This window comes from Amia ocellicauda, chromosome 21 (assembly GCF_036373705.1).
Source record: "Amia ocellicauda isolate fAmiCal2 chromosome 21, fAmiCal2.hap1, whole genome shotgun sequence".
Lineage (NCBI taxonomy): Eukaryota > Metazoa > Chordata > Actinopteri > Amiiformes > Amiidae > Amia > Amia ocellicauda.
Genome location: NC_089870.1, coordinates 22,697,066 through 22,818,961, shown reverse-complemented (window position 1 = coordinate 22,818,961; position 121,896 = coordinate 22,697,066). Strand labels below are relative to the sequence as shown.

Sequence of the window (121,896 nt, the reverse complement as noted above, 5' to 3'; positions counted from 1 at the left end):
TACGCAGAAATACAGAAATACACACACATACAAACACATACATTAATAAACAAACATGCCATTGAATAAATATGCGCACAAACCACACCTAACACTAACACACCTGTTCTGCATGTATAGCGGAGATGCTTGTAAGAGCTAAACGGTTTAACAAATATGATGTCCTTTTCTTCACTCAGGGAAATGTGACTGCTTTGATTATACAGCCACCACCCACCCTTTAGGTTTGAACAGTTCAGCAATGTATTTACTCACTTCTTACTATTACCCTAGGTTTACTGCAGTTGTGATGTAATATAACTCTAGATCTGATTATCCAGTTCCTGTATAAAATATGAGATATAATTCCCAGTGAAATGTAGATGAAACAATGCTGCTCTCTTGCACACTGGGTGCCGGGGATTTAATGGAGAAATCCCTCCTAATTGAGACATGAATGGAGCTCAATGATGGCAGCTGTGAAGGGAATGATCCACTGTATCAAAGATAATAACACATCTTTAATCACTTCTGTTCCGCTAATTCCTCGGATGCAAATCTGTATTGTGCGCTAATTGTTTCCTGTTTGGATATTCTGACTGTATCCGCTCATCCACTTTCTTTCACCCTCCCGAACTGTAACTATATATATATATATATATATATATATATATATATATATATATATATATATATATATATATATATAACACACTTCTATAAAGCGATGCTCTTCATTATTATGCAATAATGCCCAAAATGAAATCCCCAGATTCTGCTCTGTATGTGAGCAGGGGCTGATCCGGCTCCCTGCGATGCTGTGGGAAAAGTTAGTGTGCAATCGTCCCGCCTGCTCTGTGCCGTAGCAGCCCCCACACACCCTGCCGAGACGAGACACACGTCGTGACTGACTGGACACGCTGACCCCCCGAGTGACCCCGAGTGACCACCGCCTGGCACTGACCCCGGGCTACAGCGGCCACCGCGCAGCGCCGCCACACGGGCTCACATCCCCCTCGGCTCATTAGCAGGGGCAACAGGGAGGAGGCGGATCACATCTGAACATTTCACCAGATCTGCCGTCTAGTGGCTCCATCCTCGCCTCTCACTCTTCAAACCGCTGACCGCCTCTCAGCACCTCTCGCTCCGCCGCTCTCCTCGCCGTGTCGCTCCCAGGACGGGGAGGGGATTTAAAGTTCGCTCCGCGGCGCTGCTGGAGTTGGCAGCCGCGGCGCAGCAGGACCGCTCGCCCGGTGTGTGACCGCCGCCGGCAGCGCCGTGCCCCGGCAGTGCCATGAGCGCCCCCCCGCTGCTCCGCGCCCCCAGCCCGGGCCCCGGCGCCAGGCCCGTGTCGCTGCACATCCAGGTGGGTCTGAGCCGGGAGCCGGTGCAGCTGGACCCCGGGGAGCCCACCCTGGCGCAGCTGCGGGAGCGGGCGTGCAGCATCGTGGAGCACAAGGTAACTGTCCCCGCCTCGCCGTGTTGTGTGTGATGTGCTTAGCGGGGGAAAGGCTTCGCACGCCGGGCAGGAAAGTTGTGCGTAAACTTTTTTTCCGTCCGCGCTGAAGGGAAGATGTGCGGATCAGTGTCCAGACAGAGTGAGACAGCAGCAGCTCTTGGGTTGTGGTCGGCTTGTGTCTGAACTGGGCAGTAAGGGACAGCACAGCGCTGTGCATTATTAGGCCAGATGTTTAAAGCACAGCTGCTCATTTCAGAGGAGGAAAGATGTATCCGCTGCATCTTTACATGCATGTTGAGCACGAATGAGCCGATCATGGGTGACATTTCTATGTACAGAACTCGGGGGTTGTACAAAATGACACCATGCCAGAGCAGGTGTCAAAACATCATAAATACTTATTAGACAATGTGCTGTGAGTGACAGTAACAGTGGACCAGATCAAAGGGTCGTTAGAGCGATTAAAGACTTCACTTTGACACGATACCAAGTCATACCGGCCCGTCCGGAGCACAACTATACAGAAGACGCGATGAAGTTTTGACTATATATGGACAGTATGCGTTTGCATCTCTCTCCTCTATTTTATTACATTTCACAATCATTCTTTCCCTGATAGAGACGATAATAACAAGGACAAAGTGTTTCTACACTATTATTGTTTTAATATTTCTGTCTGTCTGTATATCTGTATATACAGTGCCTATAGGAAATCTACACCCCCTTGAACTTTAATTTTTTCATTTTTACATTTTGTCGTGTCAGTTTCATGTATTTAAAATCTTATCTGCACACCATACTCCACACTGTTAAGAGAGAAAAGTTTATATATATATATTTAAAACATTCTAAACTGAAATATCATAAGTCTGCACCCCCCCTCCCCGAGCTCATATTTGGTGAACGCATTTGGCAGCAGTTACAGCTGTGAGTCTGTTGGGATCGGACAACTCTGCACACCTAGATTTGGCCATATTTGACCAATCTGTTCAAGCTCTGTCAAGCTTCCTTGTGGAGCGATGATGGACAGCAATCTTCAAGTCACGCCACAAAGTTTTGATTGGAATTAGGTCAGGGCTGACTCGGCCACTCAAGGACATTTTTTGTTTCTTAGCCACTCCAGTGTATTTTTGGCCAAGTGCTTTGGGTTATTGTCCTGCTGAAAGGTGAATTTCCATCCCAGTTTTAGCTTTCTTGCGGAGGGCAGCAGGTTTTCCTCAAGGGACAGAGGGTTGGCCTGATCTTGGCATGGTCTTGGTGGTGCCACACACCTTCCACTTCTTAATAATAGTCTTGACCAGCTCCAAGGGATATTCAAGGCCTTTGATATTTTTATACCCATCCCCTGATCTGTGCCTTTCAACAGCTTTGTGCCGGTTTCTTTTGGAAGCCCCTTGGTGCTCATGGACAAGTCTTTGCTTTGAAATACAATACACAGTAGAGGGAAAACTATTTAAATGCATGAATGCATTTTAATTCCAGGCTGTAAGTCAACAAAAGGTGTGTGTGCAGATAGGTATAAAAAGGATACATAAATTGAGCTAAGAATATGAGGTAAGAATCCAAGCTAATATTTCTGTCATACGGTTTATGTTGGGAGGCTTCAGGTGTCTGTCTTTCCTTCGCCACGCCATAATCATTTCAGTTCAGAATGGGAAGTGACACACATTGAACTCTGACAGCACAGGGTTAATTACACTACCCCTGGCAACAACAGCATGACAGACTGATCCCTAAACGCACAAAGAATCTGTAATTGCTCTCGTGAACTTTGAATACATAGTTGTCTTATTGTTTGTGGAACAGATTTCTCAAAGGTTATGAAGATAGTTGTTAGAATTAAAGGCCCTGATGTGTCTGGAGGTTTTCTGTCAGGAAAAACAAACTTAGATAAATATATCCTTTTAAGAGAGAGAGAATGCGTTCCTGGCTTCTTGGACTCATGAAATGCTGTCCCTGTATTTCGCACAAATGCTTTCCATTGTGTCACAGCATCCCAGTAATGAAGATAAAAGTTTTAAGAGTCAGTGGAAAACGTGGGCCCTTAATCCACTTCCATCTTTAAGTATCACAAATCACCACGAGCTGACTCTCCATGAGAGCTGATTGTTGATCCTATGTGATGCATAATTAGGTATACTGTAAAATCTATAATTCATCAGCCAAAGAATCACACTTTGCCTTATAAATAAACATGATGCTGCAGCTCTGCATTCAAACTTTCCGGGACACACAAAATGCACCCAGGGGACGGACCACACTTCTCCATTAAACACACTGATCAGTGTCGCGCATTAGAACTTCCTCAGGTGATTGTGTGCGTGTTTCTCAACTAAACTATCATTATATGTATCTATCTATATCATCACCATCAGCCCATATCTATCTACGGCTGGATGAAATATGTTTCCACTGGCTTTGATCTACACAGCTTCTCTTTTCCTCGTCACGCCTGCAGAGTGTGATTTCATCTTCCCATCTTTTATGTAGTCTTCTAGGTCTTTTATCATCTCCATAACTTCCTTGGTCCATCTCTGATCTGTTCTTCTCACAGTGTGTCCGACCCATCGCCATTTGAACATTTTCACTCCTTCAATGATGTCATATATCCTGGTTCGTTCTCAGATTCATTCATTTTTCTCCCTGTTCTTGTTATTCCAAGCAGACATCTTCCCATGCTCCTTCGTGTTGCCCGCAGTTTCTGTGTAATTTTTTGCGTTTGGTGACCAGGTTTCAGAGCCATAAGTGAGCTCTGGTCGTACGCATCGATCAAATACTTGTGGGTAGGTTTCCTTTCAGCAACTGCTTCTTCCACATGCCCTCCATCCCATTTTCACTCTTTTTTTGATTTCTTCCATAATATCTCCGTCTGCGCTGATTAGAGTGCAAGGTCGACACAACCTTAACTTCTTTGAGAATCCGTCGATCTACTTCAATTTTCTGAGACTGAACAAAGCTGTTCAATATGACTTTTGTTTTTCTCAGGTTCATTTTAAATCCAGATTATATAATAAAAGAAAATGTATTACTTTCTGCCTTCATTTTAGGATAGAAGACATCTCCCACTGGATATCTGAGCTTTTGACGAATAACCCTGACCACACTTAAATCCATCCAGACTGTAACTGCGTGTCTTTCGTTTACGTGGCAGTTAGTAAATCAGACCCATCGACAGACGACAATGGGGACAGAGCAGAAAACACACAATCTCGGCATGTCTGAAAGGATGCATTAATATCAATTATTGATAAGAAAGGCAACCTGTCATTATATTTAATGGAATATATCTTTCAGTGCAGGTTTTGTGTGTCTTTTAAACAGACCGCAGTATCGAATGTAACCCAGATCTCATGACATAAGATCGATGACTGATTTTGTTTCGGAGTGGGGCGGGGGGGCGCAGCAGGCAGGGGGAACGATGCGATGTTTTAATCGAGCTGAGCACAGAGCAGGGGGCGTGGTTGGCTCGTCTCTACCTTTTATACTCGGTGCACAGTGACACTTGACTGACACACAAGAGATCCCAGCGCTGAGCTTGCAGATCTATAGGGAGAAGAGCATCATTGGTGCTGAGCTTGCACATCTGTTTGGAGAAGTGCATCATGGGTCCTATTCTGATGTCACTCTCTTCCTGAGGTTCCTGATTATTATTATTATTATTATTATTATTATTATTATTATTATTATTATTATTATTATTATCTTTATTTCTTGGCAGACGCCCTTATCCAGGGCGACTTACAACATAAGTGCAAATTAACCCTAGAACCCAGTGTGACGTAGATAACCTTTAAACCTTTTATAGTCACCCAATTCACCAGGTGTTTGCACATGACAATTGCGCATTAACACTGAATACACACACTTTTTCATTTTTAAAGCAATGTTTAATCCTAGCTAATGCTTCGGAGACTTCTCGTTAAGCCCAACTTTAAAGATACTGTTGATGAAGACACAATACATCTCTACGGCACGGGGAACACTGGGATAGAATACAAAACACGGCAAACAAACACACGGGCGAGACATAGTCTATACTGTGTGGACAAGCCGGATTCACGAGAGGCAGATACCCTCTGATGCCAGGTGTTCAGTTGTATTAAAAGGATATCTGTCACCCGAATTACAGACAAGAAGGTACAGCAATGGAGGGGTAGGGAAAGGGAGCTCCTCGATTTGGGAAAAGCCGTTCCAGGTCACAGTAGGATCCTGCTCGGCCTGCGATCACCAGGGCAGCCGTGCAAACTGCAGCCCCCAACGGGTGCGACACACTGCAGCATTAATTAAACATCAGGGTGTGAATCTATATCAACACGTCATCGTGGCATTATGACTTTTTATTGACTCGGTAAGAGAGTTCACTGGGGTCAAGAAGAGCTGAAGGGATTTAGATAATTAAAACACAAGCTTAGAGACGACACTCGATCTGCACGAACCGGGTTAATGAACCTCATGTCTTTATCCTTTGCTGATATTAACGGGCAATTCAAGAAAATAAATGAACATCAAAATTTTCTGTCCCTCAAAAATATTCCCCGCCTGACATCTGATTTTGAGGACGTGCTTTTCAGGAAACGCTTGCTGTTACTTGACAGGTATTCACAGTGAAACGACAAGGCTGAGTAATTAAAACCTAAGATAATGTGTCAACTGCAGTAACTGGGGTGAGTCTCTGAGACACGGCCGGTGATCTGGCCTCTCGCCGATAGACTGGACCCTGCCAGGCCGGTTGTGAATGAGTTGTGTTGTAATTGTGATCAGTTGCCGAACACGCGCCACTGAAAACTACATCTCTCCTCTTTGTGTTTTGCTCTGAATAAAAAAAACCAGAAACAACTCCCCTGAAAGTAAAGCAGCAACACTTGGAGATCTTCTGGATGTCAGTTGTATGTTTATGCAACTTGTAAGGTGAGAAGATGCACTTAATTAAAAAAAACAAAGGAATGAAAACGCAGCCATTTTGGCACCTTGTAGACAGTTTTCATAAAAAAGCTCCCTGATGTGTATCCTTACCAAGCAGTAAACACTTTAAATAGGAAAACGTGTGAACGCCTGTCTGAGCGATGTGCCACACTAGGCAAACAGGACTCTCGGCGGCAGGCTGCTCGGAGACTGGAGCTCTTTTCTCCTCTCTTCTTTCTGTGTGCCATCGGCTATAGTGGTTAATGTATGAATGCCGATTGCTATTGACAGACGAGGACTTAAATACCGTTTTTTGCCAGAGAAACATCAGACGAATCGCAGTTGTGTGCCATTCATCCAGAGTGATTTCAGAAACATAGCACAATGCACAGCAACCAGCTGTCAAAACGAGGAAATGTTCAGCCTCCCTCCGAGAGCTGCTGTGGGCCGGAGCAGCAGATAAACGGGATATAATCCACTTACGTGACAGTTTGCCTGGTTTATGCACTGAAAACAAGTGGGTTATAAGAGTCTGATGATGTAGCTTCCCCGTATGCTCCGTGTATTGTGTGTACAGTGTGATGAGGTCCAACAGGGACAGTCTTGGTATATCACAGGGCTCTTGAATGCATGTTTTTAATGTAACGGTACTGGTTGTAACAATGATGGCTTGGAATATCTGTTTCAACGTGTTGGGAAACTGGGACAAGCCACCGAATCCATTGAACCTATTAATCTGTTGTCTACATTATCGACCGGTCCTACAGTCACAAAGCAGGCAGCAACTCATAACAATGGCTTCTGACAGTCTTCGCATCAGCCTTCAATTATGAGTCCAGTGTGGACGGCCAGTGGCTCGAGTCATTGTTCATTGTGTCATCTGAGCTGAAGTCATGGTTCGTTGTGACAGTGGCACCAGCCCAGATGTTTGAGGTTGCAGATAATTACCTCTGCATGGCTTGTTTTGGCTGCAGGTGCCATAAAATAGGTGCCACGTTCAGTCGGTGGCCAACACACAAAGCACAACCATAAGCCTGACCTCATTTTTAATTTGTATTAATGGTATAATGTTTTGCTTGGGTTGGCGACTAGAAGAGGTTTGATTGATGATACAGGATACAGTTTGTTCATCGTTAAGTTCTGAACATAGATCAATGTGGAGGAGGAAGAAAACTGGCAAATATAATTTAAAAAATGAAATGAATGCCAAGTGCTTTAGGGATCCATGTGTGGAAACATTTTGCTCTCTGGACCTCATTACTGAGTGGATTTTTCTCAGCTTCTTTGCTCATTGGGTGTCCTGAGTGAAGTGTCTCGACAAGCAACAACCAGTTGTGCGTCTCTTTTGCAGATGTGCACTGGGTTGTTTTACCTCCGTGATCGCTGTTTAATCAGGTCTTCTGAACAGCGTTAACGATTTATCTCCAGTGCTGGAGATCTAGGGATATTGCCCAAGTTTACTAAACTGCTGGATTACTTCAGCTAATTATGTGGGCTAAGTCACGTGCTGTGAAGAGAAAGCGAGGGATGGACGGTCCTGGAACAGGGCAGTATAGCGTGTTTGGAAAGGGTTCTGCTTTAACGACGACAGGGCAGGCATGAACGCGCATAAATATCTGCAAATCCCAACATGAGAGACTCGCCATGAATGTCCTTTTTGTTTTGACGGCTCGCAGAGCATTGAATGGCTCCATAGCAACCGGCACATCGAGATGCACTTGAAGGGGAAAAGAGTGCTGTGGGGGGGTCTGGAAAATGCTTTCATCACGTGGAAAAAATGTACAATTGCCTTTCAATTACTGAAGAAAGAGGCTTTTGAAAAATAAGTCACCCACTCTGGCCTGGCTGCAGTCTTTCCCAGGAAAGAAAGACAAAGAAAAAAGGATGATGTTATAATATTTCAACAGACGTTCATGGGGAACAAAAGTGAAGTTGTCTTTCCCGTGTGCTGACTGTCCCCATGTGGATGTCCAGATCTGTGACGCTCGGGGGATGAGCACAGTGTTGGTAGGAGGACGGTGGGCTCATGGCTCCGGCAGAGATCTCCCCATTAACAGCTGATGTTCAGAGGCCTCTGTGAAGCATCTCTCTGCGGAGACCCGGGGCAAGCTGAGGCGCCGGGTCAGTAAACGCACGGCGCTGTCTACATCTGTGCTGAACACGTAACCGCACCAATCAGTGTGCTGAACATCGGTCAGGCCTTGGGACCAAAGTACCAATCAGTGTCATTTTTAGATCTATACGTTATCTGCACCAAGTACATTTGAGACCAAGATAACAGTTGCTAGGGAAAATTAAGGACTAGGCTAAGGGAAGAACAAACAAGTGGTAAACCAACGAGACTACAGAGAAAAGAGGACGTGCAATTCCTGTTAGATTTGTATAATTCATCCAATAAGAAACTCTCTGTTCAGCTGAGAAGCTTTCTGTCTATCCCTCACTATTTCCGTGATTGCCAATCTCATTGAATGGAAAAATGACAATTCAAACATTTCAAATCGCTTACTCAGCGGTATTAAAACTTACAACAACAACACAAACAACCCTCAGCTGTGGTTTAGTGTTTCTGCACCACACATGCCGATGTGCTTGATTGCGACACGTCCTTATAAGGGAATGTATGAGGAGAGCAAGTGTTAGAGTGAGACTCATAAAATAGTGGAGATTATGTTTGCTAATTTATATCAAAAGCTAAGCCTTTAATTAACTTGTTCAGTGAATGATCTACATTTGATTTTAGCCTCTACTCCATCACAGAGTCCGCTCTTTGACCAGTCCTATGGTGGTGGGTGAGATTTATTCATCAGGAGGTTAATGTAGTGGTTCAGAAACTAGTCCAGAGGTGAGGAGGTCTTTCTTACAGACATGTAGGGGAACAAAAACAAAGATAGCCATGCTACACTGAAATATATAACACTGGCATAAACACAGATATGTGTAGATTGATATTTATATCTCAATGTTTTCCCTGTATTATCATTAAAATGATTATTTGTTTCAGACAATTGTCAGCATGGCTTTGAACTGTAGCTGCAACTCAGCCAATGAGATACAGCAGCCCGTGTCACAGAGCTATTGTATGGCAGAGCTATTCACACCAGACACCGAGGCGGTTTAGCAGAGTGCAAACAGCCGTTACATCACAGCGCTCCTTGCCATTGTCAGAAGTCATCGGTGCGGTGTTTTATCGGGTTTAATTGGAAGTCAAGTTCTCACCTTTTCCATTACCACGGTTGCACGTGTCCTTGTTAATCAATCCGCTGCTCAGTCCCCAAGGCAGGTGCCAACTTCCTCACTCAGTCCGGCCCGCGCCTCGCCACCGCCTGGCTGCACCAGGATCATCTGCACAGTCCACAGCGGGTGAGACGTCACCTGGCCGGGCTTGTGCCATGGAAACGCATCGCAGGGGAACTCGCCAACCCCCTCGAATACAGAGCAGAAGGCAGGTGGCACTGTTGGCACGTCCCACGCAAAAGGCCTTGCTCATAACACCCACACATGTAGTTGCCCCTTCAAAAATGGGGTTTGCTGGTGCAGATTGACCTCCCACTGGCCAGCATTGTTTGCCATCTTTTGAAGGGTTCTGGTGACTCGGCCTAAATCTAAACTGGTGCCATCCAGCCCTTGTACTTTTGCTGTATCAGCCACTGGCTCGTTCATTTCTAAAGAATAAGTGGAATCAATAAGTACTCAATGCATTATTACAGAAATGAATAGCTTTTAACCCCGGAGAGATTCAACCGATTCTCCAAAACGGAAGATAATCTTTAGATGCAATTAAAAGCTAATCTTCCCTTAAACTTCGAGCTCAGTTTCGCTGCACCAGTTATTCTCCTGCTCAGTTCTGAAGTGCAGTAAAGTGCAGTAGAAATATGAACGTGTTGCAGCCGAACGCTGCTCTTCAGTGTAGAGGGTGAATGGTTCCTCTAGTTGCCTGGCAACAGATCATGATTGCCTCTGAAGAAGTTGTTTCGCAGCGTGTGCGTTGTGCCGAAGAGCGCGGCGTGTGCGTTGTGCCAAAGAGCGCGGCGTGTGCGTTGTGCCGAAGAGCGCGGCGATCGCGTTGTGCCGAAGAGCGCGGTGTTTATGTTGTGCTAAATACAATGTTAGACAGTTATTCCTCAGATGTTTGAAACACAGGCGTTGGGAAGACGTTGGGAAAACCAGCGAGAAGATGGCAAAGTACAGGAAACTCTGTCCCTTCAATGCCCTGCGCTCTGTGCTGCTGCGGTTAGTTCTGCTTTTGACAGAGGCCTGCGAAGCCAGGAGGCACGCCTGACTCCAGCAACATGGTTAGACAGTGGTGATGCAGCGCCAGTCTGCTCGGTGAATAACCACCATTAACTCCATTATGCTAAGCAGGCCCTTTTGTTTTCCCACAAAGGGAGACGATCTGAGCGGGATGAGTCACCGCCACGTCCTTCGCTGTTTAGCAAGTCAATAGAGGTTCATATTAATCTTGAGGGCCTCTCCGAGTGCCACCTTCAGCATAATAAAGCATCTAAACATGGCTCTCTGGTCCGCAACGTGAGGAGAATCGGACTGTCAGAGCAGCACCAGGCCGGCTGTAGAGCAAACGGCTCATTGGCGTGGATTTCATTACTTTTCCGACGTTCCGATGATTCCAGTACTCCATTTATTAGGGGATTCTGCAAAACTGTGGAGCAGAAACTGAAATGATTTTCAGAGGAACCAGTGCGCTACCATGATGCACAAAGCCAACATGCTCTAGTTTCAGACCAGTGAGCTGAAACCCAACTGCACAATTAGCTTGATCTTCGCTAAGCAACAACGAGGGCCCTTCACTGTGCATGCCACTGGGAGGGACAGGCGCCGTGTCTGAGGCGGACGGAGGCCACTGACATAGCAGAGAGAGGGTACAGCCAGGGTCAATGTCATGTGACCAAAAACTGTGTGGGTCACGAGGCCAAAAGATGGGATGAAAAGTGCCCAGGCGATGAACACGCGGATATCGGGTGAATTTCTCTCACAGTGTTGTGTGTGTTTGTTGACCCTGGACTTTTCTATCCATTCATGATGTTAGAAACTCAATTCACAGTGTTTTTATGTATAAAGTCAGTCCTTCAAGAATAGTTCATCTCACATCCCCAATGGCCCGGCCTCTTCCTGATAAAGACCACTGTACTCCGTGTTCTGGAAATAAACAGCCGGCTGTGTCTGGCCTCAGGGCTGCTAATTATAAGCGGGGGATGATCATGGGGTTTGGGGACATCTCGATAAATGGAACATGTTACATAGATGTGACATTCGCTAATAAGAACAAGAACAGTGTCATGTCACACCTGCAGAGGACTCTCAAACTGCATGTTGCCAAGCCTTTATATTGCACGTCTTCTCTTTATTAGTTTGCGTTAGTGAAGTTATTGTAAAATGCACATGCATCCGCTGTGGCAGAATCGGGGACGTCACATCATAATCACAGGTCTATCTGATCGCCCACCGTCAGTGCGGTGGCATGTGTCGTTTAATTGGCAATCATGGAGCTCAGAGCGTCTGGAGGGAGCTCTGCAATCAGACGTATAACAGCCATTTCAAAAAGTGCGTTACCAATGAAAACATTTAAGTCATTAGAAAACAAATTGAGGAATTCATCAGTTATGTTGCTGGTTTGTTGCCTGCCATGTGCACACATGTGACACAGAGCTGTCAAAACATCATTTTCTCAGCATTACGTTTGACTCTGTAAAGATTTGTGTCTCAGTAACAACATTTTTGAAGTAAACATGTTTATTCATAGGGAAAAAAGCCGCGCCGTCCCTATTTACATAAACAGGCTAAAAATACTTACAACTAAACAGCACTTATTAGTGTTCGCCATGTGCTCTGCCAAACCGAGCTGCTCTATGCCTCGGTACGTTGCTCATCAAATTAGCAAGATGAAGGCATCACAACATGATTTTATTAAAGGTTAAGATTTAAAATTGGAGGGAGATTAGAACAACAACAACTACTTGTGGTTTAGAGAGGAAACAACAGATGGGTTCATTGACATCCTCTCAGAAACACCGACGCGGGGCAGGGGGGTAATTACCAGAGTTCTCTCATTTGGGAACCGCAGGACAGGGTAGTTAGTGGCAGTGCGTTCCCCCCCCCCTTCCCTTGTTAACTATGTCACTCGCACACTGTCCTCGTTACAGATGACCGTGCCGTACTGCTGCTGACAGCACAGTGCGCATCGACTTGCTGTTACATCATCGATTAAAAAGACAAACAAAAAAGAGCCCCTTTTTGCAATCAATAATCGTGCCTGGAGGGAAAACTCTTAACATAAAAAACTGCAAAACACTCAGATTGTGAACACGGATTCACATGTAACACAAACGCAGTGGCCTCTTTCTAACGCACAGAAACAGCAGCTCTATCGGGTCATAGAGTATAACCCGCCTTCACCGCAACAGGCTCCTCCCTATTTTGGTTACATCAGTTTCCTTTCGGCGACACCGGGTCACTTCCCATCTCCAACAACGGCCAGGACGCGAACAACAGGCACGTTCAACGAGAACAATTTCCCTGAAACTTGTTCTTTAAAAGCGTCTCTTTTAAATCACTCTTAGAAACAGGAGGCCTTTATCCCAGTCTATTATATCCCACAATCAACAAAGAAAAAGAAAAAAGAAAAGCTCGTTCAATCTCTTAATTACTCAGAGCGATTCCATAAGTAAACATTGAATGTTACGGTAATTGATTTCTATAAATAACCCCCTGTTTGTTTCAGTGTTAATGCAGTTTGCTTAAAGGTTATCTAGTTTGATTTACATGAGGGAAGAGCTGCTTGAAAATGCAATTATCTCCACTTTGGGAATGTGCTGATGCCGCGAAGGAAAAAGTAAAATGTTTTCCAATTAACGTCTCTGTAAATTGTGTTTACTGGCAGCGTCTCTCTTCTCGGAAGTCCACGGGCTCCGCGAGGGAAGATCACACGAGCTTGACCAAGAAACGGTTACTGCCGCAAAGTGCAAAACACGCAGGATAAATACATTCAGAGCAAATGATCCGCTAGGCCTGTTAAAAAGCACAGATGACAAAGTGCCGTGATCCCATAACTTGTTAGCACCTAAAAAACATGCGACTGTGACAAACCCGGTTGCTGGAGCTCAGTTGCCCCCAAGGAAAGAGAAATGTCTGCTCCTTGCTTCCCTGATTCAGACATCAGTGAGGCACTGCGCTACAGCTACGGGTAGAGAGAGGACCAGTTCGAGGGAATCTGTGGTGTGAGGGTCTGTAAAAGTCTGCCAATTCACATGCATGAAAGCAAAAAGAGGTTGCCTGTAAAAGCAATCTCTCCTATAATGTGTTTTTATTATTTCCGTGGTGCCGATGAAGATGCATGAACAGGAAGAGAAAGAAACAAACAAATCAATCAACGAACAAAACACCTAGGCTGTCAGTGTTTACCCTCCATTTTTTAAGACCCCATTTGTTGAACAAGCATGAGTAAACTAACATTTATAATGGGTTGGACATGTAACAGTGTGACCTCCCGCTCTCGTGCATTAGTTAAAAGGCTTGATTGGGCAGCATGAATGATTGAGGTTCACGGGTCAGATTAAATTACAGGGCCATTGTACCCATTATACTGCGCATTTCGTTTTTATTATATAAGTGCCAGCCTGTGTGGTTCTGTAATACAGATCATGAGAAAAGCATTTTTTCACAATCAGCCATTTAATTTGCCCTCTTCTGAGTTGGGTGTGTGATTCTAATGAACGCTGCTCGTTGCAGAAAGCCCACGAAGACCAAGGTGATTCTGTCGGCGCAGATCACTAGGAAAGTGACTCGTGAACGCAAGACGTGTGTGCAAATGGCATGGCAGGCATTGTAAAATACTCACTAATAATGTGTGAACGGATGCAATTACTCTGATTGTGGTGAGAATGAGGAGACCTAATGGTCACTGTCTCTTTAGCTTAGCAGTCTAATTCTACGGGTGAGAATTTGCCGTGGAGTCTGAAACTTGGGAAAGAGGAGCACCCGGGGACACACATGGAAATTGGGCTTCAAGGCATTCAAGACAGAAAACAGGAGACACTTCTTCACACAGAGAGGCGTCACAATCTGAACAAACTCCCCAGCGATGTGGCTGAAGAGACAATTTGGGAACATTCAAAAACAGACTGGATAGGATCCTTGATCACTTAGTTATTAATGGACACCAAACGAGCACGATGCGGCGAATGGGCTCCTCTCGACTGGACACGGTCTTAAGTTCTTATGTTCTTATGACTCATCCAAGTCGAGTCAACAGGCTAGACTTTAAGAATTTACTTAACGTACAAAAATATAATGATACATAATCTTTATGTATTCTCCATAATCGGAGTTGATGCTAAAATATATTCCACACAATTTTATATACACATAAAATATTAAATTTAGTTTTTATTTATGTGGTATACCAAAACAAAAAGAGCAGTGTCCACAAGTTACATACAAATATACACCGATTCTTCACCCTTCTCCGCTGAAAGTCCTGTGTATTTATGCTTGTGTTTTAAGAGGATGGGCAACTGTGGAGCCCCATATTTAGTTTATTTATTTATTTTAATTGCATAAGTGGAACTTAAGTGGCTACAGTAGTTCTTACAACCTGGGAACTAATTTTAAGCGCTAACAACTAAAAACACAATCATAAGCGGTGTCTGGCGGTCACTGTTTTCGGCCGCGCTCTGACCACACTCCGATTCTCTGTGCATTGGCTCCGCTTTTCTTTCTTTATTTATTTATTTTCTTGGAATTCAATGCATCGAATCCCCAAGGCAAAAATATTTAGAGAGCCTGGTAAAAATACACATCACTGAAGTCAACACAGCATCTTGACGGCTCCCACTCTTTTGCCATTTCCTCGTTTGCGACGCGCTCTCACCACACACTCCTGCCCAGCCGGTGCGGAGCCGAGCACCAGATACCCAAGCCGCATGAGCGCCTGTTCCCCGTGGAGCAGACTGCCTTGCTAATGCTAAATCTGCGTCACAAATATTGTGCCGTGTGTGTGCGCCGTGCTAGCGTGTCATCATAAAAAAAGTTTGAGATATTCTTCTCCTTCTTCTCTTCCTCTCAGTAATCAAATGTTCTACTCTCTCAGATTCCCACCGGAAGGTTTTTCTGCAACCTTAGATATTCTAGATATAAATCTAATTCAACTGTTGTGCCAAAGAACTGGTTTTGTTATGTTTTGAAACCTGGTTTGCAAGGGTACACAACATTTTAACGACAACCACAACATTTCAGGAGACGTGCTTCTCATCTGATGACACACGTTGGACAGAGGTGAAGGACAGCCATGACTGCATCACACAAACGCTCACATGTGATGGGGTGGGAATACAAACTCAATCTTCCGAGGATAACCGGGGTGAAGCTTATTACACGAAACTGACATTAATTACTCGTGCGCTTTGTGTTTTTAAATAGCATCCTGACAATTACCAGCTAATAAAATAAAACTTAAAAACTCCCCAGTAAAGTCAAATTAGGTAGGTGGAAATTAGAGAAATGGGTCTCTGTACGAGCGATCATTACCCTAATGGCTTGCATTAACTGAATCCATTATGCAGACTTTTTATTAGCAGGATGATGGGAGGTAATGGCCTCGCTGCGGAGAGTGTGACAGGGCAACCGGAGACGTGCGGCTGAACGCGGTGTTGATGAGGAGAGAATCACTGCGCAGGGCGTGGACTGCAGGGGACTGAACTGCGCTCTCGTCGGGAGCAGGACCTCAGTTTTAGTCATCCTTTGTTCTTGCTGTAATCTGGGTGAAACATGATCACTGGGGTCATTTCATGCGACTGCAGTAGAGTCATGTAAACTAAAAGGCATAAGGAAGGGGCATCATGGGTAAACTCAATGGAGAAGGATTTTCTTTTCAATTTAAGGTGCTTTTCCCAAGATCTGTCTGTTTTAAATGATGATATTGGGGCTTTAACTTGCAACTCGTTGCCTCTCTTGCAAAGTGACCGAGACCGCAGTGGCTGCAGGGTGGCATTCAATTTTTAAAATGGCGTGTTGATTGAGCTACAACTGTTTAGCTTCCATGTTCCACAATCAAGATCGATCCGTGTCACAATCTGAGGTCACGTGACCTGTAGCTTCCCATTCAGACAGCTGCTGTCAGTTTCCATCAGGGCAGGTTGTCTTCCAGAGCCTTCACAGCGGTCATTTGAACGTGCATATCTGTGCCTCAGCTCGCACACAGTAATTGGAAGCAAGTCATGATCTTTTTCCTGCACAGTAAAGCCACGAGGTCATGAAGGTGGAGGGCACTGCCGCGGAGCGCTTTCCCTCTGGGGGGGAGAAAGCACAGCCTCCGCCGACGCGGTATTGAACAGACGTTATCTCTGCAATCGCCCGAACGCGCTGCCATACAGCATGTGGTTCATGTCAACACAGTGTGTGAAGTGATTACAGGAGATATCGATTGTGTCTGCGAGAGCCGCCGCTTAAGCCACAAGGTCTGCCGTGAGAGTGCTCGACGGCCGTCCTTTTGGGACCGATTATTATTGTCTAATCTCTTAAACGCAAGTGTGCAGCGGCTCGCGCGGGGTTTAGCCCTTTCGTAATTGCCGGCTGCAAATGAAAGGTTCAGGTCGGAGGCTCCCGTGAAGCCCTGAAGCCCTGTGCTCTCGCTGCTGTTTGCACATGACAGCAAAGATGGCTCCTGTGTTCATTCTCACGTTGTCATAGAAACAGCCTAATTGGGCGGTAGGAGACGGGCAAGGGGTGCTGAAAATCCAGAGATTAATGCAGCCTTTTTGTCATTTCAATGCCCCATCGGAGGGAGTGCTGAGTGAATAATGAAGGCAGAGAATCTCTCTCTCGCTTTCTGTGCTGAACGGAGCGATCTGTCCCTGTACACGATGTTTAGGAAGAGGAAGGTTCACGTTCTCATATTCCAGCAATTTCAGGGACACGAAGATGAAAACCCGTTTTGGTGACGGTTCAGTGTGCGGCTCAGTCCAAACGACACTTGATGCCGAGAGAAGTGGCGTAAAAGCCAGCAGACACTTCTCCAGCACATACGTCAGCACTCTGGGCACCCGAGAGGACTTCCACATGGTTCGGAGGAACATGGTGACCGCGTGGCTCTGCCGTCCCTGCTGCTCCGACAGCTGTGCCACGCGGCTGCTCCAACACGTGTTGAGAAGTCCAGTTGGATTCACTGCCTGATACTGAGTCCCAGCCTGCAAAACTCATTGATACCAAGTGGAAGCAGACGGCGATGGAGGGGAGCAGTCCGATTGGCCATTAGGGTGATATTATTTCACCTCCGCCTCTTAGTTCTGAGAGAAAGGGCTTTGTACAAGATCTGTCCTGAACTGACACTCTTTACTGAACATCGGACAGGATTTGAGATCCGTAAGCTTTGGTGAACGTACTGAACACTTTTCTTACACAAACCAACCCCTGCTGTTCTCAGTGGATCTAACACAAAGACAGCGTTGATTGATCCTCCTGCCCCTCACTGCCATTGCTCCACACCTCCACTCATGCTCTTGCTGTGTGTCTGACATGTTTCTATCTAATGATACACAACAAAACACATTTGCTCTTATTGTTGTTGTTGTTTTCTGCATGAGGGCTTCAACACTGGATTCAAAATGCCTCATTGTTAGCGATGGGGACGGCTTTCCCCTCTGAGGCCGTGGAAAAAACATGACTTTATCAGGGAATGCTTTCTAGTCTGCGCTTGATAAGAGACTCCAAAGTAGGAAATTGTTCAATGGCAGCTTTCCAGGAAGACAAGAGCAAGGCTGTCAAGAGGGTCTTGACAACACCCCGCCATTACACATCTGGAAGGAGGACTGGGTTGGGTTGTCTGCCAAGGAACACGTTAAACGATTATTTTGTTTAGACCACAACAGGGTGTAAGTCTATGATGAGCTGGAAACAGCCTCCTCGCTGAAGTCATAATGATTTAACTCGTTCCAGGGAATGTGTGACGGGGTTCTTAATGTTGTATGTTTCTGTACTTGTCTTGATGAGCAAAACCCTGAAATCCCGAAGCGCAATGAAGTGCCGGCAAACGGCTCGTCACAATACAGCCATAATATAAAAGTTAACCTGTCAAACACTGAACTCCATTTCCTACTGTATTTACTCTGAAGGAGAAAATAAACAGAGCATGTATCTGACTTCAGCCAGCTCTTTTAGTAAAAGAGCGTTTATAGCTTTCATTTTACATTGGGGGGTTTTGTTGAATTAAAAATAACTGGGGATATCTTTCTTTACTTCCTCGGTTCTTAAATATGTACAGAAAGCCTTGAATGCTCCTCTAGCTCTGGTGTGGGGAGAAGGCAGTTTTGAAGTGTTTGCATAGGCAGGTTACATTGCGATCTGGAAACCTCATCTCCTCTGAGCTTGAGTGACAGGAGATTGACTACGCGTTTAATCCAGGCGTCCACTTCCCGTTATCTGTCACAATAACATCATCCGAGAAGCATAATTACAGGACCTTTTAAAACATCTGCATCAGCTCTTGCTCATCTTGCCGCCTCAGGCCTGCAGACTCTGATTTATGTGTGCGTTTGCTTGTTTGTTGTCTCAGCTGTTGTCCATTTAGCTACTGAAACCGAAAGAAACTCTACTTTTCAGGAAGCCTGTGGCACATTTTTACAAACGCAAACGTCGCACTAATTGTATAAAGCGGCTGACGCAGCCGCCGGGCACGGCCCCGTGTTTGTTGTCGTCGGAGGCAGTGCGGTGGGAGTCCGGTGTCACGCTCCGCGGTAACTCCAGGCTCTGTGAGGGAAGTTCTCCGCACCGGAGTCGTGATGGACGGCCTGCCCACCGGAGCAGCTCACATTGTATAATCAGGCGCTAATGAAGACATGCAATTTGGAGGCGCTCTGATAGACAAACTAAGTGGCGTGCAGCGAGCAGAAGCAGATATGAGTAATGGAAAAGTCATCGCTGCTCCGAGAACGGGCACAGTGTGTGGGAGTGAGGTGGTCCGTCTCCGCGAGCGCTCGCAGCTTTAATTCACCGGTTATATCCTGTTTCTCTCCTGCTTTGGACGACAGTGTTGTCAGTCCCCCCCCCCCCCCCCCCACACACACACACACACTCTGTGTCTCTTCCTGCTCAATAAACACAGCGCCACTGAAAAGGTCAGGCATATAAAGGCGGCCTGTTTGTTTTTCCACGCCGGCTCCCTCTGGCCAGGTCCGCCCGGCGTGTCGTGTCCCCGGAGGCTGTGGAGGGATCCCTGGGTTAGTCACCGGCTCGCTTCCCCGGCTCTCCACACACACGACCACATCGGGGTCTCATTCTTTCAATCACTCACTCGTTGTGTGTGATATGTGCACGGGGAAGGACACAGCACTGGATATGGGCTGGAGAAAACTACAACATTTCCAGTTGTACCAAGAAACCCTGAAATGTGGATAAATAAATGTGTGTTTTTAAACCTGTGGCTCAATACTCTTTAATTGTTTTTATTAATGAATGCCGACCGGCAGGCGTGGTCTGCAGGGTTAAGGGGGCATTATCAACTGAGGTCCTTAATGATCCGAAGTGGCCAGGGCTCGTGCTGACAGGAAGGTGGAAAACAATTAATTAAAGCAGCAATTAGGCAGAGCGTTGTAGGTAATGGATGATTGGATCACAGTTATTCGATGTTGTGCAGATTGTTCAGATAATGGACACGCTCTTCACACAGTGTTTACATTAACTGACAAGAGTTTAAATAAACTTGCAAAGCAGATCAAGCAGACTGAGAAAAGGCAGGACCGGCAGCCTCGGCCTCACAGCTTTGGCCTCGGCTGTTTCCGTGACGCTATTCTGTGTGTGACGAGGGCTCGGGTCCCCCGGGATCAGGGGCGCACAGGCCTATGTCAGCAGTGAAGCCACACTACAGCTTCCTGTGTGGGAACGCGTGGGCTGAAGAGGAGGATAAAAACGAGCAAACAGCCTGGTCAGAGATGGAACAGTGCACACACACACAACACAAACCGTGTGGGAACAACACACCAACTAAAAGGGGTTGTAAACCTCCTGCCCACGAGATTGCACTTTGTTTATAATTGATCGGAATCAAAACACTTTCACATTTGCGTGGTGTTTCTAATGGAGCTCGGGGGCCGAACACGAGGGCCGCACCCTCAGAATCGTGGAAGCAGAGCACCCACACGTTCGTGAAACGCGGCTCCTGTGTCATCCACACCCTGCCGGGCCACCCTGGTGAGCGCTGGGCCCGGCCTGGTTTAGACAGTTCAGAGGAGAGCAACCAGACTTATTCCAGGTCTGAAGGGAATGTCCTACTGAGAGACTGAGGACCTGAACCTTTTCACCCTGGAACAGAGGAGACTACGTGGGGACTTGATCCAAGTCTTCAAAATCATGAAGGGCATCGACCACATCAAACCAGAGGAGCTTTTCCAGATCAGCAGGGACACTCGCACCCGGGGACACAAATGGAAATTGGGCTTCAAGGCATTCAAGACAGAAAACAGGAGACACTTCTTCACACAGAGAGGCGTCACAATCTGAACAAACTCCCCAGCGATGTGGCTGAAGAGACAATTTGGGAACATTCAAAAACAGACTGGATAGGATCCTTGATCACTTAGTTATTAATGGACACCAAACGAGCACGATGGGGCGAATGGGCTCCTCTCGACTGGACACTTTCTTATGTTCTTATGACTGATCGTGGAGAAGGTGACAGTCCTGGGGTGCATAGATCCTGGAAGGAGACTGGAGACAGGCCTGATCCTCCAGGGAAAGCTGGCCTGGTCGTGTCAGGCATCTGCTGTCCCTCCGAGCGGATCCGGGGGCTTCCCTTTTCATCTGGGCCAGTGGGCGAGCCGGAGTAGCCCGGGACTACAAAGGGAAGGCTAACGAAGCGCGTGACTCACTGTGTCCTGATCGGGGGAGGCGGGTCATGTTACCGGAATGCAGATCCTTTATTTAGGGGCCGGCGCTGGACACAGAGGAAGTGTACATGATGCATGAATCACTCAGACCATTGTTCTCGTCCTGGACCGACACAATCGAGCCCATTGAGGCCAGACCCACTCTGCGGAGTCTCTCGTGCTCTCGGCCCGTGTGGGGATTCATTCAGCGCATGCCATCCACACCCCCAGCAACACAGGCGGAGGACACAGAAGAGTAGATGTCCCAGGTCCAACACAGACGCTAATAAACCAATACACCAATAATACACAGCCAGAACTGTATTGCAAGGAAGGTTTTCGTGTGAGGTCTGTTAAACCAACAAAGCCGGCTTATTCTGCAGCTCAGTTTAGGAAATTAAAGTCACAGCCCCTCCGAATCCAGCCGGCATCGGCGTCTCTTTCCAAAGGGCTTCACTGTGCTGTCTGCCGGTGGCAGCGGCTCCGGGAGAGCGAAGCCCATCGAGGCGCTGGTTGCCAGTAGTTACCTTCAAGTGGCCATCAGGCACCACTTTGTGTCAGAGTCTCCCCACTTATTCAGCTCGTGCTTTCAGGGTCGGTGTGATTTGTATTCTGGAGGAGATGTGTGCGTTCCCTCCTAAACCCAGAGTGGCTCCGCTCGGCACACGGGCCCGGCACCATGGCCTGATGACTATTCATCATGCATAACTTACAGAGTGGCCTGACCACTCTTCACCATTAGTGATCTGCTCGCTTGAACAACACAAGAGACTAACAGGGGAAGCCAGCATGTGTTGTTGCCATTCAGCACATTTATTTCATTTGAATTCATTCATAATTCATTCGCAAAACAACGTAACAAGCTTACCTTCAAAAAAATAACATATATTTATCAGACTCGTTTATCCAAGGCAACTTAAAAAAGCAGACAGTAAGAAAATGCGACAGATCTTAAGGGACAGGTGACATGTCTCTCGCCCTGTGAGACCAGCGTCTGTGTCTCTGTCTGTCTGTCCAGAGGGGACGGTGGAGAGGGAGGCAGCTGACTGTCCCACTTCGGGCCGGTTTGGTGGCCACTAATTAACCTCGTTCCAAGTGTCCAGCAAGTCCAGTCGTCCAATTGGAAAGTTGCAGGGCCCACCCTACCCTCAAGCTGTGGGGGGCTCTCCTCAGAGGAGACCCTAAGTCTTGTTTCTGTGCCGTTCCTTTCCTCCACTGGAAGAAGAAGAGCGAAGGGCCCTCTTTCCCTCTTGGGTTTCCTCCCTGTCTGTGATTAATTCGGCAGCAGAGGTTATGGCTCTCAGCCCTGGTCAATCCCAGCACATCACTTACCAAAGTATTAATAAACAGTGTTTGTGTGCTCTGGGGCTGAAGATTGTCTTTTGGATGAGACTGAGCCAGGCAGCTGTGAGAGAGACGTACTGCTCATTCATAGGTCAGTGTCACGAAACCTGGCTGGTGGGAAAATTATGTTTAACCTCCAGCCGTGTTTGGAGACTTGGGAGCCGATTATTGTACGTTCATGTGGGCGTCTTAATGCAGACCCACCAGAGCGATCCTTTCTTGCACATTCCTATTTAACATGTATTTGTCTCGGGCACAGCGATCTGAGTGACAGGCCAACAAGACCTTCATCGGCTTGTGAGGGCATTCTCCTTTCTCCTGCGTTGAAACCTAACGGACCCACAAAGTACCCACGGCAGTGCTTTGCGACTCGACCCGATACACAGTGTGTTTTGAGTGATACTCGGCCACGAGGGGACGGGAGTTCTCTCGCTCTTCTGACACGTCTTCATCGTTCTCTAACCCCCAGACCCTTCTGTAATCCCAGTTCACTCCAACTCTTAAGAGCATAACCAGGATTATACAGATCTGCCAAAAATAATCAGTGCGCTTATAAATATTCGAGGCACGGAGAATCACACAACCTACATCCCTCCCCGGCGCTCGGACACTTTCACCGCTGCATTGTTGTTTTGTTGTGTGTGAGTTGTTGTACGCTGTGCTCTACAGATGAGAGGGCAGTGTATGCATCCACACATCTTCCATGGCAACACGACATCGGCAAAGGGAAAGAAATATCCAACTTCCTTATTTGTAGTGTGTTAAATTGATCCTCTCTCTCACTTTGCCAGCGGTCGGCAGGGAAATGAGAGAACGGATGAGCTGAGATGGCAGGCAGGTTATAGCAAGAAGCAACACTCCTTTCTAGCATCTCTCGGAGTGTGTGTGTGTGTGTGTGTGTGTGTGTGTGTGCAACAGGTGTATGAAAAATGAATCAAAGTGCGATCTTGTCTCTGTGATAAAAAATTAAAAAAACAACTTTGTGCGTATAAATAACCCGTGTGCTTCTGTGAACGCTTTGACATTCAGACCTGTCGGTTATGCTGTGTTTATACGCTGATCTGTTTGCCTGCCTTGTGTGTGATAAACATAGACCCTGGCTGTTAATTAAGTTCCAAACAAGATATAATTAATACGTGCTTGACAGTTTACAATCTACTTAGCAATATTTTCTTCGTATAGTTGCAGAATCATAGTTGGGAATTGAACTCTGGGATGCACTCAAATGCCTTATATTAAAAATACATATTTACCATGCGAATATTTTCTTGCCATTAAATAAAACTTAAAGCGGCAGCAACTCGAATTAGGTTTGAAGAGAAGGGAAGATATTTCGACTGTCCAAAAGTCCCAAGTCAGGTCTTTGTGAGAGAGAGATCCATTAGTAACTATCCTTGTTACCTCGTTAACACAACTCAGAGACATTTTGTTTTCTAGTGACAATTCTATTTCCACTTCAATCCGGCAGTGTATATAAATGTTTTTAATTTGGCTGTTAAATACAGCTGTGAAATTGTGTACATTTTAGGAGCATGCAGTGGCTCATTAAAGACTTCCATTTTCAATATTGTATCAGGTAGTGCTCTGTGATTCTCCCGCAGTGAAGAGACCATTAACTATATCTAGCTGGGTTGAATGTGGCTGCTTGTTTTGTGGAGAGTTTCTTTTTTAAAGGAGAGAAAATGCACCTGCGCTTTTGAACCTCATAACCTTCCTTTTATCTTTCCCTTCTTTTTGCTTGTGGGTGTCCAGATCTAGGATGCTGCAGTCTGGGTCTGTCTTCTTTTTCTTGAACTGGCTACCTGAGAATAAGGCAGCTCGGCTCCTGTCTGGGTCTGGTAGAAAAGTTCTTTGCGCTTCATATCGTCTGTCCTGCCCAACCGGAGTCGTCGTATGTTTTTTGTGACACCTGCACGACTGCAGAGCGATGTTTCTGTGGCTCAGTGAGGGCATGCTGGTCATCACAGTTTCTTGCTATCTCTCATGCCACTCCGCTGTCCTTTAAAGAACCCTCAACGAGGGCTGGTGTATCCGTTACCAATTGTAACGATCTGAGAAATCTGTCACCTCCACAGGTGAGAGCCGGGGGAGGGTCGTGGCAATTACGAGGGGTCGCAAGTCACTCTCGACACCTTCAGCCCGGCGCCGGCTTGTGCCTCGTCAACAGGGGATCGCTGATCACGCTCTCGAAGTCATTCAGTATCGACCCTGACCTCCGTAGCGTGTGCGTCTTTCTCCACCTTTCATTTTCACCAGTGGGTGTTGATTTTTAAATCAGAAAAGACCTCTGGCCAAATGCAGACGGGTCTTTGGCACCAAGCGTCTACTTCTCTGACCCTTTTGGGTTTTGTCTTGGGGAAATCACAATAAAAGAGCCATCAAACCCAATGCTAGGACAGACTAACAGTTTGTGAGAAACACGCGTCAATCTGCTGACACACAATGCCGTCTATAACTGCCACGAATCTGGTGGGTAACATCCGAGCCCCAGCGCTTAAAGCACCCCATCGCACAGGGTTATCGACATCGCGCCGTGCTGCTTGGCTTTGCGGGCGGAGACGCGGAGACGGGCGCCTGGCTGGCTCAGATGGATGGTTTTCAACCAGGAGCAGCCTTGGGTTCTGCTGCCATGACAACTGCGCTGTGCGGTGGATCCGCTGTCATGGTGACCTCGTACCACGGCGCATCTCTCGGCCGTCTTTGTGAAGAGCTCGTTAAGAGCAGAGAGAGAGCCGAGACCAGGCGGAAAATTAAATGGTTTTCCCTTTCTTCCCCAGAACCAAATGAATGACATTTTAAAAGCAACATATACAGCTTTCAAATGTACCTTTATAAAATAAACATTCTAAAATAACATTTATTTTATATCAATAAGTTAATTGTATGAACATCTTCGAGTTTTTACGCTGCACACATTCCAGTACAGAAGGTCTTTGAAAACCCTCCAAACGCTTCACATGAGCTGCAAAACGTAAAACCTTTAAGTGTGTGAACGGACTCAATCACCAAAAAATGAGAGAAATCCTGTTTGGGGACAGAAAGCGATTTGGAAAAGGAAAATGAGGAACAGGTGTCGGGTGATTGAGAAGAAGAATAAAAGTGCAGAGAAATTAGCTGCCCCTCAGGGACGCGGTCTGTCGTGGGGCGAAACCCTCTGTACCTGTCCCTCCTCCATCTCCCTCTCTCTCTCTCTCCCTGTGTTTTTCTTTCCATCATTCTCTGTACCCGTCTCCCCCTTCCTATCTCCTTCCCTCCATCATTTGCTCTCTCTCTCCCTGCATTTTGCTCTGCATCACCCTCTGTACCTGTCTCTCTCTCTCCCCCCTAATCTCTCTCTCTCTTTTTTGCCTGCTCTCTCTTTCTCCCTGCGATAAACTGCCGGTTTCGTTTTGAAGGTCCTTGCAGAGCCCGTGTTATTGTAATTATGTAAATGTGCCAGGGCCCACCCACTCAGTTGTTACTGCTGCATGATTGCAAAGGGACAGCAACATAATTAGAAAGTGTACAAGCAGGAGTTCTGTCACCGCTGACTGGCAAGCCACTCGGGATGAGCCGACAGTGCAGATTGCGAGTCGTGGATACAAATGAGATCTGAGTGATGTGAGTTACAATGGCTCGAGTAAAACATCTTCCATGTCGATTGTTACACGGAATAATATATTCCCACGGCAGGCTGTAGAAAGTGGGTTAATTGCAGCATAAAACAATTTATTTTGACACGTTTACCACATAATGACCATCTTGTGATTGAGTATGTTGTTTTAACAGCACTGCTCTGTGTACCTTCTTTAATTGTACACTCACACTCGCTCATTACGTAAATAAATATTTGGTTTTCTTAGACAACTTCACACAAAAGCATTAACTTAGAAACAATATAGAACCCTGACAAAAAAAAACAAGTTTGCACCGCTGATTAAGAACACTTTTACAGTTTACACTTCTATTTACTTCTTAACGTGCTGAAGGAAATGTATACAAAAGTATTTAAACAGTATAAATTCTCAGTGGCCTTGCATGAATGCCAAACTGTAGGGAAAACCACTGGCTGGACACACACTTTCATAGTGTTGTGTGGCGTATACTCTTGCACACTTGAAGAGGTGTCCGTGTTGCCATGCAGATTATTTTGGTGTGCCATGCACGGCGCCGGTGATCCGATCTCGCGGGGCAGCCGGGGTAAAGCTGCCCTCTGCTAATGCACCATAATGATGGGTCTGTGGCCAGCTGCTGGTGACCGATCGATACGCTGTAGTGCGAACAAGCCTTCCGCGGAAAAGGACAGCACTCAATCAATATGTTTCTCTCCTGGTTCTCAAATACAACCATTTAGGAGCAGAGAACAAACCCTGCTTTACAACATCCTGTGACTAGAATGAGAGTCTGATACCTCAGCGTTTAATACACTATATAATACAAATATGGGAAAACTATATTCTTATATACCAGTGGTTTTCAAACCGGTCCTGGAGTACCCCCTGCCCTGCTGGTTTTTGTTCCAACTGAGGTGTTAATTGCTTAATTGACCTAACAAAGCAATATACCATTCAATTAAGTAATTAAGACCTAGGTTGGAACAAAAACCAGGAGGGCAGGGGGTACTCCAGGACTCCAGTGTCAAAATGATTGGCACCCCTAAAGATTCTTATAACTAAAACCAAACACAATTAAATCTGCATGAACTTTCTACTCTTTTAAGTACATCTCAGTCTTAAGGAACTGTACTGTGGCCTCCCATGACTTCCTGTTTCACTGGGGTATAAAAAATAGGTAAATGTGTAATTTTGGTTGATTCCCTGGAATCATTATTAAAGAACAATATATTCCATGTGTTGGGAAATTACAATATAGCTCATTCCCTGTGTTGTTTATTTTATACAGCCTTTTTTCTCATCTTTATAAAGGGTGTCAATAATTTTGGATGTGACTGTGTGTTTGTGTAGGTGTGTGTGTGTGTGTGTGTGTGTGTGATCAGCTATATACTCAACTGGCCCTCTCCTGTTCAATTACGTTATATTTGCACAACTCTGTACAAAGTGTGGAGATGATCTAACTCAGGTTGTGTTGCCTCACGAGACACGTTAGAAAACTGAACCTGGTCCGATTCACTGCAGTCAAGGTCATATAAAGAAGACGTGCTCCTTCAGTGTTTATACGTGATCGTGCTTTAATCCAGCCGTCTGCGCTGGTTGTGCCGGAAAACACCGGCAAGGTGATAATCAGAAAAGATCCGAGGAGATCATCGATGCTCAGAGAGGATTAAAACTGCTTTAACCCCCACGTTGGCAGCAGTCTTACAGCAACGTCTTATCTTCGGCAAAAAGAGAAATGGGTGAGAAAATAACATTCTCGCAAAGTAAAAAAACAAAACAAAAGCAAATTGAATTTCTATTGTCTGTATTTCCTGTGAAAATTTGAAAACACTACCCTGTAATAATAGTATCTTCTTCACACTGCTGTCAAATGCTTTTCACATATTATCTACATGCAATATAACACCAACTTTCAAATCCCATTATTCAGACTCATCCTGGGTTCACCTCCAAGCAGTTCCTCCAAACACGGCTGCCGCCTTTCTCATGACATCCAGATGACAAAATAATGTGACTTTCAAACAATTACTGGTCTTTGTGTTCGAGGATGTAACGGTACAGCGGGAACTGTATTCCCGATAAACAAAAATACATGTAGTCTGATACACTTGGAGATTAAATCGACACGGCTGTCATCAGAAAGCACTGACACAGACAACAAAAAGACACAACATTGTTCCTCTGTACTGAATACATGTACAACTTGCCATGTTTTTTCACTTTCCCGAAAATCAGTCACGGTTATTATAGTTCTATATCTTTTGTCTTATTTTGCAGTTCCCAGAGTGTGGCTTTTATGGGATGTATGACAAAATTCTCTTGTTTCGCCACGATCCCAACTCTGATAACATCCTGCAGCTGCTGAAATGTGCCACAGACATTCAGGAGGGGGACCTGGTGGAAGTTGTACTGTCAGGTATGGCCTGATTTTATACATCTATATTAATTAAACTTCATGTTTCATTCCTCTTCAAGACAGCCATGACGGGAAACGTTCTCTGTGCTGAGCTCTCAGTGGCCTTTGGCACCACATCTGTGATCTACATACGTTTGAGTGATTGACAGACTAAATTGATAAATCTGGACTTGCACCACAAAAAGAAAATTGATATTCTATATGTATGTATATCGATCAGGCCCTAGTTCTTGATCTGTGTTACTGGTATTAACAGGCCTTGTGTTACACAATAGCTACACATTGAAGCCGGTGGAATCTTTTGTTCCGGTGTTTTTATTTGAGTGTTTCACATCATTTTAATCCCACGGTGTGTGAAGTGTTGCACTAAAACGCGGTATCAGGGGGGCAGGATTCGCAGGCTTTTATGCAAGCAGGAATCTAAATAACTTCCCCTGCATGCGTCTAAAATAACATCCAGAAGCACTGGCTCAAACACCAAGGTACAGCTGGACTATTTCCAACGCCCACCGTGTGGTGGTTTGGGGCGAGATGTAAAAATCAAACCTTTCACGCAGGGAAGTGTATTATCCCACTGCGCGGAAACCTACACTTATCCCGCGGCTCACAAGGGCACTGGCCCTCAGCGCGCTGTTTAAAGCCCATATTACAGCGTGGCCGTCCTGCAGCAACGACACACGCTCGTCGAGAGCTCTGTGACCATCACCCCGAGGAGAAGGGTTCATTAATAGACAACGGGATGAAGCTGCTGAAAACCACTTCCACACGTAATTTTCAGAAGAGTGGAGCTGCAGTATTCGGAAAGGGAAACAATTACAATCATCATATCGAACAGTTATTCCCAGTGTTAAAAAAATAACTGAAACTAGTCGAATTAATCACAGCTTTTAAATGCCATCCAAACCTAAACACTCTGCACCGAAACATATCAGTCGAATCATTGCATTGCAGTCTGAGCTACAGGACACGGTCAGCTCGATCTAGATCAGTCTTTTATTTCATTTGATTAATCCCAGGAGAAGCCCTCGTCTTCCCCTTGGTAAGAGAGAAAAACTCAAACTGCTTGCCATCTTCCTGCTGAACACACGCTGCAAAATATTTTATCATCAGTGGAAGCTGCAGGATGGTTCTTGCTTTAAACATGCATATTGCTCCTGTCCAGTTTTTATTAACACTTTATAAAACACCCAAACAACATAAAGACACAGTCTTGCCTTTCCTGGCAGTGAACCTGCAGCAGACCGAGCCTCGTGGTGATTACTGCCGAGCCGTGAAAGGATGCTGTGTGCTATTGTCGTCGATCTGTAAAGAAAATGTATCGCACTCCGCTGTGTTGAGTCCACCTTTTAAACAAAGACTTTTTTTTTTCCAAAGTTTGTTTTTCAAAACGTTTTGGAAGCTTTTTGTGTCGGCAGTTTGGCTGTTACACCTCCTGTAAATCTTGGATTGAGAATGGAAGCATTCAGAGTATCGCATTTGACGCCTTTAATGTGTTTTAACAAACACTCTGTGGGTTTGCTCTGGTGTTTTCTGTCATGTAATTGATTAAAACCTGCTATGGAGAAATGGAGGAGAATTACAGAGTCTCCTGCAGTGCCGTACAGTGTTCCAGGGCTCAGGTGAGGAAGGTAATGAGGAGAGGAGCCGAGACACATATATTTTTTATGACATTTGTCTGGGAACCTGTCTTGACACTTTTTTAATGACATTTTTGTGAGCTAAATGTATGGCAGAATAAAACAGTCCTCAATAAAGAAAGGGAACCTAAAAGGAGAGCTATAAGGCTACAAAAGCTACCCCGTGATCTCAAGCAGATGAGTAACACACCTCAATCCAGTGTGATGGGAATGGATGTCAATTTCATGATTGCCTTTCATTTTTGTGCACGATATTCTCACGGCACCGCACCCGAGCAGAGATCACAGGCCTGCCTCTCCGCGTGCCTTGGCCGAGAGTTACGCAGTGGAGAAACATCACCTCCAGATCTCCTCAACAGCTTAGTGTATGTACAGGAAAGACTGGGCATGCTCAGGTGTCCTTGGAAATAGATCAAAACAGCACATTAACTGGAATGTTGGTGAGACCATAAATAGCATAAACTGTGCTCCACAAACGTCAGGGACATTTCCTGTTCAGAAAGTGTTGCCGTGGTATAGATTTTTTCTTAAAAATAGCAGGCTCATGCTATACTGGTGTTGAGCTACATCATTAACATCATCGCTCTCCACAATATAGACGATGTCTGACTTAAACAAACAACTGAAAACCCACATGTTCTTACGCAGCGACTCCACAGCCACTCACTGATCTTTTGTTTGTGTGACGAAGGAAAAGGAGTCATTTTCTCAAAGCCGGCATTGTCTTCCTCTGGCCACAGTGTTGAGTGTGTGTAAGGCGGGGGGGCGGCCGTCTCGTGTTGTGCTTTGTATCGTTGTAATCATCGATCACGAGGTAGATCGGGTACTTTAGTGACCTTTTCTTCGGTATGATGAAGATATGAGTCCTGTAAGTTTGTTATGCAACAGGTTTCCTAGCTCTCAAACATTTCCTTAAAGTTGCACTTCATGTCTTTCTGTCTGTGAAATGAAAGATACGCTTGTTCTATAAACTGTGATTCTGTTTGTGTGTGGAATGTTATTGCGGAGATCTTCAGCCTTCCCGTTACATCAGTGCTGTGGTGAAAATGCCAACATCATTTCCCTGGCCTGCCGGTTGATTATTCGACGGGCTCCACGTATGCAGTTGGCCCCAGCGCGGATTTGCACTTTACTACAGACACAGACACAGCAGCCTGGATAAAAGTAAACCATGCAGATTATGAATCTCAGTTTAGGCTTTTAGTGACCTCAGGGATATCATGTTAATGCATCCATATCTGCTGTAAATCTAAACACAATGTAGTTGGCCTCCGCTACAAAACAAGGCCACATTAAAACGATCTCGACGGGGCATCGTGAATCCGGCAGCTGCCCGGCCTCAAGTCCACCCGGTCGGCACAGAGACACACATGGACGACACGCGACGCCCTGCGGTGCGTTTAAGAATATACGGTAAAATAACGGTTTTACCTCTGCGTTCAGATAATGAGAGTGAGCTTAATCTCTGCTCTATTTCCCAAGCAGCGAGGCGCACAGATACAAATCACTCATCCCTTTGGTAGAGAGACAAATTAAACACCAAACCCTACCGCCTCTCTGTGGGCTGACATCTGCTCAACACTTTTAAAATCAGACCCTAAATGTTACAGGTCACACTACACACTACACACAGGCCACCCTACACACTGCAGATGGGTCACACTATACACTAGAGACAGGTCACCCTACACACTAGAGACGGGTCACCCTACACACTAGAGACGGGTCACCCTACACACAGGTCACACTACTTTTTCTTCATGAAACTGCACAGACACACACAAAAAACTAACATAAATGACAATAAAAACTGAAATGACGAAGTGCACAGACAAATATAATGTTGATTATTTACTGATGTTCAAATTGGACTGAGTGGAGTTTGAATCTCCCTCTCTTGGACATGCGTCGTGTTTGTGGAAAAATATTTTAATTATAAATATAAAAATATATTTAAAAAATAAATTGCTTAGGAGTCCTGGTTGCTATCTGTTGTGCTGGCTTTGTGCTACAGAGCAAATAAAGAAATAAAAGCCCTTCCCACATGTTTCTCACTAACCCATGAGCACGCTGTCACCGTTCTGCCTTTTCTTTCGCAGAAAGAGTGAAAATTACACCTTGGATTACAAAGATTTCATAAACAGGAGCCGAAGTGTGATCTATGAACATTTATTTTTAACACAATGCAAATTTAAAGTCAGAGATGATTCGGGAGCCTCAGGCTGGATGATCATGTAACCCAGGAGAGCCGACGAAATTGTCTTTGTGGAGCGTTGCGCGATCTGAAACACAAATTAGATTTCTTCTGGAAGGCGTTATTACAGCAGGCCGGCTCCCGCTCATCAGTGCTTTATTGGATCATTTCTCCCTTCCCCCATCATCTCCTGAAGTAAAATCTCGGCGTGGGGCTGCTTCCTGAAGGCTAAATCACATTATTGTGTAACGATACAAGATCTTCCCAACTTAACGGCGATGCTGTCGCCAGGGAAAACCTGCTGTACGAGCCCAACTGTCCAAGAGAAACATGTGTAGGACTGAGAGGAGGCTCAGTGTGGACTCCTGCCCCACAGTCAGTGTCCGGCCTGCACAGGAGGCCCCGCCGCGGCACGACAGGCCTGCACTCCCACTCTGTGTGTTTCTAAGGCCTCAAGGCTACACTACTGTTTTGGATTAAATATATAAATACTGGAAAAAATTTAGCTCCAAATTAATCGTAAAGTTTTCACTAAACTAGTATTTTGTTATAAAAATAAGGGGCTTACTGGATATGCATGTATTTGTTTATTTATTACTTCGTGTCTTTTACGTGAATCCGGATCAGGCACTGTAGACACACCAGCCCCCCACCCTTCCCGGTTGCAGCCGCTGTTCGGCGGTGAAACAGCAGAGCGGCAGGTTGGGAATAAAACGGGTAAATACAAGGTGCTGACAGCTGCGCCGGGGCGAGGTGGCGGCTCGTTAAGGAGCTGAGGAGTGAATTATCGACAGTGAAGGACCGGGCGGCACCGCCATTGATTTGCAATCAGACACACGGAAGGTGAAATATTCCAGGGGAAATAATCTACACTTGGGCTCTCGGGGGTTGGGAGTGTGATTGCTTGTGTCACAATTGTGTCGATTTACATTTGCCTTCGGAGCACCGCGTTTAATTTTGTGTTTTATTTTCAGCTGAGACTGAAATGCTTTGCTGCTGCTTTGGTTTCATTTCTTACTGCTATTTTCTAATGCAAATAAATCCCTTATTTAGATTCTGTTCTACTTAGTCATTTTAAATTATATTAATAATTTGAATGAAAGACATTTTTGATCAATCTGACGCCTTATTGAAGCCTTTGCGTTCCTCCAAGTTAAACCAAAAAATGAAATAAATAAATCAAATATTCAGAAGGTTATGAAATAGTATAGGCAAGTCAAAACAAGAATTGCCTGTTTTCTCACTTACAGTGAGTAACGGATCTCACAGGCGAATTCGGCGCCGACAGCCGAATAGCGGCCCAAAAGCTGCCATTGACACGTAACCTCGGCCGACACCCCAACCAGCTCAGTCAGATCTGCAGAAGGGCGATGATGCAGAACAACGAAAAAAACAAAGGGAAGATCTGGGGACTGGTTCCATACGGCCCTGGCATGTTTAGCGGGGGGACACTCAACGTGGTCTGTGTTTACAGAAATCAAAATCATCCGACCCATTCATTCGCTTTAAGGGATTTAGAGAAATAAACACAATTAGCATGTTTGCTTTCCTAAAACACAACTTTGATCGCCGCCTTTGATTCACTGAGCAGGAGTGAATCACTGACTGGGCAAGAGGAGCTTTTAGATATTGTGCCAATTATTCGGTACTGAGCAAATAGCGTGGCAAGAGGCCGCAGGATCCCCCCCGCGGCGTCTGTCTGGTACGGGAACAGAGCGGAACTGCCTCGATGCACCTCTTAAATGTGTGTCCTTTTGAAATTACATGTAAATGACACCATTCGACCGGCAGGAAAACTAAGTGTACAGAAAATGTTCCATAGAAAAAAACTATAAAAAAACAACAAAATAACAAACCAACCCTCACCATGAAAGGGAGCCACTTGGCTGCTTGTCTTGTGCCGACAGGAGGGGCCTCTCATGAGGAGTGGGGTTTTAAACCCGCTGTCTCCTTATCTATGGCATTGTTGAATAAGAATGAAGGCTTTGATGTCGCCAGCTGTAATTATAGTGAAGAGCACAAAGGTTTGGTCGCAGCGGCGCTTCATTTATCTTCAAGCAAAAACACCGAACTCACATTAGCATCGGCGATGGTTAACGAGGGCTTTGCATGCCGTTCGAGAGGGGCAATGTAAGCGCTGCCTGGGGGACGAGGTGCTTGTGGCCCTATAGAGCGCGCTGTGTCTCATGGGCACAGCCGTCCAGGTCATGTGATCAGCGGCCACACGCAGGCAGCAAAACCGGACAGAACCTACCAGCGACAGGGCGGCAAAATCAGCAACTTTAAGCCGAAGCCCAGAAGAAAGAGTAACAATTACAACAACCAATAGGCACTAAATGAACTCCATTTAAAGAAAGCACTATATGTTAAAGTCACGATAGGATATTTAAAATAGTAACAACAACAATGAGCATTGTTTGTGTTCACCGACTCCGAACTCTGCGGTATCTTATTTCACAGTGTCGTCGTGCAGCAATGCGCTGTGCACCCAAAACACGGGGCCCCTGTTAGCACAGCACCCTGCAGGGCCCAGTGAACGCCGCCTGGAGCTCTGGTGGGCACCGCTATCACCACGGCGGCGTGTTTACGCTTGCAGAGGGCTGGCAGGCCGAGTCTGTGCCCATCCAGCGCTCGACAGTGCGAAGCAGGCCTTATAAGAGCACAATCCGCAGCGGAGATCAGAGCGGCAGCAGCGCGTCGTTGTGACAACTCGACACACAAAAGGAGGTCAGATGTCAAGGCCTGGCAAAGCTGCTGCTACACTGCCAGACGGCTCAGCGATGATTAATAAGTGCTGTTCTTCAGCTTGAGCACCATGGCAGCGCTTCAGTCTCAATGTTTTCCACCCGGTACAGTCAGCGCTTCATCTTGTCGGGAACCGCACAGCATGGTCTCTGACTGGATGGACGTGTCTGTGTGTGTGTTTTTATACTGAAGCATAACACCATAAAGCCCAGGCATGGGAGAGCGCTGTAAAAGCAGAAGTAAAGCATTTCAGACTCCCATGAGACGGTGTATTTTGCACACGCAGTCACATGACCCGGTGTACCCTGAAGACAGTCATTAATGGGGTGCACCATCTTGGCACAAAGTACCCCGGCGGTGGCAGCTTCAGATTCCAGCAGCATCACATGTCAAGCGGCCACACAGTCTGGCTTCCTCTTCCCCGGGCCCAGAAGGGCTTCACTGTTCGGTCCCTGAGCCGAGCTCTCGCCTGCCGTCAGCTGTTCCCCCACATCCCCAAACAGCCTTTGTTTTCTCGGCGTAACTTCTGTTTCGTTGACACGTCGCTACAGAGGATCCACACTGCAAACTTATGATGCACACACATCCTTTTGTTTATCTCAACTCCATCGCCACTTCACAGCCAGCCTGGTGGGAACCCACCCCGGGCCCGTTTCCATTGGCTAAACTCTCACGGCGTCTCGGAGTTTACTTTTCAGGAGTGCTTGTGTTGTCATGGGGACCACCGGCCCAAACAGAGCGAGAACGAGGGAGGCGCGGTAAAAACACAGCTAGATCCTAATTTTTTGAAAATCAAATATGCAAAGAAAATCACTAAAGGTCTATGATGACATAAATCATCTTGTCTTTTTGTGCGTTAAAGGTTAAAGCACTCGAATCAGCTGATGCAGATGCTTGGAAGAAGCACCGCAGTAGCTTTTCTGCTGCCTAAGCTTGTAAAGACAGGGATGAATACTGTGGCAGCGGCACATCGGAGTTTAAAAGCCATTACATAACTGTAAATTGCATTAGATAACTGTATTGAGCCCATCAAAATATAATTCCTGCATTGCATAATCATTTCAATATGCTGCATTTGTCATTGACATTCCTGTGTAACACATCTCCATAATCACAATAAACACAACACACACTGTGAGAGAGGCATTTAAAGATCTCTTTTAAATGTTGCTTATGTTTCTGGGAAGATTGATAATAGAAATGGTAAAAAAATAATCCCTGAAGGCATGTGTAAGAGCTTTAAGAGGCAGGCAGGTAGAAAACAGAGAGAGATCTGCGTCATTGTTCTCCGTGCTCCTGGGCAGTGCGTCGTACTGCAGGGCTCGGGTTGCCAAGCCGTTAATGACAGCTTATTTTAATTTGCAAGCAGAACTAAGAACTAAGCAATGAAGCAAAAATAATAATTTAAAAAAATTGAGATGATTTGATGCTAAAAAGCTTAATCAAACCCTGGAAACGCTACTTGACCGTTTAAAACTAAAACAACTCCGACATGTGATTTGTTAAGCACCGGCTCTCCGCAGTCAACGGGCTGCACCTTCGTTACAACGTGCCAATTTAGAGGCACGAACAGGCATCTGTGATGGCGGGTTTGCGCTCACGCTGCGCGGAGAGCAGAGTCCCATCAGCCATCGCTTTATCCAAACCAGCAGGTGAAGCGAAATCATGCCAGTGCCGTTAAGTAACCTACTTGCTAATCATGTGTTTAAAGTGGTCACGGACACGGAAAAAAAAGCCAATAGTTTATGGCATTTCAGTAATGTTTATTTATTTATTTAGTTGGGGTTTTATTTCGCAGTGCAGCTCTGAATTCTTAGACAGTTGTTTTTATTACAGTTCGTATTTAAATATCTGCTGCTTCATCACACACAGGTACACAATGTCTATTGTAGCTCTCCAGCAGAACCATGCAGATTTTATTCTGTCATCCCAAATGCCTGCTGTGTTCCGTCCATGTATTATTATTGACCAGACTAGTGCAGGACCTAGTTATGGCAGTATAGCAAGATGACAACCAGGACATATAGGCTGTAATGCTTGAAATGTCGATTTGATACATTGTTACACACATTCCGCAGCCTCACACTGATCATGTCTGTTCTGCACGTGTGTCTCTTACCATCCCCTGTTGTGCGACTCTTTGTCTTTTGAGCCCCAGGTGGAGCGTGATTGTAATTATCGTTGTAATTCCAATTATTACAATCCAGTAGACTGTGGGCAGGTTTCCACTGCGCTGCTCTGACACACGCTAGTCCACATCCACACGACACTTTTAAAAGCTGTTTCAGAGGAAGTGGTATTAACGGTGGACAGGGACAATGTGTTTTCGGCTCTAAGGAGACCGTGCAATCAGATACTGCGTGTTCAGTGTCTCGATGCAAACACACCCAGTTCTCTCGGTTCATCTTTCGAAGTAATGTAATACAGAGTGTCTATACATTGTGTTAGATCTTCCCTCTCTGTGACCATGCAAAGGCTGGCAAACACACTGTCCACAGTTCCTGCTTGGCCAGGAACCAGGGACACTTTCCAAGACACCAGTGAAAGGATGCCCGTTTCCTAGGGTCCCATCTGTGTCCAGGCTTCTTCCTGTTCACACTTGAGCCTCGGAATTCCCATCCAAGAGCCGTTTGTCATCAACATCCCATTGGGAATCGAAGTCCAGATTAATTTACTCAATCTGGCTCCTTCTTGGAGCCGATGGGGCATCCTGGTTTGGGATTTTAGCCATGGCTTGGTTTAATGAAGGGTTGTTTGGGAGTTTAAACAAATGTATATATTACTTGTATATTCGCTCCATTCGGTTTGTGAAATCTTTCCTGCTGGCACACGGTCGTCAACAGCACACTTTCACTGTGAAGGTTCATGTCTGTGTTTCGATTGGCGGTTTATCCCGCCCCCCCCCACCGCCCCCACTTTCACTGTTGTAAAACCCTACTGTTGAAAACTGTCCCAGGCTGTTGCAGAGCACAATAAAACAATAAGGTCCTCGGAAACATATCAAGGTGATGTTAAAAGCATTTCAGTCACAGGATGAGCACCTACTCTTTCGCACAGGGGGTGTTTAGGCCTTCAAAGGCTGTGTCTCTGCTTCAAAAACTACCTCTATGGAGTATCAGCCACTGGGCTCCCGGCCAGGCCTGGTTTCTGTCTGTTAAACAGTTAAGATGATTAAGCTACAGAAGGTTGCAGGAAAGTGGCGCCAAAGAGCTTCAGGTTTGTGTGAGGGGGCGCTTCTGCTTTAAACAAACGGTTTGTAATTGTTTTCCAGCTTCTGCCACGTTTGAGGACTTCCAGATCCGTCCGCACTCGCTGTTCGTCCACTCTTACAGGGCCCCGGCCTTCTGCGACCACTGCGGGGAGATGCTCTGGGGCCTGGTGCGGCAGGGCCTGAAGTGTGAAGGTGAGGCTCGGCTCATTTCCAGTGGTATCCAAGTCTGAGGGTCCGCGTGGGAAAGTGCAGTGGTATTGCGGGATGTTTCGACTCCCATGTTGCCGTCTCTCTGACACACACACTTACACAAACCCTCTTCGCTGCAGAGCGCACTGAGGATGAGTGTTTATACTGGTGCTGTTTTATGAGAAAATGCTGTTGCCCACATTCATAAAACATCTCGCTCATGCTCAGTGTACACCTGCATTTCTCCTAATATGAAAATAATGCAATGATGTCGTAAAGTGTGCGTCCTGTTTTTGAAGCTTACATTTGTAAACAAAGTTTGTTCTTCCTTTTACAAAAAGGAACCACGGAAAACATTGCTGAGGAAAGTGCTGAGTCACGGCTCTGACCCAGGTTTGGCCTGTCAATTCTCTCTATCTCTCTCTCTCTCTCTCCTCTAAGGATGTGGTCTGAACTATCACAAGCGCTGTGCGTTTAAGATCCCCAATGACTGCAGCGGGATCCGCAAGAGGCGGCTGTCTAATGTCTCCCTGACCGGCCTGACTTCCTCCAGGTCTGTCTCGGCCGAGCCGTCGCCCAGCACGTCTGACGAAGCCCTGCTGGTAAGTGACGCGCTCTGTGCACAATAACACACTGTTGAGAAAACGCGCGCAACTAATCCGGGAAGCGACAGCACTACGCCCAGAGTCAGACTTTATCTGCCCTGTGTGCCTGTCCGTTTCTATACTGACGTGTCCTTTAACATGCAGACATATAACTGTAGTTGGAGGTTTAATTCAATTTCGCCCTTTTGAACTAATTGTACTGTCGCATTTGTAGTGAGAGAAACAATTTCTCATCCCTGATTTTGCACTTCCAGGTATAATGTGATTGTTTTGAACGCCTTGGTACCTTAAATACAACTTCCCAACCCACTTACTGGTAGCATCTAGCCTCTCAAACACTATTAAATGTCTTAATTCATGTTGCTGCTGCTGCTGCTGTTGATTTTGCATCTCTCACAGCTACTCCACAAATCCCTCTTTTGTTGTGGGAGCTGGGATACTCTCGACAGATCCTCCACCTCAGAGCAGTGGTATTTCCTCCAGCCCTGAACGCTCCTGTTTCTGCCCAAGTGACTGTAAACAAACATGTTCAAAATCGGGAAATAACATTTAAAGGCAGTGGGCTGTACCTCAGCATGCTTTGGTGTTGAGTGATTCACATCAACAGCATCCCCTAGGAGAGGAGGGTTGTGGTATTTGTGCCACACAATTAATGATGAAAACAATGATAAACTCCCAGATGTAAATACTTCAGCTTGTGTTTCATACATGTGTACCGGAAACAATGAGAAGCAAGCCTCCCGCTTTCTTAACATCAACACAAACAGCACACGTCGTGTTACTAACAGCTGACGTGCAGCAATGATCCGAAGTGTCTGATGTGCTGTCACTAAACACTGCCCTGTGGTTCTGGCTGTTTGCATTGTTGTACCATTGTTGCTCAATAATCACTGCGTTCTGTTCCCCCTGTGTTCTCTCCCGTCTGTACCCTCTGTCCTCTGCATGCCTCAGTCTCCCGTCAGCCCCAGTGTGGAGGTAGGTACCGTCACTACATGACCGCCTTCTACCTGACAGGCTCTTACAACACATGCATCATCCTTTCCCCTTTTAACTGAAATATTCCGAGTCAGAAATGACAGGTCTGACCTCTCACTGAGGCAGACGCAGGGATACAGACACAAAAAAGTATTGAAATGCACGCCAACTCATTTTTCACTTTTTCAGAATATAAGGAAAAAAGTTGAAAGGGGGTCAATTAAAGTGTTAATGAATATTTTCTTCATGAGAGGCCACCCAAGAAATGCTACAGAGCTAAAATAAATATACATAAATCATGCATCTTAATGCCCAGGACAATAAATGGTTCTGTAAGAAAGCTAGAAAACAGGAAGTCTTTTTCCGAACAAGGAATCTGTTTATATTTTGTAAAGATGTACAACATCTTATTATTCACAGTTCAGTAACATTATGGCGAAAATGCTGATCTACCAAAAAACACCTCTCTATTACAATTCCATTTCTGACATTAATAATTCAGTGCCGAGCAGCCGCCCGGTCTTGCACGTCGTGGCACACAACAGTTGGCTGGAAGGTAGAATGTTACAAGCATTTTTTCTTTTTTTTTTCTCTTCGACAGACAAAAGTGTACGTTTTGCTAAAAATAAAACGTTACATAAATGAACTACGGCTGAGATAGCGAGGGCAGTTCTTACATTCTCGCATCATTATCTCCTTTCTGCTTTAGTGAGCCGCCTTTTAAAAAGGCATCAATCACGAGCATCCCTGCAGCACCAGAGCCACAGATAAGAGAGATCCATTTCAGCGATCCCAGGACATGTCAGCTCGCGTTAAGGCGCTGGCAGGTGAACGCTTTGGGCTCGACCAGCACATTGGGCGCTGCCGCCAGCTTCATCAGCTGAGAAATTGGTTGCGTCACTGATTATTAAAAACCTTCACAGACTAATAAGCAATGCTATCTGTGACTAGTGCATTAGACAGGCTCTGATATATATATCTATATATTTTTATCAGGGCACATCTAGCTGTTGATTATTAACACACACAGTTTAACATGTTAAAGGGATCTCAACAAGTGGGAACACGGCTCTGCTGTTAGCGTGGCCAGGCATCTCTCTCCACGGTGTAGAAACCGGCCTGGTGTGAGCAGTTTTCATTCCACACCCCGAATTGGCATCTAATTAAGTTTTGGCCCTCTGAGAAACACACATTTTGGGAGAACAGTCCGTTCAAGAACAATAGATTGCGAATGCAACCCTGGTTATCTGAAAATGGAAGCACTGCCCAAGGGGTTTCGGCGCACTTCTGTAGGAACCCGATCGAAACGTCACTCTATCAAAGCTGCCATTGGCCCCTGCGCTCGTCACTCAGAACAGGTCCCTTGCCACATCCTGTTCCTTAAAACGTGACGTCAGCGCAGGTTCGTCCTCTTTTGCCGGGAGCTAGGACTGATAAGGGAGCCTGCCCCGAGGTGACCGCTAGGGGCCTCGGCAACACAACTCCAGACAGTAATCCGAGGGGCCCCATAGGGCCGCACCTGGCGCCCAGGAGCCAGGACCGCAAGTCACGCTCTTACCTTAGAAGCAGCTCTAAAGCTTTCCTGATGTTCAGTTCAAAAAAGCAACATTACATTCCCATTACTCTAACTGCAGCAGACTGCAACTGAGGAGTTTACACATGTGGGTGACGTTGCCTCCATCGTACTCAAGCGCTGAGTCTTTATAAACGGCACGGCTGTACTAAACTGGCTCCCAATGCTCTCTTTCATATTGAAATAGGAATGCCTCCCATATTTGTCCTCTCTGCATAAGTTTTGTGTTGTGTATTTATACATGTGTATATATGTAAGTATTGTGGATCGGTTTTAGTTAGTTTAGTTAATTAAATAGTGAAAAGCATTTTATGATTCATTGGGATCACCTTAGTAATACAATTCCATTCTGTGCCATTTTGAATGCTGTATAAGAATGCAGACAACTCTTATACAACTGATAAATAATTATAATAATGACTTTCTAACTGAAGGTTCTGCATTTTTTAAGGGAATCTGAAAGTATTTGCATATTAATATTTAAATGTGTATAAAATGCGGTCATCTGAGAGAAACGCACATCCTTCTAAAAGTCGTCTCTGTTCGCATTCGCTTTCAGCAGAAAACGCAGTCCGAGTCGTACATCGGCCGGGAGAAGAGATCAAACTCGCAGTCCTACATCGGACGGCCCATCCAGCTGGATAAGATCCTGCTCTCGAAAGTGAAAGTGCCTCACACGTTTGTCATCCACTCCTACACACGTCCCACTGTGTGCCAGTACTGCAAGAAGCTGCTCAAAGGGCTATTTAGGCAGGGACTGCAATGCAAAGGTACGTATTTCTCAGCAAGCTGCCGTTGCATTAAAGATCCAGGATTGTAAACGATGGGCTGCTTTATTCAGGTTATAATATTGCTAGTGATGAGTGCAGGGATGACCCTGACTAACACTACGACATCACTGGTAGACCTGTCCTGATACCGATTGCAAATCCAGTAAAGAAACACGGCCAAATTACACTACACTGCCTGCCAGGCCTATTGCTCTAGATTAAATGGTATTAATTTCAACTGATTGTGGTTTCACTCTGACATTTATACAAGCCAATCAGTGAACCTTGGCAGGCAGCTGTAGATTACAATGAAACGCCTGTACCGATTTCTGCACCGCCGGTCAACTACAATTGCCGGCTTTTAAAAGCAATTTCCTTTCTCTGGGCCCTGCGAGCTCAGGTGAATGAGAGAGGGAAGCAAATGTGAAATCTAATGTTTGTGAACAGTAGGGGAAACAGCTTTTAAAATGCAAGGAAATAAAGAAGATTTTGCGGGGTTTTTTAAGAGAGTTGTTTTCGCGTCAAGCCTTTCTGAGATACGAGGAGTGAGGACAGCCCCCCCGGGGGAGTTAAACACCGCACATTGATGCACAACCATAGAAACCGATAACAGGACGTATGGGAACGTGTATTCCTGGAGATGACAGCTATATTCTGTATGAAAAGAGATTATCTGTGAGCTGCTCTGAAGCCTGAGTCCTGATGATCAAGTGTCCACAGACAGATAGCACCGATTTACAGAGACTGTGGCTTTATCCAGGGATGCTTGAATTCACCACCTTTTCCACATTATCTGTCCGGCTCATCCGGCAACGTTTCAGTAGTACTGAGGTCAGACATCAGGGCATCATTGTCACATCCTGTACGTTGTCTACAGGAGGACTAGCTGCTGTGTTACACGTACAGTCTGAACAGGTGTGTCTCGAGTAATCGCCCGATGGTGCTCAGTGCTGCTGTCCTGACCGCAGTGGCAAGGTCGTTCAGGGGTGAAAAGTGGCGGCTCTGGAGGCAGGGGAGCAGAGAGGGGTGATGCAATTAATAAATTAACACTGGAAAACTACAGGTGCTGAGCTTAACAAACTGAGCTGCGCCCGCTGGTCCAGGGTGACAAAGGAGGTCAACAACACACACACAACAAGGGTCGGAGCCCCTCCTACAACAATCAACAATCATAAGTAATTGAAGTTTTAGTTCGACAGCATTTTTAACATCATGATCGCAGGAAGCGGGGGAATTCACTCACAAGTCCTCTTAGTTTGCAGGCAGATTCACTGAACAATTATTATACGTTGAGCTGCTGTGATCTCCCTCTAAAATTAAAACTCTCACAGGAACACATGCACTTTTCTTTAGGCTCCCAGCGAAGGACAAACACACAGAACAATGTGAAAAAGCGACAGTGATAACCAAGCACCAGACCAAAGCAATGGACCAAAGATGCCCAGTGCAAATATCTAACCAAACAAAAAACTAAGAGCTATCATCTTCATTATCCATTGGAGGAAAAGTCTGACATTCCAGTAGCCTGTCATTTTTAAATGACTGTACGCCCTGCACACAACTTTCATAGGACTTTCCTTCATTTTAGGCATTGATGCTCATTCTTATTTCTCAGTTTCTCACAGTTTCATTTAACCTTCTGTAAATGAAACCTCGGTTTAGGACGGTTATGAATAGCAGATGTAGTTTATCGCTCCTGCTGGGTCGTGTTTTATGCCCACAGTAAACCCTGCATGTTTCTTCTCCCGTCTGCTTTCAGATTGCAAGTTCAACTGCCATAAACGCTGTTCTCCCAGAGTGCCAAACAACTGCCTGGGGGAAGTGGCCATAAATGGAGGCAAGTATTCTCATCCTCGTTCAAAAAGACTCCTTGTCGATATTAAATATAACAGGAAAGGCTTTTACAGTCTTTTCATGCACCTTATTATATACAATTTAAATAAACAGCAGGAGCAGAGATGGATGTAAGAGGTGAAATGCTATAAAGACGCCACAAGTTAAGCTGTCCCCCCCACTTATCCCAATGTGGGACCAGGCTCTTCTGGGCGGTGTAGTTTTGGGATTATGGGATTGATCAGAGAGCCTTCAGTGGTAAAATACAGAACCATAATAAACAGGTGAGAAAACAGAAGTGCTGAATAACCGGGCTGATCTGTCCTTCTCAATGTCCTCAGACCTGCTCAGTCCGGGGACGGAGTCGGACGTGGTGATGGAAGAGGGCAGCGACGACAACGACAGCGAGAGGAACAGCGGCCTCATCGACGACATGGAGGCGTCCCTGAGGCGCGGGTCTGTGCGCTCGACGGGCGGCAGTCACAGCGACATCGGAGAGATGCCCGACCACGACCCGGACCCAGACGACTCCAACAGAACCATCAGGTGAGGGGAGATGGCGGCTTTTTGTTTGACAGAGGATCCTTCCTTTCGCCCTACAGACCTTCAAGTACTGATGATCTACCTATTTATGGAATCGGGGGTGACAGGCCTGCCGCGGTCCAGGTCTGTGTGTCGGACAGGGAGAGAAGTGCTTTGCCTTGTAACAGGTTGTGTTTCTGTCCAAAGCCCTTCAACAAGCAACAACATCCCTCTGATGCGAGTGGTGCAGTCGGTCAAGCACACCAAGAGGAAAAGCAGCAACGCCATGAAGGAGGGCTGGCTGGTGCACTTCACCAGCAAAGACACTCTGGTAAGAGAGCCCAGACACTGGGGGGGACACAGCGGCTGCGCAGCGCCTCCTGCTGGCGACTCCGGCCTGTTTTCTCTCTAATAAGAGTCCTGGAGAGTCACAGATCAAGTAATCAGAAACCGTCTATGCATTTCTGAAAGTATAGAAACAGCATCTACACTGAGCTTCACACTGACTGCAATGTCCAGCAGCTGCTCCCTCGCAGGTTCAATATAGATCCCTCTGATGCTCACACCGCTGCGGTGATTCATGGCTTTAATATATTTCAATAAGCGTTTTAAACGTCCTGTAATGAACTTAAAGGAATTTAAAAAATCGTTATTTTGCACTGAGCACTTTAATCCAATGTATCCATGGTAATGCCTTAAGGCGCAGATTAGCTCTAAACAGAAGGAAGACTTGCCGGTGGCTCTTAGTCTTCAGGAAAAGGCATTTAGAGAGGTAATGAATCACGGACTGCCTTTGGTGTCTTTAGGACACTGTGTGGATATCTGAGTGAACAATAAACATCATAAACATCACGAGTTTTAAAACACAGGCTCTCAGAAGAAATAGATTGGTATGTTTTGCACCTATATAGATACACACCTCCATATGGACCTTACTCATGTAGCGAATTAACAAAGAGCTGCCTCCACGTGAGACGCCACGAGACGCTAAGACCACACCCCCCGGATCAGAGGCGTGGGGAGAGCCCCGTGCCTCCTCAGGCTAAGCCCCGGCCGGCCGTGCTCTCTCATGGCCCGGCGGCTGATCCTCACTCTCAGCGGCTCACGGACTGACGGCGCCGCGACGCACAGTGACAGAGGAATCCCCCCCGGTCACCTGGACTGGCCCTGTCCGCCGCCCCGGCACTGGGGCCTTTACCCGGCAATCGAGCCTTTCCTATGACAGACATGCTGTCGAAGCTTCAGACCGGTGCGATCCCAAACCTTTCCTCCAACTATAACCTTCACAATCATGTATTTTTAATCAAAATGTGGCCTTCCCCAGAACACATCTGATTTTTTATCATATTTAATTGACGGTCAGCAAACAAAGCAATCGTTGATGTTCGGAGACTTGTTTTCCCGATGTCTGGAAAGAGGTGGGTTTTAAGACAGTAGAGCTAACCGTTTTATATGTTAAATAAATAAAAAAAAATCTTTACTTTTGGCATCAGCAACATTTGCACGTGAGCTGTTACATTTTACACACTGGGAAGCCTGGTTTCACGCCCTTTCACACACCTCCGCATCTAGTTAAACTGTCGTGGAGGAGTTCATACAGAGCCACTTCAGAGCCGGGTGTGCCGTGAGAGGGGAAACATGCAGAAGGATGTCTGGCTCCTCGCTTTCGGCAAAATAAAACTACATTCAATTAAAACTCCAGTGTGGTGCCAAATTTAAATAAGCCATCTTGGCAGCCACATGGTATAACAAGGGAATGAAATGGCAGCCAATGATCGCAAGAGAGACGGACACACCGCGCCTGGCGAGTTGGTCATATGTGTCATGCAGAGCCACCCACGGTAGGACATGCAGAGATATTTACCCCACTCGTGTGGCGGGGACTGGCTTCACGGCAGACCGGGCTTGAACACGCAAAGATTACACAGGTCAGGTACAGGACACTCAACACCAGCCTCCCAACACATGACTCGACAGCCTGGTCCACCGGCAGCAATGGCAGGTGGTGCAGCGCCTGATCTCAGCGCTCCGATTGGCTGCCAGGGCTCGTACCGGCCCTAATCTGGCTGTAGCCCTTAACTATATCTAATAGGATTTCCCTTTCTCTTAATTTCTCCCGCAGCGGAAGAGGCACTACTGGAGGCTGGACAGCAAATGCATCACTTTGTTCCAGAATGACACGGGCAGTAAATACTACAAGGTAACGTTGCTTCTTTATGATGTACTTTTAGCCACCTGGATGAGAAGCTAAAGATATAATCGAACAATAATAATAATAGTAATAATATGAGTTTCCTGTTGATTCTCTATTTGTAGATACCTGTTAGTCACTGGTTTGATTTTTGAATATGATGTCATAATAATGTTCCTTGATTTGGTCTAGGTTGCGTCTCTTCGAGGCTACTGTCTTTCTGAAGATGTTTTTGCCGTCTCAGAAATGTTCCAATTTTAAATGATTATTTTAGAGATGATTCTGTTTGGATCTGTCATTCACAAAGCAATGTGCTTTCATTGCAAGAGTGTGACGTTGTTAAACCTGCTTCATTTGCAATTATACAATATTTGGTTTCACATAAATGATATGTTTTGTACGATGGCATTTATTTTTTAAGGAAATACGAGCCAGAGGGCTGATGCCTGTTGGATTTCAGAGGCAACCCTTTAAAAAACAACAACATGATTTGTAGACCTCAGCTCACGGGGGCAGGCGACTGGGATCTGAGGGGCGACACAAAGCCGGAACCACTCATGAATAATATATCGCACATCTAGTTGAGATATACAACAAGACAGAATAAACCCCATCTCACGATTATTAATCTTCATTTCTCTTTTGTCTCTCACAGGAAATCCCACTGTCCGAGGTGCTGTCCCTGGAGCCGGCGAAGAGCTTCGCCTCCCTCCCCACGGGGGCGAACCCGCACTGCTTCGAGATCACCACGGCGAATGTCGTTTATTATGTCGGGGAGAATCTGGTAAACGCCGCCAACATGCCCGCGAACAACAACGTCCTGATCAGTGGCATCGGCCAGGATGTGGCCCGGATGTGGGAGATGGCGATCCAGCACGCGCTGATGCCCGTCATCCCCAAAGGCGGCGCCCACGGCTCCCGGCAGAGCCACCACAGTGAGTCTGCATTCCCAGCCCCACGGTCTCACCGAGGACACGGGGCCCGGCTCTCAGACCAGGCTGGCACTGACTGATAGTGCCAGGACTCCGAGAGAGTTGTGTGTAAAGTACGCTGTGCAGATGGCGCTGAGACCGTTGCGCTGGGTCAGTTAGGGTAATCCCTTAGACTTTTATCAGGTATTGCTTTAAATCACACTTACTGCTCTTATCTTGTGTAAAATATGAATGAAATGATCAATAAATGCATATTGTTAGTAGCTTTGAGAACAGATGAGTCAGCCCTTCCTCTCTCTCTTGGCTCCTGTTCTCGCATTCCCCTCCCTCCAGACTCGGTGCATCAGTCCTCGGCACCAGTGGTTTTGTTCTGTGCCCGAGACCGAGTGTCCTAAGTGCCCATAATGACGGTGGTTAAATGGAAACTATGTATCGATAACCTTGTGTTGCACATGGATAAGCGCTCAGCTCAGGCTTCAGCTGTAAGCAGCTACGGCACTAATCGTCTCGAACGGTGTGTGTTTGTGAGGCGCGGTGAGAGGAGAGAGAGCGAACCACAGCCCTCCCCCAGGCCCGCAGTGACACACGTGTCCTGCTGTACCACTACAGTGCCATGTTATAAGAGTACAACTTAAAGGCTTTGTCTTTGTCTTTTAACCCACAGAAGACGTTTCGGTGAGCATCTCGGTGTCCAACTGCCAAATTCAAGAAAACGTGGTAAGTACATGAACAAAAGTCAAACGGACTGCCACTGTCCATGTGGGCTCGGCGTTCCTCTAATCTCTTAAGAGCCAGTAAAGGTTAAATCTTTGGGAAGCCTAAGCCATACAGTGGCGGCAGCAGTGCGTCCGATCCACGCGCCAGGAGTGTGCTTTTAAAGCCGTGCTTTTAAAGCCGAGCTTTCACACGGCGCGGAGGACGATGCGGCCGCTAAGCCTCTTGTCAGAGTCAGGCCAGGCAACAGGGAAAGCCCTCTGATTTACATAATACATGTCCCTTAGTTCCCCAGAAAACTCTCACTGGCAACACGGGCGTCTGCCGTACAGAAACGGCAACCCCCCACCACACTGGGACACAGACACCACACAGAGAGACAACTGGGATACATCAGGCAGACTTTACCAGTACATGCATGTAGGACACCCCTCCTGTTCACGTGTGCTTTAACAGCAGACCTGAACTAGACCAGATCAGACACTGATCTGTAATAAACGGTTCATCGTGGGCTCTGCAATTCAGCCTTGAGATATTTAATGTTGTTGTTGTTTTTAATATGTTAGATATGCCGCTAACACTGCTCTCTTCCCTACAGGATATTAGTTCTGTGTACCAGATATTTCCTGATGAGGTTCTTGGATCTGGGCAGTTTGGAATCGTCTATGGAGGTAAACACTGACGGATATATACTGTTCATTCTATATCTGAAGACACCAGACATGGGTTGTAATTGTATTAATATGAAATACCGAGGTGTGTCATATTGAGGCAGTAGGAGTTCGACACCTGACCCTCAGTGCCACAGAGATGGCAATCCTTCTCTCGGCCGACAGGAACACCCGTCTACGTTCTTGTCAGACTTTGTCTCACCAGGGTTAAATCTGTCACAGCCAGGACTCCAGGCCACGTGTGTGTAAAGCACAGGGCTGGTCTCTTCCCTGCTGTCTGCACACTGGATTTACACACCTGAAAAACTGAAAGAGCTGCACTTCACTGACGCTCACTTCCTTTCAGGGAAGCACAGAAAGACAGGACGAGACGTGGCCATTAAAATCATCGACAAGTTGAGGTTCCCCACCAAGCAGGAGAGCCAGCTGCGCAACGAGGTCGCCATCTTACAGGTGTGGTTTTCAATGATGTACGTTATATATAGATACACACACACACACACACACACACACACACACACACAGGTTTTAGTGGTATAAGCCTGGACCGTGTACGAGAGGCTCTCTTCAATAAATGCAAACATAAGGAGGTTGAAACCCAGCTCAAGGGCTCGATAGGGTCCTGTCCTCAGTTCACTACATTTATAGTTCTGCCATAAATCCACCAAGATCACAAGGAGACGCCGACAAAAGACACATTACTGACATCCACTCTTTTAATTGCCCGGCTCAGGAGTTTTACCTTTTATCTTTGTGTAAAAACAGACACAAGAGTGGACCCAAGCACATGCTGAACAGTCCTATAGACAGACAGGGGAACAATACAGTTTTTCAATGGGTTTTATCCAGAGAGGTGATTTGCCAGGAACAATGAAACAATCCTATTTTTGGCGTGTGAAGCAGCTGTGAATGACAGAGAGACCCGACACAGCCCCGTCCCCCCCAGCAGCGTGCCTGGGTCCGAGGCGCTGGAGCCCTGAGCCCGTGTGTGTCTCTCCCCAGAACCTGCACCACCCCGGTGTCGTCAATCTGGAGTGCATGTTTGAGACGCCGGAGCGAGTGTTTGTGGTCATGGAGAAGCTGCACGGGGACATGCTGGAGATGATCCTGTCGAGTGAGAGGGGACGGCTGCCCGAGCGCATCACCAAGTTCCTAATCACACAGGTAGGAGCCCGGCCAGGCGTCAGCACCCGCCCAACGGCCCACCATGGCCCCGCGGAGGAGGAAATAAATACACAATCAATCAATATTATAAATGGGTTTTCTCTAAAAGCCTACTTGTGTTAAATGATCCATAAACAGGCTAACGTTTGAACAGGGAAATTACTATGCAGGCTCCGCTGAAGCACTGCTGCCAGACTCGCGTTTTTCACGCTTCCTGATTGTGTCACATGTCAGGAGACGCCCAACCCCCTGAAACTGACGCGAGAGATAAGAGGGAGGAGTCTCAGCGGGGCGGGGCTGCTCCCTGTGTGTGATGTCATGTAAATGAGGGATTCGTGTACTGGAGTTCCAGTTTTTTTGTTGTTTTAGTTTATGCAGCTAGCAAGACATCGTGCATCTCGGCTGTGATGTGGTGCGGCCCACGATATGCGATTTGCTTCTGAAATGTGAAACGGGAAAACACTGATTTGCTAAAAAACAAGCAACAACACAAAAACAAAGAGCCCCGTGCTTCAGGAGAAGTTTTGGAATAGTTGTTTTTAAGGATGACAGTTGCTAATTACCCTTCACAGTGACGCTGAAACTTGTCCGGGTCAAGACGAGAAAACAATAGATATTTTCAGAAGCCAAATTGCAAAAACTGCAGCAAAAAATGTAATGCATATGAAACACAATTGAAGCTAAAGTGAAAATGCCTAAGATTTCTTTTTTATATATATGACATGTTTATCTACAATAAAAGGCTTCAAAAACAGCCATTAATTGTACAGTATGTTATAATTAACAACCATATTTCAGCACAAACTCTAAATATCCCCGCCAGCTGTAATCAGAGCATTAGTGTTAAAGTACAGGGGGGTAATTAGGCTTTGTCTTCTCGTCAGATTCTCGTCGCGCTGCGTCACCTGCACTTTAAGAACATCGTTCACTGTGACCTGAAGCCCGAGAATGTTCTGCTGGCGTCCGCAGATCCTTTTCCCCAGGTAAGACATGGTTTTAATGGGAGTTTGTGAACTATGGGCTGGATACATCTCTCTTCCACATCCGATCCACAGCAATCTGGAGTTTTCTCCATTTCCTGTTTGTCTCCAATGTGTTTGTTACAGAAACAAAGTGACACCTAAATAAATCTCACATTTATTTTAGCAAAACAACAACATTGTGAATACTTAATGGCACAACACATCTGATAAGATCTGTAATCAGAAACTACTGAACAGGTTTTATTAGGGCAATTGTGGCCGTGGGCGCTACAGACGGTAATGCAGTTTGTGATCAGAGTAGATGTTCTCTGTGGCCTTTTTAATTAAACCCTGCAGACTAGGCTCGTTTATTTCACTTTACTGGCCAGCAACACTAGGGGAAACTCTCTGTATCTCCCTCGCTTTTTATGAAGCATCTGTTAATCTGTTTCCTTCACCCCCATTAGAAAACTAACTTGTCCACAAGCACTGAATAAAAAGCAACAATGAGCTCATTCTTGTGTGCGTCTTTAAACAGTCAGTTGTATGTCTCTGGTGGCGACCAAGACTCTCCCGTTCACGCTTCTAAAGACAGGACCCTGTGGCGCGGGCCTCGTGACGCACACACTCCCACGCTGTTCTCTCGCTCTGCCTCGCAGGTGAAGCTGTGCGACTTCGGCTTCGCCCGCATCATCGGGGAGAAGTCGTTCCGGCGCTCCGTGGTGGGAACGCCGGCGTACCTGGCCCCCGAGGTGCTGAGGAACAAGGGCTACAACCGCTCTCTGGACATGTGGTCTGTGGGCGTCATCATCTACGTCAGCCTGAGCGGCACCTTCCCCTTCAACGAGGACGAGGACATCCACGATCAGATCCAGAACGCGGCCTTCATGTACCCCCCCAACCCGTGGAAGGAGGTATCCCAGGAAGGTACGTGGACAGCCCCACCTGTTGTGAAAGTCCCGTCTCCTGTGAAGGTAGCAATAACCCACTAGGTGTTTGACGGACACCCTTGGAGGCCAGAGGACCAGGGCACAGTGATCACGGTCCGTTATGGGATACCCCTAAAATTAATCCAAAGGCCGTAGGAGTGGAGTTAGAGGCTTTTCTGTAAGGGCTTCCGATAAGTGGCACCATTACAGACAGAGAGAGAATTGAACCTCTTTTGGAGTCCATATTTGTAAAGTATTTAGTTTGAAAGCTTTTAATTAGTCAAGGAATCGGCCGATGTCTGCCCCTCCTTTGAGCTGTGCGAACTCTATTGCACTGAATTGTGAACGGCTCTCAGGGCCGAATCCCTCCCAGCCCCCCAGACCTGTGGCACGAATTACCCAGGCTGTCTGACATGATCAATTAAATTTAAAAGTGGAAGTTAATTAAATGGACTTTCCAAATGTTTCCAATGTGGAAACTCCGTGTGATACAAATGAAGAGGAATCTCAATTGAAGTTGTACTTTTATAATTATTTTTTACGACGTGGATTACCTGGAACATGGTGTGAAACCCATCTCCATAATTACACAGTTCATTAAGCACAAGCACGGAGACCATTCTCCCCGAGACGGAGCTTGGCATGATGATATTAACACTTTCTCCTCGTTTAGGGATTATGATATTAAACACTTACTGCAGATAAGATGGTGCCGCAACGCCGGGGGCTGGCCATGCGCTGACGTCTTTATTGAAAAGTGACAGCCTTGTTGTGCTGTTGCTTGAAGAAGCCCTTTGATTTGGTGTCCAGTGTCTAATAAACAGTCTGTTTATGATGTACAGCTGGAGTAAATCTGAAAACAGGTTCAGTTCGTGATTTGCACGAGGGACAGTGTGTGTTTTTGATAGTTTTTTTAATTGGTTTGTTTTTTAAAACCTACATACCAGTGGAAGTCTTTTATCTAGGTTATAAAAAACTAGGCAGGAGATTTTTGCACAGATATCTTTGCACATAAATGGCATCCGAACAATGTTTTTTCTCCGGTTAGCACAGTGTGCGATTCGCAGGACTGCCTTTCAATATTTCATGTTCCCTTCCTTAAAAACATAATATAGGTAAAAACATAGTTAAAACCCCCACTTCCACTCTTCCTCCCATCTTCAATAACAGTATGGGGTTGCAGTGATTTAAAATCAGCCGTTTCTTTTTCGTTTAAATCAGTAGTTTAAAATAAACAATCCTACTCCAAACTGTGACTTTAAGAGCTCATGCTCAGGCCGGTTATTATTTTAGTGTGGAAGCTTCACCTCAATTACGTGGATCTGAAGATGTTTGTATTGATTTATTTTGTATTCAGCCCCTCGTGCAGATTTACTCCAGCATAAAATCCCCGTTACCGAAGGTACCCAATCACCGCTCTTCACGGGATGATGCTCCCCTGATACACACGGCTGTACTTCATTACTCGCTGCAGCACAGAAATGCATGCACTTCACAAGCTGTCAGACTCCGAGGCCTCATTTTCCGAATCATTTCACAGTCTCCGTTTTTCCATTCCCTATTTGTTTTCCATGTTTGTCCATCCTTTGTTGTTGTTGTTCATTTTCTCAATGCAGTTCTGACTCAGAACAAGACGTCTAGACTAGCATCCCCGCCTGGAGGGGAAATAACGTCCGAAACCCTGTTTAAAAGATTGTGAATCGGGATTCCCCAAGCTTGCCCGACTTCCACAAAATAATGCACCGAGATCGGTCACTGTTGTGTGTAGAAACATTGTGTGTCATACTCGGATGCATTGTGACTTGTGTTTCGGTGTGCTTGGTAGACGCTGCCTGTCCTTAATGTGAACTCACATCCTAGTACTCACATCACTTCTCACTTCATGCTTTAACACTTTGCATTTTGTTGGATACTGGGGCTTTATTTAGGGAGCAGTTAAATGCTTTGCAGCTGCTCTACAGAAATGAACACGGGTTCGCAGTGTTTAACTAAGCATTGGTAAATGGGCTTCTGATTCCCGCCAGAGCATTATTTGTTTCGGAGACCGTCCGCTCATCTGAGTAATGCTGACTGATGGCTTTGGCGATCGCTGGCTTGAAGGTCAGAAACCCCAGGCGAACCTCAGAAGCCCCTGACCCCTGAAATGAGCTTTCCATTCTGTTAGTGTTGACTGCGCCGGCCTCTTTCATGTGCAGACATGCGCTCTGACAGCCCGCCTTGTCGTTTCAGCAATTGACCTCATTAATAACTTGCTGCAAGTGAAAATGAGGAAGCGCTACAGCGTGGACAAGTCCCTCAGTCACCCCTGGCTACAGGTACGTCCCCGGTCGTCAACACACGGTACGAGCCCACTGGGATCTGAAGCCTTGTTTTAGGAGACTCCTTTGCTTTCATTACAGATTATTCATGGTTAAAGGGAGTGTTTCTGTGTGTCAGTTAACAAGATAATTTACTCTTTCTTAAAGTAAAAATAATAAATATTCATTTCTGACCACAATTCTCCTCGAGCAAGAAGAACACATTCATATAAATAAAGCCGGTGTGAGGAATGAGCCGCTTCTGAGCCGGTCCTGTCTGCGCCGGCCTGACCTTGTGTGGGTGTTCATAGCCGCCAATCACAGCAGACCTGCACTGAAGAGCAGCTAAAACTGGACCTGTGACGTGGTTCTACTGTGTTACATATAATGGCACATTATATATCTATAAAATGTTGTTTTCTACCCATACAAACACTATCTGTATTTGACTGAAACAGTGGGTACTGAATAATCACAACAGAGGAGCTCAGAGAGCAACACTCTCATCGACTATCCTGGAAATTATCTGCCATTGCAGCTCTCCTGTTTGTGCAGAGTGCCGTCCCTGACAGACAAAGGAAACGGGTCGAAGGAAACAAACCTGACACGATCCCTGCACCCCTTCCTTGTATGCAATGATTAACCAGAGGCCTCCTGCTCTTAACTGACTGCTAACTGAGTACACACAACCAGACCACAGCCCCACACCCCTAATGGGATTGCTTTTAATTGCTTTTAATTGAATCCAGCTCCTCTCTGGCTTAACGCTGTGTGTCCGCTCTTCCTCGCAGGACTATCAGACGTGGCTGGACCTGCGCGGGCTGGAGAGGAAGTTCGGCGAGCGCTACCTCACCCACGAGAGCGACGACTCGCGCTGGGAGCAGTTCGCGGGGCAGCACGGCCTGCAGTACCCCCCGCACCTGCTCCTGTCCCACACGGACTGCAGCGAGGAGGCCGAGCCTGAGGAGACGGAGATGAGGGCGCTGAGCGACAGGGTGAGCGTCCTCTAGCCCTCGGACCACACCTCGGACAGGGCGCCGCCGCTCCCGGCTCGGGCCCAGACAAAAACAAACCTGATATGTTACCCATACCAAGCTGAGAATGTGCTACTACTACTGTGATCCTCCTCATGCCTGAAGACGACAAGAGAAGGCGACCGGACGTCTCTCCAGAGGACCCACGAACATGCGTGCTTTCCGTGTGCTTGCGTGTGCCGTCGACCACTGTTCCTGTACATGCTGCAGCATCACTGTCTGCTACGGACATCTGTTTTGTTTTTTCTCTCTCTCTTTTATAACACTGAATTTAAAAAGGTCTTAAATGTGCCTTTGCTAGAGCTGCCCTGATGTCATCTTGGACACAAATCTTTGTACGTTTATGTTTCTTATTGTTTAGGAGTCTTGTAAGAGTTCAGAGCGTAGGTTTTGGCTGCTGTTCATGTCTCAGTGCATCTAAGGATTCATAAAGGAAGCTGTGATTTTCTTCGGCAGAAGGATGTCGTAGCGCTTAAACGGGTCAGACCTTACTGTACAATTTTAGCACAAGTGCTTTATGTAAAAAAGGAAGCCTCGATGCCTTAGTCACATTATAAACTGCAGTTCTGATTAAATTAAAACACTTTTCTTATGAAGATGGGTACGAACGCAGTCCAGCAGCTTGATGACATGTTGCCTCTCTGTGTACGTTTTCAATAAAAATATTTAAAAATCTCGTTGCGCTGGTGTGGGTCGATACCTGTATGTGTTCTGTGATGTTTTCAGCATGTCTGTCTGTCTGTTTGTAGGTCACAGTTTGTGGCGTACAGCAATTCATTCCATTTCAATCGCAGCCGGAAGCTGCTGTCCATGGATCCTGACCAAATACATCCCAGTGTTCAGTGTAACTGTACATATAACTGTATTATAGAACTGCACATACGAGACACGCAATGTACAGTGCATCCGGAAAGTATTCACTGCGCTTCACTTTTTCCACATTTTGTTATGTTACAGCCTAATTCCAAAATGGATTAAATTAATTATTTTCCTCAAAATTCTACAAACAAACCCCATAATGACAACGTGAAAGAAGTCGGTTTGAAATCTTTGCAAATGTATTAAAAATAAAAAACAAAAAAAGCACATGTACATCAGTATTCACAGCCTTTGGTCAATACTTTGTTGAAGCACCTTTGGCACCAATTACAGCCTCAAGTCTTTTGGAGTATGATGCTACAAGCTTGGCACACCTATTTTTGGGCTGTTTCTCCTATTCTTCTTTGCAGGACCTCTCAAGCTCCATCAGTTTGGCCGGGCGGCCAGCTCTAGGAAGAGTCCTGGTGCTTCCAAACTTCTTCCATTTAGATGATGGAGGCCACTGTGCTCATTGGGACCTTCAATGCTGCAGACATTTTTCTGTACCCTTCCCCAGATCTGTGCCTCCATACAATCCTGTCTCGGAGCTCTACAGACAATTCCTTGGACTTGATGGCTTGGTTTGTGCTCTTTACCACAGGTGGACTCCAGTCAAGTTGTAGAAACATCTCAAGGATGATCAGTGGAAACAGGATGCACCTGAGCTCAATTTTGAGTGTCATGGCAAAGGCTGTGAATACTTATGTACATGTGCTTTTTTTGTTTTTTATTTTTAATACATTTGCAAAGATTTCAAACCGACTTCTTTCACGTTGTCATTATGGGGTTTGTTTGTAGAATTTTGAGGAAAATAATGAATTTAATCCATTTTGGAATTAGGCTGTAACATAACAAAATGTGGAAAAAGTGAAGCGCTGTGAATACTTTCCAGATGCACTGTAACTGCACACACTAGACACAGACAATATAACTGTACATACAAGACACACAATATAAATGTACATACGAGGCATATTCGATATAAACATTCCACGGAATTAACTTGTATTATGAAATTAAAGTATTTTCAACCCAGATTGTTCAGACGATGCAACACTGAGGCACTTCCTCTGTATCACAACTTGCATTGGCTGCATCGCTTTAATTTTCAATTCTGTATTTTTGATACATTATTTCATAATTTACCAACTGAGTCAATTAAGAAATAATGACTTGTGGTGGGCGCAAACATTCAAGTGCTCTCCTACATGACAGTATCATAGGTCTGACTCGATGTTCTTCTGCGTTGGCTCTTGGTTGTGTATCTATTTCACACTTTATTTCACAAGTCTTTACGAACCGTGCAATTACATGTGAAGACATTGACTTCAGTATTCGTGTAATCACGGGACACAGACCTGGAGAAATACAGGTAATTACTTATGATTTACACACAGAAATAATAATTTGCTGAAGATGTTTCCCACTGCGGTATAAGGAACCTCTGAAATGGTCTGATAAAAATGACTTTTGTTTGCCCTTGCAGAACACAAAGACAAAAACAGAACTGAAGAAAAAGGCTTTGTTATTCCACTAATTAAACAGCACTGAATTATTTACTAAATATCAGGAAATAAGAGTTAATTCTGCTTCCACGTCTAGATTGGTGTCTCATGTGTCTGTTGAGTTCTCCGTTCTGTTTGGATCTGAAAAGTAAGTCATAATGATGTGTTTCCAGTGAGTCATCGCACACATTTTAACAAGTAAGTGATCAGATTAAAAGCTGAAGCTAAAATTAACTCTGCCTTATTTATCTGTATTTCCTTTAACAAAACCATCTGACATCAGACGAGCTAATGCCTGGTAATAATTGTGTGATCTGCATGCGGGTTGTCATCTTTTTCTAAATATATATGTATATGAAAGGACTAACATTGAGGACTTGAGGATATTGTGAACATTACCTTAATACTGCGTGCTGTAGATTCTGTATCCTACACATTAATTTATATTGAATAAATTAATCACAATCTCATGAGTTCGATTCCTACAGAAAATGTATATTTAACGCGTTTACAATAGCTTGGTTATATTGACGGGTAAAACGTTTGATCGGTATCACATTAATACAAAATGTAAATTAAATGACGCTACAATTGATGTAGGCAATCATTTATGAGATGAATTATCAAATTCAGCGGTGGCTACTTCCACAGTAATGGGGACTGCAAAATAATAACCAAACACGGCCTGATGTATGTAATTGGACTCACCGGTACCACTTGTACTCATTAATGTCAAATATCCCTGGGTTTGAGATGAGCTGCCGGTGGAGGAACTTCATGCAATGCAACCTGCATCGCTCTTTCGCTGGGGTCTGTGCAGACATGAGATGCTCTGCAGTCTGGATGCCAGCTGCCCTGGGGGGCAGGTTTCACATGGTCAGGCTTGGCCGAGAGCATCGCGCCCCCTTGTGGCGACATCGCGAACACGCCTGCGAGAGCTGAGAAGCGTCGCATCTCAAAAAGCGACAGCCATCTGAACTGAACATGTTCCTCAGCCCCCTCCCAGAGAAAGCAAACTCGATGTGTCACTGTATTGATCGTGAGATAACATGTCCAATCCGTCCCGGGCCCAGAGATGCTCTCATGTGGACCAGCGTGGGCTCCTGCTGAAATAATGGCATCAATACAATCAGTGCAACAATTACAACAAGGACACGTTTTGGGATGGGGTGGGATGAAAAACAATATAATAATAATAATAATAATAATAATAATAATAATAATAATAATAATAATAATAAATGATGCCACTCATGTTATAGGACTACGATAAAGAGAGGATAAGAAAAGGTATCGCCGTTTTTGTGCAGGTGTGACCAGCGCGCCTGTGATTAAATCACTGTTCAGGCCACAGTGTGTGTATCTGTGTGTATTTGTGTGTATCTGTATCTGTGTGTATCTGTATCTGTTTGTATTTGAGTGCATCTGTGTGTATTTTTGTATATCTGTATCTGTGTGTATCTGTGTGTATCTGTGTATATCTGTATCTGTGTGTATCTGTGTGTATCTGTATCTGTGTGTATCTGTATCTGTGTGTATTTGTGTGTATTTGTGTATATCTGTATCTGTGTGTATCTGTGTGTATTTGTGTATATCTGTATCTGTGTGTATCTGTGTGTATTTGTGTATATCTGTATCTGTGTGTATTTGTGTATATCTGTATCTGTGTGTATCTGTATCTGTGTGTATTTGTGTGTATTTGTGTATATCTGTATCTGTGTGTATCTGTGTGTATTTGTGTGTATCTGTATCTGTGTGTATCTGTGTGTATTTGTGTATATCTGTATCTGTGTATCTGTGTGTATTTGTGTATATCTGTATCTGTGTGTATCTGTGTGTATCTGTATCTGTGTGTATCTGTGTATATCTGTATCTGTGTGTATCTGTGTATATCTGTATCTGTGTGTATCTGTGTGTATTTGTGTATATCTGTATCTGTGTGTATTTGTGTGTATTTGTGTATATCTGTATCTGTGTGTATCTGTGTGTATTTGTGTATATCTGTATCTGTGTGTATCTGTGTGTATTTGTGTATATCTGTATCTGTGTGTATCTGTGTGTATTTGTGTATATCTGTATCTGTGTGTATCTGTGTGTATCTGTATCTGTTTGTATTTGAGTGCATCTGTGTGTATTTTTGTATATCTGTATCTGTGTGTATCTGTGTGTATCTGTGTATATCTGTATCTGTGTGTATCTGTGTGTATCTGTATCTGTATCTGTGTGTATTTGTGTGTATTTGTGTATATCTGTATCTGTGTGTATCTGTGTGTATTTGTGTATATCTGTATCTGTGTGTATCTGTGTGTATCTGTATCTGTGTGTATTTGTGTATATCTGTATCTGTGTGTATTTGTGTATATCTGTATCTGTGTGTATCTGTATCTGTGTGTATTTCTGTGTATTTGTGTATATCTGTATCTGTGTATCTGTGTGTATTTATGTATATCTGTATCTGTGTGTATCTGTGTGTATCTGTATCTGTGTGTATCTGTGTATATCTGTATCTGTGTGTATCTGTGTGTATTTGTGTATATCTGTATCTGTGTGTATTTGTGTGTATTTGTGTATATCTGTATCTGTGTGTATCTGTGTGTATTTGTGTATATCTGTATCTGTGTGTATCTGTGTGTATCTGTGTATATCTGTATCTGTGTGTATCTGTATCTGTGTGTATCTGTGTATATCTGTATCTGTGTGTATCTGTGTGTATCTGTATCTGTGTATATCTGTATTTGTGTGTATGTGTGTATATCTGTATCTGTGTGTATCTGTGTGTATGTGTGTATATCTGTATCTGTGTGTATCTGTGTGTATTTGTGTATATCTGTATCTGTGTGTATCTGTGTGTATTTGTGTATATCTGTATCTGTGTGTATCTGTGTGTATTTGTGTATATCTGTATCTGTGTGTATCTGTGTGTATCTGTATCTGTTTGTATTTGAGTGCATCTGTGTGTATTTTTGTATATCTGTATCTGTGTGTATCTGTGTGTATCTGTGTATATCTGTATCTGTGTGTATCTGTGTGTATCTGTATTTGTGTGTATGTGTGTATATCTGTATCTGTGTGTATCTGTGTGTATTTGTGTATATCTGTATCTGTGTGTATCTGTGTGTATTTGTGTATATCTGTATCTGTGTGTATCTGTGTGTATTTGTGTATATCTGTATCTGTGTGTATCTGTGTGTATTTGTGTATATCTGTATCTGTGTGTATCTGTATCTGTGTGTATCTGTGTATATCTGTATCTCTGTATATCTGTATCTGTGTGTATCTGTATCTGTGTGTATCTGTGTATATCTGTATCTCTGTATATCTGTATCTGTGTGTATCTGTGTGTATTTGTGTATATCTGTATCTGTGTGTATCTGTGTGTATTTGTGTATATCTGTATCTGTGTGTATCTGTATCTGTGTGTATCTGTATCAGTGTATATCTGTATCTGTGTGTATCTGTGTGTATTTGTGTATATCTGTATCTGTGTGTATCTGTATCTGTGTGTATCTGTGTGTATTTGTGTATATCTGTATCTGTGTGTATCTGTGTGTATCTGTATCTGTGTGTATCTGTGTGTATCTGTGTGTATTTGTGTATATCTGTATCTGTGTGTATCTGTATCTGTGTGTATCTGTGTGTATTTGTGTATATCTGTATCTGTGTGTATCTGTGTGTATCTGTGTGTATTTGTGTATATCTGTATCTGTGTGTATCTGTGTGTATCTGTGTGTATTTGTGTGTATCTGTATCTGTGTGTATCTGTGTGTATTTGTGTATATCTGTATCTGTGTGTATCTGTATCTGAGTGTATCTGTGTGTATTTGTGTATATCTGTATCTGTGTGTATCTGTGTGTATCTGTATCTGTGTGTATCTGTGTGTATTTGTGTATATCTGTATCTGTGTGTATCTGTGTGTATCTGTGTGTATTTGTGTATATCTGTATCTGTGTGTATCTGTGTGTATTTGTGTATATCTGTATCTGTGTGTATCTGTATCTGTGTGTATCTGTGTGTATCTGTGTGTATTTGTGTATATCTGTATCTGTGTGTATCTGTATCTGTGTGTATCTGTGTGTATTTGTGTATATCTGTATCTGTGTGTATCTGTGTGTATCTGTATCTGTGTGTATCTGTGTGTATCTGTGTGTATCTGTATCTGTGTGTATCTGTGTGTATTTATGACGGCACTGGGTCCACAACACAAACGCCGCCCGTAACGCGCGGTCCGGCCGGCTGTGTCCGCCAGCAGGTGGCGCTGCGCGCAAGTGTTTCTCCGCTGCTGCCGAACACGCAGCCGGGATCCGACAGGAGGAGCCCGACAGACACGCACCGGCGGCCGGGCTCTGAGCACGAACTGCGGCCGCACACAGCCCGTCTCGGCCATTTCTAAGGTGGACAAATGTCCCTTAAACCAAGTCTATAGCGGCTACATCTTCACGCCATTGCTGATCTGATTCGTAACGCGGTCAGGCTGCCGGCACATTATTTAAATTAATTTAAAGGCGACAGGTGCGGTAGTGAATTATGTTTTAACTCCCCAAATGGCGCATTTCGTGGTAGAAAAGGGATTGAAAAGCGTAACAACGAATATATTCGATAATCAAAAGCAAAGACATGATTTATAAAATAATCATCTGTAGTGTATCGTAAAAAGACAACGAAACCCCGCATTATTACACACACAGATTTACAATTACTGACCTAAAAAACAGGACCTTCCACTACCGGCTGTTCAGCCGGACTACATTAGCAATAAAGATAATTTAGACCAATAATAATAATAATAATAATAATAATAATAATAATAATAACACATGAATGCTGTAGTCTTTTTCTTTGTGGGAGGAGTATTAAATTCGAATAAAGGGAGCCGCTCCTGCCATAAAGGGGTGGATAATGATTATAGATACAGCTGTTAAAAGGGACGATTTATTGATCTTTGACAACAGACACTCATTTGCGCTTCAGATACCGATAATCGAGGCGGGTGAACACTGGATATAGTTTTCAAATACAGAACAAACGAAGAAAATATTGGCCACCATTGTCCAATCGATACAAACCCGCCTTTTACCCGAGCAAGCTCGCCGAGAGGATATTAGATGTGCGCTTTGGGCGGCCCGTCGTCTTTAATAAAGGTCAATGCGGGAGCAGCAGCAGGGCGAGATGGGGAGCTGTGGGCGCGATGCCCGCACAGAGCCGCGGGTCCAGGTGAGCACACGGAGGACAGGGGCTGTTTAGTAAACACGGGGGGTCTCTGGGGTGTTTGCAGAGCAGCACCTGTCCGGACAAAAGGAGCCCCTTCACACCTCAGCACCTCCAGCCGCAGGTGGCCTGACTGCCGTCCAGAGAGCAGCGCCCTGTGGGCACTGAGGCCATTGTCCGACATGATTAAAGCCCATTGTTTCATGACATACATGGGCGCAAAACAAACAGAAAGCAAGACAAAGCTCTGCAGGCCGGCTCTGTCCCCGGGTCCCCGGGCTGGACCGAAAGCGGTGCGGATCCGACCCAGTGCAGGATCACTTCCTAATCAGCCGGATGAGTCTCTCCTCTGTCTCTCTCTGAGAAGTGGATCCACCACTACTAACAATACAAACATAACCCAGTCTGCACTGGACACAGACACAACACCGACAGAGTTAAACTGGGCCAATTAACGCATCGGTACCTACCAGCAAAACAGTGTAACTGAAATGCAGCAGCTGTAAACGCACAGACACATCTCTACTACCGACACAAGTGCGTGAGTCGCACGGTAAGGACAGGCAACACACCTTTCGTTCGCTCTCACCGGATTTGGTTAATAATAATATTAATATATAATATGTTGGAAAGTCGTTCTATATAAACACAATCTCAACCAACGAAATCCAGTAACCCAACAGGCCTCCTCCAAAACCTCTACAAAGTACTGATAATAACCATGACGCAAGGAAATGCAATTTCCAATAGGCCTGCACGTACAATTGGATTTATTGCCCAGTATTGCGCTTTCTTCAAAACGTCCGTGTGTGCTTAATAAACAGATATTATAATTAGCACTAATCACAGCAGATAATTGTGAATTAAAACAAGGCCGACTGACGCCCCATGCTGTAGCTGTTTAGCTTTTAACGCCAGGAACTCGAACACGAAACCCAAGAATAAGAAAGCAATTACATATAATCATATTAAAGGTGAAACAACAGACACCTCGGAGCAGCTCCTGAACTACCCTGCGTGGAGGAAACACATCGATTGTTTCAGCACATTTATATCATATGCAAGACATAAATAATAACAATCACCACAATCATAATCACGAGACAAATATGATGCCTTATTTTAAAAGCATCATTGTTAATTGAGTTGAATTGCATTCTAATAATTAACAACAATAATAATTATAATAAAACAGCAATAACAAACAATAATAATAATAACAGCAATAAAATGATTCATTATTTTCAAGATTGTTGTTTATTATTATTATTGTGATTATTATAATTATAATTTGCATTAAGGTGGATGTTTTTTACATTATTATTGTTTTTTATTATTATTAATGTTATTGTTATTATTATGGTTGTTGTTAAGCCGTTCTGCCTCAATAAACAGATTTACAGTATTTTAGTTTTATACAATTTTAGCCTTATTTTAACATGTACTTTGCCTATAATAATAATAATAATAATAATAATAATAATAATAATAATAATAATAATAATAGGCTAATAATCATCGCTTTATGATGCATCAACAGCATTTGTCCTAATGTTGAGAGTGAAATAAAACTGCGATGGCGCACAGTGTGTGACAGGGACGGTGGACCGAGCCGGTTTCAATCTGAAGAGATTCCTCTGCTTGTAACCGGGTGGAAACGGGACACTTGACTGAACGACAGCTCTGATCCGGAGGCCGGATTTGCAGCATTTCTAAGCCGCTGATTTGCTTCATTTGTTTCCTGAAGAAGAGGAATGCGTTTGATGGCTGCATTATAAATGCGTTTTACATAGAAAAGACAAACGAATAAACAATACAGTGGCCTCACACTAAATTAAACGGACAGCCCCTGCAAAAATAATCGAAAGCACTGGAGAATGCATTGCACATTGAAGGCTACTGTGGTCTCATTTTTGAGTTATTAATGTATTTTGTGGAAATCGGGTTTCTGGGACAACAGATCAGTGTAGGGTGTGGATGGTTGTGTTTATGCTAATGAGAAGTCGGGCTCCATCAATAAGAAACCATATGTTCCGCTTCGGCATATTGTGAGAGAGGATATAATGTGATTGTTGCCTTAGTAACTCGTTTATTCATCCTGTCAGTGTTGGCACAGATAATTTCACTTACAGGAAAACAAGTATAATAGTTTCCCACATCTAAATTATTTAGTACTTCTGTTAGAAAACAATAACAAAACAGTACAATATTTTTGCTGTTTCCATGCTGACATAAATACGCGCACAAACAAACAGGCAAACAACTCATTACCGCCATTTAAAAAGAGATATGTAAAATAAACGTGTGACGGTGCCAGTCTCGCAGACACAGCCGAGCCGCCGCGCAGTCGGGCGCTGTGCAGGTATGTGCCGAGACCCGCAAGACCCGCAAGACCCGCACCTGCCGCTCCGCGCACGGCCTGTTTCTCCAATAGCAAGACACCCGTCCTGTAGAGAGCATGTGTAAATACAAAGAACAGCGAAGGTAACAATCAACACAACTGCACCGGCACCCCGGACACAACCGGCAATGATCAGCATCAGAAAGCAGATGTGCCGCGGGCGCGGAGGTGTGATGGAGGAGCGGGGTGTGGAGAGCAGAGGCCCGGGCTCAGGTCTGGGGGGTGCGCACCTGCGCGCACCGTGGGGCCGCCCTGGGGCCCGTCTGCACCTGTACACACCCCCGGGGGCCAACGTGCACCTGTAAACACACGCACCCCCCCCAATGGCAGAGCCTGCTCGACGGTGTGTTATTGTGCATTTGCTGGCAGCCGGTGGCGCATCACAGAGGTGCTCGCAGCCCCGCTATACCGCCCCGCTCAGAGCCGCGCACAGGGCCGCGGTGCGCCGGTCATCAACGCATTTCTCTACTAACAAACACACATCTGTGCCCAATGTGATACCACAAAACAGTGTGTGGAAAAGGGACAAACCTCCTCCTCAGAATAAGAGCTTAAATAAGCTTAAAACTGGAGCCACACCAGCTTAAACCGGGAATTGGGGGTGTGCTTTTTATTCAATATACTTATTTATACAGGCCTATATATTTTATTATAATAGATATTACATATCATAATATAATATAATCTATCTATTTGTATATATATATATATATATATATATATATATATATATATATATATATATAATACAAACTGCGTGTGTTTAATCATCTACAAGAAACAGGTTTTACTGATTTTACCAGTCATTTACAAATAATACATAAAATAAAATAATTCGATATGATCTCCGATTTAGTCTAAACTGAACAAATCTCTGATTTGTTTTTTTAATGAGCCTTTATTGTACCTTAATAGACCTTTACATTTTTAGAGGAAATCCAGATTTGATTTGATTTTATTCGAAGCTTCCGTTTGTTCATTTATAGTTTTAATGTTATTTAATTTTAAACTTCACTAAGGCTTCGATAAAATAGAAACTGTCCAGATCATGTTGAGCAGAGAACAAATATTTTTAAAAATATTACTTGAAAATTAATATTACGTTTTCCGGTTTTTAACCTGACAGGACAGTAGCCCACACCGCGCACCTACAATGACGGCGAGAAACGCAAACACGTTTTATACCCTCATGCCTCAGTCTGTAGGCGCCACATTTGTGACCGGAGCCACACGAATAAAATCACAATGTTTGCATTCAAGACAATCAAATTATCGATGTGCTAAAGGCTACACAATGTGTTTTAATATGAGAAACACCCGCATTTTAATACGAGCACTTCCAGACACACAGCGTCACGGCTGTCGTTGCCCAGAGAGAGAGCGCGTCTAAACAATCACGCACATCCAGAACCAAATCCAGAGTCAACAGAGTCCCTGACGCGGGCTCAGCGCTGGCGCTGCAGTGCACCGGCGGGGCACCAGGGGGCGCAGGGCGACTAAGAGAAAACATCTGTGAAAACCTGAAGGCCTTGAATAACAGCCAGACTTAGACACGTGTTCTTGCTTATAACTTCAATCTGAAGCAAAAGTTGCACGTAAAGCGTTTGAAAATGCATGTAATACAGTCAGACAGAAAAACAACCCCAACTACCTGAGAAATCACGTGGTGCATTCAGTTCATGTCTCTCTCACCATCCCAAATAACAACATGACCATACTGACCAACACTAAAAAGCAGATTTTTTAAAGTGATTATAATTGAAGCCTGGGTGTCACAATGCTGCTAAATCATGAGCTTTGGAAAGGGGCAGAGGATTTCAGCTCCATTTTAGGTGAAATGTAAACACAGAAGTGCTGTAGATTAAGTCATATATGAAACCCCCTTATTTTTTCCGTTCTTAAAATTATGATGATAAATGCCCCTCGGTGGAACTGGGCAAGCCCCCATAAACCTGTCGAAGCACCAGAGTCTGCTCCCCCCACAGATGTTTATCCTCTTTCAGTCAGTGGCCGCGCACTCCTTTAAAGACCCGCACAGGTCACAATCCTGCAATCCACATTATTTAGTCTCGGGTGTTTTTCAGAGCCGCTGACAGGCTGAGGGGGCCCAGCTGGTCGCTTTACCTGGAGCTGAACTCCAGTGCGGAATCGGAGCGCCGTGTTGGGGCAACGTTCAGTCACTATCACGCTGACAGTGTTCACAAATACCTCTGCAATGACACGACACATTTGTGTGTCAAGAGAGACTGCTGCCTTCGAAGGAAAAGTGCTGTTGTGAACACAGAGTAAAGCCCACCCAGCGCCATACCCGCAGTTACAGCACTCAAAGGAGCCCCAGACCCAAGAAGAGGAAGTGGAAAGCATCTCCAAAGTCCCCGGTGCCAACATTTAAACTTTAAAACACTCTTTCTTCCCTGTACCCCACAGCGGGCTGTTCGAGTCTGCCAATTGGACTAGCTAAATATTATGATAACCTTTTCCATCCTAATTTGTAGTGCAGCCTGTGTGTGTGCGAGGATCAACATTAATTACTGTATACAATTTCAGGCGCACAGTTCACCGAGATGTCAGGGAGTTCGCTGAAGGGGATGCGAGGTCCGGACCCCGGCAGGGGGCCGCTGCCCTCCCGCTCCGAGCTGCTGAGCATGATGGGACGGTGCGTTACACATCATACCGTGCTGCAGCGCTGCCCCCTTCACAGACATAGCGCTGTCTGGAATTAATGAATGTCTATAATCTTACGGTACAAAACTCTTCAAAGTAACATTTTTGTTTTAATTATGCAGCCCTGGTGAGGGAATTACCAAATAATATACATATATATATATATATATATATATATATATATATATATATATATATATATATATACACACGTGTGTGTTTTTATTAGTGGGAATTAATGTAAATCTGCTGCTCAGTGTAGCTTGTGCCACACAAATTGAAAATAATGAGCTTTGTAACAACTGTTTTCTATGCAGTCAGGCTAAAGGAAGAAAGAGTCGCCTCGATTCCTTATTTCCACCCTGAGAATTCATGAACCGATTTGTTCTGGGTCGCCACATCCCCCTGTCAGAACGAGGGGAGATCCTTTGGGTTGTGTAAAATCATTCACTGGCATGGCAGCGCCAGCGCAACTCGCACGCAAGAGTCCCGGGCGATCATGGGGGCGTGCATTCCAGTTGCCCTTACAAACACACACACAAATAGATCTTAAACCCGGCTTCTGAAGTCACACAGATGAGGAGTCGTCACAACAAGAACAACAGTCATCAATGTCGACCTCGAGGTCTGTGTCGTCAGTTCCGCAGCCGTGTTGTGAAGTTCGAGCGCTTCCTGTGAGCAGCAGGGGCCGTTTCAGTGCCGTCCCACTCAAACTCTGCGCCTGGCTTGTTGGGCGATAAAACACGGTTCACTTACGTTACAGTTTTTCAGCAGTGTGTGTGCTGGTCCGAAGCATGAACTCACAAAAAGCACAGGTCCTCTCCCACCATCCAGCCTCATCGTTTCCCTTGCGTTTCCTCAGTATCACACCAGTATGGCGTACAAAAAGCTCTGAAGAAAAGATTTGTGTTAGTATTTGTGTTATATCTGCTGGGGAAAAGAGTCAGGTTAGTCACTCGTTATACAGAAACGGATGCACTGCGGCCTGATTTTAATTGGTCAACCCCATCGCATGGCTACTGCCTTCGATAACATGCATCTGAGGATATTCTTTCTGCACCACAACTACAAACAAAAAGCAAATGAGGTGCAAATAAGTAGAAAACAGTGTAATGAACAATCTATAGACTTAAAACTGGGTGTTTGCAACCTACTAATAGCTTTCATCCCGTCAGCCTTCACACTCCCACACAACAGTGTATACCTGTAACACGCTCAGTGACAGGAAGATCACGGTGAGCACAAAAAATGGCATGTCTTCTTTACAGAAACGCAATTCTCGAAAAGCTGCCTTTGCGTATAAATAACAAGCGTGAACGCCGAGCATTTTTTCCAAGCGACTCCACGGATCCGTTACGGGAACCGACCCCGCGGATTCCGCCCTTGAAACAGCCAACGTTTAAATCTCTGCATGAATGTGGCCACTGCCGCACCGCAGATGTTAGCAATCGAGGCCAACAGATTAAATTAAAGGCAAAAACAGAACGCGGTTTAAAAAAAGCAACAGCTCTGATCTGATGAATTTGTACTTTTTTTTCTCTCTTCATTACCGTGAAGATCGCCGGCAGTAATGACGGGTATGAGCAGCAGACGGTTTTGAGAATTAGGCCTGGCGCGGGCGGCTCGGAGACGAGGGACGTTTTAATAAGGAGATATTGAGAGTAATGGCATGCAATCTCGCGCAGGTTTGTGCACCTTGCTCTGCGCCGTGCGCTCGGCGACACCAGTGTGGCTCGCACGCCGCGCGCGCCGTCACCTTGGAAACCGTCATCAGGAAGCAGCGCGCCTGGCACCCGAAGTGTGAAAGAAGTAAATTAGAGTCCCAGTTTAATGAAGGCCCTAATGATAAAGCGATGTTATAAGCCATAAAATGGAATTGCTTTCATATGAACATCGTCCGCATGAAAGTGAGGGGTATTAGGTAACTGCCCATTAGTTGATTCACATTAACAGTTCGAGGCAGCGCTTCAATCTGACAAGCAGAGAAGATAATGAAGCCGCACAGAGGTTTCTTTCCGCCCCGCAAACCCGGCCGGGGAGCCGAAATACCTGCCGCTGCGTCACCAACAAACATCCTGAACGAGAGACTCTTAAAATGATGCCGCTTTCTTCAGCTGCATAAGAAATGACCATAAATATATTTGCAGGAAATAATTTTCCTGGGAGGACTGAGATCTGTGACGCTTTGGTTGATTTATTCTGCTTGAAATATATTCAGGTCTCAGTCCGTTTCAGGCTGAGACAAAATGGAAATAAAAGCCTTTGCCGAATTGTGTGGTTGCTGTAATCTGTACAGCACACAGCAGTGCATGCAGAAATATTCACACTGATATTGGGTAGCGTGGGCATGAATCAATCTGCATTTATCTCAGCTATTTTGCTTCATGTTTCAGATGTTTAATAACTTTCTAGCATCAGCAGAAGTTCTAGTCTAGTTCACAGTCTTTACACGACGGGGGGGCTGTCTAGGGAGTATGTACACATGCCCTTGAGCAGACCAGAGCGGTCCAAAGACACACGCGCATCTCCCTGCACGGTCAACCCAAGGCCTAAACTCTCTGGTGTGGCAGCACCCTCAGCAGAGCAACCCGTGCTACCAGAGAGTCCAGGCAATAATACAAGCGTGATTAGCTGCCAGGAAAACAATCGGCAAACAAAGGCAGAACAGCTCTGTAATTTCCCCCCCGACGCCGGCTACAGGTTCTCTCCGTTCATGCCAACCCACGAGGATGTGCTGCAGCCGTACTAATGACTGATTGCACACAGTAAGGAGAGGTATTTACATCCGGAGCCCCATCAGCGCGTGAAGAACACTACAGAACTGTATGAAGCTGTATATTTCTTACCGGTCTAGAACAAAACGTATATTTGTGTTCTTTAAGTAGCAATTTTGATTAAAGGGTGTGAATGGCTTTAATTGTATGATTATAAATGATGCATGCCGAAACAACCCTACACACGCACTCTTATAGGAATATTGAGCGACTTCCACCACAGGTTCTGAGCAACGCACTTGATGCACGTTGCAATAGGAGGCCATAACGGATGATCCGACACCTTTTCAACCGGAGGCACCAATTGAGCATCAAGTATAAAACAATCGACGAGTGAGTGAGTGAGCGAGCGAGCAAGGGAGGGGTCTCGAGTCGTAGAATAACGTGGCCGTGGTCTGGTAACAACATCTAAATGCCGTGCCTTATGGGGCTTAGGAAGATAGAAAGCCAGCCCAAACTTTCCAATTAGTTAAAGTATCTGCATGTGACATTCCAATTACTTCAGCCCCTTCAAAGCATCGGAGATTATAAGCAGGGGGTGCCCGGCGAAACTTTAAACTTGTCTGGATTTGGGGGAAATGCAGCACTAAGATTTTTATATTAAAGCTTACAGTCACCAACAATTTACTCTGCACTAACTGAGTTACTGTGCTGTGGAATTAGCTCGTGGTCGGGGTTTTCTGGGACTGGAACGTGACAACGAGTGTAGGTAACTTTACAGGACTGTCCGGGAGACTGACACGACTGAATTATGGAGCTGCGAACAACTCGATTTTCTATTTAATAATAATAATAATTGTAGAAGAACTATGTATAAACTTTTACGAGCAGCTTTTCTCATGGCTCACACTAAGATTAACAAAAATATAGCTTCTGCCTACAGGTAAACTCAAGCAAAAACTTCCAGAACTTCATAGACACATGTACAGTGGCACAGACACTCGGCACACAAGAGCACATGGCCCAAACTGAGGTCCAAATGGACCGTGTGAGCCACGTGGCCACTGCACTCGCATGAACACATCACGCCTCTCCCTCCGACACCCGTGGGGACCCGTGTCGGAGGGAGAGGCGTGATGTATTCATGCGAGAAAGCATGAACTATCCTTCTATTAATACCACTTCCTTCTCAGCCATGTTGTTAGTCATTTCCTTTACTTTCCACCTTGGTGATCCACAGCAAAACACACCGCCCACGCCCCCCCAAAAAAAGTCCACTCGGTTCTGAGACGAGTTAATAACAGGTGAGCACTGAGAGATACGCAAACAAAATGGCAGCCGCCGCAAAAGCCTCTCATTCGAGGCTATAATTGCGCCTCATCAACCCGAGAAATCATGCAGAAAGAAGAGAGGAGAGGAGAAGAGAGGCCCGGCTCGCTCAGGCATGGCCGCACAACAGAACGTCCACTCCTGCTGTCCACCACACACAACCCGCTCCACACACAGACCCGAGACAAAGGCCCTCAGAGCCGCGGTGCATCACAACAGATCATTGTACACCGAGAGGGACAATAAGGCTCCCAGGCCCCGGCATATATGGACTAATTGTGGGTTATGGAGTTCTGCCTGGAGGGCGTGGGGCCTCCCCGGCGAGAGACCCTCATTGTGCCGGCGCTGCTCTCGGGGGGAGACGGCCGGCCGGACTTCCACACGTTCTGCTCTGCTGTGCAGGCCGGGCTGGCAGCCAGACAGGTATTTTAAGTGCTAAACCCCCCCCATGCAATTAGATCAGCTGAACAGACCACTCTTTAACTTTTTCTTATTTGTAATGCAACATATGTAGTCGGTAGACCAATGTAAATAAACCTTGAGCACCGAGATTGTGTTGATTTTGGTAACTCAGAGGTTTACACACACCCACATATATATTTATATATTCTTTTACACATTTGATATAAGTTCGTATCCTGCATTTTCAAGACAATTAACTTTTCCAAAAAGCCAGAAACAAAACAAACAAACACAAAAACTCTGAGAGGTAACCATTAGTGCCTGTTTGCACTGTACTTTCAAAAAGTCCACTGGCTTGTCTTGCATTCTTATTTGAACTCGGTATTCAATCCATTAAGTTTCTAGCCTAGATAAGAATGAATCGACCGGTGATATTTCCTTACTTCACCCCCACACCCCTGGATAAAGTGACTGTATGACAATGCTTTGCAGTCACACAACACGGTTTAGGTAAAGTCTCCCCTCTCCGTCTTTACCGGCTCCATCAATACTCTCTGCTCCACGGACCGGCTGGCATGATCCACTGTACTTCCCCCTAATTAGAAAGTCACATGGCACAAACCTGTGCGTTTCACATTGTAAGCACTGTCACATGTTCAAGACGTAGAAGTGTTTAGTACAATGTGAGGGAAGGGCTTTATCCATGTTTCAACACATCAAACACCTTTTAAAACTATTGCTTTGACAACTTTCCTCGAGCAGTTTTGCTCCGCGGTGTTTGAAGTGACTTGTGCCGTGCACTAATAACCAACGGTGCCCTGACCGCAGCTCGCTAATACCCATCATTAAATAATTATTTAATGTTCGTGTAAAAACATGTCTCGTATGTTTATACAAGCAGACTGTTTGCTTTATATCAGCATAAAATAATACTTCATAATCCAACCCAATTCAAAAATACAAAGTCTGATTGCATAGATAAATACACACACACAGTCACAGATATGTATATATATTGTACACAACATTACAGACTGACAGGGGTCTTATCTTTTTAACATTCTCAGTTATTCAAATTGTTGTAACATATTAAAGTATTAAATAGTCAAACTTTGATTGCTTAATAGCCATGGCATCAAGATACAGAAGTTTTCCCCCCTAAATAAAGTATTTTCTGTGCACAGCTGATATTGAACGTTATTTAAAACCACGTCCCGTAAGAAACACGCCATTGACATCTGCCCCCTGCGGAGATCGAGTAGGAACGGCGAAGAGCATCTTTTTTGCAGAAACAAACATGCTATTATCAATGAATGAGCGGAGCGGGCTGCGAGATTACTCATCACACAACTGATATTTATTGGGAAAACACGCAACTGTGTTTGCACAATCTCGGAGCAGAGAGTAAATGGCACGAATGGATTTTATTCAATGTACAGCTCACAGAGGTGTTCCCGTCTTTGCACAGAAATCAAGGTAATCAAGGCCCTTAATAAGGACTGAAGTAAAACTTGTGAATTAAGATATATATGTATAATCTAAATCTTAAGAGAATTAAATAAACCCGCAGGCGTCGGGAGCGCGGGTATTTCCAGGACCGCGGCGGGGAATCTTGTATTAACAGCCACAGTGGTAATTAAATTATTTGTTACTTTGTCTGCATGTTCTAATGTTTCGCTGATACTCTGTCAGGGCTCTTTGTGCGGATCGCAGCTAATCAAAGGTAATCAATTTTCGGCACTGAAGAAATCTGTGAATGATTACACATTCATCAGATCATTTAGTGAAGTGCGCAGAAAGTGCAATGCAATTAATCATGCAGCATGTGGAAGAATTGCCATCCTAGTATTCCACAGTTATAATTAATCTCACCATCTTGCTGTGAATTTTGAGTACTTTTCTTTGGACGGCACGGCACCAGTCACAGCTCCGCGTTACGTATTTGCAAAGCAAGTGCGACTGCGTGACACGCGAGTTCAACTCCTTGCGTCCGGACAGCGCAGACACAGCAGAGTGGTCCCTGACGGGCCGGCTTCAGTCACGTACCGTCCCCAGATAACACCCACACAGGAGATAAAATGGGGGAAAAGCAGAGCTAGAAGAATGACTAATCTGTATTCAAGAAAGGATGTGAAAATCATGACATTTGACAGGGGTGTCAATGCCAAGTCACGTCAACTCTCAACAGCTCTCTCCCCTCTCCCCTCTCTTTCGCCACCCGGTGGCGAGATGTTTCAGCACCAATGCAACTCTTCCAAGCACTTATGCATTATGATTCAAAACCACAGAATGCATACAGAGCGCAGATATGAGTGGACATCACTCCCCAAAAGAGAAACTGGGGAAATATTACATAAGAACATAAGAAAGTTTGCAAACGAGAGGAGGCCATTTGACCCATCGTGCTCGTCTGGTGTCCATTAATATCTAAGTGATCCAATTACCTTTGTAAAATGCTTCCACATTGTGTGGATGAGATCAGTCCCCTGGTCCTTGACCCCGCGCCCCTTACTGGCACAGGCGCCAAGTGAGCTTCGCCCCGGGAATTGATTCACCAGGACACCGTCCACAGAGGGCAGCATCTCTCATCAAGGAGGTCCCTGTGTTGACACTGCCCTTCAGTCCCGCTGTAGGAGCAGCCCTGGTCTGTGTCCTGAGTGAACTAAAATATCCAATGTGGTTCTTAATGGCCGGGTGAGTGATGGCATTACTTCCTTTGAAGTGAGCCTTGCGTGTGTCACAGTGAGCATCTGATATTTCTGGCTCTCATGACTAAGCCTGGTTGGGGGGGTACCATCAGAGCTTTACAAAATACTAACAAATTCACCCCAATCTAGTGCCTCACACTTCTGTACTCATAGTGCGGTCCTCACGTGTAGCTGTGTGTGAAGCTCTTCAGACGGCGAGAACGCCGTGGGTTAAATAAGTAAATCTGAAATAAGGAAGCGCGATGTATTGTCCACACCAGCTCTGACCTCATGGGTCCAGCGCCGGCCCGAACCCTGCGGAGTCGGGCTCAGATCATGGAAACCCGCAGGTACAGCTTCAAAGGGAGGACGGGATCTGTGGGTCAGACGCTGATGAAAAGCCCTGGCCGTGGCGTTATTTAAGCCCCGTCTCCCCTGTGGGAACCCGACGGCACACAATCCCCCGACAGCGCGACTCATTACTGCTGAATGAGGAAGGGAAGCCCTATCGGTCCTGGAATGCCTCGGCTGGGCAGGTAGAAGCCCAGGCCTTTATCCACCCCAGCACAATACCGCGCGGCGGCCCTTTCACTGAGACTGCAGGTGTTGCTTCCCAAAGTCTCCCTCCTGCGTTACTCGCCTCGAATAATAAGGGAATTTCAACACAAGTGGAAACAATGGGGGACGCAATTTGGCAGCGTCCTCCTCCGTGGTCTCCTGTGAACCAGAACCAAACCGTGATGAACGGCCAGGGGTGTCCAGTCCAGTCTGCTTGACACACGCGGTCCTGAGCGCCGGGTGAGATCTGAGCCTCATCTCCCTCACAGACCAAGGATTCATATCTGTGACAGGAAACTACTGTCTATGTTGATACTTTGATTCCTTGTGGATGTCATAAATAAATACTACACGTGTTCTATTTTTTGCCCACTTGATTCCACTGATGCCTCCTCTGCCGTGTGTTCGGGGGGTTTTGTGTTTTGTTATCTGTTGGCGTTTGCTGACACCCTACAGCCGAACGCACCCCTCCGAGGCCTTGTGAATCTCGGTGGCAGAACCCCACACCCTCCCAATTGCTGACTAATGCCTTTTGTCTGTGGAAACCACATTAGCATGTTAATATCACACTTGCGCCTCATTTTCTCTCTGAATTAAAGAAACATTACACATAAAAATGCAGGCGAAGGAACATATCAATAATTATTACTGTCACAACATATTTTGAAATATTCCTCTGTACGCACCAGAGAGAACAAACGCTGGCACAGTGTCTCGGGAACGGGGAGATGGGCTCCGGGGTTTTGTGTTGCCAAACAGATGACACGTCTGAGACAGAGGGCTAAGAATCCCAGAGATATTCTCCTTTGCATACCAACATAAGAACAATTATTATTATAATCATCACATTAAGGATGAAAAATTAAAATTACATGCAAAGAAAAAATAAATTAATGTCCACACTGATGATCCTAAACACACAGGCAGTCCTGATCCACGGCACGGGATCCAGATTTGCCCTCTGCTGAGCTCGGACTCGACTTATTTCGGTTGTCCACATTTCAATGTACCATCTATTCAGCTGATAATCTCTTGCCACTGTGATTAACGATCAATCACAAATGGAAGCTGCATTTCTCACTCTACAGATGCCTTGAAACTGTAGAAGCATCGCATGACAAGAAACGGCACTGAACTTCTTGGTGGCCGGACCTGCGAAAGGAACAGAAATGCATCCCTGCAAACTTCCAGGATGCTGTCTTTCCACATGTCAGCGTCAGTTTTAATTTCAATCCTGGAAGGGTTTCACAGACGACAACTACAACAAAAATCTAAATAAAACAAAAGCACTATTCAACAGTGTAAGAATAATTGACTTCTGTGCTGACAATGATTTGTTTGTTCTCATATCTCTATTTCCTTGGGATTGTACATGTTGTAAACACAAGACATATATGTAGGCATATGAAGGGCAGAATTTCTTTATTCTTTGTATTTTGTCCCACACCAGTACCGGGCGCATCATCACGACCTGCCGCTGGTTGCACCGGGGCCGGGCTCTCGCCTTGCCAACGCACGGCTGCCGTCCAGCTGAGAGCCGGATCATGCCAGCCAGCCCGGGGGCAGGAGTGGGGGAGGGGCGATAAGGGCGGGGCATTCTCTCTCAAATCCCTGACAGGCTGGGGGGGGCAGACTCGCTCGACCAGCGCCAGGGCACCGGGCCAAGGGCACAGCAGCCCCCTGACTGCTCTCTGTTTTACACCAAACACGAAACCACAATAGACACACAGCCGGCGACGATGGGTTGAATACGTGGTGGCCGGCCGGCTGGGCAGACATGTTTAGGAAGTCCAATGCTTCCTGAAAGTTATTTATTTAATTCATTCATAACAGTTTTTGATTGGCTTGATTTATTTAACCTTTGTATTTATGTGTGTGAGTGTGTGTGTGTGTGTTTGTGCGTGTGTAATATTTAATGAACAACACGGTTTCAAATGAAAGATTGTGACTATTAATGAGTTTACATTTATAATACATAAATACAGACATATAGTCACAGGCAATAGTGCTGTCATTCATTTTAAACTATTATTCACTGAAGTATTGAATTTACTGTTATCTATTAAAATACTACTTTATTAGTATTAATTAATCATTATATATTTTAATTGTTAATTGAACACCGATTCATCATTAGGATTAAGTGCCAGAGATTCCAGGTGAATTGAGCTCAGAGTTACGATATTTTGTGTGCAACTCAATGACAGAAATGCAATGTTTTATTCATGGCTGGAAAATACATTTATTGTGCTTCTGTTTCAAACGAAAGCTGTGCCTCCAAAGTCAGTAATCAATATGAAATCGGTGATCGTAGGAACAGCTGCTGCCAAAGGCACTTTTACACCCCTCTGAAACGGTGGACCGTGTTTAAAGATGGCCTCTGTGATGTTCTGCTCTTGAGTCCGGTCGTTAGCGGTTAAGCATGGACGAGGGGAGGTTCTTTTGTGAGACGCAGCGATATTAAGTCGGGGACACCTCACTTAATTCCCAGATTGACAGATGGATGTCACATTAGATGGCAATGATAAGTGAGTCAGCAGCCTGAAGAATAACTTCCTCTTGACAGTGCTCTGACCTCTGACCTCCGACCCGACTCCTGTTAGCTTTAATCACACAGGGGGCGATTGTCGCGGGCGCAGCACAAAGGGGACACAGATCGCTCTCGCCAGACCTGCCCGGAGTGGCTACAGATTTATTGTGTACGATGACCACAGCCTAATTGCTCCAGAGAAGGGTCTCGGGCTTCGGTGACCTTGCAAGACAGCAGGTGATTCCCCTGGGAGCAGATAAAGTGGTATAAAAACTTCCATCCTAGCTCATTCTGTTCGTTTCCAACTCGCAGGAACCACGCTTGGCCCCCAATAAGAACCTGTATTAATTTCAATAATTAAAAAACTACTCTGTCAGGCTTTCAGAAAGACATTCAACAAATAAATAAATAACATCTTCTCCAGTTGAGATGCCATCATAAGTGTCAGAACATGGTGTTTTTAATTCCCTGGCACATTCCTGGACACCAGAGGCATTTACAGCTCCTTTAAACGACCCGGAGAAGATTCAGTCAGAGAGGAACATTGCGTTGTCTTTGAACTGGGTGACAATCGAAGTGTGCAGATCGAGGCGCAGGGGTTAACGGTACAGCGGGCGCTTGATGAAAAGCAGGAACTCTTAAGCGAGCGATAGGAAGTCTAACAAATCTAGAAGGAAGAAAGAAAAAACTTGCTTGAAAGAGTGCCTCGTTCAGATAATGGCTTTTTGTGGTTTTCAAGTAGTAGTTAATTCAATTTGTTTTTTAAAAAGCCTTCCAAATTGATAGCAAACAATGTTGAAACTGCCTGGGGAAAAAAAAATCTTTAATTCTTTAAACACTGGGGATAATTAATTTAAAAAAAGAATAATAAATAATGGCTGCTTACCACAGGGTGAAATAAATAAATATAATAACTGCGGGTCCCGTGGCAGTCGAGGAAGGGTGAATTAATAAGCAACAGTGCTTTCTGCGGCGCGGCATAGAGTAACAGCATGATTACAGTATGCTATCAAGAAAATTAGTTGTTTCGTTTGTGCATATCCCCAGCAAGCTGAAGCAACATAATAACCTGCCTTTGTTTTAAAAAATGCTTCATTATGTAAAGACAAGCTCAAGATTTCAAACACCTGCTACCGCAAAATAACATTCAATTATTGCACTTGTTTAGGATCATCCAAATATTTTGTCCACTTAGCCCGAACAAAAACAGCACTAAACGGATTACGCCGGAGGAGTCGGGTTTCCATTCACAAACTGCGATGCCTGAAGACGTCACACGCGGCGAAAATTACTCAAAATTCCTGAGAGGTCAGGGCCGGGGTCGGGGGTCTTGCCCCATGGTCATTATTCATCCACAGCATACTTTGATAAGTTATATGACTCTACCTTTGCACACGGGAGCCGCGGAAAATTGCCGCCACAGCGAGCGCGGATTGTGTTCCCGCTCGAAAGGATCTGTGCGGGACGCGTATTTGCTGGAAACATAGTTTGCTTTGTTTCAATCAGGCTTGTTTGCATTTGAGATCGGCGTAAACAAGCGCCACAGAAACAAACAACAACAACAACAACAGACCGTCGCGCCTCACGCTAGGAGCTGCGCATTTGCAATCACGCACCTGGCGACAACCTCTTCCCGGGCTTCGCGACACACTGTGCGATCATCAGGTAACGCCGGCGCATAGGGAGGCTTCCGACTCGTTACGGCACACAATAAGGACAAACCCGCCGGAGTAATTAACGACTACCTATTTGTCCGCGAGGTGCATTCATTACGGACCTGCCTGCGTCAAAGCAAATCTGTGCAGGAAAAGAAATTAAAAAAACATCTTTGTTCGGGAAGTTCCCCTCGGGTTTTGGGCAGAGATTGTGGCTGCTTGTCCATTGTGGCGCTGACAGGCAGTTGACATGTCTCATAGACAGAAACGAGCAGCGGGACAAGGGGAGGTGACACACAGAGGAAAGGGAGCCATTCATTCCTGCGCAAAGAAAAGGTGTTTCTTAGCAGGGGGAAAACCTGTGTGCCGAGCAGAGCCGGGTCCCGGGGGTGGAAGGTCACACCGGCGGGGTCAGCACTATTTGCTGTCGATCTCCGTCCCTTAATGACATCTCAATCGGGCTGCCTAGCGGAGTCCATGGGCAGTGCTGGCAGAACGCTGGATTCGGGAGGCTTTTATTGTTATTTACTCAGAAAGCTTGCGGATTTTGCAAATGTTGCCATGTGCGCTTTGAGTGACAGTGCAGTTGTGCGGCGGAGAAAGGGGACAGTGCGATGGGAACTCCACTTTAGATCTCAATTACCTCCTCCACTCCAATCAGCTTGGTGGAGCTTTAATGAAGTGCAATTCTCTGTCCTTTCCCTCGCACTTCTATCTCCAGAATAAGCTTCACACTGGAGTTTGACAGCAGTACAATCAGTTTGCCATTCATCGCTGGCCCTGTTTTAACCTCCCTGAAAAAGGGCTTCATGTACGTGGCAGTAATGGCAATTAGGCAGAAAAGAAATATTAGACACAGACAAAGACTCTGGTATTTCAGCAATACAGGTGTTTTTTTAAGTCCTTGAGAGAATAATAAAAAATAAAAAAAAGTAGTGAGCGTAGTTCACTTTCTCCTGCCCACCCTCTTCGCTGACAGTCCAACGGTCACCGGCTCGTTTAATTAGAAAGCTGGAGAGCCTAATGTTATCCCGAACGACTGGGAACGCACACTTAACCGAGAACAACGCGCTTCTCTCCGCACTTCCTGTGGCTCACGCAACAATAACCAAAAGCCATTTCTGTACTAATAGGACTAAATGTGCATATCAATCATAATACACACATATATACGCAACTCCGTGAAAGCTAATACGGTCGTAGGCAGCACAAAAGAATGTCATTAGCGCGGGGTCGGAAAAAGTTTGTATTGTTATTATTATTATCACTGCTGTTTCAACGAAAGTTCTCCAAGATTGGAAAACTAGTTCAGATCCCCAACTTTCAAATTAAATATATATATATATATATATATATATATATATATGTGTGTTTCTTTCTGTTGTTGTTGTCGAGGGCTTTCTATTTTCTCCATAGCCATCTTGTTCCTGATCAGAAAGTGACAAATCACAATGGGCCACTTCCAGATTGCGCAGGAACATGTGGTGCTGGTTTAAGTATTTGTTTAAAAGAACGGAGGTATGAAAAAACAGATGCAGCAATTAGGCGGCCATTGCGGCTCATTGCGGCTCATTGGGGCCGTGACAGGAGTGGGTGACAGTGGCTTTCACCCCGCGCGCCCCCCCCGTCTCACTGTGATTCCTCTAACAATCCCTGTCAGAAACACCCTTTGAGAAATGGCTGCACCAGACAATGGCTCTTCACCCCGCTTTTGCGCTCTAAGTAGCGGCGCAGAATGAGGGAAGGGGCTGAAAACATGGCGTAATCTGAGAAAGACGGGCAGGCATTGTGGCTAGTGTGAAAACCAGAAGGACCCCTTTCAGGGACATGACTGAAAGTGCTATGAAGACCTTTAGTCCTTTGCTCTCTCTGAATCACCAATTAGACAAACATTAACATCAATTAAGCTTTTATACGACACAGGTTCCATATAATTACCTTAATGGGTTGACGCTTTCTTTAGCAGCAATTTCTTAAACAAACTTCATCTTTTGTGCAACAGGCTAAGAAAATGTTCAGCGGGGAGTATTTGCTTTTGTCAGGCTTTCTAAAGAGACAGCTGAATTGTTCTATTTAACAACAAACACCTTCAGTGCGGACCCTCACCCCAGCCCTGTTCCCACCACATCTGACTGCTAGGCTCCAAGCTTATTAACCGGCGGAGACAAAAAAAATCTGACCGGCCGGGGGAGTGCAGACACATGCAGAGAGGGCTGCACACAAAGAGCCAGCGAGTCTGGCACTGGTTTGCAAGCAGAGCCCAGGAGAAAGCCCCCCGATTGAATTAGCTCTCTATTTAGCGTCCAAAGAGCCAGATCCGTCCTCGCCAAAGAAACAAAGGACAAGAATTAGAAAAACAGGATCTTGATCATAAAACAAGGCAAATCCCTCTTAATTTATTGTAAAGGACCCGGCTCTAATTAAGCGCAGGCTGCTCTCGCTCTTCCTGTTCCTGTCGCACCACTTTTCTCTCGGCATCTGTAGGTTTATTCCCCCCTTTCACTCACACGCATTGACAGGGTTTTGAAGTTAACAAACACACTTTTAATTCATTTTTTTTCTCCACCTACGAATCTCTGAATGCTTTCAATCGCTTTTTTGTCAACGCAAGCAAATTATTTCCTTTCAGATGTATTTTGCTTGGCTAGACGCTGCCTGGTGTTATTTACCAGGCGATCAATGATTGAGAGATTTTCTGCGCCACACTCTGCCGCTGTTAGGCCGTCGAAATCGGGGTTGGCATTTCTTTACTTAGTTTGTTTGTGTGTTTGTTTCTTTACAGATCCCCAAATCCACATTTAAAGTGCATCCCGATCCAGTGAACCCTAATGTATTTTAGATCAATTCCCACTTCTCAAAGGCTGGGTAATTTCCTGAACTCAACCGTGGGGACAAAGCAGTGTCTTCAGAGGTCAACAGGGACAGAAAATGACAAGGACAGACACGAACACTTCTGTTTCTGTGCCCTTGTCTCAAACAGCCACGTATTTATAGTATGAAAATAAACACAGAAGTAAATAATGTACAGTTTCATGAAGTGTAAGTATATAGTAGGTGTCTTTATATTTTTATAACACACACACACACACAGACTGGAGGCGAATGAAACTGAGAGGCCCATCCGACTCTGTCCACTGAGCACAGACGCCTCTAGAGGGCAATGGTTATTCAGGATTGCCTCCATCTGTCAGGAGTTCAAAAGCCCCAGGCCACCGCCGCGCGCTTTCACCACTTCATCACGCCCAACACCAGTGGTCTGTCTTCAGCTAATCAACCACATCCTCGCCAGCAATATTTATCTACAGAGTCCCTGAAATAGTTTAAAGCATGGTTTGGAGGGGGTCGGCCGGTGGGAGACCACAGTCACACTCACTGGCCTGTCGGGTTTTTACACAGAATCCCTTCGTTTAGATGGACTCGGTTCTGTCCACTTAAAATATAAACAATCCACTAAAAACCCTCTGCAATGATCAGGCTATTAAACAGGTCGACGCACCCCTTCTTTGTCAAAGTAAAATGATGTCCCGGCGCTATAGAAACTTTTTATTTAATTATTTGTAAGTGCTGAGAGTTCTCCCCCTGAAATCCTGTCTTTGGGAGTTTGCTGGCAAGGTTTGCAAAACTGTTCAAAACTGTTGACACAAAGACGAAGTAAAAATAAATAGTGAAAAAAAAATCCTTTGGCTTAGAAACACTACACTGACAAATGGTTTGTGTGCCCTGCCGTCCCCGACACTAACCACTGGAGTATTAAAAACACGCAGCAGCAGAAAACACAGACTTCTACTAAGAAAATAATACTGCTGCAATTTAATTCAAAGAAAATAAACTCTTACACTTATATACTCCATATAAATACAACACTGTTTAGTTTAATTCTATTTACTTATGTATCTATTTAGCCAATTAGCTTAGGTTGGCCTAAAATAAAGTCTGGGCAAGTCTTGATAGTCTTTATTAATAGAAGAATAAGAAACGAGGAGACGGAGAGAAAGGGGAGACACAGTGTGGTGGGGCTCATCTGCAGGCAGAGACGGTGCAGAGAGAAGGGACTCGCAGGCTGCGTCGGCTCCTATAACACAGCCTTCGTACCCGTCACTCGGACACAGAGTTTACCCCATTAAAAAACATGAAACGCAGAAAGTTTCTCGGTGAAGAAACATCACGCTGTCAGTCTGCGAGATCGCCTGCATTGCACATGCGTGTGCCTTTATTCACACAGACTGTGGACATAGATGTCTCCTACTCATCGCTGAATTAACCGTACAATACAGATTTCACATCTGACACGAAAGCGTACTGACAGATGGGTTTGGGAGAGGTTTGTGCGCCTCTGGCCCACAGATAAAGAAGCAGGTGAAATAACATTCCTTCACTGCAAAATCCCAAACCCACGCAGCTGCAGCACACTTTTACTTTAAAACAATTACAGATTAGGACAAATTATCATTAAAGAGCTGCGGAGGGTGACCCTGGGAGCTGATTACTTTTATAGTTGCCGAGGATTTGTTGGGAGTGTTTGGTTGTGTGCGACGCTCGGCTACAGCGCCGACTACAACAACAATACACAAAGTCCTAATCTTCCTCCGAGCCATTCGGCACTAAACAAACAATACTTCCAACACTTTGAGACAGCGCTGCTAAACAAACAAGCAACAGGCACACAAACCGACATCCATTTCAAGAGCGGCCGTCTTTTCTGGGCACTTAAGTGTTGAAAGCTAGATCTCGGCCTGGTGTCTTTTTTTTTTTCTTGCTTTCTCTGCCAAAGATTATCAGACACGAGTAAAATGTGAAATCTGTGGTGCAGGAATGCGATACTCTTCTCTCTCGCTAAGTCACAAAGAAGAAGCACTTTATAACCTGTCAGCAGGACGGCCGGGCCGAGAGCAGGTCAGAGGAGCCCTGATGTATTAATCCGTGTGGCTGGGAGACCGAGCTGCTGTTTATACCGTCGGAAATGATGTGCATTGATCTGAAATTGTTACAAAAACATTAAATCAATCACACAATTTAATGTTTTTCAGAAATAGTTATTATTGTTCACATGATACGGCTCTATTCTCCTGTGTAAACGCCGTCGTAATTGTGCCCGAAGCCGAACGGCAGGCGCTATCCGTGTCTCTGAACAGACTGCTCCGTACCCATCAGTCAGAGAAACACACTTTCTAACAGCAATGAGACACAAATCTTCACAAAGCTGCTGCTGCTTCTTATTATTAATGCTTTTATGTGTTTTTTAATGCAAGAAGATGATTTTTCCCACGTTTCCTTGTATGGCACCAAATAAATCACATGATCGAAAAATCACTGAAAACTTCAGATGAATTATTCCTGGTGCCAAACACAGTATTTCATTTTGGGGGAAAAACTAAAATGCTTGTATTGAGCATGCCTTTCTTTACATACATACATAAAAAGAAAGAATGAAAGCAAGACTTGTCACCATACAATTATAACCCGGAGCAAAATGCACGATACAAAACAGGCAAAAAAAGAAAATGAAGAAATGGAGTCCATCAATGTCTTTCATCCTCCACTCAAACAAAAATATTAATAATGAATGAATGTGTACACATTGAGAGGACAATATTAATACAATATATTTTGTAATATTTCTAAAAATGTAAACAATTCATAATCTTACAAGCACTGACGGTTAAAATAAATGCCTGGTTTTTAAGAAGCAGGTCCTAACAATGCCTTTTAAACCACATTGAACGCAGACCATTATTTTTAATTCTATACTGAGATGTTCGGAATATCTGTACTGAAGTGGATTTAATTGAAAACTATTAGTTCTATCTCAACAATCGTCACTTAGTGCCCATCAAGTCCGCTACACCGAGCGCAGTATTCTGCGGTAAACCCAGCCTGCACTCTGCCGCAGCCAGGTCGCAGTGAGGCTCAGGCTCCAGGAGCAGAGCGCCGTACGGCCGCCGGTGCAGACGTTCGTCCCTGTGTGTCTGGGCTGAGTGTTGCCATAGTGATCGTATTGCTGCCGCCGAGATGCTCGACTCTGTGCCGGCGCAAGGAAAAGTTGTCCGCTATTAAACAGGCCATCTCACCCAGACATGGTAAATACCAGGATATGGCCTGCAAAAAATACACAAAAACACTTGCTGGGATATATCTGGATGCTTGATTTAGCATGCTACATATAAGACCACGTAGAAACGAAGACACGCATGACGCAGGTCTCTAAACAACTGATCTCTCTCGGCCAGGTCAGGGGGCACAAGTGTGTCGGGAGTCCAGGCCCGAGACCCGGCACCGGGGGGGGGGGGGGAGGGTCTGTCGACGCCGCCTGCGCCGGTCGGCACATGTAATTACCGCACTGCGAATACCCTGCGGTTTATTAGTCGCTCTGCTAAATGGAGCCGGGGTATGTGGTGTTCTCCATTCATCGCGCTCGGAAGCATCACACACAGCGTCTTATATGTTTCCTCTCCACCTCGGCGCTCTCAGCACGACAGTGGGGGAGTTGGTGTTTTTCACACACCCGGCTCCGCAGCGAGGGCTCCGCGCGGCACTCGCTATCAGCTCATGCAGTTGTGCAATAATAGAGGCGTGATACCCAGCACAGAGACGGCCACAAAGGATCTCACAATGCTGTCCCTTTTAAAAGCCCCATTCCCCGTCCGTCCCCGGCTCTTAATTCCTAATGCTCTCGACCGACGTCTCGCTGTGATTCCATCTGAAAAAACTGGTTGTTTGAGGGTTATTCTGATTATTATTGGGGTCAAACTTGTAAACACACATGCTATTTATTTTACTTCTGCGTTTCAGTCGTTCCCGTTCTGCCACTTCAGGAAAACCCAGACACATTCAATCACACGGAAATATATGAACACGGGAAAGAGAAGCCGGTCCCTCGGCATCCCTGTGTTTTTAAACATCACAGGCTACAAACATTGAACACAGTGTTAAATTGACCCTTCCTTTCTTACAGGATGAAAAGAAAACCCCTCAAAGGTTCAAAACAATTCAAAGAAACATGTTAAATGCTTGTGTTAACTCTTAGATCGGCACTCTGAAAGACTGGTGTTGTTTTCCTCAATGGAAAACCTTTTATGAATATGGGTCTTAAGTCTTAATAAGCTGATAGTTTTCCTATAAATATCATAGTGATTTATATAATTCACCCTTAATTCCTGAAACAATTTTGTAAACGAGTGATGTTTGCCTTAAAAAAAACAAATCAGAATCTAAATATGTGACATAAATAAACAGTTCTGACCTTCAAATGTTTACTTCAGTGCTACACTGGGCATTTACATTTTAAACAAACACTATTTTTTAAATTGCAGTTATAAATATAAATATTACTATATTCGTGTTTTGTTAACTTCTAAAAAATACATTTAATGTAAACTTGTCACACAACTCATTTTAAATTAATATATTATCATGCAAGGCAAAATGTCTGATACGTAATTAATGTTGCGTACCAAGAATACACAAAGCAACAGCATCTTTAAATTATCTTTAGAGAATTTAGTCGTCATACTTTTGGTATTTTTTGCTGTATTTCATACCCATCACAATGTAGTTTTTTAAATTAATTAATTCCATATAATTTTGGTTTAATTACATTTGTAAAAACACTAATTAAAATATAATGTATATGAATATTGTTTTAATCCAGTAGTGTTTCAAAGAAAATCCTTCGGTACAAAATAAATAGTGTGTAAAAGGTTAAATCCCAAATAGATTGAAAAATATCCAAATAAGGAGGATGTGATTTGTGTAAATATCAGAAAACCTCCATCTCGAGGAGTGGCGATCCTCTCACTTCTGTACCAGATCTCTTGTGTTTCCACTTCAGAACAACGCGTTTCAAAAATTCACAATATGGTAAATACAAAAATAAAAATGAAATAAAACCACTTTGTGCCATACAAACAGGCAGAGACTGTGGAGATCTCCAAATGTTTTAGAGGAAAACAAAGATACGCCAAAGGAATTGGCGGTTTGTTAAAATCTCACTAATCTGTGATATTCTTTCAATAGATTATTTATCTTGAACACAACATACATCTATTTATTAATATTTCTTTCTTTCAACCTATATCAGTGAGATACTGAATTAAATATTATTTAATAATAATAATAATAATAATAATAATAATAATAATAATAATAATAATAATAATAAAAATGACTGTGAAATCTGTGAATGGGTCTTAGTGCTGATGTCTCATATTTTCTCTTTAACGTCCAAATGTGGTGCCACACTTCCCTCACACTCCTCCACAGTAATGTCTGTCTATTGGTCTGTCAATCTGGACCCACACAAAATACAGATTCATAATAATATTATTATTATGATTATGATTATTATTATAATTATAAAAAAAAAACAGGCCGATAAAGCTATAAATACACAACTTATTGAATCTAATTTCCACTGAAGTCGCCCTCAAACCCTCCAGAGAAGCCAGACTGCTCCCCCCAGTGAAGCAGCACCTCAGACAGATGTCACGGGCCGGGCCGGGGCGCTGGCGGAGCTGGGAGGCCTGGAGCAGCAGAGACGCTCCGGGAATTTTAGCACTTTGGTTTGATGTCTTTAGTGCCCAGAGCTGGGTGGCTGCATGCGTGACAAAGACCCGACAATAGACGGGCCAATTAAAACCATCCTGCACGTTCATATTTAACAAGTTTATCACCCATTCTCCAGAAACACACACACACACTCATACAGCAAAAAACACACACACAACTAAAATAAAATCACCCACCAATTATGCACTTATCCCCACATTTCTGTAAGAAATAACACCCCAGGCTCACAAAACACACAACAGCACGCGGGGCATTTTTAAGTGGAACGTGATGATTGAATATCTTGAGACGTTACTGGAAGGTTAAGCAAACAATTAGTTTCAAAACATGGCTGCGCGGCGCAGGGGGATTCTGAAAAGCTAATGCTTAATGTTCGTAACCCTGAGAAAAAATAAACCTTGATACATCACCTCGGAGAGCAGCTGGATCCTTCCAGACTGTCCAACATTAACACGCTCTCGAATGTCCTTAGTAAAATAAATGCTGAATGAATTTATTAAACTGGTTACATGTGGGACACGGTACTGTGGACCCAAAGCCTTTCCTTCGCCATATGTTTTAAAAAAGCTTTTCAACAGGCCTGAGCGTCTCTCTCGATTGTGTTCCGGTCTCCTGTCTGGAGGGGTTGAGTGAAGATTACAATATTTTGAAAATTAAAGTGATTTTTTTTTAAAACAAACCGTTCATTTCAATGTTTTGGTTTTGTTTTGTATTCATTGTTACCACACACACACACACACACACACACACACACACACACACACATATATATACATATATATACATGCAAGAATTGGAAAACAACAATGCCATATTTCTTCACAATAAAGGAGACAGAGATCTGAAGAACTACAGGCCCATTAATCTACTTCCCATCTTATACAAAGTATTTATAAAGATATTAACACATTGCCTTCAAGACACCCTGGACTTCGCCCAACCGAGAGAACGAGCCGGATTTACGAGTGGATTGAACACGATGGATCATATACAAGTTGTCAGAGAAGTATTGGAAAGATGCACAGATGATGAGCTTCCTCTGTGCCGGGCGTTGTTCAGTACGAGAAATAGATTTGATTAAATATATACAAATTCAGCCATCAGAGCCCTGAGAAATCAAAACATCGAGGAAACCTGTTTAACTCGTATTAAATATGTCTTCTACAATACGACATCAACAGTTCGAAAGAAGAGTAAAAGTGGGCTTTAAAAGTGCATTTGGAAGAAACCGCACGCACCCATTTACCTGGACAGAAAGCTGGTCACAATGCAAAAAGGGGCAGGGAGAGATGTCTGCTAGGAGTAACGAGGAGAACAAAACAAGACATGTGACATCACTGAAAGAGTGAAAATGTTAAAATGGTGCTGGGCCAGACACACTGCGAAAAGAACAGATCAAAGATGGACAAAGGCTATCGATTGGATACCAAGAGATCTAGACCTAGAAAAACCACATAGAAGATGGGAAGATTAAATCGTTAACTCTGCAGGCATGATGTGGAAAAGAGAAGCTGTAGATCGAAGCCTGTGGAAACATCTTGAGGAGCCTCCATCCAGCACTAGATCAAAATTATCTGATGGTGATGGTGATGATACAGACATGTTTTAAGGTATTAAAACTTCCAAGCAGGTTATGCCTATTTCAACCACAACAACCAAGTCTACCAGCTTCAGAAAACCACGTCAAAGAGGAGCTTTAAGGAACTCCACTCAGGATTGAGACAATAAAAATAAGATTTAAAAAGCGTGAAACGCCAACGTCTTTCTCTCGCCTGCCCTCGGACCACTGAATCACAGGCCCACCCCAGCAGCCGAGCCAGCGAGGGACAGCACACCGTCTGGCAGCGTGAGACATACAGACGGTGAAGACGTTGGCATGAGCAGAGCTGTTCGGCTGGAAATCTCACTGAAGCCCGACATGCAAGAGACGGGGACTTAGTGTGCAGGTTAGCAATGACGGGATGCTGGGAAAGTCGCTCTATCCTGCCCTGCTGTAAGACTGCGTCTTCTTTAACACCAACACCCACTGAGAAACTCTGCGATCGGATCAATATTATGAATTTTCTGTTCTTGGATGTTAAACATACAGATTTACTGGCTGTCCGAACGGGCATTATAGCTCAGTAGTGACTTCCAGTGACACGACAGCAGAGCTACATGAACAAAGCACTTCACAAACTAAAATCGCTCCAGACCCAGGAGATCAGATGAAAAGCACGTGTTCAAGGCGCTGGAATCCTCACAGAAATCACAATAAAAAAAACAAAACAAAAAATTGGCTTTAGTACATTTTTGGAAAAGAAAAATAGTCAAATGGATTCAAACTCAGATTTCCCGTTCAATGGGAAAATATTTAATCAGCGCTGAACAAATCCCAAGTTCTGGTATCTTGCAGAGTTCACCAATTCACACATCCCATTGTTTATTCCTTAACTAATGGTGCTTTTCTCCCATTTGGAAAGCAAGCGAGTGTAACTTACCACCCGAAGGGAGGTGATCTGTTTCAAACTGTACCTATCGATATCACTTCCCTGGCATGTGGCGCAGCACAGATGGTTTAGTATTTACTTTTCTGCCAAGCAGATGGACCTGCGATGTACTTCAATGATCACAACAATGTGTAAACCCAAATACAATCGCAAAAAAGCTCTGGAAAACTTGAAAATCACTAGTATTATTGGCCGCGCTCCAGACTTTGCGCGTTCGGATCACAGGGCTGTATTTGCATATTAATTGTAGGTTAGAAAAATATATTTCATTAAAACAAAACATGTTGGGTATTTTTAGACATAAAATGGAATTATGTGGAGGTAATTAAGCATCAAACAGGTCTCGATCACATGTATATTAATTTACCGATCATTTCCACTACTAGAAAAAAAATGGCACGGCTCAAGAGAAGGCTTTAGGACGTTAATGAGATTAATGCCTTGTATTTTTCTTTTCTTAAAGATCCCCTAGTTTTTATTTACATAATCCTACTTGCATAGGAAATGAAAGCATGATCTGTGCTTCTTAAGTACTTAAAAAACATGTTAAGAGACACTTTGTTCACAGATAATTCAGGACGTCAGATTGCAGTTTAAAGTGTTGAAACAAAGGATGGTTTCATTGCCTGTAACCCAAGGAGATTTCAGCAGTGCGTATTCAGGACCTCTTTCTCAGTCGGAAACCTTATCTAATCCTGTTTCATCCTTTAAAACTGCCTTCAGACTAATCTCCAGGGACAAATCTAATACATGGCGAAAAAGGGGAATATACTCCTTTTAGTGTGAATAGAAGAGCTGTTAGCCGGCCGTGTGAGGTATGAATAACATTATAATGCTGTCTTTTACTCAGCGGAGGAGAGCGGGGCTCGAGTTGCAAGGGGAAAGACCTGGCCTTCTTCCTCAGGTTAAATTCTTTGACCCCCTGGCATATCCCAAGACACCTCTGTTACTGTTACGCCCGGGTCCTCAACATCTTCAAAAGTAAACACTGAGCAAACGCATGTAAACAGATTGTTTTAATGGAGGATGGATGGGCTGCTTTTAATTGGGCTCTGATGACGGACAGACTCCAAGCGGAGAAACCCGAGCGAGTTCACATGTTCTTTTCTTTCTTACATTTCTTGCGCTGCACAAACCAGCTAGTTTTGACTTACTGCTGGCACGGGGGGGTAGTGAGTGATTCAAACAAATACATACATTAGAAATAGCAGACAACCTGCCTATTGCCACCCTCTCACTCCCACAGTCAAAAGCTAGAGAAGAGTGCAGATTTAAAGGACAAATCCTAGTCCTGAGATTACAAATTTGTTCATTTTAACGTTTTCTCTCCATGTCTGAAATGTTCCGGAGTCTCTCCTCTGTCGATTAGCCGTGTGCAGACGGGTCAGTAGGCTTTCTGTATTCACCCAACAGTGAAACGCATGTTGTGTGGCGCTGTGTAATTAGACCGGCGTAATTACCAGGATGCCATTTCAAATGACCAGGCGCTCTGCAATATTATTAAATTGTAACTATAAAAGTGAGAGAAAAGAAAGTTTTTGAGCGACTAAAAGGCTCGGAGGACTTACTTTGCTTCCCTCGAGAAAAATATCCCTGGTTGTCATTAATTAATTTGTCTATAAAAATTCTCTCATCTATAAAAAAAACCAAACAAAAACAGAAACCTAATGATCTTGGGGCATTAGTTGTTATTCAGTCATCAGTCAGCTTAATAACAAGCGGGGTTTCCGCGTAATACCATGCTGTTACATCGAGGTAAGAAAGGGAGATTGCAATATTGAATTCCGTATCATTTGCCGTTTGGAAACCCTACCCGCGCTAATTAAACTGCGCTCGGCGAATGGAAGTGTGTTATGTCTGCAGTCAGGATTGATGTGTGTTTTCTGTCGGGGTGGAAGGTTATCAGCTAGGATAAACATTTTCTTCCAATGAGCTTGGCACGGATCACACATAATGTTTGTAATATTTTAAAGTATGTTTTTAATTATGCGTCTATCTTAATAGCATGGAAGTGCCTTAATGAATATGAAACATATTGTAACATATTGATACGGTGCGAGGCTGAGATGAACGAACACGCCATGGTGCAGAAACAACACACGAATAGAGCAGCGACCGAATTTATGCCGTCCCGGGATGACGTGCACAACTGATTTCACAAGCAAACACGTGAATTTAATTTATATAAATACCCAAATAAACTGTGTGACTGTCGATATTGTATGCACTAATAGCAAGACTCGCCTATATTTCCCAATACAGGATGTTCGGTGGGATATTCCGGTGCTCCTCCACGCACAACCTCCCCCTGGTTGTGCGGCAGACACTGGTGGCTTTTTATAGTCCTAAGCACAGGCCTGTGGCCTGTGGATTTTGAATACCGATCAACCTGCGCGCTCTAGAACGTTCTCCTCATCATCTGGCGCTACTTGAGGAGCAAAACGGTACTGAAGATATTCGTAATGACCAGGTGGCGCTCAGAGAACAGCACACAACCAGATTAGAGTGGAAATGTTCCGCTTCCCAGTCTGTGTACGATGTCATTGCAGTCTGTTGCTGAGCTTAATCTCAGTGCAAGCACATCACAGATTCCCTCTGAGGCGGAACATCTCCTCCGTGTCTGCAGCCAAGGGAGGGGGCGTCATCGAGCCACGGCAGATATAATCAGGCAACAAAAGGTAGCACTGACAGTACCTTACAGACGATCCCAGCCGACTCCACACAGGTGTTAAACACAGCTCACACTGCTGAATTGGCAGGCCTCGCTGGATGTCAGATGGATTGTCACTAATCCTTTCTTTAGATAAACATGCACAGTCTGTTGGCTGGTTTCCACATATCTGGCCTAAACCGGCACCCAGAGAAGCTGAAGATTTATTTTTCCAAGAGCAAAAATTAAATGGCGGAATTACGAAAAACACACAGATCAGGAAAGACACGTCGATGTCAAGGGACGCACTGGGGATGTAAAGCATGAAGACAAAACAACGCAGGAAAGAACCATTCTTTTTCATGTTCTGCGAAAAAATAAAAAAATAAAGAACTGAAAGAAAAATTATAATGTATATTTTTCTCCTACATAACTTCCTGAAGAACCTGAGGCTGCCTTCACGTCACATATCATTATAAATATGCCGATGCTCGGCAGTTCGCTGGTTGCTTTGCAGGTTTTCTTCGTGTTCTCTCTACAAACTGTACCAACACGTTATCCGTGGGCCATCGTCTTCGGCAGTCTTGGCTCTTGGCTGGGCAAGGATTCAAATCTTAGCCAGGAGGGATCTGGAGGCTTACATTGGCCCCCGTATCTGGGCCCTGCCAAGCCGCACGCTTCTTTGAAAGCCGTGTTGTGATCACTCGATGACCTCTGGAGCTTCACTAGAGAGCCCAGGCAGGTCAGCCACTCTCACTCGCTCCCTCGGACGCTTGGCACACGTCCCTGGCCAGCTCTGCCAGTTGAGAATTATGTGAATATCCGCGCACGTGGTTCCTGCAGGGCACGTCCAGAGTGAATCAAACTCACAGCCTCTTTCCTAACGAGCCATGACGCATCAATGGCAAGCCGAGCAATTAGAGGCCGGACCGGCGCTGGGAGCTCCCCATCAACCGGGTCACACGCGGCATTGTTCTCCTGGACCAGGTTCACGGACTGAGCAGGTAGCGGTTCAAGCCAGATAGAGCCCCCCAGCGGAGCCCACGGACCTCGGCGCGTTGCGGGAAAGACCACCCTCTTGGGCAGCCAGAGCAACGGTGCTGCCGGACCAGGGCTGGCTGGCCTCAGTGTCCGGAGACTCTCAACAGACACGATTCATCGAGAAGTGTCTCTTCCACAGAGGGCACCTGGGTGGGTCTCAGCCCTGATGTCACAGGACTCTGCCAATGCTGGCTGGGACCCTCAGCCATCGACCGACAATCTGCTGAAACGTGCGGACAACTGCAGCCATGTTTAACCCTGTCCTCTCAGTCATTAACCCCTCTGTTCACAGATACATTTAAAGTCACTTTGATTGCAATATTTCAGTAGAAATAGAAAAAACAAACAAACTAAACAACTTACAAACAAACTTGGAGTCACTGCTGAACAGCATGACAATAATCGGTATGTCACCGCAGAATGGTTGTTACACACAATTATACACATAGGTAAAACATTCTTACACAACTACAATTATGTCTTAATTTCCCCATTCGTTTGTGAGTGAAGAAGAGTGAAAAATTGTATAATTCAAATCATACCACATACATTTCTTTACATTCATGCTCGGTCGAATCGGATATATATTTCACAACAATTATAAGACATTCACGGTAAACCAGTTAGTCAACGCACAAAACCGAGGATAATGCTTCAATAAAACGACAAAGAGGAAAAACACTCTTCTGCTACGAGTGAGCTTGACCCCAAACTTTGATATTCTGTCCTTAAAACCCACAGCGGAAGTCACTTCCAATGCCGTGTGTAACAGGTGAAAAAATAAAAAATGAAATGACTTACCATTCATGTGTGTCAGCGGCGACCCTGCAGAGGCACTTTTCAGGAGTCTTGGTGCTGCATAAAGTCAAAAGAAATTAAGTTATACAAAATGGGAAGCCATTAAACTAGAAAAGTATGAGAAAGAATGAGAAACAGTGCCATGGGTCATTGTGAGGCATGTGTCAGGCTCTCAAGCAGCATATCAAACAGTGTAGGTAGCATTTTTCATCCAAAAAGAAAGGAAACTAAACGCTTTTATAGACAAGGTGTTCTCTAACAACGTGGTCGGCTACAGCTACGGCTCTGGGCTTTTTTCTCTTAACACCACAGAACTTATTGTTCCAAACATGTCACGCGGCGCCGACTCACATTAAGGAGTGACACGATGTGATTTCTAATTTAGACGAAGAGGCCGTTGCATTTGAAAATACTCATATAGGGCGAGATGCCCATCGGCGAGCACAATTAAAGGCCTCGAAGTCGAGAGCAGGTTTTAACCGTGTTATTTCTCTCTCCACACGCCAGCGCCGGGCTTTGTTGATCCACAACCTTGTAAAATGTCTGGCAGGAAGAATCCAAGCGCAAGTTAGGATGTATTTGCGATTTCTTTCAAGCCTAGACAGGACCACTTAGTGGACCCCTTCTATGTAATCAATTAGAGACGTGTGTGTGTGTGTGTGTAGACTCTGTCTATTGCTGAAATTGCATCACATGGTTGCCATCTCATTTTCCACACAAAAGACAACACTGACAATGAAATGACAGTGAAATACTCCCTACATATTTTGGTTAATGTGCAATCAAAGATGGTTTGCCGGGGGCTTTATGATGTCAATTGTGTATTAAAACCAGTCCCCTCTGTCAGACTCAAACATGTAAACAGAGATTCGATGCTGTAGGAGATTCCGCTGCGATCTGACGTTCCATTTGGTGATTCCCAATTAAACAGCCCGAGTCGGGTTTCCTGGGTCACGTGCTGCTGACAGAAGTGCGAGATGCCCCTCACTGCTCCCACCTTCACCTGCACAGCCTGACACTTTCGGCGAGAACAGGGAACATCTCCCCCGATCGGCAGACGAGCATCTCGAGGTGTTGCATCCCACCTCAACGCGGCGGCGCAGAGCCGGGCCATTTTGGGTCTCATGCCGCGGATCTGCATGCATACAGAGCAGGCAGAGACAAGTGAACGAGTGAGGAGCGCGCTCTGTCAGTTCGTTCACACGCTTCACGGATGTGACACCTGCTGTCGAGACGAGACGTTTTTAAAGTATCAGGTGAAGGAATTAAACCAGTGAATTTGTTGTCCTCCAAACTTGTAACCTGGTTATAGCAGATGAAGCTACATTTAATACTGAGCTTGTTCCGGTAACACGTGTGGCAGTTAATTTCAAATATCAATGATAGTGTAGCTGTACTGAAAGATTAGACTGTGTTCTACCATTTCTAAAGCCATGTTTCAGCCAGGTTACAGGTTATTCACTTTCTGTTCATTATGTGGTGAAATTAATCACAATTTAAGGTTCACTTTTGTTGAAACTCAAACATGAGCAGAACTTGTGTGCCGAATCTGCATTAAGTAACACACAACGCAGGCAGTTCAGCAATACGACTCACGAACAGCTGCTTGAATTTGTCTGCACGTCCTCTGGAGGAACAGAAAGTTCAGAAAACTTTGCACCTGCCTCAATGATATGCTTTTCTTCACACAACCTAATGCTCTGGGATTGTGTTTGCGCGTTTGTATTAATTAGAAAGCACGTTCTTATTTAATTTAATTAAAGTGGTTCTAATTTTAAAATGTAGAAATCATTGCACTTCTCCCCGAAGCATGACTTCATTACAAATCCGTGCATTTAATTTAAACAAGTCGAGAAAATGCATCACCAGCTGAGACGATCACAATACGGTAATGAGCCTGACTCCAAATATTTGCTGTGCGCTATACGTGCATATTGCATTTATAAAAAGATGATTAACAAGATTCTTGAAGTAGATCAATTAAAAAAAAACACACACAATAATTCAAAGATCAAACAGCAATTAACAGCCCAAGTTTTTATAGAGAGAAAATGTGCTTCACTAGCAATTACACTGTGATACTGATGTGCACAACACATAGGTTTCGGGGTACTTTGAGGAAAGGGGTTTATTTAACACAACGTGGGATAAGAGCATGTGTAGATATGTGTAGATGTACTCTATCATGCTTTCCATCACATTTCACCATCTTGCTGTGGCCCAGCTGATGGCCAGGGCTATGTGGTTAATATGTTGTGACCCATATCGTGGGTATTCTGTACAGATCAGCCTCGTCTATTGAACATCTGGGATCTTCTGCTCCATGTCGAGGATGATAAAGACTAAAACCATGTGACACAGTGTAGGACAGCCATCCCTCTTCCACCGCCATTAATCAGCAGAAATGACACATGCAGATTGAGTGTCCAGGGATATTCCTGATAGGTGACTTTGATCCATTGGACCGAAAGCTTCCCGAGGATAAAGAGCTCCACAGATCAGAGCAGGATCACAGCGGACAGGATGTGTTCTGTGGGTCTGGAGACAGAAAGGCTCTGTGGAGGAGGGGGCAGGTCCAGATTAGCTCTGGGTCCGGTGGAGGAGGCAGGAGGTCCGGATACTTGTGTCAAACGGGCCGAGGGAAACTGGAGGACTAGAACGGTATTCTCTCCCGGCCGCGCCACAGAGGAGCCGTGAGAAATTAAAACAAATCAAACTGGAAGACATTTTCAAGTGAAGACACAACCAGTCGTCCAGTCGGGACTTTCCCAAGAGTGGAGCGGTTTCTGAATAATCCCTTTCTTCTGGATCGGATGTCACACAGGGGAAAAACGCCTCTTCATTCTCAATAGAAGTACAGTTGGATTCATCAGGATACATCGCAAGTTCAATATATTAGTGATAAACTGGGTCAGATAGGTTCACAACTAATCCTGCTCTATTCTCATCCAGAGCAGAAACACAACATGATACAACATGGGCAGTGATCGTCCGTAATGTCAGTTTGACAGAATTTTAGCAAATCCGTAATGTCAGCGTCGTTGTGCCAGAACTGTCTGAACGATGGCAGTAAACCACTATGCAATCACAGACATCTCCCTAAAGCCAAATCGGGATGGACCGAGCCTTACCGTATCTGCACCGGCAGAGTTCGGCGATTATTTTCAAAAAGTAAATCAAAATCATTTACAGGATGCATTCCTTAAAAAATGTAAAAGTTTGAATAGCTTTACCAAGTCAAACAGGCCATGGGAGAAAAAAAGATTAAGGACACAAATTGTGTGGAAAGGTGATATGAAAGGTATCTCGGTGAAGGGGGTGCAGCTGGGACACGTCATCACTGTAAACTGCTAATTAAACTAAATACCGGGATACGCCCAAAAAATGTATAACACCCAAAAACATAAGCTATTTTTGATTCCTCTCTCTTCTGAAGATCCCAGAATGCCATTAGGTGATTCTAGGATGTTATTTGCTAGATCTGGATTATTAAAGATTAAGGCAAATGAAACTAATGGGACCGCGCAGGGGTGCGGCGATGCGGCGATGCCGAGGCCTGGCACTGTGACAAGGTGCAGATAAAGACTCAGTGGGCCGCGGTGCAGGGGACAGCGCTCTGAGGAGGGAGATAATAGAAGTGCTGAATCTTTACCATCTGGTGTTTGTTTAATACACACTGAAGGTCAAATGGCTAGTGATCCTTCTCTCCTTCAGCCCATTGACGAGGAGAATGGGGGGAATCAATGCATGTATTGATACGACAGGATCCTCTTCACGTGTGAGCTCAATACGGCTGCAACAACAGCCTCATTACTATTTTTAAGTGTCCAGGGCAGACGGCTACAGCTTTTATTTGTTTAGGCCACAATTTTGTCCCCGACGAACGCAGTTTACTGTAAGCTTCTGCTCCCCCACCCCGCACAGATTCCCGTAACAATATCAGTCATGTCAAATACACACCCATAATAAGAAGAATAAAATAATAAAATCTCACCAGCCATGAGGATCCTGCTGGTGCCTTAAGATTACGGATCGACCGGTTCTGCTTTTGCTTTAACACGATTATTTTAAAACGGAACTTGAAGATGTACAGGAAGGCATCGAAGTTTTCAGAGACTTGTCGACATGTCTGCTGGCATCATGGCACTCCCTCATACCCGTACTCAGAGACCGTCTACCGCAACGCCACCAGTGTGGGCAGGGGGTCCAGCCCGAGTCTGTTCTCACTGCACTCACCGAGAGGAATGTTTTCAAGGATTATGGAACATTTCTGAACCATTTTGTTTATCGAGGCCGTTGAATAAACAAACAATGGCTGTCTTGAATTCTCTCTTTGAGAAAAAACTATCTTAATTTTGGATACTAATTGAATTTGTTTTGTGAAAATAGTACCAGAAATCCCAGTTGTTAAAAAGAAAAACAAAAGAAGTCAGAAAGTCTGCTGAGGATGCATTCGTAATCGACGCGGCTTTGTCCTTGGGAAGCGAGGTAGCCTGGGCCTCTGGAAACTTCTCCAATGCCTTCACGCTGAATGCTGTCAAGAGGGTGTTAACAGGTGAAATGAACAACACAGAGGTTTAAGTAAAAGCTTTTCTACACAAAGGACATTTAAATATTTAGAGCGATGCGTCTCGGGGGAGCTACTCTGAGGACGGACGGCTGATTGACCTGTCGCTGGACTCTGCTCGGTCCTTAGAAGATACTGACAGTTGTTTCCCTTCTACTCTTTATATTTATTCTGCCCTTTTTAAATAAACTTGTTCGGCCTCAATCAAACAAAAATGGGAAATGATACGGCTGCCAAATAAATATAGCAGTATAGCAGATTAAACCATGCTTTCTGATACTCCTGAGTGCTTATATTTTGTTTTACTGTGAATTCTCCTACCGCCCCCCGTCTACCTTTAGCACATACCTACGACTTAACTGTATTGTCTGCACTTGTTATCTCATTGTACAGGTGCACTTATTACTTAGCACTTACTGCACTTTTGAAATGCATGTCAACTCAACTGTGGATCAGGGCGTAATAACAGAACAAAAAATAAAAACAACTTGGATGATGTCATGCAATTAAAAAATATCTAAATCCTACCCAATCAATTAATTAATTAATGATGCTGTCAACAGGAAGTATTTAATTTGTTGACGTTGTCCGTGGCAAAGTGGCACTTTGTTAGGAAGTAGCAGAACGGCCCGGCGCACAGTGGGCCGGCTGCATTGTGGGCAACCGCAGGGGCGTGGGTCCTCTGCCGGGACAAAGGATCGCCGCCACCACTGACCACATTCACACAGGGGCCCCAGGTCGCCGCGGAGCCCCACAAAGGCAGCGGCAGGCGTAAACAAACGGCCGAAACAAGCGCTCTCATTAGGGGAGGGGGGCAGTGCCGTGGGCTCTCGCTCCGGCTTCCTCCTGCCAGCAGGGAGTTCGAAGCGCTGATCGGGGCTCCCCGCGAGACACAAAGCCGGGGTTTAGCCTCTGCCAGCAGGAAGCAACCCGGCGGCTGATCCCAGAGAGGTCACGAGCAAAGGTGCAGAGTTCACGCAAATCTACTTAATGAACTGTGAATAAACCCCTGGCACTGGGTCACACCTCTGGGTATCCTGCTGCCGATGTCAGCACTGTCTTCACAAAACAGCTTTCAGGACGTCACGCTCTGTTTGGGCCGACGGCTAATCAGCCGCCAAACAGAGAGGTAACCGAAAGAAAATAGACTCCTGTCACCCCTTAACCTGCCTGCCCCCTCTCGACAACTCTTGCCACGCCAGGTATCGAGCCGTCACCGCGGCCTGCCAGCGCACACAGGCGTCCGAAACCTGTTCTGACTTCCAGGTGGTTGGAAACGACGCATCCTCCTTTATTAGCGGTTCTGAATGTTTGAATGGCGTCCAGCGAGTTTCTCACTTCAATCAAACTTACTCACATTGGGTTACAGGCACTGAGAGTGTTTTATAATAACAAGCTCTATATATATATATCTTTCTTTCAGAACAGGTGAAGCTACACTTTGTGTGTTTGGCAATTAACACACCTGTGTAAACAGTTCAGCAACACCGGGAGATTAATGTGGGTTTGTTCTTAAAGCTTAATTGCCTACAAAGGAAATCACCGAGCCTCCCCTGTAAACACTGACACTTACTGTGCGTTAGTCTTCAGGCCAGTCAAAGCCGATTTGAGCTCAGTCACAAAGTGTGCATAGCGCACAAGTTGTAGACAACACAAAATGAAAAGACGATCCCAGCGGACAAACAGACCGAGGGGATTGTGGTTGTTTGTTGTCCATGGTTCTCCGAGAGCGTTAATGATCGCTTGCAGAAGTTGTAACCTCAAAACAGCCACTTCGCTGCGCAGATCGGTGTACCACTTTTCACCACAGGAAGCTATATAATACAGCTAATGATTCAATTTTAATTAAACACATTTTGGAAAATGATATTAAATGTTTGAACCCCCCAGTGTTTTAATTGCTGTGCTGCCTCTGAGATTTAACCAAATTTTTTGTTGTATGCAACAGTGGAAAACACATATTATATGTATCAGTTACGGCTGGTCAACAGGGCAGGTTTTCCGTGTTTACAATTTAAAAAAAAAACTTTCATGACATCAGTATAAGAGAAACAAGCAATACAAACCGACAGACTCTGATTATTTGCCATGAGATACTGAAGTGTTGAACTTGATAATTGCACAATTAAATTAAGATAATACACCATCAGAAAGTCCAAAGTGTGGCAATAATAATGGTCCCTTATGAACGTGTGCTGCACATCTCAGAGGGACTTCATGAATCACAAACGTCACAGTCTCTAATGTCCAGCTCCCACAGAAGGCTGTGACCTGTCCTGGACTAGCTTTGCTCTACAGTCACATAAAGTGTTCAAACTGGTCAACAGTCAGTGTGTTTTTCCTTCCTGAAATATGAACTAAATGCCAAAAGTACCCAGGTTGGTGTTTGGTCTTCAAGAGCACTAATGGCCTGACAAAAACAGGATTAGCGGGAATAAGGAGAAAGAATAGCCACTACAAAAGGGTGAACCTAAGCCGCTTGAAGATTCACCACAAATACAAGACAACTCGAATCACCTATTATCCCTCCTTTGTTTACACGCAGAAAAGTTCAAACCATTTAATGAGAGGATTACCCCCACTTCAGGCCCTTTCAGGGAGATTAATTGATATTTTCCTGTCGGGGTTTAACCAGGTGGGGTAGGCCTGGCAGTGTCTATTGTGTGTGATGCTGTGATCAACAGAGCAAGCTCTCTTAAGCTGCAAACAATCGACGGCGCTGAGAGTCAGCATGAGGGACGAAGAATGGGACAGTCCTGTATTTCAGGGGAAACTCATTACAGCAGCCCTCAAAATATCTCTCCTCTCAGGGGTTAATTTATATCGTCTGCGCATGCCTACATCCCCCAATCAATAGAAACTATTACTAGAAAAACTACCAAAAAACTAAAAAACAAACCAGAACTAATAGTTAAGAAGAAAATGACCACTTCTTCACACAAAAAAATGAATTTCCGTTAAATTCCAACCAAACAAACAAAAACACAAACAGCCCCGTGGCCCTGACTCTTTTTCACGGCGCTTGAGTGACAGGGCCAGTTTAATGCAGTACGGTTTGCTGACGGCCCAGGATCTGATAACATCTTCATAGCTGGCTGAAACTGAAGTAGCAGTCGAGTGTAAACAGGGTCCACAATCCATCATGCCAACATTAGAGTCACAGTGTTTAGGAAAAACAGATGAAATGAGGGTCACCTAAGCCAGTGGGAAACCTTCTGTATACAGTCAGCTCTAGATGACTGAGCTCCAGGCTGAGGCATTTAGGAGGAGCCAGAGACCTCTGTGTGTTATGAGCCCGACGATAATACTAAGACACAGAAGTCATAAAATAATAAAATCATTTATCTCTGGCTTGGAAGAAAGAGAATGAGAAGATCGGGAAGTCAGGAAGCTGGGAATGAAGAGAGCTTGAGGGGAAGTCAGGGAACTGGAGAACGGAGACCAAGACAATACAGAGGGAAGGCTTAGCAAAGCACTGAGTGTGTGTGTGTGTGCATGTGTGTGCATGTGCGTGTGCGTGTGTGTGTGTGTGTCAGCTGAAGGAAACTTAATTTGTGATTTATAGCCCAGGGAATTTAAAATGTAGGCAGTGCCCCTCCTTGAGGAATGAATAACTCTGAAGGATGTGGATGACCAACAATTAACTAACGAACATTTCTTTCCAGAAGTGCTACAGTCAAGCCAGCAGACGTGGACCTTTTACGTGTCAATGGTCGAATGGAAACTGAAATGGCGACTCTGCGGTGAAGCCGGCGAGCGAGAGGCACGTTCACAGTAATGTTAGGAGAAGGTTGAATGAAGCCCCCAGGTCCTAGAAGTCCTGCCCCCTCCGGCGCAGCGGCCCCGTCCTGCCGAAACACCGGACGCAAAGCACGTGCGTGAGGTCCGCCTCAGTCTCCGTCCCGGCCAGAGCCGCTCAGGTCCCCGGACCCAAGAGCAGCAGATAAAGACTTCAGAAAAGAGCAGCTCTGAAGATTAGCAAGGAGAGGTCAAAAGCAGCTCACCTCTGATCGAAGGGCTATAAAAAGAGAGTGCACAAGAATTCAGGGGTTAAGAGGCATCTCGAGCTCGGAAGGGTTTTCCTAATGACTCGTGGGGCGCGACAGAGATGCCCCTGAGGCCTGTCAGCCACTCAGGACTACAGGGCCCAATCGCAGGGCTCCCTTTTGTGTGTCTGAAACCAGTGTTGCAACATGAGATACATAATCATCAAGACACAATAACACACTATTATTATTTAAATCAATGTATTTAACTTAAATAATACTCGCCCATCTATGTGTTGCAGTATAGACGATAAATCCATCATTATTAATACATACATGAATACATTTGCAAAAGTATGGAACTCGTCTCATGCGAACAGAAACCGAACCCCAGCGCATGAGCGAGGGGCGACAATCCCTCCGTGGCGAATATGTCAGCAGATAAATGAGGGTTTCTGTTCCAGTAGGAGCCCATTACTCACAGGAAGTGGAGACGGGGGCTGTGAGTGACGAGGACGGCCTGGGCGGCTGGAACACGGCTCTCTAAGGACAAGCTCTCCTCGGCAGCCGTGTTCGCTACCCGGGGCTGGCGTGTCAAACACAGGCCACGCACACGGCAGCACGGCACCGCCACGGACATCTCGCGTCCAAACTCGACTGTTACCACAATGAACGTTGACAATGTGATAATGCATTCGTTAACTAAAAACATTTTCCCCTTTGTCACAGTATTGCAAAGGCTGATACAATAGTTTACAGTTACAATTAATACAAAATGACATAAAAATTAAACACTAAGTTACAGTTCCTGGCACACAATTCATGTCACATTGAGCGGTTTCTGTAATTTAGTCTTTTGAAATAATGATAGTAGATAGTAGATGCATCTCTGCTTGTGAAAAAGCGGTTGTCCACCTGTGCTCGCAAATTGGAAAATTGGCCTCAAGTCCAAATACAAGACTGGAAGGAAACGAATTCAGATGCCAGCCGCACTTAACAGCATCCTCAGGCTCATGTGTCTATCCTGAGGTCACCAAGATCTATCTGTCTCAAATCTATAAACTAACCAAATTCTAGGTTAGACGTTTTTGAGACGGAATCACTTAAAGGCAATGAAAAGAAAAAACAAATCTCCCTAAATACCCTTTAAATTGATACGTGGGACTTCCACTTCAGAAGATTAAACTTCTACACCCCCACCAGGTTAGTTTTTACAGACTAAGCAGGCAAACAACAGCCGACAACACGTATTTTTAACATATTTCTCGTACTGAACATACACATTTTATTGACTCTCATTCTGGCAAACGCAGTTAACCTTATTGATTGGGATAAGCACATTAAAAAAGCTTAGCGAGGAATGTTTCACCACAAGTCGCTATAGTATGTCCACTGTGTCAGCTATTCCAGCCTTCAAAACCTGTAAGCACAGCCGAAGATTGAACATATTGATCCCCTTAAATAGCCTGTCTTTAATAACTACTACATTATCACTGCAAGCCTCTGCAGTCATGTTAGGTGATCAGGGAATGCAAGTGTAATCAGAGCAAGTTCTTTGAAAGATAATCTTTCCCTATTCACCTCCTCAGAGACAGCCAGAAGGGAACCAGGGGACGGCAGTAATTGCTCCGGTTGCTCTTATGAAATCACTATTTAAAGGGCCTGGCCTCGCTCGCATCGATGAAAATATTATAATTTCACTTTATTCTGTCTGCATTTTCCAAGGACTGGCTGATTGAGCCGCCACAAACCGGTGCGTTTTCTCAAACACAGTGGGTCTGCCGAACGAGGGAGGAAAGAGAAAAACAGATCTGATTTGATCTAACTTAACTCGGCCCTTCAATGTTAAAAGAATGATTGCCGGCCGCAGAGCCACAATTTGATTTCGGTGTTATTTTTCAGGCGTACGAAAACACTAACTTATGCTCTAATGTGAAGAGAGAGCTAAGAATAAAAACGGCAACCGGAAAGAAAGAGTAAAAAACGCAGCTCCACAAAAACACGAACTGATTCTGACATTACACAACAGAGTCTTCAGTTCATCGTTCCTACAGCTGCCGTTCGGAGACCTTGGACGCCTGCTTTTGTTAAACACAATTTCTGAGCGCGACGTGGAAACATCAACAACGAGATGAGAGGTGAAAGCGCACAGATCTGAACCTAACCGTGCTGCAGAAAACACACATTTTCCACACAACGGACTCTATAAATAGCTTTGCATTTACAATACAGCCATAAACAAACAATAATTCAGTTGATTACGCGAAATAAAATGCTACACAAAGTCGCCGCTGAGGAAATGACTGCCAAACGCCCAGCGGATGCACTAAGTGATTCAGACTTGTGTATTGTTTTCTTATGACCCCCTTAAAAAAGCTTTTTAGCATCTTATGAGTGCAGGATTCAACCCAATGGGATCATGTATCCGTAAGAAAGAGCAATTAGTAGATGACACTGAAACGGCAAAGAACACAAGTTTGAAACACGGCAGAGGACAGCTGTCCAGGCATTATCAATCGCAGAAGCAAACTGGTTGCTATTAAATTTTAATGTGGCTTTTAAGGGAAGATTTTGCTTATCAGTGAGATAGAGTCCCAGGGAAAATATTGTTATTGATTCCATCGTTTTAGCTGTAACTGATCCTTTAAGTAATTTTTCTGGGTTTCAGTGTCAGTTTTTAAGTGTCTGCTTGGGCTGAGTAAATCATTAAAGGGCATGTTCATTTAGGACTCCCAGCTTAATGCACACAGCGCTCTCCCCTGCACTCAGAGGCACATCTGTTGAGAGCAAACACATTTACTCCATCGCAGCGAAGACCCAAACACTGACGAGGCAGCGAGGAAGGCCGTTAAATTATGAAAATTAAATGCAGTTGCGAGGCATCATAATTGATCTTCGAGGAGAAGGTTATTTTAAAATATTGATCGATTTTACGGCATTGTAAAAATGGTTAACGGTGGGGGGATTAACTGTTTAAGCCCACCGTTGACACATGTCAGTAAAGACGGGGAACGCTGGCGTAGAGCTGGCATCGGGACAGGGTGGGTAAAAAACACAACGAACGCACTTATAATTCGTTTTTCTCATCTGAATAGAGAACACAATTCAGTCTCTCAGCCCTGGTAAAGGGGACTTATAGTCGAATCCTTAACCAAACTAAATATATTTCTCAATATATCACATATATTCACTACATGATTTCAGATTTCCTCCAACTGTTTAAAATAACAAAGAATTAAGGGTTTACTTGAGTCACCACTGATCTGAAAGGCAGGACCGTTTCCCTCTCTCTTACTCTGTCTGGACAAGAGTGCCTCCTTTTTTAATCCCCTACAAATATTTATACCTGTTGAGACAGAAGACTATATTGTTAATGTGTTGATGTGTATAACACAAAATATTGACTTAAATAAAACCTTTACAGGTGTTTTCAGCCCAAAATGGAGGCGTTTTAATCCCCGCTTCAGGGCGGATTGTACATAAATAAAATCCCGACAGATAACGAGAGGCTTGTGTCCTAAACACTCATGCCGTCTTAGAATACGAGCTCTGATGGGTCACAATGTGAGGACGGGACCAGGGAAGGCTAAAGAAAGACATGGACACACTGAAGGCAAAGGACGGATGCCATATTTTCTCTCACGCCTGCCATTTTGGAGAAAGACCGCAATCCCGATATGATGATGTGCATGAAACACAATTAAAGGGACTGTAAATCGCTACACACAGAGCTAAACACACAGACACAATCGCAGGGAAACACGCACAGCCCCAGCCCACGATCCGGCACTTTGCTTCAATCATGGCAGCGCGGCCCGAATCCAGGAGAGCTGATATACAATCTTCATGCATAATTGAGGGCCGTGGTGGCAGGCACTTTCCCGTCTCCTAAAGGTAGCTTACGCTGTTGTGATAAATGAAAGAACGGTTTCCCAGCTGATGCCTTGGGTCGTCAGCCGGATTACAGAGACAGAAAATAGCAGGATGTTGTAGGAATCTGTAGGTTTTGTTACATTCACTTTAAGGTCAGATATGATTTCGTATCAAAGAACAGTGGTTTTAATGCACATTGGTCGATTCAAATTAAATCTGAACTTTTTAGACATTGACTTACAAACCTACAACAGTAATCCGAGCTAAAGTATTACATCTTCTGCACATTAAGGAAACTTCAAGAAAGGAAACCAAAGACAGAAAATATAGGTTCATATTTCAGGCCACAATGAGTGTGAAAATACCCTCAATTTGATAATAAATTTATAATGCAACTTTCCCTGTCTTAGATTTCTTGCAATTGCACTTGAAATGGGTACTTGTTTTCCCATTATGGCCACTTTAATCTACTTATACCCTAGTCGTCTCGTATAAAGATCGCTTTATCGTATTGGATGTTCAGCATCTGAGGTATGTGTTCCACTACTGCCTGATGAAATAACACAACAGTTTACATATTTCTAAACCTGATCTGAAAACTGATTTAAAAATCCATACCGACAATCAAATTTCCCTGAAAATATATACACACAAGTCTGCTTTGAGGTGGCTAAAATGAAGCAAATTTAGTTTTAGGAGACAGGAAGAAAGCCAAGACTAAAGAGCACAGATCAAGCAGTAAATGGGCGCTCGTAGTGACCGGCAGAGTAAACCCATCCGTCCCTAGAGAGGGGCAGAGGAGGGCAAGGAAGGCCAGCCGTGGAAGAGAAGAATGTGTGTGCTTTTCTCCCTTGCAAAGCGGCATTAAATATGCAGCAAAAGGGAGGGATCCCCTTACATCGCTCTTCGTGTTTCTTGTGCCTCTAATGACAGCTGTTGTAAACATACACAGACAAACACGGTGCCCAGATCGCACAGCCACCGAAACCGAGAGCAGAAATGTTTTTATTCCTTAAAAGAGAGTGAGTTTCTGGCCCCGGGGAACGATCCCTGGACTTTATTCGGCACGGACTTCAAATTTCCTCACAGGCGGATTTTTTTTTATTGTGTATGATTTATTATTTATTGCGATTCCTTTTTTCTTTTCTTCACATCATAGCTGCCGAACGTCCCCGTGCCGCGGCCCTCCAGTTGTCTAAATCTGCGGTAAAAGTGTATTGGGTTCCGGTAACACATCTGACACTTTCAAGTGCAGATAAAGGACAGAGCGTTTTTCCGGCCTGTTGGGCACTGAGCAGAGATGTCATCATCGCTGCTGAAGTATGAAATACAAATTTAGCGGTTGTTGATGTGCGTTTGTGTCAGGTACGGCCGAATGAGACGGAGGGGCCGGAGAGCGAAGGGAAGCCGTTGACCTTGGCTGAGAGCTGAGAGCCGCTATTTAAAACATTCACCCGTTCGTGTTTAAGAGATGTCACGGTAAATAAATGATGACTGTTTACACTTAGTCCTGAGTGTCTTCTTTTTCACACTAAAGCAGACATTTCGTCTCGCATGAATTCCTCCAGCCAGGAGACTCTACCTGTCCCGTCCCCCCCATACTCTCGGAAGGTCAGGAGGCTCCGGAGCGAGACCCCCGGCCTCGCATACATAATGAGGCCTCGGCTCACTTGAGGACGGGGTCTTTCCCAAGGTGTGCACAAGCAGATGCCATTTTAAAGCCAACTAGTGCTTCCACATTTCTCTTTGAAAAGCCCCAGATGACAATCCCCGTGCAGCAGGATCAGCCCCGGCCTCCCCCATTATGCGGCCGGCTTTGCAGCTCAAAGAGACCTAATTGGCCACACAAGTCTCCACACCTTCGCCTTGACAGCTTCATCAGCAACATGTCCAAAGGCTTCCCGGGGATGAAAGGCGAGGCATTAACCCTGGTGTCTGGACTCTCTCAGCCCGCAAGGTGCTTATCTGCCCGGCCCCCCGGCATCGGGGGCTGCGGGGCAAACTCGATTAGGAGCTGCCGGGGTTGGATTCGCCGGGATTAAGCCGGTTGTCCTGCATCTGAGAAACGGGATTTCTCACTGCACTTCATTTAATTGAAAGTATGTCAGGAAAGAGAAAAGGAGAAATCCACCAAATTACAGTGAACTGTGTTTGCGTTTTCACACGATTTTGGAGGAGAACCATATATCCATACATACACCCACACCAATGCATACACTTAATTCACGTTTCTCCACTGTTCGGTTAGAAAAATACGGTGCCTCAAAACCTCTTATACGACCTCTAATTTGAATATTTGTTTTAAATACACATCGTGTGTCCATTCATTGTATCAGAGATAAACACATCACCAGTGGGTTTCACCGGCAGGGTTAACGGCCTGTCAGCCCTTGAAACCATGCAGGTTTTAAGAGTGCCACGCTCCCAGGATGTGATTTTCTCCACCTTTCTCTAGTGTAACTCATTCTTAGACATCACTAACTCTGAAGAAACCCTTTTGGGGGAAAACCCAACAGCAAAAATTTAAAAATACAAATAAAAACCCTTCAAAACTCTAAACTCGCTGATGCACATGCAGTGTTTGTTGCTCATTACCATGAAAAGTGTGAAAAGGAATGATATTTAGAGTGTTTTAAGTGCGTATACCTGACCCCTCTTGAGCACGTCTGCTCTCGGTGTCAAAGTCACATTCGTCAACTTAAGGGTGTGTTAAATTCACTTTGCCCCCACTTAAAAAAAAAAACATTAAAAAAGCAGCCACAGGCCTCCACTTCAGGCCTGTTTACAGTAAACACTCGGCCCATTTCGCCCGACGAGCCGGATAGAGACCTTGTTATCAGAAAGCACACATTTTAACTTCACCGCTCAGGAAAAGTAACAATCACACGTATATATTTAAATCAGCATTTGCTTACAAGTGCAAGTTAATGCCAAGCAAAGATAAACATGAATGAATCGAGTATTATTAAAAGAAACTCGGAGCCTCTGCAGACACTGGAATCGTACCAAGTATTTCTAAGCTAAAGGGGCCATTATATCCTTTACTGCAATTTCCTGACTTAGCACAACTATTGACTGACATCCGTACTTCCATTATCCACCAGTGATTTATTAAACCGTGGAGCCTTTCGACCCAAAGCGGTGCTGTTTTTATAATTAAAGATGTGGAGTAAATGCCAGAATCTCGCACTGCAGTACGGTTCTAGGGCAGCGAGCGGCATATGTTACCTCTAACAAGCAAACATTCATAACCAAACATGTGACCGCAACTCGCGCTGCCGAAGATGACTTAATGACAAGCTCAGATCTCTCATTAAAGGCGTCCTCCTCGGCTGCCTGCATGACTTGAGCTCCTGGCTCCTTCAGCTGCTGCCGTCGCCGCGCCGGGGGGAGACGCACACAAACATTAATAAGTGAGCAGAAACAAAAACACAAAGTGACGCCAATCAGACGCGGGCCACCTGCGGACGTGGGTGAGATGTGACCCGCGGCGCGTGACGCAGGGCAGGGGATCCCGAGAGCCGGGCCGGGGAGCGCAGGGGGCCGGGGGGTCGGCCCCTCTCTCTGCTGTGCCGCCCCTCCGCCAGCAGATGGAGTTCTTTGCCATCATCACTGCGGTGAGAGAAACACACAAACACAACTCACACAGCCCACTAGAGGCCATCCAGACAACCTGCTGCAGCACATATCGACAGCCGCTCTCCATGCAGAACACAAATTAGGGATCTTGCATTTGCTTTTGTTCTTTTCTTTTTTTTTAAGATAATAATTGATAATGAGAACAACAACAACTTCTTCCAGGTGATATTAAATAACCTGTCAGCCAGCTAACGAAAATGTCAAACCAAGGGTCTCTGTTCCAGCAAAGGAAACCGCAAACAGGCTGTCAAACCCACAACAGCAGCTCAGAAAGAGGCAGAATTAATTCACTCAATATTATTTTATTATTTGCAAAAGGAGGATGGGTTTTAAAACGTGGATTCAAATCAAATACATCAACATTTTGGGTGGGTCCTTCATAGCAAGAGCCCAGAGACATACATTCGAATACTAAATATATATGTATACATGAATATATCCTAATAATGCTAAAGTACAAATCTGTAAAACGAATTATCTGTGCCAAAACAGCTGAGTCTTTCCTACATAAATTACTTTATTTTTAACTCCTGCAAAAGCATGATGGTATACTTAATAAATTATATTATAAATATAAATACTGTTACATATATAATGCCGTGTGCTTTAATTTCAGCTCCCTATCCAAGGTCACAGATGCACTCTGATTAGCACTAAGCAAAGGTGCCAGTTGCTGGTCATTTTTGCGTTATCTTCCTATTCACCGTCATCTCTTTAGCTTCTACCCCTCAAATAATCTCATTAGCACTTTCTGCTACATTATAGGTTTGCCAGATACACTGTGTAATGAAAAAGATCATTAATATTTCACACGAGCGATTCAAAATACAAATAATAATAATAATAATAATAATAATAAATAAGCTTGGCCCTTTCCCCGAGTACAGTGCAGCCGGGCTTCAAACACAACACCCGCTGTAGTGAAGTGTTTTCTGAGACGTAATAACATTAGAAGGGAAAAAATATTCCCCATCAATATAAATCAGATTTCTCCCCCTGCAGTCACAGTTGTTAAGGGGATAATTACTCAGTCCTACTGGCTGCGGAAAAATAAAGTGCCTTAACCTCAAACTAAATTGCAATTATATTTTGATATTTCATGTCTATCTGATACACACAGAAAGCCACTGCCTGAACCAGAGGCTTGCGAGCGAACCTGGCTGTGGCACAAAACACTGCCGTCGCTGCAGGAGGAGTTGTTTGTACAGCTCGGGGTTTTCATGTACCATTGCTTGGGAAACAGAGCGAGTGTGTTTTGGAGGGAGGAAAATCGATCGCCTCGAAGAACATATAGCGAGTCCCTTCGCTTGGGTGTCAGCTGACATTTGTTTTTGTGGATTCTCACTTCGTCCCCCCCCACTCCATATCCCTGCCTGCACTCAGCATGTTGTTTTTAACTCGGCGACTGCGAACCGTACATTTATTGCCAATGCGCGTTCTTCTGAGAGCGGCTCCGCAGAAGGTCTTGGTGACACCCAGGCGGGGAGAGTGTTACTCGCTCCCCTCTCCACGAGATGAGACGCTCCCCCGACTGGAGGCTGTTGATAGATCTTGCGAGGCGACATACTAGGGGTGTTGATTCGGAGGAGGAAAACTCTCCGTACACAATCTCGGCAAAATATTTTGGTGGGAAGTCATTATGAAAAACAGTGACAGTGGTAAATTAGCTCACAGCGTCTCGGAGCGCCGCGCGGTTCTCTCTGCCCGTTCCTGTTGGAGCCCGTCGCCGCCGAACGACTGCAGTCGGTAATTCAGCTCAATGATGTCACAACATTTGCCAGGCTGTGGGCACTGAACAGGACAAACAAAAACGCACACACACACACCCCCCCGCCACCAGAACAAGACAGCCTCCTTGAGAGGCACACAATTAAACAGTCCATCTGTCTGAGAAGCCTTCATACTAATTTTAATATATTCACACGCTTCTCTAATTGCTCTTCCTTAAAAAAAAGCTATCGTTAAATAGCGCGGCACGCTGGGGCGCGGGGACGAGGAAGACTTCCTATTGTACGTACGGCAAGAAAACACTGTGTTTAAACATCCGCCCTGACAGTTACACTGCAGCTCCTAATCTGTGTATCGCGCCCTGAAGAAATGATGAGTGTCTTTATTGCAATCTGTTTATCCCTGGGCAATCTTCAGAAAATTACAAGCATGATATTATCATCATTATATATATATATATATATATATATATATATATATGTATACAATCATATGTATATTGTAATAGGCCTATGTATATATATGTATATATATATATATATATATATATATACACAATCATATACATACAGTCACAAATATATATATACAATCATATACATAGACACACATATATAAATGTATATACATACACACACACACACAGTAGTCTATATGGATATACACATACATACATATAGATGCAGACACATATATAAATTCACACATATATATATATAACCTACATACACACACACCCTATATTCTACATACATCCATATATTTCAAATTATATATACCTATATATATATATATATGTGACACAATTTCACCACATAACAAAGAATTGTGCTCGTGATTTCTGCTATTTCCCAACGTGTGAATTGAGGAGGGCTGAGAGACAGATGGGTCTGGATGATCAGGTTACCTGTTATAGCAGCACATCTGCCGGGGCAGTCAATCACAGTGAAGTCTCTGACAGGTCGATGGAGCCAGAGTAGGAAAGGCTAATGCAACGGGAAGAGCAATTGAGGCAGGTCTGTCTCTGGGGCTCGACTGAGCCGGGGGGCTGGACTTGAATTTGCTCGGGCTTGAGCTCTGTCTGTAGGACACAGACACTCGAAGGCAGAGTTTAGTTACCGCGGCTCTGTCACAAAGTCAATAGAAAATAGATTCACTTTGTCTTGTGCTCCTGTCTGCGGAGGCCCTTTCTGTCTGTCTGTCTTTCTCTCTGGGCTGTGATGGTCATAAGAGTATATATATGGTTCAAAGAAACTGACAGAAACATGACAGGCTGCAGGAAAGCAACAATGCAACAATTAATGATCTAAATTATGACTAAAACACACAACGTGGCGATTAGCACATGCATGGCCATAACAAAAGACGTGCATCAATCATGACCACAATTTACTTGGGCCACAATTTGCTCAATTTGCTTATATTAATGTACTCAGGGAAATGACACCGAGAAAAAACAGATTTTACGGTAAATCCTTATTTTTAAAGGACCGATTTGTGATCCCTTATTCTACCAGTTCCACACATACTGCTGAACAGAAATCATGGGTGTAATCCATATTTCTGGCCCTGTCTGTTGATCAAACACATTAAACATTTTACAAAACCTGACAATCTACAGATCAATATTTTTAGCTGTCTGCAGTCAAGGAAAGTGCAAATACAGATGGTTACACAGATATGGATTATTCCGAGGGCAGAAGGGTGAGGTCTAGGGCAAAGTCTGGGACGCTGGTGGATAAGTGTCATCTGTGGATCAGGGGCTCCTTGCAGACGGGCTTGAGTACAAGCTCTGTTCTTGATACAAGGTTACAGAGACGTCGGCCCCCGATCGCAGAGAAGCTCTTCATTTCCCTGGAGCTCCTGTCTCTGGCGGCGCTGCCGGCTTTGTTCCCGGCCACGCTATTCTTGTGTGCGGACGCGCTGCCGTCGCTGCTCTTCGTTACAATTAGCCCATTCAGTTGTTTTGTTTTTAACACCATGTAAGGGCATTGTAAAAAAGACAAAAAATAAAAAAATAGAAAAAGGAAAAACGACTCCACATTTGTGTGACTTTACCAGAGTGGCAATTAAGATTGTATTATCATGCAAATAAAAAACAGCACAAACACGTCTCTTAATTTGTATTTTAGCGCACAAATGATAGTGTCTGTGACAGGGCCTTCGCACGCTCCTGCACACGCAACGCAGTCGCCCTGCTCCTCCACAACGCCGTGCAGCTGCACAGCCAGGCAGTGTAAGTGGCACTGCTTTTTATCTGATCAGAACACTTTCTGCCAGCCGCACAAAAGATAGGAAGAGAGACGATCCTGTTTTCCGCAATGTAAATCTCAGGCTGCAAAAAAACCCAACCCGATACGGTGCTGTAACCCAGCTATTTTTAATATTTCCTTACTAGTAAGTGATTTGTAAGTGGATTGTGCCCAGACAGTGTCAGAACTTTCCTGTCAGCTACTTTAACAGCAAATAGATAGCTTGATGAATTATTCATCGCAGGCAATTTTCTCCTAGTCACTGAGTCATCAATCAAAGGTGCCTAAAGAGCCCTGAATTGGCCGGCGCAGCTCGATTTGCAGGTAGCGCTATTTGGGCAACGGCAGCCATTACCAGGCTGACAACGCCGGCGGCAGCGGTCTGCAAACTCAGGTGGAGTAGACGACGCCTCACCTTCGCACTAATTGGTGACCAACAGAATGACTTTTATTGTTTTTCCCTTTCGCACCCTCCTCCCCAGCCAAACAGCTCTCCGAACTGCAGCCATGAGGTTATTTTTTACTAAACAAAGGTGCCGTTTGATGAAAGACCAATGTAAATATTTGCACTTTTTTCTCTTCTGGCAGAAATCCTGCGCTGAAAAGAACCTCTTCAAACAGGAGAAGTGATTTGATACATGATTGCATGCATTTACCCATGTAATTGAAATAATGAGAGATGATTGCTTTGAGCTATTAGTCATAAGTTACTGGTCTTTTTGTTTAATCCAGGCATCAGCTGTCATGATCCTCACAGGAGCATTGGGAAGATGCACCAAGGATATCATTTGCATCACCTCAGACTGTAATTTTGTTGTGTTTTTTTTCTAGTTTCTCTTTTTTTTTGTGCAGAGCTGTTACAAGCGTCAGATTCTATACAAATCTCCCTGGAGCATTGGTGCACTAGTGTTGTTTTGATAGGAACAAAGAGAGAAGGAGCACATATACAGCGACTCTTGTAGTTTCAATGCTGTCAGGATTATAAGCAAAATAAAAAGCTTTTTTTTGGCAGACTTCCTTAGAATTGCTTAAAAAAAGTTATACATCTGTAAAGATATATATATTACCTTAAACACAAGCCATTGTGCCCAGCGACGGCATGCTCTCTCACAGAACTCCTGGAAATCTGTTCATCAGATATCACCCCATCGCAGCTCCAGATGACAGATACCTTTGTAGCATATTATAAATCAACCATTAATTCCCCAAGCAGAGCCTATTGTATTAACACCAGCTGTCTATGACTATTCAAACAACAGCAGAACGCAAGCAAAAACAATGGTGCCGTGATGAGTCATAATTTTGATCATCTTGCTTAATAAGGAGGTGTGAAAAGTGTTTTCTAAATATTGTAGCTCTGCCTATATTTGATTATAATGTTTGTGCACGCTGAACAATACAAGCACAATAAACAGCTGGCTGTACGGGTTTTGAGGAGACACACGCCTGTAAGCGAGGCAAAAGCAGTAGGTACTCAGCCATACATGTACATAACACACATCCTTCCCTGCTAATGTAAACGAGAGCTGGAAAGAGTCTGGGATGGTGCTGGCGTCTGCATTTATTCAGTTATGGACCAGCAGAAATATGTCAGAAATCCCTGGGAGGAAATACGGTGCTTTAAAATGACTATATCTGGTAAATTCAGTGTCGCCACTTAATCTTTTCAGCTCAAAAATAAATATACCCTTATCTTGGCCCTGTCCTGTATGACACAATCCTTATTCAAATATGAAGCGGACAAATGTAGATGGCAAACAACAGCTTGTTCGTTGCATCGTTTCAGATGCTGTAGTGGCCCTTCTTCTTCTATTGAGTCGGTGTAATGCATCACACCAGCAAAGCTTTCATCCCAGAGGCCGCAGCATAGCCCGGCTTTATCGACATGCAGCCAAACCCCGGCGGAGGGAGATGTGTCCGCACAGGGAGGGGGCCTGGGCTGTGTGGGGGGATAATAACACCCTCTCCAAACTGGTCCAAAGATGCTGTTCCCTAGCAACGAGAGATGCGTGATGTGACCTTTCCTCGCGCGCATGCGCATCTGCTCATCCCGGAATCCCGCGCTCTCACACACCGCGCAGCGTCAGGGCCTCGGAGGTGAGTGGAGGCACATTGTGAAGGACTTTCAAAGCTAAAGAAACACAAGCACTGCAGCCACACAGGCGAGCTGACAGGACTCTGTATAACCACAGTGCACAACAGTGCAATAACACACAGTCCAACCGCTTTACACACGTGTGGCATGTGTGTGCGGCCGCAGAGTCGTCACGTATGATGGCTACACAGGACCGTGACCCGAGCAGACGCCACAGTCGGGCTTTAAGGTGAAAATCTCGATTTTTTTTCCTCACCTGCTCGTCGTGACACGTTGCCGCGGCCGCAGGTTCGCTGTGACGGACGGTGGCTCGGAGGGGACACGGGCGGACTTCTGTAGACGTGCTGAACTCATTCCCCGTTTCTGCGAGAAAGGGGATTTGTAAGCACTCCGACTCTGTGTGGGCTGTCAGTGGGCATTTTGTATTAATAATGTAAAATAAAATGAACAGTGACGACGTTGGGACGGGATCTGTGTCGCCAATGTCGCGCGAATTGGTAGCTGTTGCCGCGGCGGGTTGAGGATGACGTTTGCTCGCTCCTGATTGGACAGCCGCTTTCAGAGCGTTGGCTTCCCATTGGCTGCGGTCCCTTCCCAAATGACGTGTCTTGTGTTCGTATCAGTGACGTGTGCGTGACGTGTGACGCCGGCGCAGTGCTTTCTTTGTAGGAATCAAGATCAACAGGTTACTTTACGGCCACATTCCTGCCCATGAACAGTGTGTAAAGAGCCACCACACTGGAACTCACTTAAAGGTATAAAGCCTTTCCCCACTAATAGGTGAGGGGAGCGATACGTCTCCCTCATAATAGAACATATAATCTTGTTTTCCTACGCTATTATGGAAACTGATCTTTTCCTTTGACTATGGATCCTTGTTATGACAACAGTATTTCAACACTGCACAAACACATAAGAGAGTTGTGTTTATGCTGCATTGTGATAAGTGCTGTATGCAGTTTTGCTCGCAGCCTTTCAACTGTGTGCCGAAGCAGAGATCTATGAAAGGTCACACACACACACAAACCTGGTGAAAAGCTGCTGTCTGGTGATGTAGTGTGTGTGCAAGCACTGACAGAACCAATTGAGAGCTGCTGAACACTAGCATTTATTAATAAACACAATAATGCAAGACGCCAACTGGCACAGAAGCACCAGGCGATGCTGCTGCCAAAACACACGACTGTGTCTAAAGGTTAAACAGTGCCAAAAGGTTCAGAGTGATGTCAACCCTAGCGAGTGTAAGGACTCAGACATATGTGTAGATCATTTTTATTATGCAAATGAAAGTTCATCGACGCCTGCCTGCCAGTGTTTCGTAGCTGCTCTTTTGCTTCAGTCTTCTTCCCGACCTCGTGTGTGTTTGTCTGCTTGCTTGTCTGTCTGTCTCTGTGTCGTATTTTAAACCATGTGGGCCAGTTGTGACCCAAACAGAGATGAGGATCGTCCCCTAGTTCGGACCCCAGGACTAGACCATATTTGTGCACTACTGAGGAGTACAAGAGTTTCAGTACAAACTCAAGGTTAATGGAGAGACCTCATTAAAGACATTTTTTTTAAATAAAGCTGCTCTTACAATCAATATCCAATGCATAATATTCACTATATGTAGGCTAACCAATATTTAACTGAGCCACAAGGCAGTAAATATAATGAAGTAAAACATTAAAAAGCCACCAGGCTTGCTTAGTTATGGAAGTGGACACAGCATACAAAATGTGTGTGTTCAAAAATAGAAAGAATGCAAAATCTACAGCATTTCAGCAGTATTTATGAACAAGTACCTGCCAATTAAATGAGCTTTCTGCTAAGAAGGGGAACTGTCATCTGTGTCGTACAGGGCCACTCAGGAAAGTTTTTTATTCTCTTTGCAAAAAACAGAATCATAGTAGCGTCTCCATATGCTTTCATTTAAAGCTTTTCTACTAACTTGACACATCAGACAAGTGTTAGGGATTAATTGTGTTCATGTTCAGGACAGTCAAAGGACCACTGTTTTCATTGTTGTTTCCAGTTCAAAAAGTGTGTGAACCGATAAGCGGAGTCTTCCTTCAACTGAACTGATTCTACAATGTAAATAGCCAAGACTAATTAAAGGGGTTTTAAATCATAATTTCTTTAATGTGTAAATACTCTCCGAGAAAGATGGACATGTTGGACACTTTGACACGTGAGAATTATTACATTACAACAAAAAGCTCCATTGCAAAGTTTATGCAAAAAAAAGAAAAAAAAACATCTGATGAAACAAACAAACCAATAAATAAATCAGATGTTTCCGTTATACAGTGGTGGCCCTTGCAGGGGCCCGGTGGAGCCCCCAGGAGCGAGCTGCCGTCACACAGACAGGGCTGACCACTATGGCCACTTCAGAGACTATTCATCTGCACAGAGAAACACACAGACAACACGACTGCACTTAGACTGGGGAAGCCCTGTTGTTTTAACGAGAGGCAATTAAAACAAAAGGGCCGCTCTGAGTACAATCCCTGTAAAAATCTCCCCCCGGAGGGAAGAGATCGCTCTTGACCTGCGGCGAACTACATCCAGTTAAATAAACAACTTCGCAACTCAAGTATGTTTCTTTTCGGAGGGGAGCGGCGAGAAACAAGTGAGGGGAAATTCATGTAGGAAGATACTTGATGTTGTGTTAAGTTATTGTGATACATGAGCTGTCATTACAAATCAGGAAGAGTCACATTAAGTGTATTTCGTAATGTTAACAAATGTGTAGTGTTTTCACATTCACTCACCGGGGGCCGAGCGTTAGATCTGCAGCTTTTCCCCTGAAGAGAAACTCTCATCAGGAGTCTTTTCTGCTGCTTCTCCGTTCCCCCTCAGGTTCTCCGGTTCAGTTTTAGGAGTACATTTTTATGTTTCTGTGTTGAAAAGTAATTGGAAACAATCTTGTTTGTGATAAATGACTTGGATCTATGTAACTAGTTTTCTACACTAAATGAAAATTATTTAATTATCTATCTACCTAAGTAAATGCATAAGAACATAAGAACTTAAGACAGTGTCCAGTCGAGAGGAGCCCATTCGCCCCATCGTGCTCGTTTGGTGTCCATTAATAACTAAGTGATCAAGGATCCTATCCAGTCTGTTTTTGAATGTTCCCAAATTGTCTCTTAAGCCACATCGCTGGGAGTTTGTTCAGATTGTGACGCCTCTCATATTTATATACATGTAAATGTATATACACATACATGTAAATGCTGGTTTACTGTATTTTAATTCATTTAAACTGTTAAGGGTTTATTCATTTATTTATTTTTTAATTTTGTTGTAGTATGTTTATGTAAAGCGCTCTGTGGCCACTCTGCGAAGGGCGCTATAAAAAAACGAATGAATTGATTGATTGACATGAATAATTTAAACATAAAAATCAACACAGGAACAGTGATGTACATGTCGGGTGTGTTTTACAGACAGACAGTAAAATCTCACAGTGATTCATACCTTTCCTGGGGTGAGGATTATTTGTGCACATGATACACAGGTTAGAGGGGGTGTGCATGGGGGCCACACTTGTGTAACGTTACAGGCAAAGAGCGGCTCGACTTTATTCCAGACTTGTCTTGTTGTAACGTGACAAAGGATATGAGCTCTGTATCGCTGTGTGCCGTCTGCTCTGCCGTCATCGCTCACCTGAACTTTCGCATTCCAGAAAAGTGGGAGAACATCCAACAAAACTGGCTTTTTGTTCAATTATTCCGGCCTTTCTCAAAAGTGTAGCAGCTTGAGGGGGAAGTCAACTTTCAAAGCTTCATACCGAAAAACTGAAAGGTATCTTGCTGTTATCATGTAACACTCCACCGTCTGTAATTAAATACAAAGCTGGACTCAAAGCAATTTGGGATGGAGTAAGCAGCGGATTTCAAACCCGGTCCCAATTAAAATGGAGCATATCGACTTATTTCCCATTTGGAAAATGTCATGTCTTTTATATGAAACAGCTACATTTGCATTAAGTAACAAAATGTTTTACTA

At 44.7% G+C, this 121,896-nt stretch overlaps 1 protein-coding gene across 1 annotated transcript; it reads left to right on the top strand.

Moving 5' to 3' along the window:
* The first annotated feature begins 820 nt into the window (after window positions 1-820).
* prkd1 (protein kinase D1) lies at window positions 821-56,391 on the top strand. The gene is made up of 19 exons (XM_066694538.1): window positions 821-1,438; window positions 28,425-28,563; window positions 38,411-38,542; window positions 38,981-39,141; window positions 40,096-40,119; window positions 42,252-42,462; window positions 44,222-44,299; window positions 44,637-44,841; window positions 45,025-45,148; window positions 46,940-47,017; window positions 47,664-47,943; window positions 48,605-48,657; window positions 49,253-49,325; window positions 49,672-49,778; window positions 50,328-50,489; window positions 51,374-51,472; window positions 52,111-52,378; window positions 54,610-54,695; window positions 55,469-56,391. Exons 1-19 carry the CDS (start codon window positions 1,274-1,276, stop codon window positions 55,685-55,687), a joined length of 2,664 nt encoding a protein of 887 aa, XP_066550635.1. The 5' UTR covers window positions 821-1,273; the 3' UTR covers window positions 55,688-56,391.
* Window positions 56,392-121,896: the final 65,505 nt, after the last annotated feature.

Coding starts and splice junctions, on each gene's coding strand:
- prkd1 (XM_066694538.1), top strand. CDS start 1,274: ATGAGCGCCCCCCCGCTGCTCCGCGCCCCCAGCCCGGGCCCCGGCGCC. Junction 38,543..38,980: donor GCAGGGCCTGAAGTGTGAAG/GTGAGGCTCGGC, acceptor CTCTCCTCTAAG/GATGTGGTCTGAACTATCAC. Junction 47,018..47,663: donor CGGGCAGTAAATACTACAAG/GTAACGTTGCTT, acceptor TGTCTCTCACAG/GAAATCCCACTGTCCGAGGT.